Source organism: Heterodontus francisci, chromosome 31, assembly GCF_036365525.1.
Source record: "Heterodontus francisci isolate sHetFra1 chromosome 31, sHetFra1.hap1, whole genome shotgun sequence".
NCBI classification, from domain to species: domain Eukaryota; kingdom Metazoa; phylum Chordata; class Chondrichthyes; order Heterodontiformes; family Heterodontidae; genus Heterodontus; species Heterodontus francisci.
Genome location: NC_090401.1, coordinates 29,841,386 through 29,971,911, shown reverse-complemented (window position 1 = coordinate 29,971,911; position 130,526 = coordinate 29,841,386). Strand labels below are relative to the sequence as shown.

The 130,526-nt window shown below is 43.7% G+C and overlaps 1 protein-coding gene across 5 annotated transcripts; it reads right to left on the bottom strand.

Annotated features, from left to right (window-relative positions):
- Positions 1-43,798: 43,798 nt before the first annotated feature.
- LOC137347112 (transmembrane protein 35B-like) lies at positions 43,799-104,062 on the bottom strand. Of its 5 annotated transcripts, XM_068011216.1 has the most exons (4): positions 103,863-104,061; positions 84,349-84,529; positions 84,105-84,215; positions 45,699-45,778 (listed from the first exon to the last, which is right to left on the bottom strand). In XM_068011216.1, exons 1-3 carry the CDS (start codon positions 103,968-103,970, stop codon positions 84,127-84,129), a joined length of 378 nt encoding a protein of 125 aa, XP_067867317.1. In that variant the 5' UTR covers positions 103,971-104,061; the 3' UTR covers positions 45,699-45,778; positions 84,105-84,126. The 5 variants fall into 5 exon arrangements, with proteins under 5 accessions (XP_067867313.1, XP_067867315.1, XP_067867317.1 ...); XM_068011212.1 differs by lacking the exon at positions 84,105-84,215 and having other exon boundaries at positions 43,799-45,778; positions 103,863-104,052; XM_068011214.1 differs by lacking the exons at positions 84,105-84,215; positions 103,863-104,061 and adding an exon at positions 103,634-103,835 and having other exon boundaries at positions 43,799-45,778.
- Between the last annotated feature and the right edge of the window lie 26,464 nt (positions 104,063-130,526).

Here is a 130,526-nt window from a genome sequence, read left to right as displayed (position 1 = left end):
TTACAGCGTACAGTCTATAAAGCCCTGAACCATTGGTAACCCAGCTATTGGGCTGAATCCTCTTGCTCGTTCAGCCTGGCTGGTGTTATCCATTTTGAAACTCACGAAATTGTTAGCACGTCTGAACAGTGCATCAGTCACAACCTTTATGCAGTGGTGCGCAGCTGCTTGGGAGACTCTGCACAGATCTGCCGTTGAAGCTTGGAAAGAGCCACATGCATAAAAGGTAAGGGCAACGGTCACCTTTAGAGCGACCGGCATTGGATGGCCACCAAGGCAGTTTGAGGGCTACATCCACTGCCACCATCTCACAGAGAAATGTTACAGTCTCACGTGACAGATGCCGCCTTCCTCTGCACTGGCATTCCGACAGGTGAGGTAGCTCAGATGCGGTTGGTACACTCTGCCTGTTGGATAGGCGTGTCTCCTGACATCTGTTCGCTCTCGCCCGACTCTGCCGCCTGCTTTCCCTCTTACATAACGGGCAGCCACTTGACCAGCTGCTTGTGCATGCCTGTGCCCAGCTGTCCTTCAGTCCCTGATTGGGGCATGGTCCTCCTCCTCTGAAGAGCTGGCTTCAGAACGCATAATTCCCATTGTTGGACTGGTTACCAGATTCAATGATTAAATCTCTTAAGCTCCAGCTGTCAGGACAGGCACACACAACCCCCTTCCTTCCACTCACTAACTCAGGACAGATAGGTCCCAAGCTGCAGTGAGTCAGACTCAGTTGGAACCCTCTGCACAAGCTGCAAATGTCAACATTTATGCGACATAGAAAAACTCTCACAGATGAGCAACACCAAAAACCTTACCTCCAACACCCTCACTGATTGCCTGTCTTCCAACCTTTTAAAGCTGCCGGGTCCCCTACATGATCAGTGACCCGATTTACAGCCGTAAAATCAAAAAGCCATGTAAATTTGTCAATTGGCTTCTCAATTGCTTTAAGTGCCTTGAAATTACTTGCGGTCGGGCGTGCGATCGGCGACTCGATCGTGCCTGACTTCCTGGATCGTAAAATGGCATCTGTGTGTGATGATGCCAGGGAGCCGACCCGATGTCATCAGACGCCATTTTACCACCCAGACGCCTCCGAACGGACCCGATTAAGGTAGGTAAAATTCTGGATGATATCTCTGTTGTGTTCAGCAGCTGCACCATTCCAGGAAAGGCACCGGCAGCAGCATTATAGATTTTGGGTGCAAAAGTATGAAAAGTCTTAGTTTAAATATGAGTTTTATTTAATTCAAATAATATTAACATTTAGTTGCCTATATGGTTTACAGTATTTTTGAAATTATTGATTTTTTCTGTTTCTATTTTCTAACTTTCTTCCCTGCTGTGTTGAAAAGTCTGATTCCCACTGGGATACTGTTCCACAGGCATGATCACTCTTAGTGTAAACATTGGCAGTGAGCTTTGCAGGCCATTTACCTACAGGAGAAGCATTACAACTGAATGGCATCCAATGTCTATACAGGGATAATTTCCAGCATGGGTTACTGGATAAGGATAGGTGCAGGAATGCTAGCTGATTTTTCCTATCTCTAACCAGGGGACGCATTAGCCATCTGAAATTACTGGAGTCTCTAGTTTCCTGTTCTTTTTCACTTCCATTTTTACTGTTTTAAGTTTTAGTTGTTTCTAAATAATAATCTGGACTAACTTTTCGAGAACTTTTTTCCTATGTGTTAATAGTTAATGTATTTGAGGCTTTTATTGCTTCACCATTGATGGCTGTGTCTTCAGCCGACTCAGTCCTAAGCTCGGGAATTCTCTCCCTAAACCTCTCCACTCCTCCCACCTCCGTCAAGACATTTCTTAAAATCTACCACTTTGACCCAACTTTTGGTCACCTGTCCGAATGTTTCCTTTGGTTTAGTGTCAAATTTTGTTTGATAATGCTCCTATGCAGCACCTCGGAATGTTTTACTCCCTAAAGGCACTATATAAATGCAAGTTGTTGCTATGCATGTATCCAATAAGTTTTTACGATGTTGTCATAACATTCAAGTCTTCAGTGTATATAAAAGCAAATACCTCAATTATAACGCTACAACCAATGCCTCCATTATCGCCTGTCCTGATTCTCGCCAACATTTAACAAGAACAGGCCTCATATTTCCTCAAAACTTGGACACAATTCTGGGTTAAATGGAAGAAACGTAGTGGGAGGTGTGAAATTGGACAGGGCCAGGAAGTGCTGAATCTCTTCCCTAAGCAACATCTACAGAGAATTCTCACATGGTGTCATGTCATCCCCCCGGTCTCTTGGTCAGTCACGGCTCCTGGTCTAACAGCAGCAACAGTCAGATCTTCCGTTCATGTCTAGCAGCCTTGCCCTGGCTCTGGACACCGATGCCCAGGTCCTGGTGCTGATCCTCATGCATTGGTCCTCTCCAAGCCCAAGGAGTGATCGGACTAACCTGCTGCTGTCAGGGCTCAGAGCCGCCTCCGGCCGCTTGTCATCTCTCAGATTCCGCAGCTCGATCAGCTCCGCCATGAGGAAAGGGGGGAGAGGTCGTGAGAAGGAGGGAGGGACAGTGTTTAGTAGTAGATAGATAGATTCTTGATAAGCAAGGGGGCGGACGGTTATCGGGGGTAGGCGGGAATGTGGAGTCGCAGTTACATTCAGATCAGCCATGATCTTATTGAATGGCAGAGCAGGCCCATGGGGCCGAGTGGCCTACTCCTGATTCTAATTCATATGTTTGTATGTTTAAACTCCCTGGGGAAACTGCAAGGGATACTTGGGCTGAAGTTCAGATAAAAGACATGGGAGGTAAATGGAATTAAACTAAATGATGCAAAAAATCTCACAGATAAGAAAGAAAAAAAAAACCAAAAATTTTTACATAAAGTCTCCTAGACAAAAAAAATTTAATTAAGCTGAACTGGTAAAACTGCAGAAACCAGAGGAGAAAATAAATTGTGAGTCAAGCTGAAATGTTTTGGACAGTCAAAGTTTACTGAAGTGTTTAAAAGTATGTAAAGGCTTATAAAAGTTTTTAAAAGTTCTTAAAGTGTTTAAAAGTACCATGAAACACTCACCTGCCTTTGAGCTGAAGACTGACCTCAAGGGGTGTGGCCTCAGCTCATGAGATCATTAGGATGTGTGGCTTCACCAGGAATGCGCCTGGTGGCTAGGCCTTGCAGATGCTTTCGTCAGTGGACCATACTGCAGCAAGAAGTTGAAATTGTCACTGCAACCAACCAAACATCCATGTAAGTTCGTATTTCTCAGTGCAGTGAATGCTGCCACTTTGCTGCTGAGCACAAAATCCAGGCCAATGGCATCGGTCTTCCCAATATTTATTTGGAGGAAATTTCTGCTCATCCAGTACTGGATGTTGGACAAGCAGTCTGACAATTTATAGATAGTATCAGAGTCGAGAGAAGTGATGGTGAGATAGAGCTGGGTATCGTCAACATGCATGTGGAACTGACACTTTTCAGATGATGTCACTGAGGGGCAGCATGTGGATGAAAAACTGGAGGGGGCCAAGAACTGTTCCTTGGGGGACACCAGAGGTAACAGTGCAGCAGCAAGAAGAAAAGCCATTGCAGGTGATTCTCTGGCTATAATTAGATCAGAATGAAGCCAAGCGAGAGCAGTCCCAACCGGCTGGACAGCTGTGGAGAGGTGTTGGAGGGGGGATGGAATATAGGTATAAGTATAAGAAGCTAGAGTTAAATATTTTAAGGTCCCTGTTAGAATAAAATTTCTGTTGCCAGGGAATTGGAAGATAAACACACACATTGAAATATCCTGTGTGACCTCAGTGAGAGGTTGCAATAAACTTAATTAGTTTATGGGGTTGTTGATGCAGACAAATCGGCTCCAGAGGTTGCTTTAAGGTACCATAAAGAAGGCAATTATAGAAAATGGACTCACAGGAACAAGAGGTCAAGAAAACACAATTATAAACACATTGACTAGATAAAGGCTTACAACTTCAGAAAACAGGGTGTTTCCAGTAAAACATTTAAGTGGAAATGGTAATTAAAATATGGATTTTAAAAGGAACACAGGAAGGTCACATAAATGCTGGAAGTCAGCTGACACCTTAGAAATAGTACAGAAATGAGAGGTTTTGAAAGCAAAGTTTAGGGGTGTTGTATTCTCAAACAACACTTCTCATTCCATGTCTTGCTTGGGGGATTTAAGGAGAAGTTTACTTTAAATTTTGATGGATATTCTGGATATTCTAAGATAATTTTGCTGTAACATTAGCAAGGTTAAACTTTTGGATTCTATGTTAGAAATAAGAATGTGTGTCACATCTCTCAGTAATATTTGATATCGTGATATACTTATCCACTTAAGAAGTTTATTACATGTTAAATTCTTTAATAAATATATAAAAGTTAATAAATCGTCTCATATAATATTCTGTATACAACTACAAGAACCACATCTCTGTGTCTCTTTAAGTGGAGAGATATGTACTGAAGAGAGTTTCCCAGACCCTTATGATATCTGGGATATTTATGACTTAGCCATAAATATTAAAAATAGGCTATCCAAAAGATGGTAATATTCTCTGTTGGTTTTCTTTCTTTGAGGGAAAGCTAGTACAATTCTTTGGACCCAAATAAGTATATGAGAATTTATCTGGTTTGAACTTGATTAAAGGAGATTGATAGGGATGTACTCCTGATTTGGTTTAGTCCCTATAATGAGTTAAAGTTCTAAATCCTTTCTGAGGAGGATGGTGTGGTCAACTGTGCCAAAGGCTGCAGACAGGTGGAGAAATACAGGGAGAAATAATTTACCTTTGTCACAGTCATGTAGGATATAATTTGTGACTTTGGTAAGAGCCATATCAATGCTATGGCAGGGGTGGAAACCTGATTGGAGGGAGTCAAACATAGAGTTCTTGGAAAGATGGACCTAATTTAAATGAGGGAGAGCATGTGCCATGCAAGTTCCAATTCATTTTTTTCAGTTCCACATTGGCCTACCCAGCAATTCTTAAAGGGATCACCGGAGGCTAGGCAAAAAAGGTAGGAATTTTTAGGATTTTACTTACCTTAATGTGGAATCAGGAGGAACACTGACACTCACCCCCTCCCATTTGCTTGCTTCTTTTTTTAGTAGCCTAAATAACACTGGTGCTTTTAACCATCCAGGCAGTAATTAAATATTTTATAAATTAATTTTTTTAATTCAGTTATTAAGTTTATTAGGCTAGAAATTGATTAGCCCCATTTTTTGGGCCTGGCGGCCATCATTCGCAATCTGCCTGAGCCCATTCAAATCGAGGTAGGCCACACACAAACTTTGTGTAACCACCTCATCTGAATGATTGTGGGGTTGGCCCAAGCAGCTCCCATGTTACATTCTGCTTCTGAACACTACCTGTGGAGTCTGCGTACAGAGGGAAGATCCAGCAGCGTTGTTTGCAGCCTGTACTTCTTAAAAGCGTATCTTAAAGGGAAGCTGCACACAATAATATTGCTGCAATGTAAATTATTGCAAATGAAGGGCAGAAAGAGGGATCCATAGTGACAGATGGGTGCTGGGGGCATTAGTGGAGCAGGTGGGCAGAAAGAGAGATGCCATGGGTCTGTGGGGGGCCAGGAGACCCTCAAGGGCCACCCTCAGATGAGAGTGGAAGCAGGTGGCCGGGAGATTCAAATTTCAGAGTCTGGAACCGAGGACCTGGCAGCAGTGCCACAAAGAATCAAATGACCTCATGTGAGTGGTCAACGTCAGTGAATGCATCTACACACAATATCTCTGATCCATTGTTCCACCAATCTCTCACACTGTTCAACGCACCACACCTCCATCACTCACCCAGCAGCACTCCCTGGCTCTCAGGACTCACATCTAACATCCAGATACTCCACCTCAGCCTCACTCCTACCAACCTTACAAAAACCTCTCACTGCCTCCACATGCCTCCAGCTATTCAGCTATGTAAGGCACATTACCCAGACACAGTGCTACACAACCACTGACATTCTGCCCTCTTTCTTGCAGGGCAAGGTGGCACACAATAGAAGGGAGCAGAGCCAGCAGGAGACAAGGATGCCTGCATCTCCCGAACCCTATGGAGGAGGTGTTTCTCCACATCATGGGGCCAGCTGCAACGGGGCCCATAGCATCCGACATCCCTGAGGACATTGAGGGTGGCAGCATCTTACTGCCTTATGCCCCTTCTCAACACCCAACACACACTCATGTTGCTATTTGGCATGAAGAGCAAGCTGCTAATGGGGTGACGGTGGACCTCTTACTTCCCACCCCACACAGATTCCCTCACACCAATCTTCCCCTTCTGAGTTCCTGCTTCCAGACACACAAGAACTGCGGGCTGCCCAACCACAGGAGTCCTGTGTTGAAAAGGACCCGTCACCATCTGGCACTCGCAGCCACCAGTTCAGATACTGCATGTATCTTGGAGGCTAGCTTAGAGATGGGATCAGCACAATGTGAGTCCAGGCGTAAGTGGCCTGCAGCCAGGCCAGGGGTAAAGGTGGTTCATTTGCCCGCTCACCAGAAGGTGAGGTGACAGACGTATTCTGCAGCAGAGGACTCAGATGAGGACCTCAATGAGGTGGCTGATGGGCATGCACACTGAGATGCTGGGTGCTTTGGCTGGTCAGCCAGGTAGCCACCTGACACTCTCAATGAGCAAGGAGCACGGAGGAGTCTGTCTCCAACTTGGCAGAGGAAATGGCACAGAGCTTGTCCTCTCCACAGCCTCTGCTCCATCTCCCTGTCATACTGCACACCCAGAGGCACTGCCACTGCCGCCCCTCTACCTGGTGGACGGATCACATACTTCTCTGGACTCCGCCCCTCCCCTACTCCTCTCATGAGGCAGCATTCTCTGACAAATCCAGGAATTCATCAAAGAACCTCCAAAAACACTCCAGGGTACTTCCAGACACATTGCAATAGAAAAAGGTAAAAAAGAAAAAAATACCTTATTCACAATCAGGATGCCTGGCCCTTTAAATAAATCTGCTGCAGTGTCCATCTTGCAGCTTCATGCTCGTTCTCTCTTGAATAAACAACACAGATGATGCCTGGGCATTCGTTGCCCAAATTTGGGATCCTGGCATCACATCAGTCATAACTAAAAACAAGAAATGCTGGAAATGCTCAGCAGGTCTGGCAGCATCTGTGGAGAGAGAAGCAGAGTTAACATTTCAGGTCATTGACCTTTCTTCAGAACTGGCAAATATTAGAAATGTAAAAGGTTATAAGCATGTAAAGCGGGGGTGGGGCAAGAGATAACAAAGGAGAAGGTACAGATAGGAAAAGGTCACAGAATAGCTGACCAGAAGGTCGTGGAGCAAAGGCAAACAATATGTTAATGGTGTGTTGAAAGATAAAGCATTCATACAGATAGGGTGTTAATGGACTGAAAATTGAACAGCCGCAAGTATAAACATGAAAAAAAACAGTGGGTAAGCAAACTGAACAAACTAAGATGAAATAAAATAAACACAAAAATAAATAAATAAATATATAAAAAAGAAAAGAAAACTAAAAATAAAAGTAAAATGGGGGGCCATCATGCTCTGAAATTATTGAACTCAATGTTCAGTCCGGCAGGCTGTAGCGTGCCTAATCGGTAAATGAGATGCTGTTCCTCGAGCTTGCATTGATGTTCACTGGAACACTGCAGCAATCCCAGGACAGAGATGTGAGCATGAGAGCAGGGGGGAGTGTTGAAATGGCAAGCAACCGGAAGCTCGGGGTCCTGCTTGCGGACTGAGCGGAGATGTTCCGCAAAGCGGTCACCCAGTCTGCATTTGGTCTCCCCAGTGTAGAGGAGACCACATTGTGAGCAGCGAATACAGTATACTACATTGAAAGAAGTACAAGTAAATCGCTGCTTCACCTGAAAGGAGTGTTTGGGGCCTGGGATAGTGAGGAGAGAGGAGGTAAATGGGCAGGTATTACACCTCCTGCGATTGCAGGGGAAGGAGCCATGGAAAGGGGACGAGGTGGTGGGGGTAATGGAGGAGTGGACCAGGGTATCGCGGAGGGATCGATCCCTTCGGAATGCTGACAGGGGAAGGGAGGGGAAGATGCGTTTGGTCGTGGCATCACACTGGAGGTGGCGGAAATGGCGGAGGATGATCCTTTGGATATGGAGGCTGATGGGGTGGAAAGTGAGGGCAAGGGGAACCCTGTCACGGTTCTGGGAGGGAGGGTAAGGGGTGAGGGTAGAGATGCGGGAAATGGGCCAGACACTGTTGAGGACCCTGTCAACCACAGTGGGGGGGAATCCTCGGTTGAGGAAAAATGAAGACATATCAGAAGTGCTGTCATGTTGGGCTGTGCGACGTCAGGATAGTGCCAAATCAAAGCTTTCTGGTACACGCAGCGGGTGCTCCTGCATGGGTCCTTATCCTCGCAGATCGCCATGTACGTCATGCAGGAATTGCCTGGTGGTGTGGGGGAACCAAGGCAATTTCACGCCCAAAATGTTTTTTTTTAAGTTTGCGGCAATTTATTCCTTTCTGCAAAAGTTGTATATGTGTAATAAATTGATTGCAAATCTGTCTCGATCTTGTTCTTTTAGTGCTGTTGCATGCATTCTTCAGTCTGATTTTACTGATTCAGTAGTCTGATACAATCGAAATAAATTGCTTGTCTGGTCACATCTGGTGACTACTTCCCTTTCATCTTGCAGTCATTTCATTCTGCCTGATGAGCAGCAGCCTGTTCTTTCTCAACTGTGGGCGTCATATCAATTACTGTTAATATATTGGTCGATCACAGCTCTTAAAAAGTAATGTTGGCCATCCACCCTCCCCTCAACAGGAGTCTTGTTTTGACCATGTGATGGGTTGAAAGATGTTATAAAGATTCTAAATGAAATAGTTGGGACAAGAGTTTTCGTCCACAGTAACAAAACTGCCCATAATTCAGCATAAAATGAGATTACATTGATTGTCTTATTCAGAAATGTATGAATAGTGTGGAAGTAAAAATGTCACAGTAGTGCTATTCTGAAGCTGGGAGGAGGCTAAAGGACCTTTAATCTACATGTATCCATACTAGACATAACTTAATACTGGCATCGCATAGAATAATGGGGAAACCTTCCATTTTGCTGTCGTGACATGTATAGTTTTAAGGACAAACATTTATCCAAAAACATTGTTTCTAAAATATATGAAAGTTTATACTTTACATAAATAAGATTCCATTTTAGTACTATAATTGCATTAAAGAGGAGGTTTATTAACTTGGTTACTGCATCCATAAAGCACTGAGTTTCTTCTATGAATCACAAACTGTAATTTATAACTTCTTATAAAATAGATACAGGACAGATGAAGACACAAGTACTTCAGACGTCATGTTGATATTCTGGCCTTGATTTTAATCAAGGGGTTAAGATTATGCCGGGTTCACTTAGCATCCTGAGGAAGCATTGTTTCCACCCCCGGCCATCTTATCTTTGCCTGATGCTATCATTATGTGTAGGCAGAGAGCCTACTTTAAATTCAAAAGTCACAGACTGATGATATCATTGGCAGTATGAAGTGATCTTAATTTAAATTCAGCGGTAGCCCGCACATGTGGGACCCAACAGCAGCACCATGACAGGAGACGCCTACTGAGCAGAAGAGGCCAAGATGAGTTTTGTAAAATGCCTTTTGTAAAAATACCTTGTGGTCCAGGAATTGCAGGATCACTCATCTGGTCCTACAAGGAGTCCTTGCCACTGGCTCCCCCCACACCCCCCATCTCCAATCACAGCTGCAACCCCACACCACCTCGAGTGCCTCTGGGCCAGTTCCTCCCCCCTCACTAACTCCTGCCTTTAAATTCCCACTCCCGTCCGCTGACCAGGTAGTGGATCTGCTTGGATTTGAAAGGGACTGCGGGAACATATATGTCATGTTACGACCAGGTGAGGAAGGGGTCTAAGACTCCCCTCTGGCCCCTTTCCTGGTTTGGCCGTAACAGGGTTTATCTTTAAAACACAGTGTTTATAGCTTACCCCCTCAGTGAGCCCTTTGCTCACTGCTCTCTAATTGTAATTGTAAATGAACCAACCAGACAGGTTTTCTCAGGTTTAAACAAGAAAGATGTAAGTTTATTAGCCTTATCACTCTAACTCAGTTAAAATTAATAAACTAGTTGAGGCAACCATGCTAGCATGCATACGAAAGAAACACACCACGAATAGATACAGAGGGGAGGAAATAATTGTGGACGGGGTGGTTAAAGTTGAATTCATAATAAAGGGAATTCAGTTACTGGTTGTAGCTGCTCTAAACTGCCCCTTTTTTCTTGAGGTGGGTCTGAGATGGTTATGTGTTGCCCAAGGGGTTTACAGTTTCTTCACTATCAGTCTGCAATACATTGGGAATGGGATCCCAATAAGCATGTGATTTTTGGGGATGTTTAAGGTTTGCACATTTCCATGATTGTATAGGGTGCCTTTGTTCCTTTTGGGGTCTGCAAGGAGAGGGTTAGATTTAATTAGCCCTAGTTTGGAGTTCTGATCACGGAAGTCGGCAATGGGTGAATCTACTCTGACCTCACTTTCAGTGCTCTGGTGAGTCATGCAAGTGCTGCTTACTTCAGGGTATTGTTAGTTCCCTTTTCTCCTGATTGTTGGGGGGGGAGGTGGATTCTTTGATAATCTTTCCTTTTTTCTCTGGGACATTCCTGCTAACAAATATTTGTCCAGATTCTACCGCACTCCCCTGCAGCACTTAGGTTAGGTGAGGCATCACCCTCGTGGTTTCTCTCACTTCTTGAGAACTTTTTTTTTGTCCCTGCATGTGTCTGTAAAGGCTTTTAGCAAACCTGGTGGGGTAACATTTCGGGGTGACCGGACTGTAGGGGTTTTCATTTGGGAATCCTCCTGGACCTCCTTTAATCTGTCCTCTTTGTCCCTTTGTCCCCGTTCCTCTCTAACATTTTGCCAGCCCTGTGCCTGTCCGTCTCCTTTTGTTCTTGGCAGGGGTCCCTCACAATTCACCAGCCCTCAGTTGGAGGGTCTATTAAAAGCCAGAACAGGAATTAGGGGTGAAGATTTCCCTGCAGATTGGGGTTTCCCCTCAACCTGGCACACGTGGCAACTCCTACAGTACTCCACCACATCTTAGTGGAGTTTTGGCCAGTCAAACTGCTGCCTTCTGCAGGCTTTGGTTTTTTGTGTGTACAGCTATTGTAAGTTCATGGGCCATTCTTAATATTTCCTTCCGGCCCCTCTGCTGCACCACTAACTCTTTGTTCTCAGGTCTATGAGGAGAACTCTACTTCTTCATCAGTACCTCATTCCTTAAATAGTAGCAATCAGGGACTCCCTCTACTTCAATTCCGGTCTGGGCAGCATGTGCTAACTTTCTCAATACTGGGTTAGCTCGCTGGGCCTCAGCTAGGAAAGATCCATTTAATTCATTCCCTGGGTCCTCTAACTTTCCAAAGAAAGTTTCAGACAAACAGACCACATGGTCACCTGTCTGCAGTACCAATTCAGTTCCCTCTGGGGAGCTGGTTTGGACATGGCCCGATTCACTACACATTCAGAAGAACTGCAGGGGACCGTCTCTTGCCACTGCCCTGTTTCTCTGACCTCCTTCAGTCTCTCTTTCACTACTGGGGAAGCTACCACCTTTGCCTCCGCCAGATCATTACATAGGAGCAGGTCAACCCATCCACAGGCAAACTAGGGACGATCCCTACAATCACCAGTCCCAAAACTTGGTCACACTCCAAGTGCACCTGGTGTAAAGGTACAGGCGTACACTGCCCTCCAATACTATTCACCACCATTCTGGTACTTACTGCACACTCTGGGGGAAAGGTTATGCCTTTTCCCAGCAAAAGGAATCTAGTGGCCCCTGTGTTCCTGAGGATTACTATGGGCTTGCTTGCCCCACTCAAGGGGTATGGAATTACTCTCCCTTCAGATACAAAATCCTGATAACCTGTAGGGATCCTATTAAATTTTCCTGCGCCTGCAGCTATATGTTTTCTAGGTCTTACTACTGCTGCAGTTAAAGTCACAGCCTGCTCTGCTGCGCTTTCCATCAGGGTCATTTCTCCTATACTGACCAGATGTGTCTTGATTAAGCCTACAGGCTTTCCCCATAGTTGCCAGCAGTCAGCCGTTAGATGACCTGCCTTATTACAATGGAAGCACACAGATCGCCGGGTCTCACTCCTGCTTACAGCACTATCCTTTTTGGCTGGAGGAGGGCCCCCTGTGTGTCCTGATTTTCTTTCTCTCCCAGGACTGCTTGGGCTCCTATCACCTCCCCACACTTTGTTCTTTTCAGATTTGTGGGGGTGACTAGGAAAGGTTTTCCTCTGGGGAACTGACTTGTATATTATAGCAAACTCATCAGCCAGAACTGCAGCTTGCCTCGCTCTATGTATTTTTGTTCCTCCACATGGGTCCTTATGGAGAGTAGGAGATATTTTTTAAATTCCTCAAGGAGAATTACCTCTCTCAGGCTTTCGTAGGTGGGGTACACTTATGAGCCCTCAACCACCAGTCAAAAGCCAGCTGCTTACTCCTCTCAAACTCATTTCCAGAGGGTTCAGAGCTTCTGGCAGTAAGCTTCCGGTACGAGCTCATATGCGCTGAGGATAGCATTTTTAGTCAGTTCATAATTTGATGAACTCTCATCTGGCAGCAGGGAATAAACCTCATGCAGTAGAGTCCAGTTCTCAGCCAGCCATTTTAACTGCCTTTCAAGTTTCTCAAAAGATATAAAAAATGCTTCCACATCTCCCTCATTGAATTTTGGAATCAATTGGGAAAATTTTTAAAACTCAGCTCACAGCCCCGCATTACTTGTATTCTCCATATTTGTCAGGTATTCATTGGGGTTACTCTGTTGCCCCCTAGCTAACTCAAGCTGTCTCAGCTCCCTTTCCTCCCATTCTTTCTCTCTCTCTCTCCTGTCTTTCTCTCTCTCTTCTGTCTCCCTTTCTCTCTCTCTTTCCCTGTCTTCTAATTCAAGTTTCCTCTGTTCCAATTGTATCTTTGCTAGCAATGCCTGTCGGAGTCTATTTTGAACCCCGTCTCTGATCTTTCTGGTTCGAGGGAAACATGGCTGGCCACTAGTCTTAGGAGTTCCAATTTCCTAGCTTTGGCATGGAAAGTGATCCCACACTGTTCAGCCATATTTCTCAACTCTTCCATAGACAGTGCCTTTAACTTATCCCAAGTTACTTCACCCTGGCTTGGGGAGTTACTGGCTTTGGTCGTGGACATCTTAGTATTCTAGCACATGAACCACAAAAAAGCCTGTATTGAAGTCTTCTCTTTTTGATTGGGATCAATTTGATTTCCCACTTCCAATTTCTCATTTGTCTGTGGGTCCAATCCAGATGCTAGCCCCAAGATTTCTGTTACAACCAGGTGAGGAAGGGGTCTCCGGCTCCTTTCTTGCCCCTTTTCTGGTTTGGCCATAACAGGGTTTTTTTTTTTGGAAACACAATGTTTTTAGCTTAACACCTCAGTGAATCCTTGCTCACTGCTCTCTACTTGTAATTGTAAATGAACCAACCAGACAGGTTTTCTCAGCTTTAAACAAGAAAGATGTATGTTTATTAGCCTTATCACTCTAACTCGGTTAAAATTACTAAACTATGTGCGCAACCATGCTAGCATGCATATGAGAGAGAAACACACACAAATAGATATAGAGGGGAGGAAAGAATGGTGGGAGGTTGAAGTAGAATTTGTATTAAAGGAAATTCCGTTACTGGGTGGAAATGTCCTTGATAAAAGCTGAAGTCTTGGTGTTCTCGCTGGGGTCCAGTGCACATTTTCCAACTTGCTTCACTGGGACCAGAAGGCTGAAGGGGTTCTCTGTCTTGAGGTTCAAGCTGCTGCTGTGGGTCCCTGGTACTTTGCTGGAGAGACAGGGAGAAACCTTCCTTCGCTTTTGTCTTCAAATTGCAGCCTGTGCAAACCTTTCTGTGAGGTACAATTCAAACAGTTCCCAGTCTAGCCAGCAGGTAAGTCATGTGACCAGCTCTTTGTTTGAAACAGCATCTTCTGCGAGGGTTGTTGATTCTCAAAGTTGTCCAGTCACACTTGGTGGGGTGTGGAGCTCTGACTCTTACACGGACAAAGAAGGTTGATTATTATGATTGCTCAGACCAGTCTTGTTAATTGAATCAGTGAGCATTCCCAATGTCTTTTATTCAACTGTCTCTCAGAATGCAAATGTGCAACCATGTTTTAGCTGTCCAACTCTGTGGTCTTTTTGAAACAGGTTCTGTGCAATGTCCAGTAAAAAAAAGTTCAAGTAATGTTCCATATGTTGAAATTAATATGTTTCCATTTGGCAGGTGTGGTTTCCGTCACAGTCATGTTATGTCACAGGCTGTTCCTGGAAGCCAGCCCGCTTCCGGAATCAGTCTGCAATGTCTCCTTAAGGTTTGGATTGCCCATGTTTCTGCAGTGGCAGAGAATATAAACTTTCTTGCTTTGTAGAAAATGCCCAGTCATTGCAGTTCCTGAGGGAATTTGTTCTTCAATCACAGTCAATGGAATGTTCAGGCTTTCTTGCTCTCTGAATGTGGTATCCTTCATATTCATCCCTAACTAATCCTGAATTAAGAAACCACCTGTCTTTAGGAGTTTGCTTCCATTAGTTCAATGCATTTAATGTAATTGCAACTAACACAAACACCTGCTCCCAACAGTTATTTCTTTGTGCTTTCAAAGTTTCCCCCATTTGTGATTGTACCTAGCTCCATGCAGCTATTAACAACAGATCTCCTGTGGGAACATGCACATCAGGCAGAGCAGTGTGTGCAAAGGCAGCTGTGCTCTTAAATCATTGGAGCATGGCCACAGCACACTCTGTCCACTTAAGACTGTCACTGTATGGCTCCTGTTTGTTGCCTCTGCAACGTGCTTGCTGTCAACTCTGTATTAGCCCCACCATTGTTGCACAGCGGTGGATATTTGAGACTAAGCTATGATGTGTCAGTGATGCCATAGCTGGTATCACTTTGTCTAGTACTAAATGATACTGTACGGAAGGCCCAGGTAAATCTGACACAGGACTGGTGTAAGTTATGCCATATATCATAAACAATGAAATTGTGAATACGGTAACCAAAGAAATATGACATTTACCTTCACTCCCCTACTGTGTCCAATGAACGGCACAGGATAATGCAGTATGGAACCATAGATAACTAAGATCTGTTGGAAGGAATTTTTTATATCATGTGAGGTGAAGTGAACCTTAGCAACCAGCGTCATGCAGTTCACCTCAAAGGGGAAGTATGTGGAAGAAGGACTTAGTTGGTACCAGATATTGAAAACTCTCTGTAACTTGCCATGGGAAAGCTGGCTGGAGAATTGCTATGAATTAGGACACTGCTGCTGAACACAGTTGCTGGGGATATATTTGCCATAAGTAAAATGACTGTTTTAAATGGCAGAAGGTTATAATAGTGCTCTGGCAGTGCTTCATTTTTGAATTTTACTTTCATTTCTGGCAAAGGATGGCAGCACTAATATTAGGAGTTGGAAATATTTCACCAAATGTGTGCTGGAGTTCAAACATGTGTTTTAACTAACATTTCAGATTTCTAACAACAGACATAAGCTGCAGTCCTGCCATACCCAGTCGTGAATAGTGGTGGACAATTAAACAACTAACCGGAGGAGAAGGCTCCACAAAAATCCCCATCCTCAACAACAGGGGAGCCCAGCACATCAGTGCAAAAGACAAGACTGAAGCATTTGCAACAATCTTCAGCCAGAAGTGCTGAGTGAATGATCCATCTCGGCCTCCTCCTGAGGTCCCCAACATTACAGATGTCAGTCTTCAGCCAATTCGATTCACTCCACATGATATCCCTTTGCTGAAAGGGATACTGCAAAGGCTATGGGCTCCGACAACATCCTGGCAGTAGTACTGAAGACTTGTGCTCCAGAACCAGCTGCGCTCCTAGCCAAGCTGTTCCAGTACAGCTACCGCACTGGCATCTACCTGACAATGTGAAAAATTGCCCAGGTTAGTCCTGTCCACAAAAAACAGAACAAATCCAATCTGGGCAATTACCACCCTGTCAGTCTACTCTTGATCATCAGCAAAGTGATGGAAGGTGTCATCGACAGTGCTATCAAGCTGCACTTACTCAGCAACAACCTGCTCATCAATGCTCTGTATGGCATCAAGGAGCCCTAGCAAAACTCAATCCTAGCAAATAGTCAATGGGAATCGGGGGAAAACTCTCCACTAGCACAAAGGAAGATGGTTGTGGCTGTTGGTAGCCAAACATCTAAGCCCCAGGAGTTTCTCGGGGTAGTGTCCTAGGCCCAACAATCTTTCTTCCATCATTACGTCGGACGTAGGACATTCGCTGATGATTGCACAATGTTCAGTACCATTCATGACTCCTCAGATACTGAAGCAATCTGTGCCCACATTCAGCAAGACCTGGACAACATTCAGCACAAAGGAAGATGGTTGGGCTTAGGACACTACCCTGAGAAACTCCTGGGGCTTAGATGTTTGGCTACCAACAACCACAACCATCTTCCTTTGTGCTGAATGTTGTCCAGGTCTTGCTGAATGTGGGCACAGACTGCTTCAGTATCTGAGGAGTCATGAATGGTACTGAACATTGTGCAATCATCAGCGAATGTCCTACGTCCGACGTAATAATGGAAGAAAGGTCATTGATGAAGCAGCTGAAGATGGTTGTGGCTGTTGGTAGCCAAACATCTAAGCCCCAGGAGTTTCTCAGGGTAGTGTCCTAGGCCCAACCATCTTCAACTGCTTCATCAATGACCTTTCTTCCATCATTACGTCGGACGTAGGGCATTCGCTGATGATTGCACAGTGTTCAGTACCATTCATGACTCCTCAGATACTGAAGCAGTCCGTGCCCACATGCAGCAAGACCTGGACAACATTCAGACTTTGGTTGATAAGTGGCAAATAACAGTCACTCACACAAGTGCCAGGCAATGGTGGACAGGCTTTGGGAAGTCAGGAGGTGCATTACTCGCCGCATGTGGGCACAGAATGCTTCAGTATCTGACGAGTCATGAATGGCACTGAACATTGTGCAATGACCATCTCCGACAAAAGAGAATCTAACCATCCCCCCTTGACATCCAACAGCATTGCCAATGCTGATCCCCAACTATCAACATCCTGGGGGGTTACCATTGACCAGAAATTAAACTGGAGCAGCCCCATAAATACTGTGACTGCAAGAGCATGTCAGAGGCCTTCAATTCTGCAGCGAGTAACGCACCTCCTGACTACCCAAAGTCTGTCCACCATCTACAAGGCACAAGTCAGGAGTGTGATGGAATGCTCTCCACTTGCCTGGATGAGTGCAGCTCCAACAACACTAAAGAAGCTCGACACCATATAGGACAAAGCAATCCACTTGACTGGCACCCCATCCACCAACTTAAACATTCACTCCTTCCACCACCGATGCACGGTAGCAGCAGTGTGTACCATCTACAAGATGCACTGCAGCTACTCACCAAGGCTCCTTCGACAGCACCTTCCAAATCTGTGACCTCTACCACCTAGAAGTGCTAGGGTAGCAGACGCATGGGAACACCACCACCTACAAGGTCCCCTCCAAGCCACACACCTTCCTGACTTAGAACTATATCGCCGTTACTTCACTGTCGCTGGGTCAAACCCTCCCATCTTAACAGCACTGTTGATGTACCTACAACTCCCAAGGACTACAGAGGTTCAAGAAGGCAGATCACCACCACTTTCTCAAGGGCAATTAGGGATGGGCAACAAATGCTGACCTTGCCAGTGATGCTCACGTCCCATGAAAGAATTTTTATAAAAACTAGAATGGGGGGTTCTGATGAAAGGTCATCAACCTAAAACATTAACTCTGTTTCTCTATGCACAGATGCTGCCAGACATATTGAGTATTTCCAGCATCCACAGTATGTTGCTTTTGTAAGCAAGAACAGCACAGGCACGACAGGCTGAATGGCCTTGTCCTGTGATATAAGATTCTACATAATTCTAAACATCGTACCAGTGACCATTTTATGCACCACTTCATATTTCATTCATTAACTCCACCATCTGTGATGTAGCGGTACAATGACTGTGGAAATGGGAGATAAAAGACACCACTGGCAATTTTACAATTTCTTAATTCTTTTCCTTTATGCCAGGCAGATTCACAGATTTAAAATATGATACAGTATCTGAGTATTTTAATTCAAACTGGCAATCTCTTCTCCATTCCCCTCCCACAGTTCATGTTGGCATTTTCCCCTCACTCTCCTCTATTCAGTCTGACACTCTCCCCTCTCTTCTGGTTTTTGCAGGCACTCACCTCCCCCTTTCCCCGGTTTATGTTGGCACTCTCTTCCCCTCGCCCTCAGTTGGTGCCGACACTCTCCCCTGCCCCCTCAGTTCAAACTGGCTCACTTTACCCCCACCCCCTCAGATCACACTGGTATTCTCTTTTCTAGCCCCGGTTCACATTATCACCTTAGCCCCCTCGCTCCTCATCACTACCACCCAGCTTCTACCTGGCGCAGTCAATGCTCTAGGGCAATGGCACTCAGCTGCATCCATAGGTTGGGAATTTCCAACCTCACAAAAGTATTGCGACACATCCCATCTAGATCATCCAACAGATTTCCAGCCCTTGGAGCAACAGCAGCATCAGATGGGAGCTGGCAGCAACGGTGAGGAGTACACCCAGAAGCGGTACTCATTCTTATCTGCAAAGAAGAAGCAAACTCTGATTCCAAAGCACTCACTGCCTGTTTCAAACATAGACGACTAGTAGCATGAGCATGAATCAGGCTTGATGGACCAGCTTGTCTTACTCTGCCTCTCAATTTTGTATGTCATTTTTATGTAAAATGGCAGCACCTCTGGAAGAAAAAAGAGAAAAGACTTGCACTTAAATCGTACTTTTCATGACCACAGGACATCCCAAAGCACTTTACAGCCAACAAAGTACTTAACTAGTGTAGTCACTGTTGTAATGTAAGAAACGTGGCAGCCAATTTGTACACAGCAAGCTCCCACAAACAGCAACGTGATAATTACCAGATAATCTGTTTCTGTCATGTTGATTGAGGGATAAACATCAGCCAGGAGACCAGGAATAACTCCCCTGCTCTTCTTCAAAATAGTGCCCTGGGATCTTTTACATCCAGCTGAGAGGGCAGACAGGGCCTTAGTTTCACATCTCATCCAAAAGACCACCTCAGCAGAGCGCCAGCTTTTTCCATTTTGTGTTTAAGTCCTGGAGCAGCACTTGAACCCACAACCTTCTAAACTCAGAGGCAAGAGCACTACCAAATGAACCACAGCTGACACCCTGGAAGCTACATGACACAGTTAGATTGGTGCATGGAAGCATGCTACCCAATTGCAATTCAGTTATAAAGTACAATCGCTCTGGCATCACTTCTGCTTATGCGCATAATTCCTTAATTTTTTCTAAGCGCCTGTTTTAAGCATTGCCAGTTGGAGAATAAGCAAACACTATCTCATAATAAGGAGAGGATTACAAACAGGAACATATTGCGTACTTTATTACTTTTTACTATAGATTTGCTTCATGTAGCTCTTGATTGATTTTTCTTTGTCAGTGGTGGCTGTCAGCATCATTGATGCTTGCTAATGTGCGCACTGAAACATGAAGAACCTTTGAAACATTACTACAGGTTCCTTGACTCATGAGTTGCAGTTGATTATCAGTAAAGTATCTGAGCTATATATCAACAGAGATGGTTTAGAGTGCATAGAGCATGCAGCACAAATTCAGGACTCAAATAACTTTCATAAACCACTCAAGCATCGCTCCCACAGTTTATGTCATCCAAATGCCCCGACTGCTTTACAGTTTTATGCAGTGTCAAACCTTTATTACACCCTGTATAGATCTTTCATACAAGCATACTGTGATTTTTACAAGGAATTGGATTAGTAATAAACAGAAAACATAATTGATGTCGAAGTTGTCACATTTCCTTCAATTACTTATATATTTAATATCTTCGTGGCATGGCTGAAATGTTACTTCTGCATCACAACTACGACAGAATCCTGTTGTATTAAAACATTAATAAGTCTTTCTCCCATCAGGATCACTTTAAAGGAGAAGTCCCACCACCATGACCTATTTCCTCATCCTTTGTTTGTGAAACATTGGGGTAAAAGAATGTTAGTGCTGGGAATGGAACAACTTCCAATCCAACTGTTCAGTGCCAGCAACAAGCAGACCCAGGACAGGTACAGCATTGTTAAATGTAGAGTTGAGTTTCATCTTCTCTGTCCCAGAAAAGTGCTCCAACCCAGGCTCAGAACAGCATCCATTGCTGCATCAGTGTGATCATTTGCATTTCTCATGCATGCCATCCATCTCTGCATCAGATTGTTGGCTATTGGTGGATATTGGACAGTTTTATGCTGTGTGTCCATGTCTATCAGGAATAAAGACCCCTCTTACAGTCAGGCAAGGATTAGAATTGCCGAAATGTGCACATTCAAAACATCTTTTTAATTAGTAAGAACAACAATTGAGACTCCTACGCCTGTCAAAGGAGCCCAACAAGTCAATGGTAACACAGGACAGACTGTCTTGCCCTGATAGTGGCTGTGTATGCCCATTCCTTCTGCGTGAAACAGTGGTCCCACAGCTATAGAAACTTAAAGCCTGTGTTAGAAATAGAATATGGTTTGTGTTAGAAATAGAATATGGTGTCACCCAGCCATATCCTGTGATCCTACAGTGACTAGGCTTCAAAAGAAGTACTTAATTGACTAAAGCACTTTGGAACACCCTCAGGTCTGAAAAGGCTCGATCTAAATGCAACCCTTTATAATTGTGACTACATTGGCAATAAGATGGCTGCTTATAGGAAATATAAAGTCATACAACTACCTTAACAGGCACCCTTCTGAGGATGGGGTTAGAGCAAAGTATTGGGTCAGAGTATAGAAAACATCTAAACTGTGCTGCAGCTTTCCTGGGAGTGCCTGATGCTGACCTTAGATACCCAACGTGGAATAATACTCTATTTCCCGACATGTCAATCCTTCACTTCCATTGCCACAAATATTTACGAAAGAATAAAATATATTTTTGAAGGTCACATAAGGACTAGAAAAATATTCCCTGGTCTGTTTTTGGTGCTGGATAAAAAGAAAACTATTCACAATGTATTATCCATTTTTTAGCAATGGGGATTCATTTGAAAAGACACAGAAATAATAGCCTCCAGGATGTGGTCAGAGTATGCGGCATGAAAGCCACATTATATCAGCAGATATTAAGATAATGTGGCTATAAGTCATCAAGTCAACTTCATGTCTCATGTCTGACAAAGGCTTTTCCATTCACTATATGCTGCAGTCAATGTTTCCTCTGTACATAAATCGAAGTCAAAACCATGACAAAGTGCAATACAATAATCATCCTTATCTGTTTATTGACCATCACTTTTCAAGCTTAAGCTGCAATGTAATGATACTTCCTTCTGACTTGCATCATAAAGATCTTTTATGTAACATCCCAAATGGCAAATACATTTTTGTTCTGACTTGTCTCACCATATGAACTTGAGTATTGCTGAAAATAGATACATGTTGTTGAAGCTTTTCGTCTTGCACTCATCAGGACTATCTGCAAGAATAGCCAATGTTCGGGAAAACAGCAACTTATGCTGCATGCAGTTGTTGTCTCATGCAGTATAAGTTGTGGTTTTCCTTAACATTGGTTATGCTTTCAGATTGTTCCGATGAGTGCAAGACGAAAAGCTTCGACAACATGTCTCTATTTTCAGCAATACATATGAACTTATCGCATAAACAGAACATTTCAAACAAATTATTTGCACCTCTTTACTCTTTGTCATGCCTTGGTACACCACGCTCACCTGTCCTTGTCTTGCATGCACTATTCACAGTACAGTACAATGATACTCCACAATATGGGACCAGTCTTGCTGTGACAAGGGAATGCAGTTAGACAGAATTAGTAGAGCTAAACACTGGAACTCAAGTTGGAGGGATTGAGAGCCAGAGAAAGGAGGAGTTGAAGTCACAAAGACTGGGACCCTAATAGTCAGGAGACTTGGGATAAGGCTTAGCCAACCCAACAAGAGGTTAATGCTGAAATGAATGCAATTTTACTTTTTATGCTTATGTAGTTGGGTGAGAACTTTTATGGTGGCTGTCTCTGAGAATTTCATTACCTAGGTTTTTTTTGGCGTGTTATGAATGGGGAGACAAAGAACAAAGAAAAAAGAACAGTCCAGCACAGGAACAGGCCATTTGCCCTCCAAGCCTGCGCCGATCTTGATGCCTGCCTAAACTAAAACCTTCTGCACTTGCGGGGTCCGTATCCCTCTATTCCCATCCTATTCATGTATTTGTCAAGATGCCTCTTAAACGTCTCTATGGTACCTGCTTCCACCACCTCCCCCGGCAACAGGTTCCAGGCACTCACCACCCTCTGTGTAAAGAACATGCCTCGCACGTCCCCTCTAAACTTTGCCCCTCGCACCTTAAGCCTATGTCCCCTAGTAACTGACTCTTCCACCCGAGGAAAAAGCTTCTGACTATCCACTCTGTCCATGCCGCTTATAACTTTGTAAACCTCTATCATGCTGCCCCTCCACCTCCGTCGTTCCAGTGAAAACAATCCGAGTTTATCCAACCTCTCCTCATAGCTAATGTCCTCCAGACCAGGCAACATCCTGGTAAACCTCTTCTGTACCCTCTCCAAAGCCTCCACGTCCTTCTGGTAGTGTGGTGACCAGAATTGCACGCAATATTCTAAGTGTGGCCTAACTAAAGTTCTGTACAGTTGCAACATGAGTTGCCAATTTTTATACTCTATGCCCCGACCGATGAAGGCAAGCATGCCATATGCTTTCTTGACTACCTTATCCACCTGCGTTGCCACTTTCAGTGACCTGTGGACCTGTACGCCCAGATCTCTCTGCCTGTCAATACTCCTAAGGGTTCTGCCATTTACTGTATACTTCCCACCTGCATTAGACCTTCCAAAATGCATTACCTCACATGTGTCCGAATTAAACTCCATCTGCCAAATCTCCACCCAAGTCTCCAACCGATCTATATCCTGCTGTATCCTCTGACAATCCTTATCACTGTCCGCAACTCCACCAACCTTTGTGTCGTCCGCAAACTTACTAATCAGACCAGCTACATTTTCCTCCAAATCATTTATATATACTACAAACAGCAAAGGTCCCAGCGCTGATCCCTGCGGAACACCACTAGTCACATCCCTCCATTCAGAAAAGCACCTTTCCACTGATACCCTCTGTCTTCTATGACCGAGCCAGTTCTGTATCCATCTTGCCAGCTCCCCTCTGATCCCATGTGACTTCACCTTTTGTATCAGTCTGCCATGAGGGGCCTTGTCAAAGGCTTTACTAAAGTCCATATAGATAACATCCACTGCCCTTCCTTCATCAATCATCTTCGTCACTTCCTCAAAAAACAATCAGATTAGTGAGACACGACCTCCCCTTCACAAAACCATGCTGTCTCTCGCTAATAAGTTCGTTTGTTTCCAAATGGGAGTAAATCCTGTCCCGAAGAATCCTCTCTAATAGTTTCCCTACCACTGACGTAAGGCTCACCGGCCTATAATTTCCTGGATTATCCTTGCTACCCTTCTTAAACAAAGGAACAACATTGGCTAGTCTCCAGTCCTCTGGGACCTCACCTGTAGCCAATGAGGCTGCAAAGATTTCTGTCAAGGCCCCAGCAATTTCTTCCCTTGCCTCCCTCAGTATTCTGGGGTAGATCCCATCAGGCCCTGGGGATTTATCTACCTTAATGCTTTGCAAGACACCCAACACCTCCTCCTTTTTGATAATGAGATGACTGAGACTATCTACACTCCCTTCCTTAGGCTCATCATCCACCAAGTCCTTCTCCTTGGTGAATACTGATGCAAAGTGCTCATTTAGTACCTCGCCCATTTCCTCTGGCTCCACACATAGATTCCCTTCCATGTCCTTGAGTGGGCCAACCCTTTCCCTGGTTACCCTCTTGCTCTTTATATACGTATAAAAAGCAATTGAAAGGTTTTGCAGAATATTCCCAGTGAATAATGAAAGTAGAATGTAACCAATTTAAAAGGAGAAAGACAGAGACAACCAATTAGGAAAATGAAAATAGATGGGTGTTCATGACAAGCTCAACAGTTCCAATACTTTTTATATAGAGGCAATTCTAGGAATGTCCTCTTTATTTTTCAACATCATTTTGCACAAATGTCATGTTAGGAGTTCCCGATCAGAGCAGCTATCTCTAAATGTTTGGAGCAAGGCTGTAATGAATTTTGGAGCTGAGTGGCCCTTGCGGAACTCAAACTGAGCATTGTCGTGGGTTTGAGCAGGTTATTTCTGAGTAAGTGTCACTTGATAGCACTGTCAATGACACATTCCATCACTTTGCTGATGATTGAGAGTTGATGGGGCAGTAATTGGCTGGATTGGATTTGTATTGCTTTTTATGGACAAGGACATACCTGGGCAATTTTTCACATTGTCGGGCAGATGCTAGTGTTACAGCTGTAATGGAGCAGCTTGGCTAGGTGTCGCAGCTAGTTCTGGAGAGCAAATCTTCAGTATCAAAATCAAATGTTGTCAGGGCACAAAGCCTTTGCTGTGTCCAATGCCATCAACCCTTTCTTGATATCATGTGGACGGAATTGAATTGGCTGAAGACTGGCATCTGTGATGCTGGGGACCTCAGGAGGAGGCCAAGATGGATAATTCACTGGTTGCAAATGCTTCAGCCTTGTCTTTTGCACTGACTTGCTGGGCTCCCCCATCATTGAGGATGGGGATGTTTCTGGAGCCTCCTCCGATAGTTAGTTATTTAATTGTCCACTATCATTCATGACTGGATGTGGCAGACTCAGAGGGTGGAGTTTCAGAGCGGTAAGTATAAAAAAAACTTACCTCGGGGATTCTCGGAGCAGCCTCGGATGGCGGAGTTCCAGACCGGTAAGTTACCTCGGATGTGGAAAAAAAAACCTGAAAAAGTGACGTCACAGGAAAGCTGTGACCTGATTGGCTGGGAGGGAATCTGTACCGAATTTGAAAATAAAACTGATAAAAATTGATTAAAGCACTAATTAACTAATTAATAAGTACAGTAACTAAACCAGAGGGAGGAGATTACTGTATTTAGTTAGCATTTAATATTTATAGTAGAAATCTAGCACTAGGGACCATATAGTTAAGTGTATCATAATTTAGTAAGGATTTAATAAGTATTTATTTATTTTATATTAATTAACTAATTAGTACTAGAAATAACAATTAGAGGGGTGAAGTGCTTCACCTGTGAGATGTGGGAAGTCCGTGACGATTCCAGCGTTCCGGGCGACTACATCTGCAGGAATTGTACCCAGTTGCGGCTCCTCACAGACCGCATGGATTGGTTGGAGCGGCAACTGGATGCACTTAGGAGCATGCAGGTGGCAGAAAGTGTCATAGACAGGAGTTTTAGAGAAGTGGTTACACCCAAGGTGCAGGCAGATAGATGGGTGACCGCTAGAAGGGGCAGGCAGTCAGTGCAGGAATCCCCTGTGGCTATCCCCCTCTCTAACAAGTATACCGTTTTGGATACTGTTGGGGGGGATGGCCTATCAGGGGAAAACAGCAGCAGCCAGAGCAGTGGCACCACGGCTGGCACTGTTGTTCAGCAGGGAGGGACAAAGCGCAGAAGAGCAATAGTTATAGGGGACTCTATAGTCAGGGGCACAGATAGGTGCTTCTGTGGATGTGAAAGAGACTCCAGGATGGTATGTTGCCTCCCTGGTGCCAGGGTCAAGGATGTCTCTGAACGGACAGGGGGCATTCTGAAGGGGGAGGGTGAACAGCCAGAGGTTGTGGTACACATCAGTACCAACAACATAGGCAGGAAGAGTGATGAAGTCCTGCAGGGGGAGTTTAGGGAGTTAGGTAGTAAGTTAAAAAACAGGACCTCTAGGGTTGTAATCTCTGGATTACTCCCTGTGCCACGTGCCAGTGAGGCTAGAAATAGGAAGATAGTGCAGCTAAACACGTAGTTGAGCAGCTGGTGTAGAAGGGAGGGTTTCAGATATCTGGACCATTGGGCTCTCTTCAGGGACAGATGGGACCTGTACAAGAAGGACGGGTTGCATCTAAACTGGAGGGGCACTAATATCCTGGCTGCAAGGTTTGCTAGCGTCACTCGGGAGGGTTTAAACTAGTGTGGCAGGGGGGTGGGAACCAGAGCAGTAGGACAGCTAGTGAAATAAATGAGGAGGACATCGTAAATAAGGCTAGTAGGACTAAGAGGAAAAGCAGGCAGGGAGATGTTGCTGAGCACAGCGGGACTGGTGGTCTGAAGTGCATTTGTTTCAATGCGAGAAGTATGGCAGATGAACTTAGAGCTTGGATTAGTACTTGGCAATATGATGTTGTTGCTATTACAGAGACTTGGTTGAGGGAAGGGCAGGATTGGCAGCTAAATGTTCCAGGCTTTAGAACCTTCAGGCGGGATAGAGGGGGATGTAAAAGGGGTGGGGGAGTTGCATTACTGGTTAAGGAGAATATCACAGCTGTACTGCGGGAGGACACCACAGAGGGGTCATGCAGCGAGGCAATATGGGTGGAGCTCAGGAATAGGAAGGGTGCAGTCACGATGTTGGGGGTTTACTACAGGCCTCCCAACAGCCAGCGGGAGGTAGAGGAGCAGATATGTAGACAGATTTTGGAAAGATGTAAAGGTAACAGGGTTGTGGTGGTGGGTGATTTTAACTTCCCCAATATTGACTGGGACTCACTGGGCTTGGATGGGGCAGAATTTGTGAGGAGCATCCAGGAGGGCTTCTTGAAACAGTATGTAGATAGTACAACTGGGGATGAGGCCATTCTGGACCTGGTATTGGGGAATGAGCCCGGCCAGGTGGTCGAAGTTTCAGTGGGGGAGCATTTCAGGAGCAGTGACCATAATTCCATAAGTTTTAAGGTACTTGTGGATAAGGATAAGAGTAGTCCGCGGGTGAAGGTGCTAAATTGGGGGAAGGCTAATTATAACAATATTAGGCAGGAACTGAAGAATTTAGATTGGGGGCGGCTGTTTGAGGGTAGATCAACATCTGACATGTGGGAGTCTTTCAAATGTCAGCTGATTAGAATCCAGGACCAGCATGTTCCTGTGAGGAAGAAAGACAAGTTTGGCAAGTTTCGGGAAGCTTGGATAACACGGGATATTGTGAGCCTAGTCAAAAAGAAAAAGGAAGCATTTTTAAGGGCTGGAAGGCTAGGAACAGACGAAGCACTTGAGGACTATAAAGACAGTAGGAAGGAACTTAAGCAAGGAGTTAGGAGGGCTAAAAGGGGTCATGAAAAGTCATTGGCAAACAGGATTAAGGAAAATCCCAAGGCTTTTTATACATATATAAAGAGCAAGAGGGTAACCAGGGAAAGGGTTGGCCCACTCAAGGACAGAGATGGGAATCTATGTGTGGAGCCAGAGGAAATGGGCAAGGTGCTAAATGAGTACTTTGCATCAGTATTCACCAAAGAGAAGGACTTGGTGGATGATGAGCCTAGGGAAGGGAGTGCAGATAGTCTCAGTCATCTCATTATCAAAAAGGAGGAGGTGTTGGGTGTCTTGCAAAGCATTAAGGTAGATAAGTCCCCAGGGCCTGATGGGATCTACCCTAGAATACTGAGGGAGGCAAGGGAAGAAATTGCTGGGGCCTTGACAGAAATCTTTGCATCCTCATTGGCTACAGGTGAGGTCCCAGAGGACTGGAGACTAGCCAATGTTGTTCCTTTGTTTAAGAAAGGTAGCAAGGATAATCCAGGAAATTATAGGCCGGTGAGCCTTTCGTCAGTGGTAGGGAAACTATTAGAGAGGATTCTTCGGGACAGGATTTACTCCCATTTGGAAACAAATGAACTTATTAGCGAGAGACAGCATGGTTTTGTGAAGGGGAGGTCGTGTCTTACTAATTTGATTGAGTTTTTTGAGGAAGTGACGAAGATGATTGATGAAGGAAGGGCAGTGGATGTTATCTATATGGACTTTAGTAAAGCCTTTGACAAGGTCCCGCATGGCAGACTGATACAAAAGGTGAAGTCACACGGGACCAGAGGTGAGCTGGCAAGATGGATACAGAACTAGCTCGGTCATAGAAGACAGAGGGTATCAGTGGATGGGTGTTTTTCTGAATGGAGGGATGTGACTAGTGGTGTTCCGCAGGGATCAGTGCTGGGACCTTTGCTGTTTGTAGTATATATAAATGATTGGGAGGAAAATGTAGCTGGTCTGATTCGTAAGTTTGCGGACGACACAAAGGTTGGTGGAGTTACGGATAATGATGAGGATTGTCAGAGGATACAGCAGGATATAGATCGGTTGGAGACTTGGGCGGAGAAATGGCAGATGGAGTTTAATCCGGACAAATGTGAGGTAATGCGTTTTGGAAGGTCTAATGCAGGTGGGAAGTATACAGTAAATGGCAGAACCCTTAGGAGTATTGACAGGCAGAGAGATCTGGGCGTACAGGTCCACAGGTCACTGAAAGTGGCAACGCAGGTGGATAAGGTAGTCAAGAAGGCATACGGCATGCTTGCCTTCATCGGTCGGGGCATAGAGTATAAAAATTGGCAAGTCATGTTGCAGCTGTACAGAACCTTAGTTAGGCCACACTTGGAATATTGCGTGCAATTCTGGTCGCCACACTACCAGAAGGACGTGGAGGCTTTGGAGAGGGTACAGAGGAGGTTTACCAGGATGTTGCCTGGTCTGGAGGACATTAACTATGAGGAGAGGTTGGAAAAACTCGGATTGTTTTCACTGGAACGACGGAGGTGGAGGGGCGACATGATAGAGATTTACAAAGTTATGAGCGGCATGGACAGAGTGGATAGTCAGAAGCTTTTTCCCAGGGTGGAAGAGTCAGTTACTAGAGGACATAGGTTTAAGGTGCGAGGGGAAAAGTTTAGAGGGGATGTGCGAGGCAAGTTTTTTACACAGAGGGTGGTGAGTGCTTGGAACTTGCTGCCAGGGGAGGTGGTGGAAGCAGATATGATAGCGACGTTTAAGAGACATCTTGACAAATACATGAATAGGAAAGGAATAGAGGGATATGGGCCCCGGAAGTGCAGAAGGTGTTAGTTTAGACAGGCATCAAGATCGGCACAGGCCTGGAGGGCCGAATGGCCTGTTCCTGTGCTGTACTGTTCTTTGTTCTCTGACTGCAGAGCTTTGATCTGATCCATTGGTTGTGGGATTACTTTGCTCATCCTGCTTCCTGTTTATTATGCATGTTGTCCTGCGTTGTAGCTTCACCAGGTTGGCACCATTTTTAGGTATGCCTCGTGCTGCTCCTGGCATGCTGTCCTACACTCCTCAGTTGTTTTCCAGCTCACTGGAGGCAGAGATGACAGATGATGCAGAAGACCCAGATGTGAACCCGATGGGATGGCATACAGGAGAGCACAGATAGGCTTGAACACCGAGATGCTGGGCGCATTGGCTGGCCTGCCAGGCAGCCTCCTTCACTCTCAAGGAGCATGGAGGAATCTGGCTGCAACTTGGCAGAGGGGATAGTGCAGAGCTTGCCTTCTCCGTGGCCTCTGCTCCATCGCCCTGTTGTGCTACAGACCCGGAGGCACTGCCACTGTTGCGACTCTACCTGTTGCAGCCTTTGTGTGGAGAGATCACCTACTTCTCTGCCCTCCCTGGAGAGGGAACGTCCCTGTATGCACTCATACCTCGGAAAATGCCCCATGGGCCATGCAGATAGCGGCCGGCAGTGAAACCTACTCCTGGGGAACACAAGTAGGCCTTTGTAGAGCCACTAGAAGCAGATGTATTTTGTGACCACCATTTCCAAAACAAGGTGAATTCACTCACATCGTACTTATTCAGATACATTGTGCATGCAGGAAGGGGAGTTTCTTTGTTTAATGTTGTTTTTGGCACATGTGATTGGAATTTGACATTTGGTTGGTCAAATACTGGGATTGTGGCTATCAAACCTGGAAGTTTTAGTTTCACAGTGCTGCCCCACACTGTGAGAGTATGCAATTCAACTAAGTAAGGATCTGTCTAAAGTTCATTATGGAGTAGAATTTGATATGTATTGTGCCCATCTTTTTGGCCATGGAACGGTTGCAAAGCATGTCAATTTAGCAATGGGATGGCCTGCACCCAATCTGCGCGGGTGTTCAATCTGTAAATTAGGGGCCTAATACCTGATATTGTACCCCTTTTCAAAGTCCATTGCAATTAGCAGGGCAGGCATCAGGATCATGGCTGAATGGCCTACTCCAGGTCCTAGGTTCCTCTGATATCCTTACATTACAAAAATCTATCCATCTCAGGTTTGAAAATTATTTTGGTGTCATTTGCGGGACAAGTGTCGGCCAGGATATGAGAAGAAGTTCCTTCAAATAGTATACCTGAACAGTCAGGATTGTTCATGCTTTAATATCTCATCAAGACAATGGCACCTCTGACAATGCAGCATTGCCTTGTTTCTGAATGTATTGCTTTCTTTGTACAAAGTTAAAACACAATGTGAAATCAGATGCTTTTCACCATCCTATGTGAATGGTATGTTTCTATTACCGTTGGTTCTTTTGACTGGATTATCTGCACAATGTATTGCTTGATGCGCTGACTTTTAATTAAAAAATTGAATTTTGAATATAAAGTAGTTAGTGATGTTTTATCAACATTAATGTACTCTGATTAGCATGTGATGCTTTTCATCTTGGGAGGTTCACAATGTGCTTTATAATTTGGTTTGCAGTTTACAACTTGCAATTCTTCAGTACTTTATGTTCGTTTTAAAGTGGTAATGCTATGGGAACAGTATTTCAAAATTTAAAGAAAAAGTCCCTAGAAGTTTAGTTGCTGTTTTAGTCTGGGCTGAAACCACATTTTTTTATAACAGTCAATCTGGTAAATTTGTAAAAGGTTTATAAATGTATTTCTAAAATCACTCTACACAGAATTTCCACTTGGGTTAAGTAAAGGGCTGGCAGGGCCTCTGGGAGCTAATACCCAGCAAGAGTCTTATTTAGGAGGCATAGAGGGACAGAAAGGGGGTGGGAGAAAGTTTTGGTGGTGGTTAAATATAGGATAGTTTGATCTTATATCTATTATTTTTACCAGCTTTTGCCATGTTCAAGTGTTTGATGCATGCAGGCTTAGCTCAGGTGGCAAAGTTACACCAGGTCTATATGCTTGAAGTTAATGGACTGGCATGAATGGAACTGCACAGCACTGTCTTGAAGCTGCAGTTCAAGAACCAGTACAATCCTGGGAAACTATGCAAGATTAGTTGACAGTACTCATACCTACAGCGAGAGAGGTTAGCTGTATATTTGGGTTCACTTATCTATGTGGGAGTTTTCTCTCTGCAATGAATGTCCTAAAGAACAAACTCTGGAGTGGACTCAAATAGACATTTGACCCAGCTGAAGACACTAAAAACATCATAGCTACAACCAAATTACACACAGTTTCAAAGTAAACAATGACTACCTATTTTGGTCAATTATTTCAATATACTCAATGTATCTTACCTAATTCCAAAATAAGACCTGCTTGTACGAAAATTTTTATGGCCTTGTATTTATATGGGTATCTTTTCTTTAGTTTGTCTATACCTTGTAAAAGGGTTTGAGGTGATTAATGAGTTATTCTTATTTTCACCCAACTGGCTGGCTTCTTGCAAATAGCCTTTATGTCTCCTACGCTCCAGATGCCCCAAAGAAACTCTGCGTTCCTCTAACTCTGGCCTCTTTTGGGTCCAACTTTCTTCGCCCAGCCAATGGCAGCCATGCCTTCAGCTCTTTAGGCCCTAAGTTCTGGAATTCCTTCCCTAAACCCCTCCGCCTCTCTCTCCCTCTTTAAGATGCTCCTTAAAACCTACCACTTTGACCAAGCTTTTGATCACCCTGTCCTAATATCTCTTTATGTGGCTCGATGTCATTTTTATTGTCTGATTAGGCTCCTGTGAAGAACTTTGGGAAGTTTTACTATGTTAAAGACATTATATAAATGTAAGGTTTTGTTGTTGTTGTTTGCTTAGAACTCACACAGATCCTAGTTCACTATTGTCACTGACACTTACTTGACTCCTAGTTGCTCCAGAAGATGGAAGTGCCACTGTACCGCACAGGCATTAATTTTAGGCTCCAATTTGAATTACTAAGTTTATTGATGGTAATCTTAACAAATAAATGCATTTATAGAACAGCATAATTCTACACAAGGACCAGTTCCTAACTCACAGACCTTTGATAACATACTCTATACTTTTAGCAGTAAGTGGTATGTTTGGTACTACACTCCACTCACAATAACATCACAACCACTCCCCACACAGCTTCCATATCACGTTCCTGTTTATTGCCTTTCCCTGCCTCGCAGGTCAGAGCCTGATGTTTATACATCCTCTTTTTCTTCCGTTTTCCCACAGATCATATTAAATTCAATATAAACGTAAAAAACTTGATTTTGTTTTTTGGCAATGCTATTCATGTTAATGTCGTGCACCGTTCAGCCAAAGTATTTTGGTTTGCTCATGATTGTAAGGTTGTTTAAATAGGACATAGACTGAAGAGTAATGTAATAAAGATAAACTTATACAGAACATTGTAGGCTACATTTAGAGTACCATGTGCAGTTTTGGGCACCCAATTATAGAAAGGTCATTAAAACCATTGAAAGCTTACAGTGTGGATTCACCAGGATGATGCTAGGATTGGGAAACTATACTTATGGGAAGATATTTGAGATATTGGAATTATTTCCATTGAAACTGAAAAGCTAAAGGAAATTTAACTGAGGATTTTAAAATCATGATAGGTTTGATAAAGTCTATAGGAAAGGACTATTTCCTCTTGTTGAGGAGTCAGTGACAAGGGGATCATCAATTTAAAATTGTCACTAGGAGAATGAGAGATGTTAGAAGTTATTTCTTTACACAATGAGTTCAACCATGGAATTATATGTCACAAGGAGAGGTTAAGGCAGAGACCATTACATCTTTTAAGGGAAGGTTTAATAAATGTTTGAAGTGGAGGAAGATACAGGAGATAAATGCTATGGAGAAGGGCCCGGGCGATGAGATTAGTTTTGAATTGCTCTCAGAAAGCTGACACAGACATGAAGGGATTCCAACAATATGTTTTAAGTTGTGAAGCGATGTACCACAGAAATACATCCTTGAGTCTCTGACCCCCCCAACCCCCACCAATGGCTCAAGTTTAATTCTCGCATCGTAAACTTATAAGGATAAGTTTCAGATCCTGGGGAATGTAAGCTTAGTTATGGAGGAAGCCTTTTTGCAGCGAGAACAAGTAAAATCTATTGGGAAAACATCTGAGTTATAACACATGTTTCCAGAGCAAGTGCTTTATACTGTAAAATAAATTGTGTCATCTTCTCATGTAACAGAAAGGTTTTGCTTAAAGTAACATACTAGTGTCGCATTTCCACTCTTTTACCTTAGTAATATACAGTAATAACAATTTGGGGTGAATTGGGTGATACAGTGCAAAAGATCAGGAAATTTTAATCATGAGTTATGCCCAGATTTTCTACACTGGTTCAAGGTTCAATTCTCCCAGATCAAGCTCCACACCCCCCACCCCCCTCCCCCAAATTGGCCACACCCCCAGGTCAATAATTCTGAGTTTCCACCAACTGTGCCAATTCGGGAAGTCTTTTCAAATTGCAGTCACTAGTAGGCACGTTTCAAAAGCATTTTCATATCAAAAAAACTCAATTTAAGAAACTGACTAGTGTACACCAATAAAACGATAAAATATTAAGCAGGGTAGTTTAGTGCTTCATTATGGTGTACAGCTCAGTGACCACCTCACTGGAGAGGCGCAGTCTTCGTGAAGACTGTTGTCCCGACATTTGCAGGAAACTCAGCCTCTGATGGTAGACCCTGTCTTGTGGGTAGTCTCCTGCACGCAAGAGGCTGGTTGAGTGCCCACTGCACTCTCCTTATCTGTGCCCCCTTCCAGGCTCATGCTCCTGCTGCCCCTCTGGGTGTTGCAAGCTCCTGGTGGCTGTAGCTCTCTACCTCTCTGATTCTCCTCCTCACTGGAGACCTTGAAGCCTGAATGAATGAGGCCCATATCAAGTAGATGAACAGACTTTTCAGGGCTATCTTACCCTTTACATACAGGTCAGTGAGGACAGTCAACCAGAATGCCTCCAGTGTGCCAGCCAAGTCTGTCTTGGCACCAGGTAGATACTGCTGCTTTGCACCTAGTATAACCCACCCCACCAAGCCATGCTATCTCTCACAGTGGCTACCGACTGCAGCCATGACTGACCTGCCACCGAGCTTCTGCCTCATGATAGCTGGTGAGGCTCTGAAGCCCCTTTGTTCCCGTGCGCCCCTCGTAAAATCTGAACCAGCTTGTAAAATTGGCGTTGATTGCCTGTTTCACCTTCCGGCCATGTCGAAGCTTAAACCGCTCCCTCCAGCCCAGCCGCCTCTCACAATATCCAGAAGCAAAGTGAAGACACCAGGCTTCACTCCCGACACCTTCTGCCATGATTTTTCTAGCCCTCCCGCCTCCCCCACTGTCTCTGAGGTGCTAGTAAAATTCCAGCCTCCGTCTTTTGTTGAGTTATCATCACCTTTTAAAAAATCTTACTCAGTCTGAAATTGTTTTGTTGAACTATTTCATAGGCACTAAATAGAAAATTTTACAAGCAAATTCATCTCTTCACACAGATAGCACTGAGCTCTGTTAGATTCAGGTTAAAGGCCTGCTCGGGTCTACAAAAAAAAAATCCCGACCCGAGCCCGACAGAGCCACATCTGACCCGAGCCCGACCTGGCCCGAGTCCTTCCATTTTTTCCCACGCTGACCCAACCTGACCATTAGGTAACTTACCTTCCGTTTTTCACTTCTGATCTGATCTGCGCAAGCTTAAAATAATTATAACAAAACTACCTTTCTAGTCCAAAAATTAAATTAACAGGGGAGCCACTTAACTGTGATAGAGCGTGTCTGAACTGATACGATCCGAGCTCGAATGCCGGACCCAGAAGTGCAAACCGACCCAACCTGAACCTGTCACATGTCGTCGGGTCTCGTCGGATTCGGGTCGGGTAGCAGGCCTTTAATTCGGGTTACTTGCCAACACGTTATGGATTCATTATACTATATTACAATAATACAAACACATAGTTAAATCTTCATTTTTCCATGTTTAATTTATCTTCAAAATGTTTTCATTTACCCCAAGGCTCAGGATTCACATTGTTAAGCAAATGCTCTTTGTGCTCAATTGTGACTAGCAAGGAAATTAGGTGAGAGTTGATAGATCTATCAGAGGATTCTGGAAGGATAAGATTAATGGGTCAAAGGAGACTTCTTCATCCAAATCAATCTCATAACAAGATGGAATTCCCTTCTCCCTCAGGGTTCTGATGAAGGGCCCATCCAGGAATGTTAAATGTTAACCTTTCCTTCGATTTCATCTGCTGACTAACCTTCTGTGTATTTCCAGCATTTTCCACAATTTAATGCTTTTTCATAATTGCCCTAAAATAAACAGGTAGTAGTGGTAATGTCACCGAACTAGTAATCCAAAGGCCCTGGCTAATGCCCAGGGGACACAGATTCAAATCCCACCATGGCAACTGGTGGAATTTAAATTCAATTAATTAATAAATTAAATTAAATTAGTAAAAATCTGGAATTGAAAGCTAGTCTCAATAATGGGGCCATGAAACGATCATCGATTGTCGTAAAAACCCATCTGGTTCACTAATGTCCTTTAGAGAAGGAAATCTGCTGTCCTTACCTGGTCTGGCCTACACGTGACTCCAGACCCACAGCAATGTGGTTGACTCTTAACTGCCCTCTGAAATGGCCTAGCAAGCCACTCAATTCAAGGGAAATTAGGGAGGGGCAACAAATGCTGGCCTAGCCAGCGACGCCCGCATCCCATGAAAGAATAAAATAAAAGCTAATCCCTCAAATATTTCCATCGCAGATTACCACTGGATTCCATGAATTTCTTTTACCAACTTCTGATATAAATTTACATTATATAGGTCATAAAACATTCTTCTGAATGACTTAGCTAGTGGAGGAAATCCCCTTTGACATTCGCTTCCTGTTCTCTGGGTCTATGATAATTATGATCGTAACCTTCCAGTAACAAAGTATTAAAGAGAGCTGATCATTGCAATGAAAAGAAATGAAGCCACGTCAAGCACAGAATGAGCAACGTCAGTACTGGCTAAGGCCACACATTAGGCTCAATTTCAGCTTTCACACAGCCAATGGTTTCCTGAAACACAGAAAGAAAGTAAGAAATGGGGGGAATTCACATTTCTTTAAAATTTGCTTTTACAGTAAGAAATTTTATATCTTTGAAGATCACTTCGTTTGGTTTAAATTTTATGGGACTTCATTCCAAGTAGTCCTTAGTCCTGAAACAAAAGGCCCGATTTTAACTCATTCAAATCCATCCATTTGCACAAAGTGAAAATGAGGTCTGGAGTCTCGAAACTTCTGAAGATGAGACATGTCCGAAAAGCTGTTGAAGCTGTGGGTGGGGAGGGGGTGTTAGTTAAAAAGTTTGATAAGCTTATGTCGGGGAAGGGTATCAAGGGTTACGGAATCAAAGCAGGTAGATGAAATTAAAATACAGATGAGCCATTATCAAACTAAATGGTGGTAAAGGTTCGAGGGGCTGAATGGCCTCCTCCAGTTCCTATAAATTGCAGAATGTCATATTGAAATGATTAATGCTCTGGTCAGGCTACATCTTGAGCGCCATATTCAGTGAGTTCCTGACCCTGAACAATTACCTAGAGTCAGATCATTTAAGTAATGCCAGTGGGTTCCTGGTAGGATTCCTGTTTCTGTCAGGAAGCCCAGCTCAGGGAGCGAGGAAAATCTCCACAGCTGGTCACCCGCAGTTGATCGCAGCCAATTGCCTCCTTTGAAGAGGAGTGTAAATTAATTTTGAAGTGTAGTCTGCTCCATGCGATTAACTACTGGGCCTTTAAAACACAAATGCCATTTTCACACACCATAGCAACACTGGATACCTGGAATGCATTCCAACTGCCCATAGTTGCTTAGGCGCAAATCACCAGATCAGATGACGTCTCTCTGTCATATGCATTCCCTTCGAATACATCCATTATATTTGGGAAGATGTTTTCTTGCTCCTCCATTGTAGCCAGTTAACCGTAGAACCTATCCATCCGAGTTCCATTTCATGAGAATTTATTTTTTTCTTCGTTCATGGGATTTGAGCATCGCTGGCTAGGCCAGCACTTATTGCCCATCCCTAATTGCCCATCAGAAGGTAGTGGTGAGCTACCTTCTTGAACCGCTGTAGGTTGTGAGGTAATGACACATTGGGCTGGATTTTGTGTTGGAGGTGGGGCTCCCAGTGCCGGGTCGAAAAGGTGGGGGGAACCCTGCCTCTGCTTTTTCACACCCCCGCCCCCCCCCCCCACCATTCCTAGAGTGATCCTCCGGTCTTTCTGCATCAAAGATTCACGAGCCGCGATTCCCATCCCTTTAAAGACGGTGATCCCGCCTCCACAAGCTGCCGGTCAATCAGCGGGCTGGCAGATCAGCAGCATCGGCAGCACCATCAGGAGCGGTGACCATTGCTGGTATTGCAGAAGTCTCCAACCCAGGCCCAACGCTGGAACCCCAAAACAGAAGTAGGTGAGGCGGGAGGCGGGGTTGCTGGGGCAAGTCCAGAAGGCCTCGTCAAGGGGGATTGGGGGGTTGGTCATGCAGTCCAGGGGAGGGGGGGTCCCGGGGGGTAAACTGGTTTCCAGTGGGAGTCCTCCGTGGGCCATAGATTGCTCACAGAGGAGGGGCAACACCCCCCAAGCCCGCAGGAAGGGCACCTTGTGTTAAAAGGTGACCTTCTCACGTGGTGGATGCACACCCCACCATTAGTAAGATCCCAGCAGTGGCAGGAAGTGGCCCTTAATAGGCCACTTAAGGGCCTCAATTAGCCTCTAGGTGGGAAGGCTGTCGTTGGACTATTCTGCGCCCAGGAAGATCGTTTGGCGACAGGGAGGTGATGGGCCATCCGCGCCCCACCACCTGTTGCAATACTATATGCACCCCCCCAGCCTCCAACCCCACCTCAGGGGGGGCCCATAAAATCCCAGCCATTGAGTAGAAACTCCACACCAACACTTGCCAGCTCACAATTTCTTGCCTGTTCACTTGAACACCATAGATTGGCAAGTGTGGATGTGGAATTTCTATCCCATGGTTGGGATTTCAATTTCCGGAATCAGGACCCCGAAGTCACGTTCACTTCCAGGTCCTGACCTCGCACTGTGTTGGCAATGACATGTGCTAGAATTTTAATTGGGAAAGCACTTAATTGGTCCAAAGTTGCCTTCGCCACCCAATTAGCGCAACATAAACGAGAAGGTAATGGGACACAGGGAAGAACAGAGCCAATTTAAAGGGCGAGTGGTAGCTATTCACCTCAATAATGGAAGGAGAAGCTGAGCAGAGGGCAGCGAGCTAGGGAGGGCCCCTGTGCCAGGGCAGCACCACCTCCCACTTCCCCAACTGTTTTTCTGATATCTGACTTGAGATGCTGCTGGAGGCGGTGATAGCATGGAGAAGCATCCTGTTCCCTGCCAGCAGCACGAGAAAGCCTGCAAGGCTGACCAAGAAAGGATGCTGGAGGTGGCTCATGAGGTCAGCAGCAGAGGAGTGGTGAGGAGGAACTGGGTCCAGTACAGGAAACATTTCAATGACCTGCTTAGGTCTGGCAAGGTGAGTCCAAAGATAGACCCAGATGGCGTGTCTCCTGGCCAGCAGTCACCAGAATGCAAAACAGAGGGGCATCCCGAGGGAGCATGTAGTTCTCCTGACCATAGGAGAGATTCGTGCATAGCAACATTGATGATCCATAAACATAGTTCATAACCCTAGTGCTACTGGACAGTGGACTGCAACATCTTATGTGAATGAAAAGCTGTAAGTGATGAGGGACAGAGGCACTGTCCGAATGCCATCCTTCTTCACCTCACAGGCCAAACGGGAGAACAATGCCAGGGAGAGCGAGAGGGCACATTTGGAAGGCGGGGTGCTCCAGCTCGTGTCACTCACGCATTTTGAGGAGCTGGCCCATGATCTGGCCAGAGTAGCAAGCCACTGGGACGTTGGAGACAGAGAAACAGCAGTCCAACACAGACTGGGTGAAAAGATCTCAACATCTCCAGGTTCAGGGATGCATGGCAATCCTCTCTGTGCAACGCTGTCAATGCATAAGCTGTCAACTCATTATTTTAAGCAGCAGAAGCATCTGTTTCTTGTGCTGCTTTCTTATAATAACCCTGTTTTATGTCTCCCACAAGGCCAGCTGCAGAGGGGGAAGACAGTGCCAACCCATTCAGGAGCAGCCAGAAGGGGAAGACACCTCGGAACCTGCACTGTCGCATCTTTCTTGTGCGCCCTCCACCTCGTGCATTATTAGACATGGTGGCACAGGAGGAAGTGCACGTCACTTCAGAGCAGGAGGATACAGGGGACACAGAGTCAGCTGTGGCCAGTCCCCCTCAGAGGAAGAAGGACAGGTGCAGCCCTGTTCAGCAGGGTGGAGATGCAGAGCCTAGTATTGCAGACGGGTGGTAAGTGTTGTGGGTGGCTTCCACTTTTCATCTCCCAACTTACCACAGATAGTGTTTGTTAGAGTGTTTTAAGGGTCAAACAAATAGACAAATGACACATTTTCTAGTAGGTTTTTAAAAAAGTTACTTTTTAATTAAATAGCAAAACCTGAATTGTTCGCAGCCTTCACCCACTCACGCATTCACACTCACATGCATAAATATGAATAGATACAGGTTGAGAGAAAAAGGGTGGGATGTAACTAATGTCAAATTGATATAAGAGTGCGTGGTTCACAGAAACCTGCTGTATCTTCTCGGGAGGAAAGTCTTTTCAAATGTGCAGGCATGGATGTTTGTAGTCATGAACTTTCTGGGGTGTTGTAGATTTTAGATGGTTAAAACTTCAGCCAGATGCTGGTGTAGCAGTCTTTGGAGGCGCCCCCCCACCCCCCCACTGGTACCTCTGTGACAAGGCTGATCATCATGGTATCTCAGGCCCAGATAGACACTAGCGAGCATTCAGCCTTCCACCTCATCCTCAGTCACAGGGAGAGAAACTCGTAGGAGTGGCCATGAGCACAGGCCACAATGTCGGTGATGTCACTTTGTGGGTCACTTGGGTGTTTCTTTTGTACATGACATCAAACTGTTATTGCAAGAGGATTTGAGTACAGGAGTAAAGCAGTCTTGCTGCAATTGTATAGAGCCTTAGTGAGACTGCACCTGGAGTATTGTTTACAGTTTTGGTCTCCTTACCTAAGGAAGTATATTCTTGTCATAGAGGGAGTGCAACAAAGGTTCACCAAACTGATTCCTGGGATGGAGATATTGTCCTATGAGGAGAGACTGAAGAGTCTGGGCCTGTATTCTGTAGAGTTTAGAAGAATGAGAGGTGATCTCATTGAAGCCTACAAAATTCTTACAGGGCTCGACAGGGTAGATGCAAGGAGAATATTTCCCTTGGCTGGGGAGGGGGCGGGGTGTAGAACCATGGGACACCATCTCAAAATAAGAGGTAGGCCATTTAGGACTGAGATAAGGAGGAATTTTTTCACTTAGAGGTGGTGAAATTAGAGTGGCCTCTGCATCCCTGCCATCCTGCTGATCGCTCCGCCTCCTGAGCCTACCATGGTGACATCCCTGCAAAGTGTGGGAACTGTTTTCCATTTCTTCTTCAGCCTCCTCCTCCTCAAACTCTTCCTCCTCCGAGGAGCTGTGTCATTCCAGCCCTGCTCCTTCTTTAAGGTCCACACCTCTCTCGAGGGCCATGTTATGAAGTGTGCAGCAGACCACCACAATGTGTGAGACCCTTGAAGGAGTGTACTGAAGGGCGTCACCCAACTGGTCAAGGCACCTGAACCTTATCTTCAGGCTGATGGCCTGCTCACTGATGACCCTTGTGCTCAGGTAGCATTGGTTGTAGCATCTCTCAGCCTCTATGGCAGTGTTACACACCACAGCCATCAGCCATCTCTTCAAGGGATAAGCTTTATCCACTAACAGCCACCCACAGACTTCCGATGGCTCCATGAAGATCTGTGGCACCTGCGATTACCGGAGGATGAAGGCGTCATGGCAGCTTCCAGGATAGCGTGCACTCACCTGCATAAAGCACTTGCTGTGATCGCAGACCAGCTGAATGTTTAGCGAGTGGAATCCCTTCCTGTTGAGGAATCTCCCTGGCTGGTCAGTCGGTGCCTTGATGGCTACTTGCTTTAATCGATGATCCCTTGCACCTGAAGGAATATGGCAACGGAGGCAAATCCCACTGCCCTTTGAGTTTCCACTTTGAATACAATGTAATCCCTGCAACAGGGTTCCCCTTGTCCTCACTTTCCACCCCACCAGCTTCCACATCCAAAGGATCATCCTCCGCCATTTCCACCACACCCAGCGTGATGCCACTATCAAACGCATCTTCCCCTCCCCTCCCCTGTCAGCATTCCAAAGGGATCATTCCCTCTGCGACACCCTGGTCTACTCCTCCATTACCCCCAATACCTCGTCCCCTTCCCACTGCACCTTCCCATGCAATCGCAGGTGTAATACCTGCCTTTTTACCTCCTCTCTCCTCACCATCCAAGGCCCCAAACACTCCTTTCAGGTGAAGCAGCAATTTACTTGTACTTCTTTCAATGTAGTATACTGTATTCGCTGCTCACAATGTGGTCTCCTCTACACTGGGGAGACCAAATGCAGATTGGGTGCCCACTTTGCGGAACACCTCTGCTCAGTCCAAAAGCATGACCCCAAGCTTTCGGTTGCTTGACATTTCAACTCACCCCCCCTACTCTCATGCTCACATCTCTGTCCTAGGATTGCTGCAGTGTTCCAGTGAACATCAATGCAAGCTCGAGGAACAGCATCTCCTTTACCGATTAGGCACACTACAGCCTGCCGGACTGAACATTGAGTTCAATAATTTCAGAGCATGATGGGCCCACCTTTTTATTTTTAGTTATTTTTCTTTTTTATTTGTTTATTTTATTTTAGCTTATTTCATCATTCTTTTTTTTTACCATGTGCCAGCCCACTTTTTTTTTCATGTTTGTGCTTTGGGCCAGGGCTGTTCATTTTTCTGTCAATTAACACCCTCTCTGCACTAACGCTTTGTCTTTCATACACCATTAACACACCATTTGCCTTTGCTCCATGACCTTTTCATCAGTTATTCTCTGTGACCCTGTCCTGTCAACACCTTCCCTTTTGTTATCTCTTGACCCACCCCCGCTCTATTTGCTTAAAACCTATTACATTTCTAACCTTTGCCAGTTCTGATGAAAGGTCACTGACCTGAAACATTAACTCTGCTTTTCTCTCCACAGATGCTGCCTGACCTGCTGAGTAGTTCCAGCATATCTTGTTCTTATGTCCAGATAGCTTCTCCTTTGGTGGTAGACCCTCTGCTGAGGGTATCACCTTCATTGCCTTCCTGTCCCTCGTTCCTGACCCCTGCTTCCCAGGAGTCTGCCTCTGCTCCTGCAGATGGTGCTCCTCATCGCTAGTTGATCCTATCTCGAAGCAGCTTAATCCCATTTACTGTTATGTCCTTCCTTCCTTTCTATTAGAGCGTAGACTCTTTCTGAAGCCCCGTTCATCCAACAACCCCCACCCCCATCAAAATACCCTTGTTAAGAGTGAAGAGATATGACAGGTAGTTCTCTTGACTCTGAACAACTGCTTACTTGTGGATGAAGGCCTTTTCTGAGCCTTCCCTCTTTACTGGTGCCACTTGCTGCTGTTCCACTCTTCTGCGTCGCTCCTCACACTCTTTGCGCCTCTTCCTCCCAGTCATGATGAGACCCCTGCATGGATCCCAATCCTTAAAAAGAAAATTCAAACCAGCCCTAATGAGCTGACAACAAGCTTGTTAAGAGGCTTAACTGGCCATTTATCGATCTCAGGTGGATTGCCTCCTCTGGGTCTCAACAGAACCTTTTAAACTTTGAGCATGTCGGTTTCACGTTGGGAAACCGGCATGCCAACTGTGGGGCAGGCTTAAGCGACTACCAGTCCCCATTCCCACCACTCATTTGGATAAAAATCCCAGCACATGTGTCCTTCTCATTAAATGGGACAAGGATGGATAAGTTCTAAGGTTACCTGGCCCACAGCATAAGAGAGGAGACACCCACTTCCCATTCATCTCGAGCGAAGGGCAGGCACTCCCAAAGACAGTCTTGGTCTATGTAACAATACAGTTCAGCAGTTTTATAAAATTTAAGTTCATAATTAACATAATTACCTAGAATTGACAACATAGAAACAGGCCATTCAGCCCAACAGGTCCACACCGGTGTAAATGTTGCACATGAACCTCCTCCCACACTCCTTCAACCAACCCCAACAACATGTCCTTCGATTCCCTTCTCCCGCATGTGTTTATCTAGCTTCACCTTAAATGCATCAATGCTGGTTGCCTCAACTACTCCCTGTGGTAATGAGTTCCACATTCTAACCACTCTCTGGGAAAAGAAGATTCTCCTGGATTCCATACTGAATTTATTAGTGATTATACCATATTTATGGCCTCTAGTTCTGATCTCCCTGCAAGTGGAAACACCTTCTCAATTAAGAGTGGCCAAGAGGACCATTTAGGACACAATAATTTTAATTTTGCTGGGAATTCATTCCATTCGGTGGTTAATAATGTATTACTTTTCAAAACAATCTTTTTATTTGATTCTCAAAATGCAAAATGATACAGTAAGCACAGCATGCAGCAGCTGCAGCTTTTTATCGAACTAAAGAATGTAAGAGAGATACAGGCCGGAATTTTACGTCACCCCAACGAGCGGGATGGTAGCGACGGGGGTGAGGGGGTGGGGGGGGGGGGTCTGGCATAAAGTGGAGCGGGAGATTCCAGGAGTCTTTCCCAACCTGTTCCCGCCTCTGTCACCCTTAACATAGGGTGGAGGGGGCCGGAAAACGGCCTACCCGGCCTCGGTCAATCAAGGCCCTTAGGTGGCCACTTGACGGTCACTTAAGGGCCTTCGCCAGCCTCCACACTGATTTTACGCATGGCAAACAGGTGTCCGGATCCTGAGAGAAGCCGCCTAGGAAAACTAGGTGGCTGCCGATCGTCCCGTTTTGGGGGGGGCCCTGATCATTGGGGCCCAATGGAGGGCCACCCCCGCTACCCCAACCAACCCCAGCACCCAACACGCCCCCTTCCCCCCCAACCAACCACCCTTGCCTCGCCGGGGCCCAACCGATTACCCCCAGGGAGGCAACCAAAATTTACCTTTCTTCCAGGCTCCACGTCTTCTTCCATCTTCGGCTGGGCTGCAGTCCCAGCAGTGGCCACCACTCCCAGTGGCACTGTTGGGACTAAGAGCTGCCAGCCCGCGGATTGGCCAGCTGCTCAATGAGACGGGACTTCCTCTCTCAAGCGGAAGTCTCACCTCGGCACCTCGGTTCCCGTCCGCCCACCGTAAAATTCCGGCCACAGAGTCAAATGATAAGTGACTAAATGCATGTCAATGTGCGGATCAGTAGAGCACAGGAATCTCAAAAGAGCAGTGATGCTTCCCTTTTAAAATGAGAATATTTGAATTTTAACAAAGTATTCCACCTCTGAGTGGAAAAAAAGCAAGCGCTAGAAACTCGGCTCAAAGTGCCAGGAACATCAGTAAGACAATGAAAACTCAAAAACAATGAACTCGTTGATTTGGAATACTAAAAGGATGCTATGGTTTTAACATATGAACCATCACCATTATTACTATAATTGTACTGGAATTAACACTGTTTACAATTCCATTCTTGCACAAAATGGGATGTTTGTAGTGCCCAGTATATATTCAATCCCCCTCCACACATCCCAAGGAATTTTCACCGCAGGTGAACACATTTCAAAAGGTACAGAACACACAGCGAACTATATGTTTCCCTCCACTAATACTTTGAAATATGAAATGTTGTACTATTTTCCTACTGTCAGACTGGCCATATAATTAACTGTTTGATAAATGCAATGACATTTGAACACATTAAAATAAAATCAAAAATAGATCATTATTCAAGAATCTTATACTATGTAGAAATGCTTTTGGCTGCTTCCAATTTCCATATTCTTACCATGAGCACCCCACATTAAAATATGCGCAGAAAATTATTTTGCAAATGTTTCATAAAAAATTAATATACCTAAAAAATCTGGAAACATATAGAACAGGCTAGAGATGCCTACATCTGGTGACTCCAATCCTGTCAATCAAACTGTAAACTTAGACATTCAGCAGCTGAATATCCCTTCCTCTTCCAGACCCCAAACCCTTGACCATACACATTACAAGAAAGCTGTTTAGCTCTTCATGATTATGTTAAATATTTGATAGACAATATTCCCTGCTTATTCCCAGCTGACCTACTGAATTTTGATCAAAACACTGTATTAATGCCTTTCAGTTGCCATGTTGTACATATTTTCATTTTGCTTTTAAAATACTCAAATACTATGCACGTTCCAAACTGGTCCACAGCACCCGAAACTGAGCAGTGTTGATTATTCTTCCTTCTGTTTTTCTCTGCCTCTTTGCGAGACATAGAGGAGCAGTAGCAGTAGGCCAAGACAGACAGTAGCTGGCATGCACATGTAAAGGGGTTTCTTCAGCATCAGCAGAGAATAGATGGCACCTGCAGAGTTATAAACAAAGACAGTTAAATGCATAATGTCCTCCTTTTACAAAGCTTTCTCCTGAACAGCAACTTTAGGCTTTAAAACCAGAAACCATTTTGATTGACTATGCCAAGGGATAGTCACTTGTTCAAGGAAAGCTCCAGTATCCAAAACATCAATGTGCATCATTTTGCTTTTACAGTTTTCTTCCCTCCTGAAGATGCTGACTCATACTGAGATATGGTCCTCAGGCCTAACAACTTTCTTGTTACCTGACTCATCCTTCATGCTGAAGACCACACCCTAAGTGTGAAGGGCAACACATGCACTTTACAGTATGATTCACTGGATAGCAATCACCGAGTTTGATATTTTCCTCTTTAGTCCAGATACTAAACTCAAGCATCACCCTGGCTGAAATAAGCAAAACAACTGACACTTATGCAGTACTTCAACATTGCTTCGCAGTTGGGCATTAGTCCTAAGTATGTTGAGGAAGAATTTGGGCAGACAGCGTAAAGCACCTGTAAACAGGTTCCTCTGAACATGGGGACCTTCCTGTTGTATAGAATTCACTATTCGTTGAAGTTTTCTTTTAGAGTGTGAACTTTTATGTCTTCAATGGTTTTAAAAATAAATTTTGAAAAATTAGCTGTCTTGCATTTAATTTTTTGAAATTTCATTCCAAGGAGTTCTTGATCCTAAAACACACCATCTGGAGAGTTCCAAAGAGAAGACATATGCCATGGAGTATAAATCGGAGGATGTCATGTTGAAATGATTCAGTGATTTGTCAGACTACACCTTGAGTGCAGTGTTCAGTTAGGTCAATGATACACACGGAGGAGAGCAGACTGGGATTTTCAACTCAGCATGAATCCTGATGGATCTTAAGATGGGTCAAAATTCTGCCCACCCGAGTGGACCACCCAACCGTGGCCTGGGGTCAGGGTTTTTCCAATGTCAGCAGGTTCCTAGTAGGGTTCCTGCTTCTGTCAGGAAGCCCAACTGAGTGGGTCAGCTGCAATGTATTGAGGCCAGCTGCATCCTCTGAGGAGGAGCATAATTTTTTTTTAACTGTAGGTTGGTCCCTATGTTTGATTCAACTCCTTACTAGGCCTTTAAAGTTTAAATGCCACATTCACATACCATACCAGCATTGGGCACCAAGAATGCATTCTAACACCCTGAGCTGCTCAGGCAAAATCACAAGCAACACATCATTGAAGATGATGTATTCGTGACATTTACATATCCATTTGAGCATGCTCATTGTATTTGAGCAGATATATTCTGCCACTTCCAGCCCAAAATTACTGGAGGCAGCAAGGAAAGTGGGACGATGATGAGTCTCCAAAGAATTTTCCACCCCTGTTCCCCGGAGTCACATGTAGAACTGGCGAAAATTCTGTCCCTAGTGTTGGAAGACTGAATCATGAAGAAAGGCTGAAAAAACTTGGACACTTTAGCCTTGAAAGAAAGCAATGGAGTTTAATATTAGCTAGTTTAGGAAGAGTAAATCCAGAAGATTATTTTAAGGTAAACTTTGACAGCAGGACATTGGGCACAAGTTCAAACCAGCAAAAGGCTGAGGTCAGGAAGTCTTCGTACAGAGTCACCCAAAACATGCAATGAACTTCAACTAGGACAGAAGAAGCAAAAGACACATAAGTCATTTAAGGCAAAGTCAGAGATGTTAACTGTAGAGTTTTTCTAATGGATTTGCTATGATGGGAAGAAGTGCTTTCCTCATACTTCTTAACACCTATTTTGGGAAGCACCTATTATTTACTCCGTTTAAACGTCAGTTGAATACTCTGGCCTTTACTTTCTCCAACATGCAGATGAAGCCAAATAGTTGCCCTGTATCTATATTTTTCACTGAAGGTCAGTATTTTGTGAGTTGGAGCCTATACAAGAATACAAAAACACAAGAAATAGGAGTGAGAGTGGACCATATGGCCCATGAGCATGCTCTGCCATTCAATACAATCATGGCTCATTTTGGGCTTCAACTCCACTTTCCCACCCGTTCCCCAGATCCCTTTATTCCCTGAGAGACCAAAATTTGTCTATCCCAGCCTTAAGTATATTCAACAATGGAGCATCCATAACCCTCTGGGGTCAAGAATTCCAAAGATTCACAACACTTTCAGTGAAGTAATTTCTCCTCATCTCAATCCTAAATGATCAGCCCCTTATCCTGAGACTGTGCCCCTGTGTTTTAGATTCCCCGACCAGCAGAAATAATCTCTCAGTATCTACCCTATCCAGCCCCTTCAGAATCTTGTTTATTTCAATGAGATTGCCTCTCATTCTCCTGAACTCCAGAGAATATAGGCCCAATTTACTCAGCCTCTTATCATAGGACAATCCTCTCATCCTAGGGACCAATCCAGTGAACCTTCTCTGTACTGCCTCCAATGCAAGTATATACTTCCTTAAATATGGAGACCAAAACTGCGCACAGTACTTCAGATGTGGTCTCACCAAAGCCTTGTACAATTGTAACAAGACTTATTTATTCTTGTACTCCAGTCCCCTTGCACTAAAGGCAAACATGCCGTTTGCCTTCTTAATTGCTTACTGTACCCGCATGCTAACTTTCTGCGTTTCTTGTATGAGCACACCCAAGTCCCTCTGAGAACCAACACATAAAAGTTTCACGCCTTTCAAAAAATATTCTGCTTTTCCATCCTTATGACCAAAGTAAATAACATTACACTTCCCTACATTATATTCCATTGTGTTGCCCACTCTCTTAACCTGCCTTTATCTCTTTGCAGCCTCTTTGTGTCCTCCCCACAGCTCACCTTTCCACCTAGCTTTGTATCATCAGCAAACTTAGATACATTACTCTCTGTCTCTTCATCTAAGTCATTAATATAGATTGTAAATAGCTGAGGCCCCAGCACTGATCCTTGTGGCAATCCACCAGTTACAGCCTGCCAACTTTAAAATGCCCGATTGTTCCCACTCTTTGCTTCCTGTCTATTAATCCTCTTTCCATACTAATATATTACCCCAACTCCATGATCCCTTACCTTGCCTATTAATCTTTTGTGTGGCACCTTATCAAATGCCTTTTGAAAATCCAAGTATACTACATCTATTGGCTGACTTTTATCTACCCTACTAAGTACATCCTCTAAAAACTCTAATAAATTTGTCAAATAGAATTTACCTTTCTTAAAATCATGTTGACTTGTTCTAATTATTCTATGCTTTTCTAAGTTCATTTTTAAGACTTCCTTAATAATATATTCCAGCATTTTCCCAATGACTGATGTCAGGCTAAGTAGCCTGTAGTTCTCTGTTTTCTCTCTCCCTCCTTTCTTGAAAAACGGTGTTACATTTGCCAAATTCCAATCTGATGGGAACGTTCCCGAATCTAAGGAATTTTGAAAAATCATAGCTAGCGCATCCACTATCACTTTTAGAACCCTAGGATGTTGGCCATCAGGTCCCGTGAATTTGTCGTATTTTAGTTCCTTAAGTTTCTCCAATACTTTTCTTCTGCTGATATTAATTATCACCATTTTCTCACTGTTTTTAACCCCCGAGGTTACCCTAAATTTCTGGAATGCAACTTGTGTCTTCTACTGTGAAGACAGTCACAAAGTATTTGGGTTGGTGGCATAGTTCTCATAAGCAGCAATCAAAGAAACACATAATTTTAAATTGTTTATACACTTTCCTCGTAGAGATAATAGGGTATAGAAAAACCTGCAGGTCTGGTTCCCTGATGGTACAACTACCCATTCAGTGTGGTCCTGAGCTTCAAAACAGTAAGTGCCCTACTTCCAACCCCTGCTTTGTGATGGGTTGGTTTAGTTCACCTCAGGTAGTAGCGGGAGCCCTATCACAGACCTCAGTGTTTCTGGGCTGAGGCTTGTGGGGGAGCGGGACATGGAAATCAGTTAAGGCTCCAGCACCTTAACATTGTCTGTCAAATGCTCCTTGAAAGTTTGCAGGACTGGCAGAAGCCTAGTGGCATTAATCCAGCCTGACTATCTTGGCGGAGGAGACTAATCAAAAGGGAACAGAGATACGATCAAATTTCAAAAAGAAAACAAAAATCCATAAGACGAAACCTGTGTGGTCTAAATCAACCCTACCCTCATCAAACATGCTGTCCACGAACGTGGTATGAAACAGGACTGTGCTGATAGCTTCTGTGTGTCAACTTTAGTCTCTGCTAAGCCACCCATTTAAGTAAGAGTTTATGAGGATATCTTTTCCAGTTAACAAAAAGTGCTTCCAAACTAAACTGACTTTGGCTCCTTTCCACCACCATTTCATCTCCAGGTATTATTTCCCAGAGTTCTCCTGAAATGAAATAAAAATTGTAGCTGTTACAGGCTTAAACCGCCTAAAAGTAATGTTTAACATTTTTCAGGACCTCATGTTGTCATTCATTGCAACAATTAGCACACCTAGCTACAAGGGGAACACCACAAAGGCAGCTAAAACTGCAACCACATTTCTGGTTGGAATCCACAATAATTGGAATTATCAGACCTTTTTAAGAATTAATCTCCCAATTTTGAAGAAATTAGTAGAAATTCAACTTCTGCACTGGTCAGCCCTGCAATATTCAAGTGAAATGGCAGGAAATTGCTTGCTGGCAAGCAAAGGCATGGAAATTCTAAGTCATGTGTCCTCCTCTTGAAATGAGATGAGGATGAATAAGCTCAAAGGCTACCTGTCCCATAGCACAATGGAGAAGACATCCATTTCCCATTCACCTGGTGTGTGCAGGTACAGTACTCAGTCACAAGAGCACTCCAGGTTTAGTTTAGTTTAGTTTAGAAAGACAGCACTGAAACAGGCCCTTCGGCCCACCGAGTCTGTGCCGACCATCAACCACCCATTTATACTAATCCTACATTAATCCCATATTCCTACCACAGCCCCACCTGTCCCTATATTTCCCTACCACCTACCTATACTAGGGGCAATTTATAATGGCCAATTAACCTATCAACCTGCAAGTCTTTGGCATGTGGGAGGAAACCGGTGTGGGAGGAAACCGGAGCACCCGGAGGAAACCCACGCAGACACAGGGAGGAACTTGCAAACTCCACACAGGCAGTACCCAGAATTGAACCCGGGTCGCTGGAGCTGTGAGGCTGCAGTGCTAACCACTGCGCCACTGTGCCGTACCTGCACTGTTGTTGGTTTCCCTTCCAATACAGAGACCACCTGTAAAATATGGCCATCATTGCATCACACATTGCTGATGGATTCCTTACCAATACAGAAACCATGCAAAAAGCTTTTCTAGAATGCACCCCCCTAGTGCGTCACGCTTCTAATGCATGACAACCAAAAAAAACCTTTGTCTATGTATTCAATGTCATAATTAGGAGTGCTGAAAAGGACCATTTAGAGCAGAATTATTAAAATTTTGCTAGGAATTAATTCTATTCAGACTTACAATGTATTACTTTTTTAAAACAACCTTTTTATTTGATTCTGAAAATGCAAAATGAAACAGTAAGCACAGCATGCAGCAGGTAGAGACTTTTATAGAACTAAAGAATGTAACAGAGGTGATTAAAAAAGTCAGTGTGCAGTTCAGTAAAACCCAGTAAGGTAGAAACAGAGGTGCTGCTTCCTTTTAAAATGAGAGCATTTGAACTTTATAAGGCATTCTATCACTCAGTGGAAAGAAAACAAGTGCTAGGAAAATCAGTAAGACAATGAAGACTCAATAGTGAACTCTAAACACTAAAAGTAGACTATGTTTTTGACACATGAACCATCACCATTATTACTACAACTGTGTTTGAAATAACATCATCTGCAAACTTATCCCTGCACAAAGTGGGATGTTTGGAGTGAAGTATATGTTCAATCCCCCTTAACAACTCCAAAGGATTTTTCATCGCAGGTTAAAACATTTCAAATGGTACAGAACATGCAGCGAACTATATGTTTACTTACTGGCCATATAGTCAATTGTTTGATGAATGCAATGGCATTTCAACACAAAAAAAAAACTTGCATTTATATAGAGCCTTTCCTGATCTCGGGACTTCCCAAAGCACTTTGAGCCAATGACATACTTTTTGAAGTGTAATCACTATTATAATGCAGGAAACACAGCAGCCAATTTGTGTATAGTTGAGGATAAATATTGGCCAGGACAGTGGAGAGAACTCCCCGCTCTTATCCAAAACAGTGCCATGGGATCTTTTACATTGACTTGTGAGGACAGACGGAGTCTCGGTTCAGCATCTCACCTGAAAAACGACGCCTCTGACAGTGCGGCACACCCTCAGTACTGCACTGGAATATTAGCCTAGAATTTGTGCTTAAATCTCTGGCGTGGGACAATTATCGGATTTAGAGGCTCAAGTGCTACCCACTAAGCCATGGTTGACACCAATAATAGCAAAACGACACAAAAGCAAAAATAGAGCATAACCCAAGAACATTATAACATTTAGAAATGCTTCTGCCTGTCCCCAGTTTACAAATTCTTACAAAAATCACCCCACATTAAATAATTCACAGAAAATTATTTTGCAAGTGTTTCACACAAAAACAAAAGTTGTATACCTACTGAAAGCTGGATATATCGTAGACCAAAGATGCCTACATCTGGTAATTACAATCCTGACAGGCAAACTGTAACTGAAGACATTCAGAATCTGACTGTCCCTCCCTCTTCCAGACCCCCACCCTACCTATTCCCTCATTTCTATCTGCTTTTTCCCAGCTGACCTTCTAAACTCAGATAAATCACTGTACTAATCCCCTTCAGTAGGCAGGTTGTACATGTTCTCCTTTTATTTTTGCCTTTAAAATAGTCAGACACTATGCATGATCCAAACTGGTCCCTCACGCCTGGAGCTAGTGGAGTGTTGGTTACTCTTCCTTCTGTTTCTCTCTCTCTTTTTCCCAGATATAGAGCTGCAGCAGCAGTAAGCCAAGGCAGATGGCAGCTGGCATGCACAAGTAAAGGGGTTCCTTTAGACGCAGAATGGAATACAGCTCACCTGCAGAGTCATAAACAAAGATAATTAAATACACTACCGTCTACTTTTTTTTTTACAAAGTTCACAGGTTTTCCCTGAACAGCAACTCCAGGCTTTAAAGATAGAAACCATTTTGATGGGCTATGTCAGGGGATGGCCATTCATTCAAGGAAAACGTCAACATCCAAAACAATGCTCAACATTTAGTTTTTACTGTTTTCGTTCTTTCTCTTGAAAGTGCTGCCTCATGCTGGGGTCTGGTCCACAGGGCTAACTACCTTCTCATTACCTGACTTATTTTTCGCGGCTAAGACCAGAACCCAAGAGTTAGCAGACTACAGTAGCGTGAAGGACAACACTGCAAAGTACGATTGTATCACCAGCTGATGTTTGACACATGCCTTTTCCAGTAAGACCTACTGGATACTGATCGGGGGTGGGAACCCTCGCTGATGTAGACAGCCCTGGCTGAGATAAGCTGATAACAGCAAAACAACTTAGACTTACACAGTGCTCTCAGCATGGCTTCACAGTTGAAAATCAGGCCTAAGCATGAGTAGGGAGGAATTAAAGGGGACTAGCCCAAAGCATTTTTGAAAAGTAGGTTTTAGCACAAACTGAACATGGGACATTCCTGGTGTACATTCTAATCCAGACAAATATCAATGTCAAGTTGCTGGGCTAATTAATTAGTCATAATCACTTTAGCGACACAGTAAAAGGTTATTTGATCGGGAATGTTTTCTATGGATTAAAATCAGCCATTTCAGATGGTGTGAGCAACCTTTTCAATCTGAGTTTTTATAAATGTTAGTACGAGATGAAAAAAATTCAGAAAAAAAGTTATTTTAATGGGACTTTAAACAGAAAAGTCTTCTGCCTGATAATGACCAACACAGGCATGGTGTATCTCAAACAGCAACGAGCGGATTAACATCACACTGTGGTGACAAACAAGGCACCCAGCTTTCTCTTCAGTCATCAGTCAATGAGTCATTCTGACACTTGTTTTTCCTGTGTAGATGAAATGATAAAAAAAAAAATGAATCAATGCTTGGAACCAGATATTGGACCCCTGCTCTCTGTATTAAACAGTATCTGCATAGAGTCTGGAGTTCCCCTTCAAGAATCAGGTGACGTCCTGCAGACATAAAATTTCACAATCCTTATGTTCTTTCCCTGTGAATCCACAAGCAACTAGATTTATGAGAATGGTGAAAATAGGCTTTTTATTGAGAAAAGAACCAAAGAGAAGAATGAGAAAATGGAGAAGCAATGATTAGTTGAAATCAGAGGGTGATTTAGCAATGAAAGAGCAACAAGGAACCTGGTAACCATCTCAGGACAGTGGGACACCCTTATAGGATGAAGTGGTATCTATGAATGATTGTGATAGTGCGATCTCAGGAGACTTGATCCTGCAGCTTTAAAAGCTGAAGTAAATTTCGAGCTAATGTGGCAGGATGTGACAAGTGGAGTCCCACAGGGATCTGTGCTGGGGCCTCAACTTTTTACAATTTATGTCAATGACTTAGATGAGGGGAGCAATGGCATGTTAGCTAATTTTGCAGATGACACAAAGATAGGTAGGAAAGTATGTTGTGAAGAGGACATAAGGAGATTGCAGACTGACATAGATAAGTTGAGTGAGTGGGCAAAAATCTGGCAGATGGAATATAATGTTGGAAAATGTGAAGTTGTTCACTTTGGCAGGAAGAATAAAAAAGCAGAGTATTACTTAAATGGAGAACAACTGCAGAATTCTGAGGTGCAGAGGGATCTAGCTATTCTAGGGCAGGAGTAACTAAAAGTTAGTATGCAGGTACAGCAGGTAATAAAGAAGGCTAATGGAATGTTATCCTTTATTACGAGAGGAATCAAAATAAAAGTAAGGATGTTATGCTTCAGTTATACAGGGTATTGGTGAGACCACATCTCAAATACTGTGTGCAGTTTTGGTCTCCTTATTTAAGGAAGGATGTAAATGTGTTGGAGGCGGTTCAGAGGAGGTTTACTAGATTGATACCTGGAATGAGCAGGTTGTCTTATGAGGAAAGGTTGGCTAGACTGGGCACTGTTTTAAAATTAGAGGTCACCTTTTTAGGACAGAGATTAGGAGAATTTTTTTCTCTCACAGGGTTATGTGACTTTGGAAATCTCTGCCTCAGAAGGTGGTGGAGGCAGGGTCATTGAATATTTTTAAGGTGGAGGTAGATAGATTCTTGTTAGGCAAGGGAATCAAGGGTAATCGGGGTAGATGGAAATGTGGAATTCGAAACACAAACAGATCAGCCATGATCTTAATGAATGGCAGAGCAGGCTCGAGGGGTCGAATGGCCTACTCCTGCTCCTATTTTGTCTGTTCATATGTTTGTATGCTCATAATGTGGGATGTATTTTGAATTCTGAAATCCCTTGTCAAAAGCTGCTGTTCACAAGCTTGAAGAGCTATCTCAAATCCCTAAATCACACCAACAGCATCTATTCTACTGGATATTAACAGGCAACTTTATGAGCAGACTAATTTGAACTAGATCTTCAGCCTTCGTTCAATAAAGTAGCAAACAACCCACTGATTAAATAGTTATTTATAACCTGTTAACAAAATAACTGGTGCACTGGATTTATAAAAAAGCAATTTTATGCAAAATGATTTTGTTACTTGGAATGGCAACAATAAAAAAATCAGCCAATCTTGTCATGACTGTAATAATGGCCCATCAAAACTTTATAAGCAGCTAACAAGCTATTCGACCTCAACCAACACCACCAGATTGAACTGGCCATTCATCTCATTGCTGTTTGTAAGGCACTGCTGGGCACAAGTTGGCCTCTCTTTGCCTATAAAACAGTAAATACACTTTAAATGTACCTTATTGGTTATGAAGCACTTAGGTTTACCACGAAAACACGAAAGGTGCAATATAAATACAAATTCTTGCTTTCTTACTTTCAATAAATGACAAAATGTTTCTGATTCTAACTGTAGTGTCCAGGGTACTCCTGTCTGTCAGGTGTGATATTGATCTCTTTCTTTCCCCTCTCGCTCACACTCTCCCTGTCTGTGTCAATCCCTATGAGGGAAGGTGGGGATGTGGTAGGGAATATGGGATTAATGTAGGATTAGTATAAATGGGTGGTTGATAGTCAGCACAGACTAAGTGGGCCAAAGGGCCTGTTTCAGTGCTGTATCTCTCAATGACTCTATCCCTTCTCTGTATTCAATTCTCACCCCTCTCTCTCTCCCCTCACCGTGTCCATCTCTCTCCCCTCGAGCTCCTCCCTCTCTGTCCATCCATCTCCCCCTCCCTCTTCCCTCTCTCTCTCCCCCTCCATTCCCCTCTCTCCTTCCCCTCTCTTTCTCTCCCTCCTTCTATCTCCCCCTCCCTCTCCCCTCTCTCTCTCTCTCTCTCTCCCCCCTCTATCCCTCTCTCTCTCTCCCCCTTCTTCTCTCTTTCCCTCTCTCTCTACGGCCTTCTCACTCTCCCTCCCTCCCTCCCTCTCTCTCCCCCCTCCCCACTCTATCCCCCTCTCTCTCTCCCCTCTCCCTCTCTCTGACGGTTGCAGAGTGCGGGAACTCTCCCCAGAGCAGCTTTGTGATTGGTCAGTTATTTTTTTAAATTCACAGCCGTCCGTTTCACAGTGACTGAGCGGGAACAGTGGCTTCCGAACTCAGGACAAGTTCGGGGTTTTCGGGTTTTCCAAACTTGTCCAGAGTTCGGAAGCTGCTGTTCCTGCTCTAAACACCTGCAGCCGTGAAACTGATGGCTGTGAATATTTTTAAAGTTGGACTGGTCTGGAAGAAGCAGCCAATAGGAAATTTCGCATCCCTGAAATTATCAGTCACGGACCTCAAAGTCTGTTACCATGGACACTGGTGTCCGTGTACGGACACATTGCCAACCCCTGACCGGAAAAAGAGGTCAAGGAGGGCCTTAAGTAGGACTGGAACAAGAAATATTCCACATATCCCACAAAAAGGCAGGCATAGCTGGGACCAATACGGGTACTCCTAGCAACACCTTTTATTTTGAGGAAGTGAGTGGAGTTGAAGGAAAAGTTGTTCAATGTGAGAACAAGTTCAGCCAGGAGGAAGGGGGTGATGAATGGAGACCGGTTGGGCCTTCGTTCAAGGAAAAAGCGGAGAGCTCTCAAACTACCCTGGTAGAATTGGGGTGTAGAGTGATTGGACATCCCTGGTAAAAAGGAGATGGTGAGGGGCCAGAAAACTGGAAACTGTGGAAGTGATGGAGGGCATTGGAAGAGTCACAGATGTAAGTAGGAAGAGACTGGACGAAGGGAGAAAAATGGAGTCAAGATAGGAAGAAGTCAGTTCAGGTTGGAACAATAGGTCTACTAGGGCAGTCCCCTTTGTGGGTTTGGGAAGGAGGTAGAAGCGGGCTGTACAGGGTTAGGGAACTATGAGGTTGGAGGTCATGGAGGGCCCCACCTTGCTCCAACTCTGACCTTTCCATCCTTGGCTTGCTACAGTGTCCAATGAAGCTCAACGCAAGCTTGAAGAACAGTACCTCATTTTTCGACTGGGCACGTTACAGCCTTCCAGAGTCAACACTGAGTTGAACAATTTTAGATCATAACCTCTGCTCCCATTTCTGTGTTGCCTTGCTGGTTCAATTTTTTTCCTCTTGTTTCTTTCTTCATTCCTTTACTGTGCATTCTGGTGGCTGTTATCCTGCCATTCACACCTCAACTAGATACATCTTTTGTTTCTTTTCTTGTCCCATTACCACTCCCTTTGGCTTTGTACATGAAATCTTCTGTCATTTAATCTCTCCTGCCCTCCATCCTATCACAGACCTTCCCTTTTGTTCTTCTTCCTTTCTCCCCTCTTCCATTTGTTCAAAACCTATTACATTTCTAATCTTTGCCAATGCTGATGAAAGGTCATGGACCTGGAACATTAACTCTACTTCTCTCTCCACAGATGCTGCCAGACCTGCTGAGCATTTCCAGCATTTTCTGTTTTTATCTCAGATCAGGTTCAGTTTCTGTTTAACCAAACATTCACCATGCAAGCTCAGGTGACTGGGGAAGGCACTAAAGTGGATGGCAGTGTCGACCAACCAGCGCCCAAACCTTAAGGTACAGATATTCCCCTTGCCCAAATCATGTTCATTCTTCGGTATGCGCAGACAGGACTTTTCCAGAAATATCTGATCTCCTCTGCAATTTTGGTTAGGCAAATTACGTACGTGTTAGAAGTTACATTCTTCATGTACTTTCCGTCTAAGCTGGGTTCTTATCTAAGTGGTGAGAACTGGTTCAAAACTTGCAGATCTTTCAATAATGAAAACCACATTTCAGTACATGGGTTCCAACAATTTAAATAATGACTTTCATATACCATGCCTATAGAACTACCTTGTTATGAGAATGCTTGGAATCAGTGAAGAAAACAGCAATTTCCTATATACAATAAATAAAACCACAATCATAAATTTTATGTTAAAAAAGCAGTGATAAGCATCATGCTGAACTTACCTATCACCTCATAAGCTTCCCCTATGACTTTGAACAAACATTAAATCATTTCCAGTTTGAAATATATAGTTGATGAAAGATCGGTCAATATACATAATTTGTTTGTTTGTCTAGCTTCATGTATCTTCTCTGGTATTGTCACTAGGTTTATTTAAGATATTGAAACTGACATCCTATAAGAAAATCAACAAGCCAACACTTCAATATTGTTGATAGGCTTTTTAATTTACTCTCTCCAATTCCTCCCACTTCTACTCCCAGTAACAGACCTGTAACCACACTTAGCTCTGTCCTCAGCCCCAACACATCTTTCAAAGAATAAAACTAGAATATTAAACTCCTAAATGCCTTTAGTGAAGCTCATGAAAATTTCATGCATTTGCCGTTATGCTCCACTTTCACACAAAAAAACTGCAATCAATCGAGTTTGGTCCATTATAGTTCAGTAACATAGGAGACAGTGGGAACTGCTTTGGTCCATTGGATTTCTGTGTTTGGACAAAAGTAGATGGGTCAATGCCAGTGCAGCAGGTCCCATCAGCCCCTCAATTTCTCTAGCCTGGCTGGCAGCATTTACATAGCCAGCCAGGAATAAATGTTTCCCCAAATCCAGTTGGAAGACATGAGACTGTTTGATGTGCAATGAATGTGGCAACATTCCTCCAATCCCTGTTAGTGAATATAAGCCTTTGCTGGGCTGCACATGGTACAGGACACACCTTGTCTCTGATCCAACCAGTGTGGAGCAAACAGTATGTAAAGGTAGACCAGCTTACAGTCTGGGTTTTTTTGGTTTCATACATTTGGCTTAGGTGTGATTAGAATAGGTTGGAGGTAGAGGTGACCACAGTCATATTGTTCAAGATTTAGCCAGGGAACAATCTCATAAATGAGCACAATGTGGCAAATATGGTTCAGAGTGAGGAAACTCAAGCAGCTATTAAGTCAGCTAAAGGCTGTAAAGCCAAGTCTGATGAAGCATTGATGGCAGCAGTGAGATCAGCCCACATGGCACTGCAGGCAATGACCAGCCCCAGGGGTAAGGAGGATCTTGTAACCACAGAGGCACTGAGTAACAGGACAGCTGGAGTCGAGCCCTCTCCACATAATGTGACAAGCAATCAAATAGGGGAGCTTAGTATTCAAAGTGAGATGGTTTGCATGAAAACTCCACACATAAATCGAAAATAATAGACCAATAACCAGGGACCTCCATCTTGCATCTGTGTTCAGTGCAGTAAACACAGGATTGCAAACAAATATTCAGTCCTGCCTTTCAGACAGTGGCATGATAAACACAGCCATGAACCTCAATAAACACAGCCATGACCCTTGATAAACATGGCCCTCGACGAACAAGGCCGTGACCCTCCGTAAACACGGCCACGAACCTCAGCAAGTCCTTTTAGAATGAGACATATCAATTAAGATTTTGAAATAAATAAAATTGAGGTGCCTATTAACATTCTACAGAATTTGATCCTGAGCATAGCAGAAATGTTTCTGCATCTAATCAAAAATGTAAGAGGAAACCCACTGTTAGGTATATTTTTTGATTTTGATTGATTAATGCACACAGAAAATTTACAGATGTTCTGGAGATATTGAATGAAAGAAGGTTATATTCCGGGAGCTGAAAGTTTAAATGGGTCACCTGCAGCTATGAAGGCAGGGATGGAAACTTCTGCTATGCAGAAGAGACATAGGACGGATTTGACTATGTCAAATGAGCGGTGACTCCACAAATGAATTTTTCTGACATAAAGGAGCCAAAGAAGCTGGCCTGCTAGAATTTTTCTTTTGAGCACCATCTGTTAACATGAAATTAATGAATTAATGCTTTGCAACTGAGCTCTCTTGATGGTTCAGTCGGTTCATGCAATTTAATCCTTGGCTGTGTTGAGTTCCCTGATCTCAGACAAAGCTCTACAAATGGCCTCATTGTTGCCAGGGCTCCTGCTCCTGATTGATATTCCCTAGCCTTACAAATGAAGAATGTCCCCAAGGGCAAAGTATCAGAGGGCTGCATGGAATCGTACATCAGTGCGAGTTGGCATCCTCCTGGGGGCAAGATGGGATTAGATTAAAGATTTAATACCAAAGAGATCAGTACGGCACTATGGCCAATCATTAAAGCCTTTTCAGAGGCTGGCAGGAAGAAAATAAAAATCTTTTTTGTAAATGATGATGGCTGAGGGATAAATATTGGCCCGGACAGTGGGGAGAACTGCTCTGGTCTTCTTCAAAACCGTGCCATGGGATCTCTCATGTCCCCCCAAGAGGGCAGACGGAACCTTCGCTTAACATCTCATCTGAAAGATGGCACCTCCAACAGTGCAGCACTCCCGCTGTACTGCAATGAGGTGTCAGCCTTGATTGCATGCTCAAGCCTCTGGAGTGGGACTTGAACCAGAAGTTCTGACTCAGAGGCGAGTGTTCCCACTGAGGCATTGCTGACACTGCAAGAACGGAGAAGAAGAAAATGAAGCAGAGGTATAACAACTATGTGGTATTGAAGTCTATCTCCTCTGCAACGGACAGGTTATTTTCATAACAGAAGGCACGTAGCTAGTCTGGTCAAAAGGTTGGTCTCTCAAACTTCAAAATGCACATGACATTTTTAAGAACTATGTTCTCTCCAGGTCAACCACAGGCCACTGCAGGTTTAACACAGTAAAGTGTGGGTGCGTGCCTATCTGCACTTTCAGTATTTAACCAAGTGTGGCATACAATTGCAGCATCACCAGTAGCTGCTCAGACTATAATTTCTCACAGGAAGCACAGCACAGAGGGAACTGGGCTAACTGTTATCCTGTGGTCCAACTGAAAACCGTCACGCACATTGCTGTCAAATACTTGCACGATCAGTCCGCAGACCCCACAAGACAGCCAGCACATCGATTTACTTCTTGAGGGCGAGGAGACTTTTTGTTTTGCACTTCTCTACATGTAGGAAGCAATTATTGGAAAAAGGACCGCTTTCCCGCTTTTATCAGACGATGTTCCATTTTTGGAGGGTTTTTCTCGCAGTGACTATTTGGAACCAGTGTCTCGGAGCACTCACAAAGGCAACTCCCCCTTCTCTATAACCCAGGGTGTGCCTTTATCCCGCTGAAAATCTAGGTAATTTGTAGTGTGCCCGACGATCAAACAAAAAATCTATTACTGTGTGTCAGCTTCCTGGTTTTATCAATTGCTCTCACATGATTCTTCTCGCCCTCAGAAGGCAGTAGAATAAACATTGCAGCAGACCATGGGTTAAGCTACTATCTGCCAAACAGAATCATTAAACAGCAGGCGGATAAGTGAACAGAAGCAATAACAAATTAGATTTACTGTATTTACAGATTAAACTATTCCGCCTAGGTGGATTGTAAAATGCACTAGACATAATGGTCTCGATTTTAAACTCCCAGCCTGATGGGCAAGTGAATATCAAGGTAAGAGTGGGGGATTAAAATATTGGGATTGAACAGCATGACCCCGTTCCTGGGGCTGGACTTTTTAAACTCGCCAGCTTCAAAAATGACCGCCAGCCCATGAGGGCCGTACGCCAAAGAGCCGCCACAATCTCAAGCACGGCGGCTCATTTAAATAGCCGGGGCAGATTGTCCCCCGCAATCATGTAGAGGGGGCGGGCTGTCCATTCCCGGCAATGCCGTCAGCTGCCTGTGCAAGCTACCCCCACTACTGACTGCTGGGAACATTCCCACAGCTCTTTGGCTGTGGCCGCCTGCTGTTAATTTCTGTTCCCGCTTGTTGGCCAGACTCTCAATCTGGCCAGCTGTCAGGCGGAAGTCTGCAATGATATATTTAAATGAGGCCCTGCAGTTAAGATTGGCTTTTTCTCCCTGTGCCCGGTCTTGAGGGATTCTTTGCCCACTACCAGTCTCCTCCGCACCCTCCCCACATCCCCATTAATAACAGGGCCAAAGTTCCTGAATATTAACTTTCTGCTGGTTTATTACTGACCCTTACCAGATTTTCCCTCTGGCCTATCTATCTATCTCTCTCTTCGATGGTTTCAAACAAGTTGAACAGGGCAGGTTAAAAAATACATTTTCAACAAAAGAAAACGAAACAAAGGAAATTCAAAATTAGTATCTCAAGCTTAAAAAATGTTGTCAGATATATTCAAACAAAACCCACATGTTTCTTGTATCTGAATTGAATGGCTTGTTCCCTGTCTTTGACACATGGGCTATTGTATTAAAGCAAACTAGGCCAGACAGTAAAAGTGACTAGTACCTATGATATAAGGGTTTGAAAGGGTTAATGTCTGGGACAGTGTGAGTAACATCTGCCACTACGATGATGTAAGAGATCACATGAGAAAGACACTTGAAGTGAAGAAGAAGCAGCATGGTATCAGAGGAGTTAGACATGCTATGTAAAGCTGTATATAGTTCTTTAATATGTAATAAACTAGTTATTGTTAAAACTTACCTAAGACTCAGTAATCTCTTTTATATTTATCTCCACATCCGTCATGTCCAATGTGATGCCACTACCAAACGCATCTTCCCCTCCCCTCCCCTGTCAGCATTCCGAAGGGATCATTCCCTCCGCGACACCCTGGCCCACTCCTCCATTACCCCCACCACCTTGTTCCCTTCCCAAGGCACCTACCCCTGCAATCGCAGGAGATGTAATACCTGCCCATTTACCTCCTCTCTCCTCACTATCCAAGGTCCCAAGAACTCCTTTACTTGTACTTCTTTCAACATAGTATACTGTATTCGCTGCTCACAATGTGGTCTCCTCGACATTGGTGAGGCCAAATGCAGATTGAGTGACCGCTTTGTGGAACATCTCCGCTCAGTCCAAAAGCATGACCCGAGCTTCCGGCTGCTAGCCATTTCAATATTCCCCCCTGCTCTCATGCCCACATCTCTGTCCTGGGATTGCTGCAGTGTTCCAGTGAACATCAACGCAAGCTCGAGGAACAGCACCTCATTTACCGATTAGGCACACTACAGCCTGCTGGACTGAACATTGAGTTCAATAATTTCAGAGCATGACGGGCCCCCCTTTTTATTTGTATTTATTTTTTCCTTTTTATTTGTTAATTTTATTTTAGTTTGTTTAGTTTGTTTCTACTGTGCCTACCCACTGTTTTTTTTTTCATGTTTGTGCTTGGGGCCAGGGCTGTTCATTTTTATGTCAATTAACACCCTCGCTGTACTAACACTTTGTCTTTTACCACACCATTAACATACCGTTTGCCTTTGCTCCATAACCTTCTGGTCAGTTATCCTCTGTGACCTTGTTCTATTAACACCTCTTTTGATATCTCTTGCCCCACCCCCGCTTTACTTGCTTAAAACCTATTACATTTCCAATATTTGCCAGTTCTGATGAAGGACCACTGACCTGAAATGTTAACTCGGCTTCTCTCTCCACAGATGCTGCCAGACTTGCTGAGTATTTCTTGTTTTTATTAACTCGGTAATCTCTCCTAGCTGGACTAACCAAACATACAATATGGTGAACAATGGTGGTTCTTGTCATACAATACCAAGAACATTTTTTTAAAACAACTTTCAAGAAGTTTCGAAAGTCAGACCTGAAAAAGCGGCCAAAACTGCTGAACTCAAGAGGCTGTGAGAAGCTCTAGAGCTGCTCCATTGGCAAAGTGGAGGCACGGAGAGTTGGGGAGTCAGCTTGCAGAGGCATTCAGGCTGCACCACACAGGCATGGTGGTCTGTGAAAAGAAAAAATCCCGGTCCAGCAATCGCAGGCTTCGAGTCAGAGAACCAAGCAAAGGTCAGGGATCTGGTGAGCAGCCCTTAAAAAGGGTAGACAATTGTTTTTAATGGCGCACTAGACAGGCAGCACCAGAAAAACTGAATCCGTAGCAAGGGCAGATCCAAGGTTGGTGCCATTACACGTAGTTGAGAAGCGTGAGAAAACTTCTAATACTGGAAAGGAAAATTTAGACAGCAAGTAAAGTACCTGGAAAGCATGGAAAAGCCATGGATCTCAAATTTACGCTACCAGAAAAGTTTGGACACAGGGAAGAATCAAATCAAACTCAAAACTTGTCACTTTGGAGAAAAAGATTTTTGAGGTACAGAATTGCTTCAAAATTGGACAGCAAGTCTGAAGCAGAACAAGTCACTACATTACCTTATTCTATAGGAGCAATAGCAGACGATGTTATTACAAGACAAGTCATTAATGAGACATCTGATAAATTTGAAGAAGTCTTCAAAGCCTTTGATAATTATTTTAACCTGAGGAGCAACAAGATTCCAGAAAGAGCCAAATTCAACAGAAGCATCCAGAAAGCAAGTGAATCAGAAGATGCTTTTATTAATGAGCTTTACAGGCTAGTTGAAGGATGCAAATATGGAGACCTAAAAGCAGAATTAATACAAGACCGTATTGTAGTAGGTATTGCTGATGAATCTCTATCAGATTTATTGCAGTCAAAGGAAGACCTCACCCTAGAAAAAGCAATACAGCTGGTGAGACAAGCAGAGGTCTGTAGGCAGAACAGAGCAATCCTGGGAGGTGAAGAACAACCTTGAGTCAGGAAACCTCCAATGACCATACAGTTCCTTAAGCACAGGACTGTAAAAGAACCACTAGAGAAGTAGGTACACTTGGGAAGGAAAGTGTAAGATGCCATGAAACCCTGCCAGCGCTGTGCTGCCAAAAAGACCCACAGGTTCAAACAGTGCCCTTCAAACAAAGTACTGCAAGAAAGTTGGCCATTTTGGGAAGCTGTGCCAATGTAATGCCTCTACTTTCACAGGTTCTAAAGGCAAAGTCTTCACACGTAGAGCTATTAATGACATTGAAGGATCTCCATCAGAAGAGAAATCAGAAAATTTCCTTGGTGAGATCAATGACCTTAATCATGCATTCTGGATGCAAATATATATGCCAACAGACATAGCACCTACTTTAAACTAGACACTGGAGCAAGTGTAACAGTTTTATCAGAAAACAAACCATGGTTATCAACGTGTTGCCTGCAACAACAGATACTCAGTTACACAGTCCAGGAGGGATTGAACTGAAAGTTAAGGGAAGCTACAGGCAACACTCTGGTAGAAGGGAAAGCAGATATTGGAAACACTCTATGTTCTGCAGAATAAAGAATTTTCTCTTATAAATAGAAGAGCTTGTATAGACCTTAATCTTATCAGGAAAGTGGAAGAAATTAAGCAGCAAGAATCCAGGAGTCACTTCCAAAAAGACATTCTGAAATTATTTACTGGTCTAGGAAAACTTAAGACCGAATATAACATTACTTTGCGAAAAGATGCTAAACCCGTATGTCTTTTCACACCTAGGAAGATACCACACCCACTAAGGAAGCAAGTCCAACTTCAGCTAGAAAGGATGACCAGGATGGGAGTCATTTCTCCTGACATTAAGTCTACGGAGTGGTGCTTTGGGGTGGTTCCATTTCCTAAACCTAACAGTTCTCTTTGCTTTTGTATAGACTTAACTCAATAAGACTGTCGGAAGAGAAATCCATCCAAGTAGACGAAAGCTTGGCAAAGTTATCCAAAAATACTATGTTCACAAAGCTGGACGTGAATAATTGCTTTTGGCAAGTCCCTTTGGACAACCTTCATCACTCCATTTGGAAGATTTGTTTTAATCATTTACCATTTGGTATATCATCAGCTCCTGAAATATTCCAAAGAACTAAGTCAAACATTCTGCAGGGCCTTAAAGGAGTAATATGCCAAATGGACGATATCTTAGTCCATGGTGAATCCATTAAAGAACATGACCTGAAGGTTAGAGAAGTTTTGAATTGCCTACAAGAAGAAGGCCTGACACTTAATAAAAAGTGTGAATTCTTGAAAACGTCTATTCATTTCCTAGGGCACATCATTAGTAGCGAGGGCACAATGGAAGATCCACAAAAGACGAGAGCCATTAGTGATTCCCACTTCCTACTTCTGTCCAAGTTCTTCAAAGATTCCCTGGAACATTTAATCAGTTGGCAGAATTTCTGCCCAATCTAGCACAAATTACTAAACCCTTAAGACAACTATTAAGGAAAGCTCAAACATGGTGTTGAAATGCACATCACGAGCAGGCATTTCAAAGGATCAAGGAAATGCTGATTTCGCCAGATATCTTAACGCATTATAACCTCTCACTACCGACCACAACTGCAGCAGACGCCTCATCTACAGGGTTAGGGACAGTCCTTTTTCAATAACATCCAGATGGATGTCGCAGATCGGTGTATTATACATCTCGAGCATTGACTGAGACGAGGTACGCCGTCATAGAGAAAGCAGCTGTCACAGTCACATGGGCTTGTGAAAAGTTCTCAGATTATATCATCGGCTTAAAGGTTGTCATAGAAACAGACCACAAACCCCTAGTTTCCTAACTTGGTGAAAAGGAACTGGCTAGAAAGTGTCCGAGAATCCAGAGATTCCGGTTGAGGCTAATGAGATTCACGTATGAAATGGTATATGTACAGGGCAAGCTGCAAATGTCAGCAGATGCATTGTCCAGAGCTACTGTTGATCATCCTGCACAACAGGATGTAAACTTCATTGATGAGATTGCGTCATATTCTCAGTTCACAATGGCATCACAATGGTCGGCAAGCTCAAAAAAGCTCCAAGATATGCATCATCCTCAGATGCAAGATGAGGAATGCATCCATATGCATCAATATTGCATCCAAGGTTGGCCACAGCAGCATCCCAGTGGTACGGTGATGAAAATCTTCTTTGAGAACAGAAAGCATTTTACTGTTGTGGATGACTTCCTGGCATATGACAAGAGGCTGGTGATTCCGGTCTCATTCCAGGCAGACATCTTGGAGAAAATACACCAGGGCCACGTGGGTATCATGAAATGCACAGCACAGTCAGTCGTCTGTGTGGTGGCCGAGAATATCGAGAGATATAGAAAAATTGCTGAAAATAGAGACATGTTGTCGAAGCTTTTCGTCTTGCACTCATCAGGACAATATGCAAGAATAACCAATATAAGGGAAAACAACAACTTATACTACATGAGAAGAGGGTGCTGACTGGTTGGCAAGTGAATTCTGATTGGTAGAGGCATTGCCATGCAGAATACATCAGTTTACGTGACTGACAGTTAATTGCCAAGCTTTGTTTTGAAATTTAAACCAGGCTGCTTGACTCTGATTGGTCAAGGCATTGGCCTGAGGAATGAACCAGCGAACGGCTGTCACTTATTTTGTTCAGCTGAAACAGGCGCAATATGTGCAGGCTCATGCAGTATAAGTGGTTGTTTGCCCTTACATTGGTTATTCTTGTGGATTGTCCTGATGAGTGCAAGATGAAAAGCTTCAACAACATGTCTCTATTTTCAGCAATTCTCATGTTCTGTACTACCAAACGACTACAGATATAGAAGAAATGATTTTTGATTGCTAAGTATGCGCAGTGTACAGACCAGACCAGAGGGAATCCCTTATCCTGACCCAATTTCCAACCAGACCAGATCTGGGGAATGATCTATTCATGTTTAATGGGAAATCCTACCTGATTGTCATTGATTATTTTTCCAGGTGGATCGAAATCACAAACATATATACACAACAACTACTGAGACAGTCATTCGAGCTTTAACGGAGATCTTTGCAACACATGGCATTCCTTACCACATTGTTTCTGATAATGGTCCACAATTTGCAAATGACCACTTCACACACTTTGTGGAAAACTGAGGATTTGTACATCTTACAAGTTCCCCTAGATATCATCAAACTAATAGTGAAGCTGAAAGAGGAGTCAGAACTATTAAAACACTGTTAAAGAAAAATGAAGATTTCCAAACAGCACTCCTCAACTACAGATCTACTCCATTACTATGTGGATTAGCACCATCAGAACTGTTGATGGGAAGGAAGCTCAAAACACAACTTGCCATCCTCCGCAAAAAATTACTTCCAGGGCTAGAAGTCCGGGATTATCAGAGAGTTCAAAACAGAGAAAAGTCTTATCGAAAACAACAAACTTATAACTATAACAGGAGATATCATACCAGGAACCAACCCAAGTTGATGAAAGGAGAAAGCATATGGGCACGAGACCAAGGCAGAGAAGGAGTAATCGTTGAGACAGATGATAATCAACAGAGATCTTATTTAATACATGCTTCAGAAGGTACTATAAGAAGAAACAGGAGAAATCTTATTTCTATTCATCAAAGACATCAATCTGTTGTACATTTGGATGAACCAGATGTTGAACCTGATATTCAGAAAGCACCGGATACTGCGAACCCCAATGAAGGCTGTCCAAGTCAAGAAACAAGAGTTCAGAGAAAGACTACTGATCGTCCGAGTCTGACAACAACAAAATCAGGGAGAGTTGTGAAGTCTCCTGACAGATTGAATCTGTGATGTAAAAGACTTGGTGCGGGGGGGGGGTGGGGGGGGGGGGGAGGGGTGGTGGGGAATAGGGTGGTATGTAAAAATAAAAAATGAATGTATAAAAAATATATGGACAAAGACTTGGGGGGAGATGTAGTATAAGGGTTGGAAAGGGTTAATGTCTGGGACATTGTGAGTAATACCTCCCACTGTGATGATGTAAAAGATACAAGAGACCGACACTTGAAGAGAAGAAACAGCAGCACGGCATCAGAGGAGTTAGACTTGCTTAAGTAAAGTTGTATATAGGTTTTTAATATGTAATAAACTAGTTATTGTTAAAACTTACTAAAGACTCAGTAATCTCTCCTAGCTGGACTAACCAAACATACAGCAGTACCTGAGTCCATACCAGCTACAGGTTAAAAAGGATTCTCAGATTCAAGAGTTTGCACCATTTAGAAGATCACACTCAGCGGCATTATGTATCCTAGGCCAAGTAGAAAAATGACACCTTAATAACCAGTCCGTGAAAAATAAGCTCTCTTGAAGAGAAATTTTCCCTGCAATTCAGTACCACACCTGTTTCAAGGAGAGGTTAATGGCAGCAAATCTGTCTGGTACAGTGAAGCTGAATGAATGCTTTTCATCACTTGCCTATGGGTCCCAAGCATGTATTTCGTCTACTTTATGAACAGTGGACATGCGGATACTGTAATTAACAGAACCTCCAAAGCATACTCACTGTACCAGAGGTAATTTTGAAGTTCACTGCCTGGCTGGTAACCTGGCAGAGCAGATCATCTGACAATTATCCTCATGTATCTTAAAAGAGTAGCCATATAACCAGCAGAAAACTAATATCTCTTATTGACCACTCCAGGTTAAGTACACACACACACACACACAGTGATGGATAGTTCACAACTACTGCTCCTACGTAGAGGGCGGCATCTGGAGATTGTGCTTATGCTCTGCTGAGTGGAGAAATGGTAAAGGGAGAGAAAATTGTTTAACACAAGTACAAGCTTTCTTGAATGCATCAATGGTATGGCATTACACTGTCCATCTGTCTGTATCAGGAAGGTCCAAGGTTTGGAACCTGGGGCTGGATTTTATTACGGAGGCGGGAAACAGGAGCTAGGTCTGGCTTTGGCTCAGAAACCTGACTCTGGTGGGAAACTGATTGAGATTCAGATTGCTAAATGGGTAAGCCCTTAATTGGTATGGGGACGGGTTTCTGCCACTTAGAGCCAGTGGGGCCGGTATGGAGGCAGGTCAGATCAAGTGTGGGACTCATGTAGACTCTCACAGCAGCCATCACTGAGGCCGCTGGTTGTCCTGAGGGAGAGATCTGTCTTCCACAGCACTAGAGGGAAGTGAGATGTCACAGGGGAGCTGCAGCCCTGGCACTAGGGGCAGGGCAGACCCTCGCTTCATCAATGCCCACCTGGATCTAATGCTGGGGGTTGTGAGGGAGAGAGGAGGGAGGTTCTCTTCCCAGAGTGTGGCAGGAGGGCACCTTGTCATGCAGCATGGGCGCCTCTCTGTTCAGTGTTATCCCCCTCCGCCTCCTCATCCTCCTCCTCTCTTACCTCCTGCTCCTCCCCCAATGAGCTGTCGCCTTCCAGGGCCTCACTGTCCTCAAGGTCCACAACTCTCTGGAGGGCCATGTTATGGAGAGTGCAGCCGACCACCATAATGACGAAGACCCCTGCAGAAGAGTATTGGAGGATGCCACCCGACCGATCCAGCCACTGGAATTGTATCTTCAGAAACCCGATGGCCTGCTCAATGGTTGACCTGCTGAGGAGGTAGCATTGGTTGTTTCGCCTCCTTGCCTCTGTCTGGGTCATGAGTAGCAATCTCTTCAAGGGATTTCCGTTGTCCCCTTAGATCCATCCATGCACTTTGGGGGATGGAATGAAGCACTGACGGTCCCTAGACTGGTACAGGATGAAGGAGTCACGGCAGCTGCTAGGAAAATGAGTGCACACATGGAGGAAGCTCATGTCGTGGTCACAGACCAGTTGGATGTTGAGGGAGTGGAAGCCCTTCCTGTTGATGGATTTCACTAGCCAGTCGCTGGGTGCCTTGATGGCCATGTTGCTGGTGCCCCCCACTTGGGGGAATCCAGCGATGGAGATGAAACTCAATGCCCACTGTGCCTGTGCAGGCCCATCTTGTCAAAATTGGTGTATTCCCCTGCCCTCCAGAATATGGCATCTGTGGCCTGCCTGATAGCATAATGAGCTGTCAACTGCACGATGCCACCTAGATCTGCAGCTGATCCTTGGAACGACCTGGTTGTGTAGAAATCCAGGGCGACGGAGACCTTGACAGCAGCAAGTAAGGGACTCCCACGGGGGCCATGAGGCCTCAGGTCATCAGGGATCAGAGCACACAGGTCTGAGGCCATCTGCCCGAGTAGACGCTGGTTCCTACGCCACTGACCTCTGTCATTTGCACATTTTGGGCAGGAGACCTGATGTCTTGGGTAGCGCCTTCCTCCCCTTGCAGCCCCCTCGCTGTGCTCCTCTGGCCTCCTGCTATACAGAAGGTTGCATCTGCCGCAGCTCATCCTGGCTGCTGTGTCCAGTGTCAGAGTTGTCTGTTCCCATCTGAACTCCCTCAGCCGGGCTTTGCGCATTCACCAGGCCTTAACCTGCCAGCCCAACTGCCCAAGTGATGCCAGTGGCCTCATGTCCCCCTCTGGATAGCTGCCACTCACCACTGAGAAAAACAAGTCTTACAGCTCCAGCATGGCGACTCTGTGGCGCTTTTGAAGCAGCTGTGCTTTATTTTGTGCCTCTGCATTATTTTATTACTATTTTAATCAGCCCTTGCCATAGCCCTCATGGCTCCCCCGCAGTTTACGACTTGTACACCCTGCCATGTACCAGACGTGGCATTTTCCCCATTCCCTTCCATTAAAAATTGTGGACTGTTGCTGACAAGCCAGTTAATGAGCTCTTCAATGAGCTCACCAGGCACTTAATTGGAGGCTGCAGGGCTGCCGTTCCCTCCCTCTCGGCATCTCTTTAAAAATGGCTACGTGTTCTGGAGGTGCCAACCTCCAAGAACATCTTTAAATCGCGCTTGCACCTGCTCCCGCACCCAATGGACTTTAAAAGTCCAGCCCTTGGTCTCAGCTCAGTTCGCCTATTTAAGCACCTTCAAAGGGAGTGTTCTTGCAGAGAAATACTAATAAGCACTGTTAGAACAAAGCATGAAGATCAGCTTTAACAGAGAAATCTACTGTCACTTAGACCAGAGCACCAGAGGGAGTAAATTCGCTCTAAAAGGTAAGACACTGGGAAATGTTAGTATTCAAAGGGACCTGGGTGTCCTTGTGCATGAATCACAAAAAGTTAACATGCAGGTACAGAAAGCAAGTAGGAAGGTAAATGTTATGTTCATTTTTGTTGCAAGGGGGTTGGAGTACAAGAGTAGGGAAGTCTTGCTGCAATTATATAAGGCTTTGGCAAGACCACACCTGGAATACATGTCTATCATGTGTCTGGGTTCCCCAAAATGCAGGGCCCCCTTTAGGTATTCGGATAGCAATAATGGCACCAAGCAGCAACACAGTGGCACACAAAGGGATTTTATTTCATTGAGGTTCAGGTGGTCTCAAACCATTATAACAGAACCAGTCAGACGACTTCAAGGTACTCCTGCAGCAGTCACAAAGCTTTAAACGTAAGAGTATCTGTAGTGCCACAATTGTTTGAGAGAGCAGGCAAAAGGACAGATGGCTGCTGTGTAGATCAGGGCAACCCTTTCCTGTTCATCCGGAATCCCAGCACCAAGACAAAGCAAAAAAAAAAAGAGACTTTGATCCTCACCCAAATTCTGGTGGATCGTAGCGCTGGGATCTTAAAGCACTTCCCATGTCTGGGCAGATCATGTGGAGTTCTATGCTATCACCCCAAAAAAGTATCAAAGGTTATCTGTGTCTGCTTTGTGTGCTGCACATGTTTACCAACTGGGCATGGAATTGTTGTAGTCAGAAAGGCTGGACAGCAGCCTACAGCTTTGGCTGCCGCGGAAGAAGAGGAAGAAAGCATGGAAGAGATGGAAGGAGATGCGGCTAAAGTTGATGCACAGTCAGTGGGGCTTCAATATCAAGGAGCCGCTGTTAGTACTTTTAAAGGCAGGAAATAGTCCTGTTTGGACGAGACTGGGCCTGTAACAACATATTGGCCAGAATCTGTCCTGTCTTCACTATCATCCATATTTGTCTCCCAACACCAAAATTCATAGGTTCCTTCTGTACAAAAGTTATGTTCAGAAATTCCAGTTTATTTCTGTACTCCACAAACGTGTCCCTGCTTCTATTGTTGCTTGCCGATGCTTGCCCACGGTGACAGTGTAGGGTATCTCCTGCTTCTTCCAAGGTCTATTGCAGTGGAATAAGCAAGTGTGCTGTCACTATGCTGCTCCTAAATGGAATGTCTTATTTCTGCTGGGCCAGAAAATGACCCTTCCCTCTGCTGTTGGCACCTCAGCAGCTGCCCTGGTCAGCTGCTGCTGTTCCCTACCAGTCACCAGTGGTAAGCATCGGCAATTTTCTAAGTAATTGAGAGGTCTTCAGCATTCACTGCACTGTGCAGCCTCGCAGTTCCGCACAACAAAGCTCAAAGATACTTGACAGACTCTGAGGCCATTGGGTAACAAAAGAGGAGAGATGTGCTTTTTCTCCCCCTCTAGGTTAGTATTGATGTGTAATTATTTTTTAGACTTGAAACTGGAATTTCTCTCCAGCACTGAGCTGGTGAGGCTTTTCATTTCAGTCGAGATTTACATTTGCTTTTGGAGCCATCTAGTGGTGGATCCTGGAACAACGGCGTGTCCCAGGTTCTAGTGAATATTTCTCAGTGAAAGTCCATTAATCACACTGTCACAGGACTACACAAACTAGGAACAAGTCACAGTTGACAGAGAAACAGAAACAGAACTGACATGGATTTAATTCCTTTTCCAAGTGTTATAAAGCTGTAATCTAATCTTGAATTTGATAGGATGAAGAAAACAACTTTGAACCTTGCCTAAAATACAAACAGAAAACACCGGAAATACTCAACAGGTCGGCAGCATCTGTGGAGAGAGAAACAGCGTTAACAGTTCAGGTCGCTGACCCTTCATCAGAACTGGGCAAGGTTAGAGCTGAAATAGGTTTTAAGCAAGTGAAAGCAGGGAGGGTGGAAAATGAACAAAAGGGAAAGTCTATGATAGGATGGAGGGTTAGGACAGAATAAATGGCAAAATGGTTCAAGAACAAAGGGAACTGTAATAGGACAAGTAAAGAAACAAAAGATGTGTCCAGAGGAGGTGTGAATGGCAAAATGATGAACAGCTGCCATGCAAAAGCAAACAAGGGAAACAAAGAGAAACGAGAAAAAAGCCAAAACCAGTAAAGAAAAAAGGAAACAAAATGGGGGCAGACGTTACAATCTAAAATTGTTGAAATCAATGTTGAGTCCAGACGGCGGTGCTGTAGTAATGTCACTGAACTAGTAATCAAGAGGCCCAGGCTAATGCCCTGAGGATACAGATTCAAATCCCACCATGGCAGTAGGTGGAACTTAACTTCAATTAATTAATAAATTCAGTTTAAAAGAAATATCTGGAATTGAAAACTAGTCTCAGTAATGGTGTCATGAAACTGTCAGTGATTGTCATAAAGACCCATCTGGTTCACTAATGTCCTTGAGGGATGGAAATCTGCTATCTTTACCTGGTCTGGCCTACATGTGACTCCAGACTCACAGCAATGTGGCTGACACTTAAGTGTCCTCTGAAATGGCCGAGCAAGCACTCAGTTGTCAAGGACAATTAATGATGGCCCCAGATGCTGGCCTTAGCAGCAATGTCTACATCCCATTAAAGAATAAAACATAGGCTGTAAAATGCCCAGTCGAAAGACCTTCAGCATGGTGCTATCACCAAAAACATAGAATTATAAAATGGTTACAGTGCAGAAGGGGGCCATTCAGCCCATCATTTCCATGCCGACTCTCTGCAAGAGTTCATCCCACTTCCCTGCCTTTTCCCCGTAGCCCTGCAATTTTCTTCTCTTAAATAATTATCCAATTCCCTTTTGAAAGCCACAATTGAATCTACCTCCATCACATTCTTGGGCAGTGCATTCCAAAAGCTTTTTCTCATGTCACCCTCGCTTCTTTTGCCAATCACCTTAAATTGGCGTCCTCTAATTCTCGACCCTTCTGCCAATGGGAACAGTTTCTCTATCTACTGTTCAGCTGCCTCATGATTTTGAACACTTCTGTCAAATCCTCTCTCAACCTTCTCTTCTCCAAAGAGAATAACCCCGGTTTCTCCAATCTATCCTCATAACTGAAGTCTTTCATCCTCGGCAATTTACTTGTACTTCTTTCAATGTAGGATACTGTATTTGTTGCTCACAATGCGGTTTCCTGTACATTGGGGAGACCAAATGCAGATTGGATGACCACTTTGCGGAACACCTCCATTCAGTCCACATGCATGACTCTAAGCTTCCAGTTGCCTGTCATTTTAATTCTCCATCGTGCTCCCACTCTGACCATTCTGCCCTCAGCCTCCAGCAATGCTCAATGAAACTCAACATAAGGTCGAGCAAGGGCACTTCATCTATCGATTAGGCACTTTATAGTCTTCCAGACTCAACATTGAGTTCAACAATTTTAAATCTTAATCACAGCCCCCATTTTTTTTTCTTTTTCTTTGCTGGTTCTGGCTTTTATCTCTTCTTTCCCTTCTTTTTTTGCTTTCAGACAGCAGCTGTTCAACATTCCGCCATTCACACCTCCTCTAGACACTTCTTTTGTTTCTTTTCTCATTCCATTACCACTCCTTTTGGCCTTGCACCATGATCCCTTCTGTCATTTAATCTCTCCTAACCTCCACCCTATCACAGGCTTTCCCTTTTGTTCTTTTTCCCTACCCTCCCCAGGCTTAAAACACTTCTAACTTTTCCTAGTTCTGATGGATGGTCATAGATGTGAAACGTTAACTGTGTTTCTCTCTCCACAGTTGCTGCCAGACCTGCTGAGTATTTCCAGCATTTTTGGCTTCTATTCATATTTCCAGCATCTGCAGTAATTTGCTTTTAAACTTAACCACCCTTTCCTCTTGAAGAGCAGATGCTGATAATGGAGGATGGCTGTACCAGAGCCACTGGGAGAGGAGGAGATGTGGGCTGCTGCTTGGGACGGTGATCTCCAAATCAGTACATGGCTAGCGGGGTGTTCCACACCCCTGGGATCTACCTGCCTTTCTTTTGCCACACTTCCGGGTCAAAGGACCTTTCACCGCTTTCTTCCCCTCAGCTATTCCTCTGCCAATATTTATACCTCCTCTAAAGCCACATTTCGTTTCTGTATTTATCTCATTCGCAGCTCAATTTGCCTTGTACTATCACCACTTCTGTCATTTAATCACTCCTGTCCTTCACCCTATCACAGACCTCCCTCCCTTTTGTTCATTTGCTGCTGCACCCCACTCTTCCCCCAGCCTGTAATTGCTTAAAAGCTCTCTATTTCTCACATCTTCTTTCTCTAATGAAAGGTCATTGACCAGAAACATTAACTCTTGCTTCTTTCTGCGCAGGTGCTGCCAGACCTGCTGAGCGTTTCCAGCATTTTCTAATTTTATTTTAGATTTCTGGCATCTGCCGTATTTTACTTTTGTATGATAATAAAACCCTTAGTTTTATCTGTGGTTAATCACTTCCCCCCTCAGTTACATAGAATCAATAATACCACTGAATCTCTTGGATGGTTCATTGTGCACCACCTAGTGTAGTTCTGAGTCACGCAGACCAGGAAGGTCCCAGTCTGACCCTCAGTCTGTGCTAAGTTAACTGATCTAAACCATAGTGGCAGTAAGGTCTCTACAACTAGTCCCAGTGCCCCAGGCTAACAGAGGGTGTGCAATCCCCTCAATGATACAACAACTGGCTGTTCTATGTGCTCTTCCAGCACACTTATAAACCACCTTTAACATAAAGGACGTACAAAGGTGCTTCACAGGAATGTGCAAAGAAAACAGACACTGTGCAAGAATGAGGGGGGTTTGGAAGGTTGACTAAAATCTAAAGATGAAGATATGAGTTGTTACGAAAGTGCATCTGTGTTTTGTTAAATGTATTTTTTGAGGATTCATTTTTGAAAGATTGAAGAAATGTTAGACTTTGGAGTTTTCAAAGGGGGTCGTGTAAAGGCCACTTGACTTTGAAAAACAGTCCCTGGAAATGTTTTTTAAAAGGGTCACTGAGCGGTCTTGTGAGGAAAACAAGCCTTTCCAGGAAACCACCTGACTTCCAGCAACAACAACTAGCCTTTTTGGGAAATCACCTGACTTCCAGCTCAATAAACGACAGAGAACTTTGGACACCTGGAGAAGTTGTTTACAAAGAAGTGACAGGTCAAGATTGATGGAGGTCAAAAGGTTGACCTCCTGTTCTCGGTTTTGCTTTTGAATTGTTCTGAGTTGAGGTTGAACTGTATAAAGAGAGAAGAGAACTTCCAAGGAGAGGAGAGAATTCCCAAGGAAGGAGAGAAGACCACAATCCAGCTCAGCTTTCCAGCACCTCTCTAAAAGTCCACTGTGTCAACTCATCTCAAGTCTTTGAAGAAAAGTCTGCTAAATTAATTCTGAACGCCGCCTGAAAAGACTGTTATAAAAGATCCCAGTGACCCATCTGCGTGTACTCAGAGGCTAGACTGTATGCCAATTTTGGAACACAATATATCTCATTTGCTGTTTCTTCAAGATTGAGCAAACATTCAGCTCCAGTGGTTTTTTTTGTCTGTAATAGAGCTCTAAAAACAAAAATTCTTTTATTTTTCTGGTTAAGTTTAGTTTAGTTTAGAGATACAGCACTGAAACAGGCCCTTCGACACACCGAGTCTGTGCCGACCATCAACCAACCATTTATACTAATCCTACACTAATCCCATATTCCTACCACATCCCCACCTGTCCCTATATTTCCCTACCACCTACCTATACTAGTGGCAATTTATAATGGCCAATTTACCTACCAACCTGCAAGTCTTTCGGCTTGTGGGAGGAAACCGGAGCACCCGGAGAAAACCCGCGTAGACACAGGGAGAACTTGCAAACTCCACACAAGCAGTAGCCAGAATTGAACCCAGGTCGCTGGAGCTGTGAGGCTGCGGTGCTAACCACTGCGCCACTGTGCCAGTGTATATGTGTGTGTGAGGGACTAAGGTAAAAAGGGGACTTTATAATATTTCAATCTGTGTGTTTATGCTTTACTTCATTACTGGTTAAGACTTGTTTTATAATAAACTGATAATTTTGTTGCTTATTAAAGAAAGCTGGTTGATGTGTTTTATTCTAGGATAAAAATAGAGTCTAGGATTGACCACATCGGTAAGTGGGAAAAAATTTAAATACATGTTGTGACCCGTGGAGAAGTGGAACTAGAATAAACAGTGCACTCCTCCCGCCTCAGTCGTAACAGAGTTTTGAGAAGGTCTTTGTAGAATCAAACGAAAGCAAGAGACAGAGGTTAGGGAGGGAATTCCAGAGGGATAGACCAAATAATTACAGGGCAGTCAGTCTAACCTCAGTAGTGGGAAATTACTGCAATCTATTCTGAAAGACAGGATAAACTACCACTTAGAAAGGTGCAGGTTAATCAAGGACAGTCAGCATGGATTTGTTAAGAGAAGATCTGGTTGGACCAACTTGATTACATTTTTTGAAGAAGTAACAAGGAGGATAGAAGAGGGTGGTGCGGTTGATGTGGTCTACATGGACTTTAGCAAGGCTTTTGACAAGGTCCCACATGGCAGACTGGTTAAAAAAATAAAATCCCATGGGTCCAGGGAAATGCAGCAAGGTGGATACAAAATTGGCTCAGTGGCAGGAAACAAAGGATAATTGTTGACGGGTGTTTTTGTGACTAGAGGGCTGTTTCCTGTGGCATTCTGCAGGGCTCAGTACTGGGTCCCCTGCTTGGTGTGGTATACATTAACAACTTGGACATAAATGTAGGGGGCCTGATCAAGAAGTTTGCAGATGACACAAAGATTGTCATGTAGTAGATAGCGAGGAGGATAGTTGTAGGCTGCAGTAAGATATTGATGGTCTGGTCAGATGGGCAGAAAAATGGCAAATGGAATTGAACCCGGAGAAGTGTGAGGTAATGCATTTGGGGAAGTCAAACAAGGCAAAGGAATACATGATTAATGGGAAAATACTGAGAAATGTAGAGGAAGTGAAGGACCTTGGAGTAAATGCCCACAGATCCCTGAAGGTAGCAGGACAGCTTGATAAGGTGGTTAAGAAGGCATATGGAATCCTTTCCTTTATTAGCCAAGGTATAGAATATAAGAGCAGGAGGTTATGCTGGAACTGTATAATTCATTGGTTAGGCCACAACTTGAGTACTGTGTGCAGTTCTGGTCACCTCATTACAGAAAGATGTAATTGCACTAGAGAGGGTACAGAGGAGATTTACGAGGATGTTGCCAGGACTGGAAAAATGCAGCTATGAGGAAAGATTGGATAGGTTGGGGTTGTTCTCCTTGGAACAGAGGAGATCTGATTAAATGCACAAAGTTTTGAGGGGTCTGGATAGAGTGGAGGTAAAGGGCACCTTAGCAGAGAGGTCACTGACTAGGGGGCATAGATTTAAAGTGATTGGTAGAAAAATTAGAGGGAAGATAAGGAAAGATTTTTTCATCCAGAAGGTGATGGGGGTCTGGAACTCACTGCCTGAAAGGGTAGTTGAGGCAGAGACCCTCAACTCATTCAAAAGGAATCTGGATATGCACCTCAAGTGCCATAAGCTACAGGGCTACAGACCAAATGCTGGAAGGTGGGATTAAAATGGGTGGATCGTTTTTCAGCTGGCACAGCCACGATGGGCCACGTGGCCTCTTTCTGTGCCTTAAGCTTTCTATGATTCTAAGTCTCAGCCAGTTCAGTCGCCAATGGTGAGGAAAGGGAAAGGAGGAGTGGCGGTGGGAGCAAGTACATGTAAGGACAGACTCGGGATCGACGTGCTCCATAGGTACATAGGGTTGGAGGAAATTGCAGAGGTTGGATGGGAAAGGCAACAGAGGGATTTAAAGACAGGGATCAGGATTTCAAAATTAATTCATTGGCAGACTGGAAATCAATGTGTGTCATTGAGGATGCATGAAGAATGGAAACAAGGGTGAGCACTGCAGGGTTATCACCTCCCATGGAACTGCATTTCAGCACAAATTGGCACCTTTAGGAAAGAAGGAAAGATTATACAACCTTGGATTCTGGCTTCGAGCTTTAGTGTCACGTATCTAATATTCTGGTTACTGTTCATCCCTGACTATCCAATACTCTGTGCACAGCTCATCTCTTAATTACACAGCACATGAACCTGAATACTTAATACAATTAACCAACTGGTTGATTAAGTGTAATGATGAATGAATTGAATTGCTACCCTGCATTTTCCTACTGTCTCACACAGACTGTAGTCAAGGCTGGTTATAGGTTGTGACAATGTGCCATCCTATGATTTTCATAACCTACTGTGCCCACTGTGGTTTTACCTAGAATCAGGTGAGATTTTTAAATATCGATGCACTTTCTAGCAAGAATCACTAGATAATGATCAAAAGTGGGAATCCTGGTTGATTCCCTCCACAGCCCCGTCACTAGCCAGTGGCACAATGTGGGACTGAAGTCCGGAGAAAAGTGGAAGAAACCAGTGGGAGTTGGGAGGCAGATGTGACAACAGTCAGAAGCCTGGGGTTGCCATCTGGATATTTCTTCAGCACTGGGTCCATTTTCAAAACTGCCAACCATGGCATTCAGCTATAATAATAATAATATAATGGCATTCAGCTTCCTGTTCTGTTCAATTGGAGAGAGTATTCTGAGTTAACATTTCAGGTTGATGATTTTCAGCATCTTTCCCTGTCCAATCACAACACACATTTACAGACCAATGAAATGCACACGTTATTCTTCCACCTCCTGACAACTGTCACTGATGGCCCTATCCTGTGCCCCATCTCACCCACCTCCTCTCCTGCTGAAACCCTCATCTATGGCACAAGTACTGATTTCTCTACTCATCAACTGCCCCACTCTATTCCTCACAACCTCTGTCTAATTCCTCTGACTTGAAACATTGGGCGGGATTTTCCTGCAGGCTTCAGGACCCTGCCATCAGGTTCAAATGGGGATCAGAAACCCACACTGTGTAGGAAATAGTCCCTGAATTAGTCAATTAAGGGCAAGAGGGTGGGCTCATGATCCAATTAAGGATGGTGGTCAGGCTCACAAAGCTGGAGATACTGCAGCTTGAAAGCAGCAACAGGATGCCATGGCAGATAAACGAGGGAGAGGGCACCCCAAAATGGAGCTGCCCTCTCTCCAAGTGTTTCAAATTTAAAATAAAAAACACTTTTGCAGCCAGGCCACTATTGTAAGGGGTGATGGGGAGCGTAGGATGGCCATTGCCAGAGGCCAAGAATACTGAACACCAGAGCTAGCAGACCAGCAGCACTGCACCATGGGGAGAAAGATAGCACCACGCATGGAGGTGACATCATCACACATGGAGATGAGATCAGCACATGTGGAGAGGACATCATCACACATGGAGATGACATCATCACCGGCCTCCTAAGCCCGCAACTAAAAAATGCACAAGAACCACCTGGGTTTGAGAGTATAATGGATTAATTTCAAGTGAAAGTTGCTGGTGAGAACAGCAAACTGAATCACAGTATATTCCTGGCTAGTCGTTGCCTTTCAGATTACTGTATTTTGCGAAATTACTTTAGGTGCATGCCTCATTAAATAATTCTTCTGTCTTAGCCCTAGTATTCTGGACATAAAGGGATCCAGTACCGGACAGTGGAGAGACCAGCTAAATACCAGACTGTCCAGTATAAAACCGGATGAATGGCCACCCTACAGGGTGAGTGGGGGTACCCTTCTACAGGACAGCCTGCAGCAGCTGCTAAACACAGTCAGGGAGGGCCTTTGGAAAATCCCAGTTGGCCTCCAACAATAGGCCTTTAATTAGCTTTAATTGGCTACCCGCCACACCCCACATCCCGCCTCCGGGAACATGGCCCAGGGACAGGACGGAGCTGAGGAACTGGCAGACCGGCTGGCAGCACTACCCACTGCACCCCCATCCCACCTCCGAGAACATAGCCTAGGGACAGGACGGAGCTGAGGAACTGGCACACCGGTTGGTGGCACTATTTTGAGCACCCACCTACCTCTGTTCCTGGCTTCGGCAGGGCCTAGAAATGCTGCCCATTAACTCCGTTCCTCTCTCCACAGATGTTGCCTGGCCTGCTGAGTATTTCCAGGATTTTCTGTTTTTATTTCAGATTTCCAGCATGTGTAGTATTTTGCTTTTGTTTGTACAGAACATTCTGTCCAGTCTCTAGACTGACTAGATCACATTCTGAAGGCAAACCAATAAAGGGCCCTCAAGTGCACTGCAACACTCCTTCTAATTGGGTGGCTGATGCATGAAAGCAACATCCTGATTGGGCCAGATAATAAGCCTCCTTCTGAGTACAGAAATAGATGGCTTGGGCCGTAGATCTCTGGCTTAAGGAGAAGCTGCGAGGAACCGATGGGGAAGTCAATGAGTAGAGCATTAGAGAAAATAAATATGTGTGCCATGGATGAAAGTTTCAACAGGAAAGGTGAGTGAGTTTTTTTATTATTCGTTCGTGGGATTGTGGGCATCATTGGCTAGGCAAGCATTTATTGCCCATCCCTAATTGCCGTTGAGACGGTGGTGGTAAGCTGCCTTCTTGAACTGCTGCAGTCCTTGGGGTTTAGGTACACCCACAGTGCTGTTAAGAAGGGAGTTCCAGGATTTTGGCCCAGTGACAGTGAAGGAACGGCGATACAGTTCCAAGTCAGGATGGTGTGTGACTTGGAGGGAAACTTTCAGGTGGTGGAGTTCCCATGCATCTGCTGCCCTTGTCCTTCTAGGTGGTAGAGGTCACGGGTTTGGCAGGTGCTGTCAAAGCAGCTATGGTGAGTTGCTGCAGTACATCTTGTAGATTGTACACACTACTGCCACTGTGCATCGGTGGTGAAGGGAGTGAATGTTTAAGTTGGCGCATGGGGTGCCAATCAAGCGGGCTGCTTTGTCCTGGATGTTGTCGAGCTTCTTGAGTGTTGTTGCAGCTGCACCCATCCAGGCAAGTGGAGAATATTCCATCACACTCCTGACTTGTGCCCTGTAGATGGTGGATAGGCATAGGGGAGACAGGAGGCGAGTTACTCGCTGCAGAATTCCCAGCCTCTGGCCTGTTCTTGTAGTCACAGCATTTATGTGGCTGGTCCAGTTCAGTTTCTGGTCAATGGTAACCCCCAGGATGTTGATTGTGGGGTATTCAGCGATGGTAATGTCATTGAACATCGAGGGAAGATGGTTATATTCTCTCTTGTTTGAGATGGTCATTGCCTGCCACTTGTGTGGCGCGAATGTTACTTGCAACTTATCAGCCCAAGCCTGGATATTGTCCAAGTCTTGCTGCATCTGGACATGGGCTGCTTCAGATGGAGCACAAAATAGGGCCATCAGTGACAATTGTCAGGAAGTGGAAGAATAATGTGTGGATTTCATTGGTCTATAAATATGCATTTCAATTGGACGGGGTAAGATGCTGGATATCTTGGGTGGTGATTTCAAATAAACAGTTTACTAGATCAGTTCAAAATTGGATGAGTGGAAACCTGGACATTTAACGGATATACTGCTAGCATTAGGGGAGACAAGAAGCATATGCATTCAAGGTTACAGGCTGTTACAGCCACCAGAAAGTTCAAAGTTTTATATTTCAAAACAAATTGAATATAATACAGTATGGGTAGCAGAGGAGGCTAAATTCACTAGTACACTGTTCTTCTGCCGCTGGAATCTGGGTTTAAATCCATCCCAGACTCCTGGAATAAAATATTACTCCCTTTTTTAGTTGTGAGCATCTTATAGGACATGAGGTTCACTTTAGATCCATTTGTCCAGAGCACAAACTGCCCGATACAATTCAGAGACTGCGATGCATAGGGAAATAAAATCACCCCGATACAGTAAGAAGGCAGTGCAAAGCATTCCCTCTGTGGCTTTGCAACTTTGCACTTGGCTGCGCTATTCTTACATGTGTTTTTTCTAAAAATTGGGCAGCCAAAGTGGCCTTCAGAAGATGACTACAGATGACAAAGGATAGTCGGCCTATCTTAACTAATGCATCCAAAAGGAAAAACCTGCAGTTCCCACCATCACAATGGCTCTTGAATGATGCTTAAGGTTTTCTCCTCCACTGCTCTTTGTGGATCTATTCCAAATGTCAAATACACCTTGTGAAGAAATTCTTCCTGACATCAGTCATACATTTGCTGATTGTCAATTGGAATCTCGTCCTAGTTCCAATTTTACCTTGAAGTAATGCTCCAGGCTTACCTTTTCTATATTGTTTAATATCTATCGACAAGATCCCCCTTATTCACCTTTGTTTGAGGATAACGAGACTCATTTCTCCACTCTACCCTCCCAGTTCACTTCTCTGATTCTGGGAGATCTTCTCGGAGGTCTGACGTGCCTCCAGAACGTGAAAGTTTCTGTTTGTCAGTAAAAAGAATGAAGGAATATCAGAGGTTCATTAATTGATCAATGTGCTCACAGCAGACCCTGTTGTAATCACGGCTGGGTCCGACTGAAGCGCATTTTATTGGACTTTACGTCAATTCTTACCCATCATAATGACTGCAAGGATAATATTACTGATTTCCTGCAGGATCCTAGGCCCAATCGCAAGCAGCAAACCTCCAATCAATTCGATCCAGCCCACTACAATTAGGCATTGCATGGGCTCTAACTTGATACCCCATTCGTTTAATGGGAACACTGCAGCAAGCTTCACAAACTCATTTACCTGTTGAAGAAACACAGATAAAGGGAAAGAAAATCAACACATTTTAAGGCAAGAAACAAAGTCACTTCGATATATAGGAAGAGGCTAATTAAGCGAACAAGTTTCTCAAAGTACCCCTCAATCACTTCTCTCTCCAGAAATACATCCAACTGTCCTTTTAACCTAGTTATACCATTTTCTTAATTGGTCTCAACTAGTATCTATTCCATTACTAATGCACTTTAGACAAAATATAGGCTGACATTCCAGTGCAGTACTGAGGGTGTCCTGCCCTGTCGGAGGTGCCATCTTTTGGATGAGATGTTAAATCTAGGCCCCGTCTGCCCTCTCAAGTGAATATAAAAAGTCCCACAGCATTATTTCAAAGAAGAGCCGGGGGTTGGGGGGGGGAGGGTTTACCCCAGTGGCACAGCCAATATTTATCCCTCATCCAACATCTAAAAACAGATGCTCTAGTCATTACCACATGACAGTTTGTGGGAGTTTGCTGTGTGCAAATTGGCTGCACGTCTTTCTTTCTATAAGCAAGTTTACTAGACATCCCTTCTTACAAGGAACATCCTCATTTTAAATTTGAATCCCTCCTCTCCCGACACTGGCTTAGAATTCCACAGCTTGCAACTGGCCTATCAGTACCTCATCCAAGTGGTCATTTTCCACGAGAAGGCCTGGTCTATTAGGGGCTGTAAAGCTGTGTGTGCTATCTGTAGTGCCATGGTTAACACACTCAAACTAAATTTCTGTGTTTTGCTATTTTTGAAATGGTTATCCACTAAGTGAATATAGTATGCATGAGCATTTGATGCAAATACAACAAGCAATGTGTGAAAGCACACAGTGGAATGTCAACTCAAAGTACTTATTAATTTGCCAATGGCGAGGGTGAGCACAGCTACATGCTGCCAGAGAGAAACCACAGGCCAATAATGCAATTTACATTGAACAGAGTTCAGGTGTCTGCACATTGAGCGCAGGTCACATCCTCAGAGTCACAAAGGCACTGAAGGAGGCCACTCGGCCCATCCAGTCCGCGCAGACTCTCTGTAAAGCAATCTATCCCTGTAACCCTGTAAGTTTATTTCCCTCAAGTGCCCATCCAATTTCCTTTTGAAATCATTCATCATCTCCGCTTCCACCACCCTCGTAGGCAGCGAGTTCCAGGTCATTACCACTTGCTGCATAAAAAAGTTCTTCCTCACATTCCCCGTATGTCTCTTGCCCAAAACCTTAAATCTGTGTCCCATAGTCCTTGTACCATCAGCTAATGGGAACAACATTTCTTTGTCTACTTCTCTAAACCTGTCACAATCTTGTACACCTCTATCAGATCTCCCCTCAATCTCCTTTGCTCCAAGGGGAAAACCCCCAGCTTCTCCACCTTAACCTTGTAGCTAAAATCCCTAATCCCTGGAATTATTCTGGTAAATCTCCACTGCATCCTCTCAAGGACTCTCACATTCTTCCTAAAGTGTGGTGACCAGAACTGGATGCAATAATCTAGTTGTGGCCTCACAAAAGCTTTATAAAGGTTCAGCATAACTTCCCTGCTTTGGTACTTGTCATGAAGACCCCCAACTGCCAAGAATGAGGCATATTAATTTTGTCATATGAACATCAACTTTAAACTGTTGCTGAAATAAAGAGATGACTTGTTTGAAGAGACCAGCAGTGGCTGGAAGAACATTTACATACTAAAAGTTGATGTTTGGAGAGACGAAAGAACTACTCCATGGTCCAATTAACCCAAATGGGTTTTGATCACCAGACATGAAGGTATAAAGAAGCTTGCATTCCAGGGTCTGCTGAGATGATAGAATCCACAAATGCAGAAGTAAACCAACTGGTCACATGACTAACCACCTTGTCCAGGCTTTTTGAATTAGACACAGGACAGTTTGAATTGAGACTGCAGAGTGTAACTGAAGCTGGAACAAGACAACCTCTCTCCTGGCTGGCTCTCTTTCGCTTTCTCCCAAGCCACCGGACCCACGGAAGACACGTAAACTTCAAGAGAGAAAAGACTCCTACATTGAAACAAGTTGAAGCGTGAACTGCACCTGAACGAACAGCAAGACCTACCGGCAACCAAAGACTCCACATTGAACTTAAAGGACTGTAACTACCAGATATTGCCTCAAACTTTTCCCCGTTATTCTTTTCTACTTTCTCTGTCTCTATCTGTGTGTGTTTATTGTGTATGCTTGCTAGCATGGTCGCGTCGCATATTCGTAGTCATTAACCAAGTTTACGATTAATAAACTTCCACCTTTTTTGTTTAAATCTAAGAAAGTCTGTCTGATTTCTATGCCTTACAATTGGAAAGTGATGAACAAGGATTCACTGAGGGAGAGCTAAAACATGGTGTTTTTAAAAATTAAACCCTATTACAGTTAAAACAGGCAAAGGCTGAAAGGGAACCCCCTAGACCCCTTCTCACCTGGTTGTAACATACTAAATACATTTATTTATGAATCCCAAGAGTCCATATGCTTTGCTAAATACTCTATCATTATGTCCTACCACCTTCAAAGATATATGCACATGAACCCCTGTCCCTGTACACTCTTTAGAATTGTGCCTCTGCTTAACCCTTCCTCCAAAATGCAACACCTCACAATTCTCTGTATTAAATTCCATCTGACACTTGTCTGCCCATTCTGCTAGCCTATCTAAGTCCTGTTGCGGTCAATTTGCATCATTCTCATTGTTGCCACACCTCCAAGTTGAGTATCATTGGCAAATTTTGAAATCTTATTCTCTCTGCCAATATCCAAGTCCTTGACATATATTAAAAAAAACAGTGATCCTAGCACTGACCCTTGGGGAACACCACTGCCTACCATCTTCCAGCCTGAAAAACAACCATTTACCATGACTCGCTGTTTTCTGTCCTTACGCCAATTTTTTTTATCCAAGCTGACACTGATTCCTATTCTATGAGCTTCAGTCTTGTTAATTAATCTTTTATGTGGTACTTTGCCAAATACTTTCTTAAAATCCATATAGACAACACCTACTGCATTCCCTTCATCAACCTTCTCTGTTACTTCATCAGGAAATTCAATCAGATTAATCAAGCATATCTGCCTTTTACAAATCTGTGCTGGCTATCCTTAATTGACTCAAACTTTTTCAAGTGCCTTGGTTAACAGTGGGGAGTGAGGTGTGTGAAAGGGAAGTGGGTCCCGCCAGCTCCAGTAGGCAAGTGCCTTTTATAGCACTCCTTGTGGACCAGGAGAAACAGTGCCTCAAGGAAACTTCTAGCCTCTCCACTGCTGATTCCAGGCACTCTCTAGCCCCCGCTACAATCACAACCAACTTCCACTCCAGTCTGCAGCCTGCCCCTTCATCCCCAGCTGCAACCTTCTGCTACTGATATTGCTGCCCAGCAGGCAGACAGCCTGTCAATTTGGCGACTAGCTAGGTGGGAAATGGAATAAAAAAAACCATAACAAGGTCCTGTTGCTACATTTGGCAGGACCTCTGCATCCCCAGCCTCCCCCCACCCCACCACATCCTCCCCATGAATATCGGGGCTGATATTTCAGCAGGGTACACGTTCAAGCTGCATCTTACAATGGAAAGCCTGCCATGCTCACACCTTCCAAGAACTTCACCTATCAAACCACTGTAGTACAAACATGGTCACCTATTAACAAACAGTTTGGGCACTGAGAAGCCATCAATAAGCTTGCAGTTTGGGAAAAGAAGCACGGTGGCATCAGGCTGTTGGGGTGAAAGGAGACTGATGCGTCGGGCGCCTGTTTGATCTGTGAGCATGTTGACGGATATTGTAGCACTTGCTGTAATAAGGCACAGCTGAGAGCAGAGCCTTCCCTATGCTGCAATAGACCTACAGGATGCCTGCTCCAGATGGCAACAGCTCTGCAACTGACATCCTGCTGAACCACCCGAGGTGGAGCCAATATCCTCAGTCATGGCAGGTAGGTGAAGCAAGGTCTGTACATGTGTTTGGGGCCTGCTGATTTCTCCACAAGCCTTTTTTAATCTTGTACTACATAAACTATTAAAATAAACAAATTTAGCACAAGGAGTTAAAAAAAATTGGCTCCCTAAAATTCATTTTGAAAGGTTAAAGATTTTAATGACAAAAATGTGAAATAAATCTGTAACAGCAGCAACGCTACACTAAAAAAATTGGAGAAAATAAAAAGCACAAAGCTTTTACCACTTTAAAGAGCTCCTGTGTGCATAAAGCTTTTGACGATCCTCGTCCAAACAAAGGGAAAAGAACAAAGCTGACACCAATACTGCATTATGTGTTATGTGCTCTTCGAAATAAGCCCGAAATCTTAGTGTGACTTATTCACAACTTGTGTCCAAGCTCTCAGTGCCACAGGCTGCTCCCCCATCGCATTAGGCCACTCGGATACATGGTGAGTTAGCACCTGTAGTGCAACTGTGGTCTTAGTTTTTGATTGGAGTCATCTGAGATTAAATAGTTTACCATCCATTCGATAAATAAGCAGCACTCCAGCAGGGAGCTCGTCTCTATTCAGACGGAGCGCGGCAGCTAGGGAGATTGAAAAAAAGAGTTGGGGCAATGACACAACCTTGTTTGACTCCTGCCTTAGCCTCAAAGGAGGCTGTGACGAGCCGTTGCTAAGGATCACTGTTCGCATATCATCATGAAACAGGCGAAGGATGGTGATGAATTTTGGAGGGCATCCATTCTTCAACAGAATATTCCAGAGTGCCTCACAATTTACAGAGTCATACAGATGCGGTCATAATCCCTACCTTACAGTATGGGGCTGAAACAGGGACACCGTATCAAAGGCACCTCAAAGCACTGGAGTCATATCATCAATGCTGCCTGCGGAAGATCCTACATATCAAGTGGGAGGATAGGCACATCAACATCCGTGTCCTCTCACAAGCAGGCACCATAAGCATCGAGCATATGATTATTCGTCATCAGCTTCGTTGGGATGGTCATATAGTTTGGATGTCAGATACCAGACTCGCAAAGCAGGTCATCTTCTCCCAGCTCTGTCAGGGCAGATACACCAGAGGAGGACAGAAGAAGCGCTTCAAGGATGTGCTGAAAGCCAACATGAAGAAATTCAACATTGACATCAGCTCCTGGGAGACCATCGCCCTGGTCTGAAGCAGATGGAGGTAGAGTCAGTGGGAAGGGTCCCAGCATTTTGAGCCCCAACGACGACAAAATGAAGAGGAAAAGCGAGAGCGGAGAAAAGAACAAGCCATGACCCAAACTAATAAAACATGACCAGACATCCCACATGACAACAAATGCCCTAGGTGCCATAAAGCCTGTAGATCCTGAATTGGCCTCATCAGCCATCTTCAGATTCATGAAAAACTATCATCTTCACCTGTTAGCCAACAGAGCAACTATATGGCACAGGAGCCACAGGTAGCAATTCCCCCCTTCCTAATTCATGGGTGATATCGCTAACTGTAGTGCCTCAACAGTTGCTCTGGTTAAATTTGGCTAACCTTAGTACAGATGGGGATCAATCAAAGACCTTACTGGCCAGTATGCCTCAGCATGCAGGGCAATCCCAGGAAGCTGCTTCTGGTGAAAATTCACCACAGAGATTTTTAGCAGTGCAATAATCAATCCACGCAGATCCTTTATGTCAAAGAAGTTCCTTCTCTCACTCCAGCTGAGCAATATGGAACGCCCTCAAGTCTCCTTTGTGCAGGGACAACCAAATCCGTCAATCTGTCTGGAATGAAGTTTAAATAACAAAGTGGTAATCAATAGATATATCTCAGCTAAATGAACTGCTTACAAACCAATCTATGAACAGTCAAACTCTGAACCCACCAATGCAAAACTTATAACTTCACTGGTCATTAACAGAGACGCAAGCCCTAAATTATACCATACGAATATCAGTGAACCAACACTTAACACATCCATATGAAACACTGCCTTTCTAATGGAGAAAGAAACTTCATTCAATCAAGGTAAATATTTGGACGCTAATAATAATAGGTATAATTTCAAAGGCCTGAGTTTCAACAAATAACTGTCATCTCAGAGGCTACTTTTAAGACTCTTGGAATCATCCACATTTATTCCCACACAGGCAGGGACCACAGCTCATGAATAATTTGTCTGTTCTCTTCTATCATAATTTCACACCTCCAGAAATAGCACAATAATGGGTTGTTTCAGAATGAACTGCCCAAATTTGGATTCAGACCTGGTGAGGTAAACTACATTTTTAATTAAAAGAGATACTCCATGCTGCAAATAACTTTCATAGATGAAACATTCAACCAGAGTCTAGTTTTTTTTCCTCTTTAAATTTCATTTAGCAACTTTCTAACACAATGGGGAAAGCGCCACAACATCAACCTGATGTCAGCAGATGATACCATTTATTGCTGTTGAAACAGCATTTGTTCACTTTCAACAAAGCACGCGATATAATTGTTAACATGCAAAAAAACATGAATTCTCCTTCTGTTTAACTATTAGTCAAATTTGCTTTTCCAGAGATCTCCAAATTAAAAGGCTTTCCTGCTCACTCAGGCTTGCTCTCTCCCTCTTTCCAGCAATAAAGGAACGCACAACTGGTAAAACACGTACAGGCAATACACTGCAGACCATATACAGCTCAAGAAAAGTATTATAATTGATGCAATATTTAGTTACAGCATTTACAATTGATTCAAGTCTTTGCCTGTAAATCTATGTGGAATGTTAGAAAACTGCTTTGATGTGCAATGTTCGAGCAAAGCTGGTGGTATAGCTAGATGAACTCCTTAAGAGGTAGATGGTGAGCCCAAAACTGTGTTACAAAGTGCCATTTATCAACAGGGATGGAATGAGGACAAAGGGCAAACAGATAGCACAAGATGAGAAGAGACAGCTGACCACATGGAAAGCAGCAAACAGCAGCCACATAGTACTGGAAAACAAAGCACGAGCAAAGGAACAGAAAAAATTGCAACCAGATGGACTAAAATTTCCTTCAGGAGGTGCACAGCAGTGAACACCTAATGAACATTAGGAAACGTGAAAAATCAACAGATCATGCTAGTTACCTATTTTCTTTCCTTTCTTAATCGCAAGCACTAACCCATGTTTAAGTTTACATAAAGGGAAAATAAATAAGACCGGGTATTATAACTGTGGAATGAAGGTCAGACTCTGGTTTGTTTTGGCAACACATATTTTAGATTGTTAATATTTGCAGAAAATGCGTCAGCAGGTCTCAGTAGAAATGACGATTGTGATACACACACATTTTATAAATGAAAGGCTAATAGTAAAAGCTTTGGGGCCAGATGTCAGTAAACAGGCTCGAGGATCAAACAGCCTGGAGGCTGTAGAGCATGTGGTTAAAATCACGTTGGAAATACATGCATAATCTTTGAACATGTAGAATTGAGTTCTATCTACATTTGTAGTTAAACCTGATGGAAAATAGCCCAAACTAAGTGCCAGGATGCAACTCAACTGAACTGCCTTGGAAGCATTTCCACGAAAGCATGAAAAAGAGTGCAAGTGGCCTAGATCAGGCTGCTCACCAGATGAGCAGAATCTGCTGAGAGCAGTGACTAAAAGTGAAATTTCAATTTGTATGAGCTAGCACATCAGAGAAACGACATGGGGAGCCATGACAGATGAGAAGTTGCTACAAAAGCTTATGAATAAAACCAGATAAGACTTACTGATCCTTAAAATATTGTTACCTGGTGAGAAAGGGGTCTACGGATCCCTCTCGGTCTTCACCTTGTCTTATCGTAACAGGGTTTAACTTTAAACACATTGTTTTTTTCAGCTCCCGCTTAGTGAATCCTTGTTCACTAACTTCCAATTATAAGGCAAAGAAACTAGCCAAACAGGTTTTCTTTGGTTTAAAGAAAAAATATTGAACTTTATTAAACTTAAACTCTAATTCGGTTATCACCTACGGATACACGACATGCCCACGCTAGCATGCATACGTGATACACACATGCTGATAAAGACAGAAAAAAGCAGCAGAAATAAAGTGGAAAAGTTTGAGACAATATCTGAAGAAGGTTTTGTTTACTGTTCTTCGAGCTTGCTGTAAAGTCCTTGATTGTAGGTAGGTCTTGCTTTTCGTTGGGGCCCAGTATTCTTCTTAAACCTTGTTCGATGTAGGAGACTTTTCTCTCTTGAAGTTCATGTGTCCTCAGTGGGTCTAGAGGCTTGTGAGAAAGAGATGGGTGCAGACAGGAGAGGGCTTCTCACTCCAGGTGCAAACAGTCTTTCTGAGTTCAAAAGTTCTGTGGCTGGTTCAAAAAACCCTGGATCAGCCAGTTAGTCATGTGACCAGCTGGTTTAACCAGTCCTGGCTTTTGTGGATCATATCACCTTCACAATCTCTGGAATGCTGTTCCTCACACCTTCAATGTCTGGTGATCAAAATCCATTGTGGGTTGAATGTGTCAGGGAATGGTCCTTTTGTTCCCACAAGCACTGTCTGTTAGTATGCAAATATTTTTCAGCTAAGTGTCTGGCAGCCCTTGTAACAGGCCTTCTCTTCGTCCCAGCAAGTTTAAAATCTATGTTCACATGACAAGATTAATATGCCTCATTCTTAGCAGGTGGGGAGTCCGAGGGAGACGGAGGGAGGGCGGAGCACAGCCCGAGAAGCCAGAGGTTTAAAAAACACGCCAAATCAGATTTGGAGACCAGAGTCTGAGAGAGTGGGAGAGTGAAGCACAGCCCGAGGAGCCAGAGGTTTAAAAAACGTGCCAAATCAGAGTCTGAGAGAGTGGGAGAGCGGAGCAGGGGAAAAATCGAAAAGTGACATTATAGAGACGTCACAATCAACAGAGAGGGCAGGGAAGAAGCTACCTGTTTGCATCGGAGCTGTGGGTATAAATAACTTAACTCGGGGATTTCGCGGCCTAGTCACCGGGGAGCGGAGGTACAGCAGACCCGGAGGGGCGGAGCATCGGAGCTGTGAGTATAAATAACTTACCTCGGGGATTTCACGGCCTAGTCACTGGGGAGTGGAGGTAGAGTGGACCCGGAGGGGCGGAGCATCGGAGCTGTGAGTATAAATAACTTACCTCGGGGATTTCACGGCCTAGTCACTGGGGAGTGGAGGTAGAGTGGACCCGGAGGGGCGGAGCTACTTTCACTGCTTCAGTGTTCCAACTGAAACTGAGAAAAATCTGAAAAAAGTGACGTCACAGGAAAACTGATAGGGAATCTGCACTAAATTTGAAAAACTAATTTGAAAAATTTGAAAAACTAATTAACTAAAGTAAAGTAGAGATGGCAGGGCAAGTGATGTGCCATAGCTGCATGATGTGGAAGCTGGTAGATCCCATTGCGAGCCACAGTGACCACACCTGCAGCAAGTGCTTGCAGCTCAAAGAACTTCGGCTCAGAGTTGATGGGCTGGAGTCCGAGCTTCAGACACTGCGGCACATCAGGGAGGGGGAGGGGTTCCTGGACACTGTGCTTAAGGCAGTCACACCTCGTAGATTAAGTATCTCAAATTCGGCCAGTGGTCAGGGACAGGAGGGTGTGACTGCAAGTGAGGCAGGTAAAGGGATCCTGAATTCAGCAATGGAGGAGCCTCAGCTCGTGACCTTGTCTAACAGGTAGGAGGTACTTGCTCCCTGTGTGGATGAGGAAAAGGACTGTAGGGAGGATGAGCAAACTGACCACTACACCGTGGGGATCAAAAAGAAAAGTGGTAGTGGTAGGGGATTCTATAACTAGGGGTACTGATAGCATCCTTTGTAAGCAGGACCGAGAGTCCCGCATGGTGTGTTGCCTACCCGGTGCCAGGGTGAGGGACATCTCTAACTGGCTTGAAAGGATATTGGAGAGGGAGGGGGAGGATCCAGTTGTTGTGGTCCACATTGGGACAAACAACGTAGGCAAGACTAGGCAAGAGGACATGGTTGGGGATTATCAGGAACTATGAACAAAATTTAAAAACAGGTCCTCAAGGGTTATAATCTCTGGATTATTACCCGAGCCACGTGCAAATTGGCATAGGGTAAAGAAAATTAGGGAAGTAAACATGTGGCTAAAGGAGTGGTGTGGGAAAGAGAGGTTCCATTTCATGGGGCACTGGCATCAGTATTGGGACAGGAGGGAACTGTACCATTGGGATGGGCTCCACCTGAACCGATCTGGGACCAGAGTCCTAGCGGAAAGGATAAATAGGGTGGTCACTAGGACTTTAAACTAGTAAATGGGGGGAGGGGGAGGCCTCAGGGGAAGTCAATACAGTTTCAAAACAAGTAACAGGGAGAAGAGTAAAGAAACAGTCAGGAACCCTACTTCAGGAACTGCAGGTAATGGCAAAACTGCAAGAAGTATACTGGTTAAACCAGAAGAGAGAAATAACAAACCGTCGAATAAAGCATCAGTGCTGAGGGACAGGTTAGGGGGTATAGCCCAAATAAGAGTTCTATATACAAATGCACAGAGTGTAAGGAATAAACTAGATGAGCTGCAGGCGCAAATTCAAATGGAAGATTATGACGTGGTGGCCATTGCAGAGACGTGGCTGCAGGATGGTCGGGACTGGGAACTAAATATACCTGGTTATAAAGTTCACAGGAGGGACAGGGAAAATGGCAGAGGGGGGTGGAGTAAACTTACTGATTAGAAATAATATCACCTCATTGGTGAGGGAGGATATAATGAGGGGAAAGCATCCAGTGGAGACCTTGTGGGTGGAACTGAGGAACAGAAAAGGATCTAAAACTGTAATAGGTGTTGTGTGTAGACCCCCGGTAGCAGTTCTGAGGTGTTAGATTGTATAAATGCACAAATTAGGCAAGTGTGTAACAAAGGCCGAGTAGTATTAATGGGGGATTTTAACTTACACATAGATTGGGAGAGGCAGACGAGCACCTGTCAGAAAGGTAGTGAATTTCTGGAATGTGTCCAGGATATTTTCCTACAGCAATATGTCCTAGATGTAACAAGGGGACAGGCAATATTAGATTTAGTTATGAGTAATGAGCCAAATTTAATTAGTAGCCTAACTGTGCGTGAACATTTATCAAATAATGATCACAACATGATCGAATTCAAGGTAACATTTGAAAGTGAAAAACACGAATCAGCTACTAGAATTTTAGACTTGGGTAAGGCTGACTTTAATGGAATGAGACATAGACTGTCCACGGTAAACTGGGTGGATCTGTTAATGGGTCAAACGACTGAAGAACAGTGGAGAATATTTAAAGAAACATTTAACGAAATACCCTTGAGAGGAAAAAGCTCTACTTCACAGAAAAAAACAGCCATGGACAACTAAAGAGATTAAAGATAGCATAAAACTAAAAGAAAGGGCTTACAAAAATGCAAAACGCAGCACAGATCCGGCCGAATGGGATCAATACAAAGACCTGCAAAGGGTCACAAAGCAGCTTATAAGAGCTACTAAAAGAGATTATGAAAGGAAACTTGCAAGGGACATCAAAATCAATGAGAAGAAATTTTATAGTTACATAAAGGGAAAGTGGGTGGTCAAGAGCAATGTAGGCCCACTAAAAGCTGAAACTGGAGATATCGTCATTGATAATGGGGAAATGGCAGACATGTTGAACAATTACTTTGCCTCAGTATTTACAGTTGAAAAGGAGGATAACTTGCCAGAAGTCCCGAAAAAATTAATAGCCAATAGGGGACAGGGACGTAATACAAATAACGTAAGTAAAACATCAGTAACAAGGAAATTAATGGAACTAAAGAGTGAGAAATCCCCAGGACCTGACAGTTTCCATCTGGAGGGGAGCACATTGTAGATGCCCTAACTATAGTCTTTCAGAGTTCCTTAGATTCAGGTGTGGTCCCTCTGGATTGGAAAGCTGCACATGTCAGTCCACTTTTTAAGAAGGGTGAAAGAGGAAACCAAGGAAATTACAGACCAGTTAGCCTGACATCCGTGGTGGGGAAGTTGCTGGAGTTTATAATCAAGGATAGGGTGACTGAACACCTAGAAAAATTTAAGTTAATCAGGGACAGCCAGCATGGATTCATGACGGGAACGTCATGCCTGACAAATCTCAGTGAATTTTTTGAAGAGGTGACTAAGGTAGTGGACAGGGGAATATCTATGGATGTTATTTATATGGACTTCCAGAAGGCATTTGATAAAGTCCCACATAGGAGACTGTTAACTAAGGTAGAAGCCCATGGAGTTGAGGGCAAATTATTGACATGGTTAGGAAGTTGGTTGAGTGGTAGGCGACAGAGAGTGGGGATTATGGGAAGGTACTCTGATTGGCAGGATTTGATAGTGGTGTCCCACAGGCATCTGTGTTGGGGCCTCAATTATTCACATTATTCACTTACGACTTGGATGATGGCATAGTAAGTCATACATCCAAATTTGCTGATGATACAAAGTTAGGCGGCATTGTAGACAGTCTAGATGATAGCATAAAATTGCAAGGAGAGATTGACAGACTAGGTGAATGGGCAAAACTGTGGCAGATGGATTTCAATGCGGTCAAGTGTGAGGTTATCCATTTTGGACCAAAAAAGGATAGAGCAGGGTACTTTCTAAATGGGAAGAGGTTAAGTCCAGTGGATGTCCAAAGAGACTTGGGGGTTCAGGTGCATAGATCTTTAAAATGCCACGAGCAAGTGCAGAAAATAATCAAAAAGGCTAATGGAATGCCAGCCTTTATATCTAGAGGATTGGAGTATAAAGACGCAGAGGTTATGCTGCAGCTGTACAAAACCCTGGTTAGACCCCACTTGGAGTACTGTGAGCAGTTCTGGGCACCACACCTTAGGAAGGATATATTGGCCTTGGAGGGAGTGCAACATAGGTTTACAAGAATGCTACCTGGATTACAGGGGTTAAATTACGAGGAGAGATTACACAAATTAGGCCTGTTTTCGCTAGAATTTAGAAGGGTAAGGGGTGATCTGATTGAAGTCTTCAAGATATTAACAGGAAAAGACAGGCTAGATAAAGATAAACTATTTCCACTGGTTGGAGATTCTAAAACTAGGGGGCATAGTCTAAAAATTAGGAACAGGCTGTTCAGGAGAGATGTTAGGAAGCACTTCTTCACGCAAAGGGTGGTAGAGGTTTGGAACTTTCTCCCACAAACAGCAGTTGAAGCTAGAACAGTTGTTAATTTTAAATCTGAGATAGATAGATTTTTGTTAAGCAAAGATATTAAGGGATATGGGCCAAAGGCTGGTATATGGAGTTAGGCCGCGGATCAGCCATGATCTCATTGAATGGCGGGACAGGCTCGAGGGGCTGAATGGCCTACTCCTGTTCCTATCTTCCTATGTTCCTATGAAAAGATATTTACAAAAACATAAAATGTGGCTTTTACTTTAAGGAATGCGGAATTTATTGGATTGGAATCAACTCCTGAGAGCTGTGCGTCGAATGGAAAAAGTATCTGAATGTACAGACTGATGTTATTTCTATAAAATGTGTCATCCAATGAGAAACTCTCCAGAAGGTAACTCTAATGTTGGAATTTACAGGCAAAATCACCCAAAAGAGAGGTGTGATACAAGATTAGGAAACTTGAAAATAGAAAGTACAAGAATTGATCCATTCCACATGAAGCAAAGTGTAAAGTCCATAAGCATCAAAAACTCTCAAAATTGCCAAGAAGTATTTCAAATTTAAAATAAGCGCCAACTACCCCATCAGCCTCTGTAACGAGCACTCCTTAAGCTAATCACCTAATAGATTAGATTAGATTAGATTAGAGATACAGCACTGAAACAGGCCCTTCGGCCCACCGAGTCTGTGCCGACCATCAACCACCCATTTATACTAATCCTACACTAATCCCATATTCCTACCAAACATCCCCACCTGTCCCTATATTTCCCTACCACCTACCTATAATAGTGACAATTTATAATGGCCAATTTACCTATCAACCTGCAAGTCTTTTGGCTTGTGGGAGGAAACCGGAGCACCCGGAGAAAACCCACGCAGACACAGGGAGAACTTGCAAACTCCACACAGGCAGTACCCAGAATTGAACCCGGGTCCCTGGAGCTGTGAGGCTGCAGTGCTAACCACTGCGCCACTGTGCCGCCCCTGATACAATGAGTTCGCACAATGCTACTCTTCCAGACAATAGCCCAAGTCCGGCAGCTCTCACATAGCCAGTTATAAAACCATATCTACATTACACCCTGATGCAGTTCAGATGCTAGGATGGATGACACCAACGTGACCTGCCCAGGTTGCTCTCCTGTTCTGGTATTTCAAGTTGCTGCTAGTCTTCCCTTTGGAGGTCTTCAGTATCTATTTTCCAGGTGCACTGATGCATTGAGCAGCTCAACATGTTCAGTGGGCCACTGAAAGAGGGAGCAAGATCTATGAAAGTCATAGATCTGCACTGCTGCCTAGTCTACAGAGGCAGGTTAATTGCTTTGAGGAGTGCCAGTGATGATCGTGGAACTACTCATCAGCACTCAACACAAGAGGAAAAAAACACCACTTAAGAACTAGAGGTGAACCATCTGGGGATGGTGAAGGGGGAAGATAAGGAGGGGCTGCTCATTCTTCACCACCTCCTGAAGTAAATTACCATCTCCTGAAGTATAATATTTAGCTATACACCCCAACTCTATCGATGGCCATGTCACTGATACCTTTCTCCTCTCCCCTCCCTTACCCATGCTTTTCCCTTCAACAGTACTGGTTAACGGATGTAAAGATACTGCACTCTGAAGATTATTCAGCTAACTGAAATTGATAACATTTCTGTGGTGCAATAGTCAGCTGATTACAACTGTTGTCAGTGATTTAACCCTTGCATTACTGCTGTACTCTGCGTGCAATCCTTGTATTGCTTTTTTCGAGTCTTGTTGGTCCTTAATAATCTGCTGATCAAAACACACCTCCTATGTTAACATTTAGTCAATATGATTTTTGATATCTGGTGACAAAGGATTTAATCATTCCTGCTAATAGGAAATGCAGTCACTTTGAAACAATTTTACACATATTGATGAAATTTTACAATTTCATTTTGCCAAGTAGTGCTAATGGAAAAATGCTGTGAATATTAAATACTAGGAGCCTCTCTTGAGGATGCCAGTGATCTTCTTGGCACATAGAAACAGGGAGAAGGATACCACACAATTATCAATTCCTGCTGGCAAACTATAGGGCTTAAAATTCCTAAAAGTGCATTTATATAGCGCTTTTAACATGGAGAGTCCCAAGAAGCCCATGTGAAAAATCTATGCTGAGTCATAAAAGGGAAAATTAAGTTTTACCAAAACCTTAGTCAAAGGGTTGGAATTTAGGAGGAGGGGTGTCTTAAAAGGAAAGGAAGAGGAGTTTAAGGCAGGAATTGCAAAAGTATGGGGCCTAGACACAGCTGCCAATTTTGAAGCCCTGAGGAGGGGTTGGGTTTTGGGGGTGGTCAGGCATGCACATGAGATTGGAATTATTAGAACAGAGTTTGGGAGGGATTGCAATACTGGAGGAGGTTACAGAGATAAGAAAGGGTGAGGCCATGGAGGAATTTAAACAGCAACTCCTTGTGTTTATATAGTGCCTTTAAATTAGCAAAACATCCCAAGGTGCTTAAACACAATGATGATCATTTTAAATTTGAGCTCAATTCACAAGAGGTTTTGTAAACTCTCAAATTAAAATAACAAATATGTATATTAATGGGGAAAAAAAATCAAAAACAGATGGAGCCACATGTTTAACATGGCATGACATTACACATCTGTTCAGCCCACAACTGGGAGTAAGGGTTTCTTACCCAGATGTCTGCTTTTAGCTCTGCCTTGGCAAGGACTCTAATTTTGTGGGTAGACGGCTCAATTTTCACTGCCAGTGAATTTAATCACATCAGCCAGTGGGAAAGATCCCTGACAAAGACCCAAGTGTATTTCTCCACGTGGGATGGGTTCAGCCACAAATAAACCCCATTTTGCTAAGTTTCACAGATAGAAATCAGTTACAGGTGGTTAGGTGTAATTTAAGCAGCAGCTCTGTACTGAATCTAATTGCATTTAACAGGGAAGAACATACTGTTAAATTCCATCTATTTTTGACTGAAAGCACTACTATCTTGGTTGCCAAAGTTGTAACAATAACAGGAACGCAGCTGTTGGGGGGGAAGTATGTCTTTTTAAAAACAATGTATCGGTGTTCCCATATGAGGGGAAATGTTGACATGCAAGCTCAGTTCATGACACTGCTCCTATGAGCGATGTTTCACTGGCAGGTTCACACCAGAATGAACACTGTCTTGTTCCTCTCAAGGGTTATTTGGTGGGGGGGTGGGGATGGGGGAGCTGGGGCAGGCACGAAAATGGAATTAAGGCCACAATCAGATCAGCCATGATCTAATTAAATGGCGGAGCAGGCTCGAGGTGTGCGAGAAGGGCTGATGCGTTGTTCTCTCCGATCTTCCACATTTCCTTGTGAAAGAGTTTTGCACATCATTCTATCCTCGGATGGTTTTGGCTTAGCTGATCTGTGCCACAATGTCATATGCTATAGTTGACAGTAGTGCCTTTGGGTTAAGTATGGAAACATATCTGCCCAAGTTTTCTATTCCCGATTGGGTTCAAATTACTTTTGCTGCCTCTGTAGATGTCCAGTGAAAACAGGATTGAGCTTTTCTGTGGTGCCCTCCACAGTCAAATAGCCACTGGCACTCATTTTTAGTGCCAAACATGATAGATGGACACAGAGGCACAAAAGGGGTTACTCCCTTAATGGAGCCAACACCTTGAGGTACAAAGGGTAAACTTGGCTTTTTGTTTTTAAAAAGTATCAAATCTGCTTTTGTGCCAGGAGCTCACTGTTCCAAACCTGCACACCACCATACTGCAGGCATGGTAAGCTGCCCCTCCAATATAATGAGTCACCGTGCCAGCTCTGCACAATGAAAATCCAAATAATAAACATGAAATCGTGCACCCAAGGCTTTTGGCATTTTAATTAAGCTCTTGCAGCAAGACTACAACTATCGTTAGCCTACATTCTGGACCTTTCTCTTGTGTCTTTCTTCAGTTTCTCTCTGATCTCTGGTCATGCTTTCTCTGTGCTCATCTTGTCCATGAGATTCACTTCTTGTTCTTTTGGCCCAATTGACACTAAGTTGCTGACCACCCAACATCTCTTCCTGGCACCGTGCCCCACCACCCCACATCCACCCTCATGACATTGCAAATGCTTCCCTCTTAGTTACTGTCACATGCCCTTTTCAAAATGGCCATCACCCCACCCCCATCAAAAAATCCATTCTTAACCCCTTTCAATTTGCAATCTACCAACTCATCTGCAACCTCTCTTTCCTCACAAAAGTTCTTGAATGTGATGTTGCCTCCCAAATCTGTATTTGTCGTCCTTGCAACTCTGAGTTTGAATCTCTCCAATCAGTCCCTGCCACCGCACTGAAATGGCCCTTATCAAAGTTATAACTGACATCCTTGGTGACTGTAATGCATTATTCTTCAACAACCTCTCTTCAACCTTTGACATGGTTGACCACGCCATCCTCCTCCAATGCCTTCTCTCCATTACCCAGATCAGTGCATTGCCCTGGCTTGGTTCCACGTTTACCTATCTGATTGTAGCAACAGCATCTCCAGCAATGCCTTCTGTTCCCACCTCCACATTGTTACTTTCAGTATTTCTCACAGATCAGTCCTTGGACCCCTCCTCTTAGCATCTAGAGATAGGCGGTCAGCTTTCACATCTCCACTAAGACACCCAGCTCTACAACTCCACCATTTCTCTCCATCCTGCCACTATTTCTGTGCTGCCAGACCTCCACTCCTGATGAGCTGCAATTCTCCCCAGTTGAAGATTGGGAGGAGCAAAATTATCACCTTCACCCCCTCTCTACAAAGTCCATGCGAGCACCACTGATTCCATTTGCCTCCTGCCAGTGACGCAGCGTGAACCGGGATGTTTGAAATCTTGGCATCCTAGTTGATCCCAAGCTGAGTTTCTCCATTACAAAGACTCCCTACTTCCATCCCCATAGCATTGCCCGCTTTCACCCCCTGCCTCAGCCCAGCTGCCACTGTAACTCTCAACCCTGTTATCTCTATATTCAAATGTTCCATGCTCTCCTGGTCAGCCTCCCATTCTTCACCTTCTGCAAACTTTAGCTCATCTAAGACTCTGCTGCCCATGATCTAACCCACACCAATTCCTGCTCAGTCCCCACATCCTTGCTGACTTACATTGGCACCAGTGCCCCATTGCCACCAATTTAAAATTCTAGGCACAATGTTTAAATCCGTTCGGAGCCTCTCCCCTCCCTTTCTCCGGAATCTCCTCCAGCCCTATTAACACCCGCAGAAATTTCTGTTCCTGACTCTGGTCTTTTGCACAGTTCCCATCCCTTCACCCCACCACTGGGGTCCATGCCTCTAACCGTCGAGGCCCACACTCTGGAATTCCCTCCCTTTTACCTCACCATCTCCCTCTGCTCTTTAAACCCATTTCATCAACCAAGCTTTTTGGTCGCCCCTCCTAATATCTTTGGCTTGGCATCCATTTTTTTCCGTTCTCTCATTTCCCTCCCCTTCCCCCCCCCCCCTTAAAAAGGAGGTACATAAATGCAAGTTGTTGTTGTAAAGGTACATAAATGCAAGTTGTTATTGTAAATGCTCCACCCTCTCTGATCACTTTCGAAAGCCGCCTTGGTTCACTTCCCCTTAACGCAGCTCCTTATTTTAAAAAAAACTTTTAAAAAAATCCTTGGGAGCTTCACTGTATTTAAAAACTTTAAAAATGTTAATGCAACTTCTCAGTGCTGCTGGTTTGGGATTCATTCACATTTACCCACGCCTTTCAGTGCTTTTTAATTGCTTTTTACTTTTTTTTAAAAAAAAACAAGTAAAATCCCTACTTTAACTTGATGAGTGTTTACTCTCAGAGCGACACACATGTTAAAGACATCAGTTTGAGTCAGTTTCACTGAAAACAAAATGTGAAACACACTCGGCGCGAACTGCAGACTGAAATCAGCCCCAATCTCTTACACCGGCGATGGAAAAGTGCAATCCATTTGGGAATATTATAATTACAGTGAATGCAAAATTTAACAAGAATGTTGCACATTCACGCGGATCGGATCATTGATCTTAAAAGTGTTGCACAAACCTACATCTCCCGTCCTTTTTATTCCTCGATCCTGCTTTGCAGTAGCTCCTGATTTTTTATGTTTGTTTTCAACATTACACCTAGACCTACCCATAACTCAGCAGCTCTCCTCTTTTGGGTTAATTTAGCGCCAAAATAGCTATGTATAAAGCAACAAGAAGCTGCTCTGCAATAGCTGCAGCCCCGGGTCGGAGGTGCCTCCTCTCGCCAGCGCTGCTCCTGCTCATACCCACCGCCTCCGCGTACAGTGAGGGGAAGATCCGATCCGTCAGCTTCGTGGCCCCGGTGAACATAAAGAAAAGCCCCAGAAGGACGCGGACAGCCACGAACACAGGCGCCATGATCACCGATTCACCAAAGAAAACTCGCAACAAGAAGCACGGCGCAAGAGCTCTTAAAGGGACACACACAGACCCCAGCAAGCAAGCATTGGCTCAGCCCAACTCTTGGCATCCAGCCCTCTGTCACACCTCAGTGCAAGCCCACGCCTTTAGAGCGATTTTTTTATTTGTTTAAAATGTGATTTTTAACTTTTTATTGCATCTCATTTTTAAAGTAAGCCTTACTCCCAGTTTAAATAGGCTTTTAATGTCTTACACTTTTCTGATAAATCTCACTCCGGATGTTCACTTTACCTCTTATGTTGACAGTTCTGATTGCAGCATAAGAACATAAGAAGTAGGAGCAGGAGTAGGCCATTCGGCCCCTCAAGCCTGCCCCACCATTCAATAAGATCATGGTTGATCTGCCCCAGACCTCAACTCCTCTTTCCTGCCAGCTCCTCATAGCCCTCAACTCCCCGATATTTCAAAAATCTATCTACCTCCTCTTTAAATACTTTGTGATCTAGTCTCCACAAGTCTCTGGGGCAGAGAATTCCAGACATTTGCCACTCGTTGAGAGAAGAAATTCCTTTGCATCTCAGTTTTAAATGAGTGTCCCCTTATTTTGTAACTATGTCCTCTAGTTCGAGATTCCCCCACTAGTGGAAACATCTTCTCAACATCTACCATGTCAAGCCCCCTCAGAATCTTGTACGTTTCAATAAGATCACCCCTCATTCTTCTAAACTCCAATGAATAACGGCCTAACCTGTTTAGCCGTTCTTGATAAGTCAACCCCTTCATCCCAGGAATCAGCCTAGTGAATCTCTTTTGAACTGCCTCCAATGCCAGTATATCCTTTCTTAAATACGGGGACCAAAACAGTACACAGTACTCCAGGTGAGGCCTCACCAACACCCTGTACGGTTGTAACAAGACTTCCCTAGTTTTAAACTCCAACCCCCTAGCAATAAAAGCCAAAATTCTATTTGCCTTCTTAATTACTTGCTGCACCTGTATGCTAGCTTTTTTGTGTTTCATGCACAAGAACACCCAGATCCCTCTGTGCCGCACTTTTTTGGAGTCTCTCTCCATTTAAATAATAGTCTGCCTTTTGATTCTTCCTACCAAAGTGCATGACCTCACACTTTCCTAGATTAAACTCCATCTGCCAAGTTTTTGCCCACTCACTCGACCTATCTATATCCCCTTGCAGATTCCTTATGTCCTCATCACAACATGCCCTCCCACCTATTTTTGTATCAGCAGCAAATTTGGATATATTACACTTTCCCCCCTCCTCCAAGTCATTAATACAGATAGTAAATAATTGAGGCCCTAGGACTGATCCTTGTGGCACTCCACTAGTTACATCTTTCCAACCTGAAAAAGACCCATTAATCCTCACTCTCTGTCTTCTGTGTGTTAACCAATCCTCAATCCATGCTAATACATTACCCCCAGTACCGTGAGCTCAGATGTTTTTCAGAACTGGTGTTGCCCCCTGTCTGCTTTTTTGGCTGGTCAGCCTGAGTTTTTATTTTGCTTATTTTTTAAGATTTAAAGCAGGCAGACGTTGTGCCTTCTGTTCAGTTTTCTGTTGCCCGACCCTCCACTGAATTTATGATCACTGCCACAAAAAAGGTCCAGAACACATGGTGCAGCTCCCAATTTAGAGCTGGGATCATCCAACTCCTCCAGTTAGTATCAGAGATCAAATATGACATCAACCTGCCAAAACAAATATAAGACATTGTCTTCAAAAAAGTATAAGAAGTAAGCCTCGATTTTCCTCTTAAATACAATCTCAGGAGGTGGTCAAGGAAGTTGTTATCAACTCCATGGCCCCATGCACTGCAACTTAACCTTGGAAGAACTTTAATGACCTTACCAGGTAAGGCAAGGTAAGAGGAATCAGCAACACCTTTCAAGAAAAGACTGCACTAAGCATGTTTGCCACTTACAACCACTTCCCCTCATTGTATTCAAGTGTTTCAAAAACTTACCATTAAAGTCCAAGAAATACCATAATCTCCTTTATACCCCAATCATCAGCTGCAAATAGTCCTTGCATGGATTCACTAAAAGCCTCACCTGGTCTGTAATTATTTGTTTTGTGCACCCATTAGAATCTGCCTATCATCATCTGGGCTTGACTGAATCCCATGGAAATCAGAGGGCATTCTCAGTGTTTGCATTTTTCTTAAGAAAAACCCAAGAGAGATTAGTGATAGATGATTGAACTCCCTGCTGCTCACTCCTTGCACGGAGAAGAATGTAGGAATTCCAGGGAAAGGATTCGAGGGTAAGGAAATCAGAAGGCATGTGCTCATTGCAGGTTTGTTGTTTCATGTCATTGAGCCACACGTAAGCTGACAGCAAAATCAATCATGAAACCCTCATATGTAGATTCTGCTCCTCAGCAACCCATTCTAACCTTTGCTTCTCCACTTGATGTGATCAGGCAAGAAAAAGCAGAGAAGGAAAATGTACCAGGCTCCTCTGCTTCTAACCCTGCTAGTGCTGCATCACTTGTGCCACTACTCATGCTTTCTGCTTTAAGCACTAACTCAAGAGACGTCCACCCAAGGGGAATTAGAGAGAAGCCGAAGGGAAATGCACACAGTGATGCACAGAACAAGAAAAGAAGTGTTGTGCATGGAAGCTGGGGCGGAATGCAATTACTGATGTCAAGAGTCATTGCTTCTTGGCTTAAGAGTTCCAGGACCCAGATCTCATGGTCCTGCTTTTCAAAGAAAGATGTTTGCACATCAACAAATAAATATGCAGGCACTGGGACTGGTTCCCAATAATGTGCAGCAGATGCCAGGTGAATGAGAGGAATCCACTACCTGCAACATAGGTTCACAGCAGTGAAGTCCCCCCTTGAAATGTCTAGCAGCTCAAGCTATATATCAGAAGCCCCGCATCAGAAGCCATAAAGACAGTTTTAGCTTCTGCCATGGATGCTCATGTTTCTGCAATAGAGGCTTTGGACACAGATTGGAAAGGATTGTTTCTCCTGGCTTCAGTAGGCTTGCCAACCAACTCTCAGGAGTTCACTGAACCTATTGGTACTATTAGGTTTTATTTCCCCCCAATCAGTAACCATGTAGTCAGTTCCCAACCCTTGCACAAAATGCAGTCTGCAGTAGGTCCATCTCAGAATGTAACTTTCTCCCCGATAAGGAATACTTCAATCCTAAGTGGTACCTAGAACTACACAGAAGCCAGCCCACATATGCTCCTGCTACTAAAGTAGCATTTAGGCAAGTACAACATTAGGTTTAAGGGGTCACTCATCACACACTTGCACTAAGGGAAGCTTAGAGGAAAAGCATTGGGTACACACACAGCATGGGCTTTGATTAAAGTTACGGTTGCAGGGAATTTAATGTGCCAGGAAACTTTTTTTGTGGCAATCTTTGGAAGTGGCTTTGATGAGGTAATATGTGAATTGCTGTAGACTTTGAATGATCTGTAGATGATGGCACCTTTGTGTGGTGGGAAGGGGGAAGATATCGACAGGACTGTTTATGCTGTGGGCAAATACTGTGGTCAGGATAGAGCTTCCCACAATGACACAAAAGTATCTTTCAATTGGCAAAAAGGCTGTCATCTGCATCCTTGTTGTGCTGCTGCAGTTCATATATCTGATACCAATATTGCCTTCTTCATCCTCCAGTTCTCCATAAGGCCTCTTTATAGGACAAAGTTTGCATAGTATGCAGCACACAAATGTAATCCTGGAAACCTCTGCTGGATTCTATTGCAATGCATCTCCAGACTGACCCAAGCAGGACTGGATATTTCTGTAACATGTATTCTATAGTGGATTGTTGATTATTCAAAGTCATTTCTGCTAGAAGATTTGAATTGTCTGATGATTTAAAATAATAAACATAAATAACACAGCAAAGTAAGAATCTATTGCTATAAAAATTATCCATCACCTAGAAGGACAGGGCAATAGATGGATAGGTACAGCAACTTCTCTAAGATCCCCTTCCAAGTCACACATCACGTATATTGTCATTCCTTCATCACCTATCTAGTAGTAGTTGTAGGAACACACGGACTCCAGAGGTTCAAAAAGGCAGCCCATACCCACATGCTCAAAGGCATCAAGGATGGGCAATAATTGTCAGCTTTGCCAGTGAAGTCCATATACTGAGAATGTTTTTTTTAAATTATTTGATAATTTGACGTAAGCAACTTTGAATTAAGAGTAGAATGTATTGTATAATATTCTGTTAAAAATCTGAAGTAGGGTGGCATATCCCATTTACATCTTGCCATCACAATTTTTGGTCATGCTTCACACATGTGTCACCATTTACCATTCAGTTTTGCGATATACAACAACAATTTACATTGATGTAGTGCCTTCAAATGGAGAAAAATATGCCAACGTGCTTCACAGAGGCAAAATTAAGCAAAAGTGGATGCCAAACCAAAGAAGCAGATATGAGGAGGACTGACCATAAGCTTGATCAAAGATGTGGGTATTGAGATTTTAAGAGGAGAGGTGGTTGCTTTAGAGAGGATATTCCAGAACCTACAGCTTAAGTGGCTAAAGGCTACCAATCGTGTGGTGAAGGGACGGAGGAATGCACAAGAGGCTAGAGAATTCTGAGTGGGAATTGTAGGGCTTCAGGATAGAGATAGAGAGGGGCAAGGCCATGAAGGGATTTAAACCTGAGAATGGTCATTTTAAATTGGAGAACCAAGAGCCTTTGTAAGTCTGCAAGGACAGAAATGATGGATGAGTGGGACTTAGTGTGCAAAAGGATACAAGCGACAGAGTTTTAGCTGAGCTGAAGGATGAGAGACCAGCCAGGACTGAATTAAAATAGTTGAATTTGGAGGTGACAAAGACATGCATGAGAATTTCAGAAGCATATGGGCTAAGGCAGAGCCAGAGGCAGGCGATGTTCTTGGTGTGGAAGCAAGCTGTCAATGTGATGGAGAGGATGTAGGGTTTAAGCTCAGCTCAGCTCCGAGTCTAATAGGATCCTCAGTTTGTGAACTGTCTGGTTCAACCTGAAACTGGTCAGGTAAAGGAATGCAATCAGTGACAAGGATGTAAAGTTTTTGGGAGCATAAAAGTTGATGGATTTACTCTTCCCAAACTTTAACTGGAAGGAATTGAACTCATCTAAGACTGGATGTCAGACAAGCAGTCTGACAACACAGAGAGGGTGGAGGGGTTGGGAGAAGTAGTAAAGAGGGAGAGCTGGGTGTGTCAGCCAACACATCTGATAATGTGGTCAAGGGGCACAAGTATATGAAGAGAAGGGAATGAAGGATAGATCCTTTAGAGGTGTAGGGGAGGGAAGAAAAATCATTGTTGGTGATGATTTGGCTACAATTGGAACAGAGCAAGGGAAGCCCCCTGAGCTGGACAATGCAGGAAAAGCATTAGAGAAGGATGGTATGATCTATCATGTCAAAGCCCACAGAGAGGTCGAGGTGAATAAAGAGGGAAAGTGCACTACAGTTAGAGGATGGCATTTGTGACTTTGATTAGAGCTATTTCAGTGCTGTGGTAGGGGCATAAACCTGATCTTCAAACTTGGATTTGCAGGAAAGATGCAGGCATGGATTTTGGAACGAACAACAAATTCAAAGACTTAGGAGAGGAAAGGGAGGTTGGAGGTGGGACGGTAGCTTGAAAGGAAAGAGGGATCACGGGTGATGATGACTGCAGTTCTGAAATGGGGGAGAACAGTACCTGCGGAGAGGGAATAATTTACAATATCAGCTCATATGGGAACCAGGAAAAGAAGTTGGGTGTTCGGCAGTTTAGTGTAGATAGGGTTCAAAGAAGCAGGAGATGGGTCTCATGGACAAGGTGAGCTCAGAGAGGGCATAAGAGGAAATGGGAGAGAAGCTAGAAAAAGATGCAATAGCAGGGGGAGGCTTAGGGAAGTTTGGTCCAGTGGGCGTGGGGAACTAACAGAGGCAGGTGAACAGATGGTCTCAATCTTTGTGACAAAGAAGTTCATGGGCTCCTCGCACTTGCTGTTGTAGGCAAGCATGGGGGAAGCTGGGAAAAGGGAGATACCAATGTGACATGCCCGAGTTGTTCTCCTATTTTAATATTTCAGGTTGCTGCCCATTTTCCCTTTGGTCTTATGGAAAAGATGAGCTTGAATAGGGACTGAGGGTAGATAAGAGAGAAACTGAAGAAAGATGCAAGATCAGGGTTAGAGTTAGTATTTTATTGTCAGTGATTTTATTCAAACTGTGATTTAGTAAGAATTTTTGTTACTCTCTTCCACACAGGGAGGGAAGATTGTCATTCATAATTTTTACCATGTTCACAATAAATGCAATTAGTATGGTGACAATGCTAAGATTATACTGTGTAATATTAAAGTATGAACACTTAATGTGCTCATCTGAAATTCCGTTGCTTCTTTAGCAGAGGCAGTAAACGTTTATTGTAAAAGATATTAAAATAGATTGAGTTTCTCCTAAAATAGCAGAGACAAACTTCAAATGAGCACATTAAGCAATCACATTAAGTATTACCTGCTGTAATGTCAGATTGGAGCTGTATAAAATGCTGGTTAGGCCACAGCTGGAGTATTGTGTACAGTTCTGGGCACCACACTATAAGAAGGATGTGATTGCAATGAAGAGGGTGCAGAGGAGATTCACCAGGATGTTACCTGGGCTGGAGTATTTCAGTTATGAAGAGAGACTGGATAGGCTGGGGTTGTTTTCCTCGGAGCGGAGAAGGCTGAGGGGGGACCTGATTGAGGTGTACAAAATTATGAGGAGCATTGATAGGATAGATAGGAAGAAACGTTTTCCCTTAGCGAAGAGGTCAATAACTAGGGGGGCATAGATTTAAGGTAAGGGGCAGGAGGTTTAGAGGGGAGTTGAGGAAAAGAATTTCACCCAGAGGGTGGTTGGAATCTGGAGCACACTGCCTGAAGGGGTAATAGAGGCAGGAACACTCACGCGTTTAAGAAGTATTTAGATGAGCACTTGAAACACCATAACATACAAGATCACGGGTCAAGTGTGGGGAAGTGGGATTAGTTTTGGATAGGTGTTTGAAGGTCGACGCAGGCGCGTTGGGCCGAAGGGCCTATTTCTGTGCTGTAAAACTCTTTGACTCTATTTTTAGTGACAGTGTTATGTTTTGAAATAGAATGCAGCATTATGGCCCAGTATTTGGCAAACGAGGAAAATACAAAGTTGAGTCAAACACTTTTGGACAGACACTATTCTATTAACCAGTCATGAGTCAATGTGTTAGGATCATCTCCAGAAGGCTGTAATGGGGAACATGGGAAAGGGGCAAGAGAGAGATCACAAAGTTACACTCTCTTACGCCAGTCATTCAAAGCAGAGATACTTTGGGTACAAGCAAAGTATATTCGTATGAGGAGGAAAGATTGGATCTTTCAAAGCTAGAGGTCCCTGGATTACAAAGGAAATAGAGGTTAAAATAAAACAGAAAAAGGTTTATGGAAAATGCCAGATACAGAATACAGTCAAAAATCAGGCAGAATACAGAATGCAGGGGGAAATTGAAAAAGATACAAGAAGGGCAAAGAGGAAATATGAGAAGAGATTAGCAGGTAACATAAAAGAAACCCCAAAAACTATTAGGTCCATTGTTTCTCGTTATATATAAATGACCTGGAGTTGGGCATCAGGAGTAGAATTTTGAAGTTTGCGCATGACACAAAGCTTGGCAACTTAGTAAGTAGTGAGCAGAATAGGAGCAGACTTCAGGAGGACATAAACTGGGGAAATGGACAGTGCATGGTGGATGTAATTTAATGCGATCGTGTGTGGAGTGATGCAGTTTGGAAGAAACAACATGGAGAGGTAGTGCAATCAAATGGTACTATTTTGAGGAGGGTGCAAGGCACCCTTCACAAATCGAAGGTTGCAAGGCAGTTTGATAAGGAAGTTAAGAAAGTGCATGGGCCACTTGGCTTTGTAAATAGGTGCATTGAATACAAAAACAAGAAAGTCATGCTAAATCTTGACAAATGACTAGTTAGACCTCTGCTGGAGTATTGTCTACAATTCTAGACACCACACTTTACTAAGGATATCAAGGCCTTGGAGATGGCAGGGAGGAGGTTTACCAAGATGATATCAGGGATGAGGGACTTCAGTTATGTGGAGAGATTGAAGAAGTTAGGATTATTCTCCTTAGACTAGATGTTAAGGGAGACCTAATAGAGATATTCAAAATTATGAGGGGTTGTGATAGAGCAAGTAGGGAGAAACTGATCCCTCTGGCAAGTGTGTTGGTAACCAAAGGTCATATATTTTAAGTAACTGACAAAAGGAGGGAAATGAAGCAAAATTATTTCAAGCAAATGAGTGTTATGATCAGGAACACACTACTAGAATGGGTGGTGGAATCAAGATTCTGTAGGAACTTTCAAAAGGTGATTTCTCTTTTATTTGAAGAAAATTAATTTGCCAGGTTATGGGGGTAAAAATACTGGGATGTGCAACTAAATTTGACAGCTCTTTCAAAGAGCCAGCACAGGCAGTACTGTAAGATACTAGGTTTTAGTTTCCCAGCAGCCTTTACACTACTTCTTCCAAGTTGATAATGAATTGGCTATTACAAGGGGTAGTGACATGCACCACTGTCCAATCCCTGATCATTTCAGTTCATTTGCTTTCAATTTGCATGTTTCCATGGGAACCACATTATGTCAGTAAGATGTTTGTGTCAGATTTTCTGAGACAAAGGACTAGCCCTGGAGTTCTTAGCACCTGCTGGGGAATATAATAGGGCTTGACTGAAACACATGAGTGCAGCCTGCAGCAATGCAAAATCCATTACAAATAGATGGCTACTGCTTTCATTTGCAACTGAGGAAACACACAGTTCAGTTCAAGACAGCAGACCTTTTGTTAAAGTGCAGCATCATGTAGGTGCATAAAAATTCTTATTTCTATTCTTACATCCTTAATAAGTGCATACTATTAATACAGCTACAGAACTGCTTGCAATCTTTTGCACCCCAACCATTCTTTTATTTCTATTCAAAGGGTAGGATAGTTAAAGTGAAATGTTTCATGATTTTATAAAATTAAGGGAAGGAAAAGAACTAACTAAGGAAGGCTGACCCCATTTGCCAATTGAAATTTTTACGCCTATCTTCAGTTCCACTTCTAGAAGATTAAGGAAGTTCAGTCTTGAGCCCTTCTTGTGGGTTATGCACCATGTGGTGTGGTACTTGTAATATTCTGAGTATTGTTAGTCTAATACAGAATATCTAATGAGTCTGCTGAGTTAAAAGAAACAGGAGCTTTATTGAAACATGTCTTACAACTATGGCTTACATCATCCAAGAGACTGCATGAGGGATCCAAACAACATGGTGTTACATCACTTCCTGTGATGTGGTACTCAGAATGATTAGCATATTAACCACTTAGAATTAACCCATTAACAACCCAATGTCCTGTACAACACATTGTACTACAACTCCCCCTCAAGTCTCTGATTTCTATTTCTACATGGACAATCGCTGTGGCAATTTCACAAGTCTACCAGAATGGGTCCTCTTTCCCTTTGGAGGGGATTGAGATTTTGAGTGGTCCCTCAGATTCTGCTGTGCAAGAGGGGAATTGGTAGATGACTCAGGTTCACCATTTGTGTTGTCATCTGGATTGGTGGATGAATGCAGCATCTCTATTCCATTAGATTTAGTAGATGATGGATTTCCCAGAGATAGGAGGCTGCTTCCATATAGCCACCAATGCATGTCTATTCCATCTCACTATACCATGCTCTATTTGAATAAGGTAGGACCGAGGTGTCTGTTCAACCACTTCTCCATAACGAGCTTGGTCTCATATCCAAACTGGCTGTTCTGGTTGGAGGTCTGGCAGGTTTCATGCCTTGTGACGTTTGTCATAGTTCTACATCTTGGTGGAACAATCTCTGTTCTCTTTCTTTCTCACTTTGTCCAAGTCATCAACTCATACTTGTACATGAGTGTGTGTGTGAGAGTAGGAAGTTGGGTTTTCAGTCTTCTTCACATTAGGAGTTCACATGGTGCTACAGCATTTTGGAGTGGAGTTGAATGATAGCTCAGAAGTGCAAGTTGGATATGATAGTTCTTCTTCAGCAATGCTTTCACTTTATGTACTCCTCTTTCAGCTTCACTGTTGGCTTGAGGGTATCTTGGGTGAGCTGGCGGTATGAACGTATGCATACAATACTGTGAACTCTAAAGTATTCATTGGCAAACTGCGGTCCATTATCTGAGACACAAGGTCTGGCATTCCACGTGTTGCAAATATCTCCTTCAACGATGTAATGACTGCTTCAGAAGTGTGATCCGCCAGCTGCTTGACTTCTATCCATCTGGAGTAGTAGTCTACTATGATAAAGAACATTTTACCTCTGTGTTCAAAAAGATCCATCTCAAGATGTTCCCATGGTCATGATGGAAAGGAAAATGGTTCTCTTGTCTCCTGACGATGAATAGCACAAGCAATACAGCTCTTCTAGTGATTTTGAGAGACCTAGCCTCCAAACAGAACATCTTGCTCTGGCTTGACATTTTGTGATGCCCAGATGTCCTTGGTGCAATCTTTGTAGTATGTTGAGTCTTAGAACTCTCAGAATGACCACTCTCTTGTCATAGATGAGTAAATGATCAACTACACTGAGGTGTCCTCTCTGTTTATAGTACTGGCTGAGAATGGGATTGTATGGCATGTATGCTGGCCATCCTTAGACCCAGTACTCTCTGACTTGAGCACATTCTTCATCAGATTTCTGTGCATCTCTGATTTTGTTCAGTCGTTGAGTTATTGCTGGTCGAGTTGTGGTTGTTATCAATGCAAAGGTTTCTACCTATTCAACAAGGGAAACGTCATCTTGTTCAGGTCTTGCCACTGGGATGTGGGACAAAGCATTCGCTGTAATCTACTGCTTTCCCGGAACATACTCTGTCTTTGCATCACACCTCATTATCCTCGGTCTGAATTATTGTACTTGTGGAGGCATTTGTGCTAACTCCTTCGAATTTAAGAGAGTCAGCAAGGGTTTGTGGTCTGTCTCTATCTTGAAGTGGAGACCAAGAACATAATCTGCAAACTTCTCACAAGCCCATGTAGCCACTAGCGCTTAACGCTGTTCAGTCTCAGTCAGTGAATGTGACGCATAGTAAACTGGTCTGTACTTTCCATCCGTCTGTACCTGAAAAAGTACAGCCGCCAGTCCTGTAGAAGATGCATCTGCAGCAATGATAGTAGGTAGCCCTGGGTGGTAGTGAGCTAATACATCAGGTGATATCAGCATCTCTTTGATTTTCTCAAAAGATCTCTGTTGTGCTTCCTCCCAGCACCATGTATTGTCCTGTCACAACAGTTGACATAGTGGCTCATTGACAACAGCTAGGTTGGGCAGAAACTTTCCGACTTGGTTTACCATACATGAATCTCTGGAGCTCAGTCACGTGCCAAGGAGCTGGAAACTCCTTGATTGCTCTTGTCTTCTGTGGATCCACTGTGACATCAAATGCATTCACAATGTGTCCAAGGAACTTGACAATTGGCTGCGAGAATTCACATTTGTTGTTAATGTAAGTCTGGCTTCCTCTTGGCATTGCAGGGCAAATCAGACTCTAGTGTCATGTTCTGAGTGGATCCATGGATCAGGACATCATCCATATGACCTACGACTCCTTCCAATCCTTCTAGGATGCTTGACATTGTCGTGCGGAAGATTTCAGGTGCTGATATGATATCAAAGGGTAGTCTGTTGAAACAAAACCTTCCAAATGGAGTAATGAAGGTTGTGAGCTAGTTAGACGCTTCATCAAGGGGTAGTTGCCAAAAACCACTATTTGCATCTAGCTTTGTGAAGATTGAGGTCTTTCTCAATTTTGCTAAGCTCTCGTCCACAGACGATACAGGAAGAACTTCGTGTTCGACTGTTTTGTTCAACTGTGTAAGATCGACATAAATTCTGATAGATCCATTTGGTTTTGGCACCGGGACCATCCCTGAGCACCAGCTTGTAGGCTCTGTCACAGGTGAAGTAATCTCTTGCTTCACCATAGAGTCGATTTCCTTCCTTACATTTTTGCAAGAATGTGTGAGGAACTTTTCTGGGTGCGAACAGGCACACTGGCTTTGTTTCTAGCCCCAGAGTTATATGGTATGCTGTCTTCAGCTTCCCTAGTCCTGTGAACAGCTATGAGAATTCAGTTCTGAAGTTTTTGGGTTGATCTTTGTTTTCCAGTTCCTCTACTCTGCAAATCAGATGCAAGTCAGTACAGGCTTTCCTGCTCAAAAGTGAGCAACTCTGGTTTTGGATCACAGTATTTGTGATTTCTTTTTCTGAATATTGGAGGGTTGCCCTAAGTTCTCCTATGACTTTAAGTTCTATCCCTCCTGGCCCGTATAATTCTTTTGCCTGATGGCTCAAGAGCGTGTCGAACCACAGTTCGGCATTAGAAAGAGCCAAAACTGCTGCTCTGGTATCTAACTTAAAGTGCATCTTGCTTCCCTCTACTAGGATCTCTGCACTCCAGCAACTTCCAATTGGTTCCTGGATCTCTCCAAGGTAAGGCACCTCAATATCATGGATATCCTTTACTTCATGGATCTTGCCATCTTTTGAAGACTACCCTTTGTGCTATTCTGCACCCGCTTTTTGCTACAGCACACCACCTGGAAATGGTCCACCATTCCGCATAAATGGCAGTCGGCCTCTTTGGCAGGGCAGTTTTCCTGCCGGTGTCTCTCTCGGCTACACCTATTGCAGTTAGCATGGGCTGCCGATGGCCACTCCTCTTGTCTCCCCAGCTTTCACTTTTTAATATTTAACAAACTCAACTGAGTCGGTTGCTTTCGATTTGGGGCTCTCCCTGTCACCTCAAACCACGTATCGATTCTGTTTCCTGACCTCTGGTGGTGTGCTTGTCTTCTCAGTTGGATTGCCTCTGCTAAGGTTAGATCATCTATTGACTGCAAATGGTCAGAAAAGGTGTTATCCAACATTCCCACAACAATTCTGTCTGTGATCAGTTCATCTTTCAAGCCACCATACTAACAGTCCTCTGCAAGTTTATATAGGTCATTTATAAATGCATCAATTCTTTCCACCTGATATTGGGTGTGTTTCTTAAATTTAGCCTGCTCAACAATGATATTCTTTCTCAAATTAAAATATGTATCAAGTACTTTGATTATTTCATCATACGTGGCTTTCTCCTTGTTGATACCTTGCGTCAGGAGATCATCTGCACAGTCACACAATGCATACAACAGCATAATGATCTGCTCACTGCCCAGCTTTGCAGCAAGGCCTGACGGGGTGTGATATCTGGCAAATCTCCGCTAACATTTCGGCCATGTCTTAGTTTGATTCAGGCCTGTGACTTTCTCAAAGCTTTCTGGCAAAGGTAGGGACTTTTCCGTCATTATTTTTCGCCCACTGCCACCATGTAATATCTGAGTATTGTTAGTCTCATACAAAATATTTAATGAGTCTGCTGAGTTAAAAGAAACAGGAGCTTTATTGAAACATGTCTTACTGCTATGGCTTACATCGTCCAAGAGACTACACATGGGATCCAAACTTGTGATGAGGTACCCAGTATGATTAGCATATTAACCACTTAGAATTAACGCATTAACAACCCAATGTCCAGTATAATATATCAAACTACAGTACTGAGGCAAACTGTTCAGGAACGTCCCTATGTAATCAATCCTTAATCCATGCTGAGTTAGATTGCAATCAGGCCTAGCAAGTTGGGGCTGGGGTGGAGGCTATGATTCTCCTCCCTCATTAAGACTGCCAGTTTAGACATCAGAAAATGAAACATCAGCCAGGACCCTCCTCCTGAGTGCCTTCCACTCACTCCTCCTGGAAAATGGCCAAGAAGAGGGCAGGATTGTACTTAACTGATGGTTCTCACAGCCAACCATGCTGCCAATACTCATGACATTGAGTAAGTTGGCATTTAGTTGAGAGACCAAAGGGCAACTGTGGAATTGTACTCCAGTCAAGACACTCACAGGTGAGAGTGACAAAGGACTGCTCCAACCTTGTGAACATAAAGCAAAAATACTTTCGCTACTGGAAATCTGAAACAAAGACTGAAAATCCTGGAAGCATTCAACAGATCAAGCAGAACCTGTGTAGAAAACACAAATCAATATTTGAGAAACAAGACTATCCCTCAGAACTCAGCTCAATTCCAGTTCTAAGGAAGGATTCTGCGTCTCAATATTTTCCTCAGCAGATAATTGCCTGACTGGTGCTGAGTGTTCCCAGAGCTTTCTGGGTTTTTTTCTCCAACCCTGTTCTTGTCCTCAAATGCCTTTTGCAAGGCAGTCAGACTTTGTCGAGGATATAGAGGAACATTTGTACTCAATTTCACGCTCTGTCATTTTTGGATGTTTCACAGAGGTCATCTTCAACTCTTTTAGTGAAGACCAGTGTGGCAATGCAGCTGCAGTGTTTTCTGTGTGGCTACTTCCATGAAGTGAGCTTGTACTAAACTTCCAATAAGATGATAACACCCTTTGAATGCAGAGTTGTGTGCTACACAATTCCGTTCAAACCAAAAATGTATAGAAAGGGACAGATGCCTCTAAAGCTTTGGAAACAGTGCATCTGCTACATGAGACTTCAAGTGACTGCCAAGGCCATTACAGAACTAAGTTCAAAGTGGAAAACATACAATAATTTTATGTTAGTTAAAATTTAATCAATAAGTTTTAGTTCCTTCAATAGCTCAGTCGTGACTAAATGAATTGGCTGTGTGACACTAGGTCACACAGATCAGCAAGATCCCATTGTCGGTTTCCAGTCTGTCCAGAATTAACTGACTGTCACTGTGGTGGTAGTGGAAGAGTTGATTTCAGCAAACTTCGACTGCAGGGCAGGGATGATGGAGCTGTGAGGTGCTGTGCTGGTGGTGGAAGGAAGTGGAGTTTCTATTCCATAATTCCAGTAAGCATTTGACAACAGCAACTTCTATTTATACAGCAACTTTAACGTAATAAAACATCACTTCACAGGAGTATTATAAAACAAAGTATGACACCAAGCAACACAATGAGATATCAGGTCAGATGACCAAAAGCTTGGTCAAAGAGGTAGGTTTTAATGAGTGTCTTAAAGGAGGAAAGCGAGGTAGAGAAGAGGAGAGGTTTAAACATAGAACATTACAGCGCAGTACAGGCCCTTCAGCCCTCGATGTTGCGCCGACCTGTGAAACCATCTGACCTACACTATTCCATTTTCATCCATATGTCTATCCAATGACCACTTAAATGCCCTTAAAGTTGGCGAGTCTACTACTGTTGCAGGCAGGGCGTTCCACACCCCTACTACTCTCTGTGTAAAGAAACTACCTCTGACATCTGTCCTATATCTATCACCCCTCAACTTAAAGCTATGTCTCCTCATGTTTGCCATCACCATCCGAGGAAAAAGGCTCTCACTATCCACCCTGTCCAGCCCTCTGATTATCTTATATGTCTCTATTAAGTCACCTCTTCTCCTCCTTCTCTCTAACGAAAACAACCTCAAGTCCCTCAGCCTTTCCTCGTAAGACCTTCCCTCCATACCAGGCAACATCCTAGTAAATCTCCTCTGCACCTTTTCCAAAGCTTCCACATCCTTCCTATAATGCGGTGACCAGAACTGCACACAATACTCCAGGTGCGGCCGCACCAGAGTTCTGTACAGCTGCAGCATGACCTCGTGGCTCCTAAACTCGATCCCCCTACTAATAAAAGCTAACACACCATATGCCTTCTTAACAGCTCTATTAACCTGGGTGGCAACTTTCAGGGATTTATGTACCTGGACACCAAGATCTCTCTGCTCATTTACACTACCAAGAATCTTCCCATTAGCCCAGTATTCTGCAATCCTGTTACTCCTTCCGAAGTGAATCACCTCACACTTTTCCGCATTAAACTCCATTTGCCATCTCTCAGCCCAGCTCTGCAGCCTATCTATGTCCCTCTGTAACCTACAACATCCTTCGGCACTATCCACTAGGGAGGGTATTCGAGAGCTTAGGGCCTTGGCAATAGAAGGCGCAGCCACCAATGGTGGAGTGATTAAAATCGTGGAGGCTCAAGAGGAGCAAAGATATCTCGGAGGGTTGTGGGGTTGGAGGAGATTACAGAGATAGGGAAGGCCATAGAGGGATTTGAAAACAAGGATGAGAATTTTAAAATCAGGACTTTGCTTGACCGGGAGCCAGTGTAGGTCAGTAAGCACAGGAATGATAAGTGAATGGGACTTGGTGTGAGCTAAAACACAGCAGCAGCGTTTTGGATGACCTCAAATTTATGGATGGTAGAATATGGGAGACCAGCCAGGAGTGCGTTGGAATAGTCAAGTCTAGAGGTAACAAAAGCATGAATGAGGGTTTCAGCAGCAGATGAGCTGAGATGGGACAAAGTCGGGTGATGTTACGAAGGTGGAAATAGGTGATCTTAGCAATGGCACGTATTGAAGTCAGCAGCTCATCTTGGGGTCAAATGTGACACTAAGTTTGTGAATAGACTGGCTTAATCTGAGTGTTGTCAGGGAGAAGGATGGAATCAGTAGCTAAGAAACGGAGTTTGGATCGGGGACTGAAAACAACATCTTCAGTCTTCCCAATATTTAACTGGAGGAAATTTCTGGTTATCTAGATGTCACGTAAACAGTCTGATAGTTTAGCAACAGTGGAGGAGTTGAGAGAGGTGGTGGTGAAGTAAAACTGGGTGTTGTTAGCATACATGTGAAAACTAACAATGTGCTTTTGGATGATGTCACAGAGGGGCAGCATATACAGGAGAAATAGGAGGAGGACAAGGATTAGATCCTTGGGGGAACATCAGAGGTAATGGTGCGGATGCAGGAAGAGGAGCCATTACAGGTGATTCTCTGGCTATGAATGGATAGGTAAGAATGGAACCAGGTGAGAGCAGTCCCACCCAGCTGGACAACAGTGAGAGGAGGATGGTGTGGTCAACTTTGTCAAAGGCTGCAAGCAGGTCCAGATGGCCGAGGAGGGCAAGTTTACCTTTATCACAATCACATAGGATATTGTTACGACCAGGTGAGAAAGGTGTCTAGGGGTCTCTTTCAGCCTGCACCTGGTCTTATTGTAACAGGATTTAATTTTTAAACACACTGTGTTTTGAGCTCCCCCTTGGCGAATCCTTGTTCACCACTTTCCAATTATAAGGCAAAGAAATGAGCACACCAGGTTTTCTCAGGTTTAAAGAAGAAAAGTGAAATTTTATTAAACTTAATCTCTAATTCGGTTAACGTCTACGGATACACGACGCGCCCATGCTAGCATGCACACGTGATACACACATGCAGATAGAGACAGAAAAGAGAAGAAAAATAGTGGAGAAGTTTGAGGCAATCTCTGAAGAGGGATTTTTGTGTTACGGTTCTTAGAACTCACAGTAGTATCCTTTATTGTAGGTAGATCTTGCTTTTCGTTAGGGCCCAGTATTCTTCTTAAATTTTGTTTGCTGTAGGAGACTTTTCTCTTTTGGGGTTCATGTGTCTTCAGTGCATTTGGAGTTCTGTGAGAAAGAGATGGGAGCAGGCAGACAGGATAGGCTGTGGCGAGCCAGCCAGGAGAGATCTTCTCAGTCCAGGAGCATTCTGCTTTCTGCCCAAACTGTTTGTACAAATTCAAAAAACTCAGGTTGCCCAGTAGGTTAGTCATGTGACTAGCTGGTTTAACCATGTCTGTTTGTGTATTCGGCCATCTTAGCAGTCAACCTGGAATATGAGCTCCCCCGCCTTCAACGTCTGGTGATCAAAAGTCCACTGTGGGTTGAACGTGTCAGGTAATGACTGCTTTGACCTTCCAAACACTGTCTGTTAATATGTAAATGTTTTTCCAGCCAAGATCTGGCAATTTTTTAAAAGAAAGTCCTTTCTTCACTTCAACAAAAGTTTGAAATTTAATGTCCATGTGGCGAAATTAATATGCCTCATGCTTGGCAGGTGGGGGCCTGTATGACACCAGCCAGGCTCAACCAGACTGATTGCAACCTGGGCAGCCTATTTGATCCTGAGCTGAGCTTCGAACTTCATATTTCATCATCATAAAGATCACCTAGTTTCACCTCCCTAACATTGCCCAACTTCGCCCATCTCAGTTTATCTGCTGCTGAAACTCTCATCCATTACTCCTAGACTAGCTAGCCACATGACTAACCTACTGGGCAACCTGAGTTTTTTGAATTTGTACAATACTCCTATTCCAATGATCTCCTCGCCAGCCTCCCATTTTCCACCCTCCGTAAACTTGAGCTTATCCAAAACTCTGCTGCCCGTATCATAATTTGCACCAAGTCCCATCCACCCTTTGCCCTGTGCTCGTTGACCTACATTGGCTCCTGGTCTTGCAACATGTCTATTTTAAAATTCTCATCCTTGTTTTCAAGTCTCTTCACGGCCCAGCCCCATCCTATCGCTGTGTTCTCCTCCAGCCCTATGACCCTCTGATATCTCAGCATTGCTCCTATTCTGGCCTCTTGATTTTCTTCCCTCCAGCATTGGCACCCATGCCTTCAGCTGCCTAGGCCCTAAGCTCTGTAATTCTGTCCTTAAACCTCTTTGTCTCCCTACTTCTCTCTCCTCCTTTAAGATGCTCCTTAAAACCTACCTCTTTAACCAAGCGTTTAGTCACTTGTCCTAATACGTCTATGTGGTTGAGTGTCAAATTTTGTTTGATAATGCTCCCGTGAAGAGCCTTGAGATATTTTACTACATTAAAGGTGCTATATAAATGCAAGTTGTTGTTGCTGTAACTTCAGTAGAAATCAGGTTTGCTCATGGGGTTGTCACCAAAATGATGGTGACAATCAGGAAAAATCCCTCATGGTGCTCTTCAATTTATTTTAAATTCTTTTTAGTTTATCTCAATCCAGCAATTTGAGTAGCAGTCAGTGGGCACTAATTCCTGACAAAGGTTTGCATTCTACTAATGTTAATTTAAACACACATTACCTGACAATTTAAGTTTAAAAATTCTATCTCCACCATCCCCTCCTCTTTTGTTAAATACCGATTAGCCTATATTTAGATGTACTGGCATCATGAACAATTGTCCAATGGAAAGGATAATCTGACGATATGCCAATGGAACTCAATCAAATATTCAACTACAGAGCATCTACAGCCAAGCTTAATCTGGTCCTCATCTGAGTAGATCTAAATAGAGTGGGCACCATTGACTGGTTTTTATCCTCTGTATTCTAGAGACATTACTACTGATTAAGTTAAGATCAATTAGTTTAGCGCAGGCTAGGTATTAAACCAGGGAACCTCTCGGTACGTCTGGCCCAGTTTTGTAACATGCAGCAGCTAAGCCTGATAAAGCAACTTTGACCATTTTGTGTTCCATCCCGCCCTAGTGCCAAATTATATCTTCTACTTTCTCCTGAATCAGGAACCTGGTCATTTCTTTTTTGAATAATTAAAATTAAACATATTTAATAAATTAAGAATTGAATGTGAGGGAGTTCCTTCTTAAATTTCACTTGGCTACTAGCTGCTTCATCTTTAAACAAATACTTCTCTATTGTTTCAGTGTAAGATGTTTCCCCACGTTCACCCCAATGATGCCTGTCACACAAATGAGTAATGTGATATATGAATTTCAATGCCAGCGTAATGCTAAATATATAGGCTGTATGTCCCAAAGACTGGCGGATCGTATCAAACATGTCTGTTCCGCTCTTCGCAACGGGCAAGGTACAGGCCATACCAAACCAGCCCATGCTTGCAAAACTCAGAACACAGTATCCAACATTTGATGTGACTCTGCAATTGGACAACATTTGTTAAGTAATCCTTAGTGTGCTAAGAATTATGCTGACAACCAATTTAAGATTGTCAGTAGAGCTTGCAGTGTGGCGCATTTGCGCATACTGAAAGCTACATATATTAATACACAGGGCCCTGTTTTTTGCAGACAGAAAGAACATGTACAAACATTGCGCTTGTTTCAGCTAAACAAAATAAGTGACAGCCATACACCAGTTCATTCCTCAGGGCAATGCCTTGACCAATCAGAGTCAAGCTGCCCGGTTTAAATTTCAAACAAAGCTTGCCAGTTAATTGTCAGTCACCGTAAACTGGTGCATTTCCCATTGCAACGCGGCTACCAATCAGAGTCCACTTGCCAATCAATCAGCACTCTCTTCTCATACAGTAGAAAGTGTTGTTTTCCATTACAGTAGTATTCTTGCAGATTGTTCTGATGAGTGCAAGACAAAAAGCTTTGACAATGTGTCTCTATTTTCAGCAATACTCAAGATCTGTACTACCAAAGGACTATTTGATACCTGTAAAGTTATAGAGAGAGAGATACAGCACTGAAACAAGCCCTTCGGCCCACCGAGTCTGTGCTGACCAACAACCACCCATTTATACTAATCCTACATTTAATCCCATATTCCCTACCACATCCCCACCTTCCCTCAATTCTCCTACCTACACTAGGGGCAATTTACAATGGCCAATTTACCTATCAACCTGCAAGTCTGTGGCTGGAAACTGGAGTACCTGGCAGAAACCCACATGGTCACAGGGAGAACTTGCAAACTCTGCACAGAACTGAACCTGGGTTGCTGAAGCTGTGAGGCTGTGGTGCTAACCACTGCGCCACTGTGCTGCCCCAAAGTTCACAAAGAAAAACAGTTCATTTTAGTTTGATACATTTCTTGGCAATAAAAGCAAAACATATATTCAAATATTGGTTTATTTTTATCCAGAACAATAACAACTATAGTGTATCTATTGCAGATACTCAGGAACAGTAGGTGGGAACCATGGAGCATAAATAATGCCAAAGGGAAGATAACCTCAAAACAACAGAATGAGCAAATCTTGAAATAGTCATGAGTATTGAAGCTTGTCAATGGGTCAGTAATCAAGTAACTAGCCATACAGATCAGGAAGGTCCCAGGTTTGATCCGTGATCTGTGGCGAATTTACTGATTTCAGCTGGGGTTTGTTCCTGTGCTACTACTGACCTCAGCATCCCAAGCTTTGATAGGGGGAATCAGCCATGTTTCCACTTCAGATCATTGGAGTTTAGTATCCTTCTTAAACTGTGGGTGTCAGGACCAGGATCTGGCTGTGATACTTTCCTTCCCTGTGCTTAAATAGCTTGATGCCACTTTTACTGTTAATCTGTTTATTGTGTATCAATTGTTTGATTATATGCAGGTGGAGGGTGTTAATTGGGGTCTTACTTGAGCACTTGTAAGCAGACAGTTACTAAGGCTGGTAGAGGGTTTTGAGTGAGGAGCTACATGTTAGTAAACCTTTTACTCTGTGCAATAAATATGAAACTGAATGACGATAGGCTCCAGCATTATCCTTCCATAACAAGCTTTCTGGAGTTGTAATGCTTACCACAGAATCAGAATCATAGAATTGTTACAGTACAGAATCGTTAAGGGTCAGACATGAATAATGGCCATCTGGGCAAAGTACTGAAGGGCTACTGGGCCACAGAGGCACCTCTCAACAAGCAGTCAATGTCTTCAAAAGAGAATAGAAAACTAAAAGAAAATTAAATAAAAATATGAAATGCAAAGTACATTGAGTACAATAATTTGAACTTCCAAAAGGCTAAATAATATTAACTGTCATATTTAACAAAACTAACTCACTTAGTGTGCTGTACCTAGTTAAATGAATAATTAAAAACAAAACTTGAATTGTTAGTTTATGTATTCTGGTTATTTTCTTAATTTTATATCCCACTTTCATTTCAATCTTCTTGCTCTCCTTCAGTTGGTAGTCAGGATGGTTTAAGTTATGTGCTTCTCCTTATGTAATGCATACCAATCATTCTTACTCCATGGTGGAGCATCCCACTGCTACAATCAGCCCAAGCAATTATCCAGTCAGGTGCTTAGAGGGCACTGAAATGTAAATGAAGTACAAATTGACATCACTTGTACTTGCACACACATTTACTTAGCCTCTCCTGGTCAGTCTATTGCTTGTGAGACAGATTTATAAATCATTAGAAAGAACTGCTCAGGAGCTAATTTATTATTGGAAACAATTGAGTGAACTATACAGTAAATGGAAAAGTCCTGGGGAAAATTGATGTACAGAGAGATTTGGGTGTTCAGGTCCATTGTTCCCTGAAGGTGGCAACGCAGGTCAATAGAGTGGTCAAGAAGGCATACGGCATGCTTTCCTTCATCGGGCGGGGTATTGAGTACAAGAGTTGGCAGGTCATGTTACAGTTGTATAGGACTTTGGTTCGGCCACATTTGGAATACTGCGTGCAGTTCTGGTCGCCACATTACCAAAAGGATGTGGATGCTTTGGGGAGGGTGCAGAGGAGGTTCACCAGGATGTTGCCTGGTATGGAGGGCGCTAGCTATGAAGAGAGGTTGAGTAGATTAGGATTATTTTCATTAGAAAGACGGAGGTTGAGGGGGGACCTGATTGAGGTGTACAAAATCATGAGAGGTATAGACAGGTTGGATAGCAAGAAGCTTTATCCCAGAGTGGGGGATTCAATTACTAGGGGTCACGAGTTCAAAGTGAAAGGGGAAAAGTTTAGGGGGGATATGCGTGGAAAGTTCTTTACGCAGACGGTGGTGGGTGCCTGGAACGCGTTGCCAGCGGAGGTGGTAGACGCGGGCACGATAGCGTCTTTTAAGATGTATCTAGACAGATACATGAATGGGCAGTAAGTAAAGAGATACAGACCCTTAGAAAATAGGCGTCATGTTTAGATAGAGGATCTGGATCGGCGCAGGCTTGGAGGGCCGAAGGGCCTGTTCCTGTGCTGTAATTTTCTTTGTTCTTTGTTCTTAAATCTTATCGATGACCTTTCACCAGATTAAAAAAATGCCAGAGGGTATAAATGAACCTACATTTGTAACTCACAAGCATTATTTTCCTCCACATTTACAATCCTGTATCTGGACACAAACAAGAGTAGAAATAGGAAGATATGGCAGGGTAATGTCTGGCTAGAGACATGGTGCAGTAGGGAAGGATTCAGATTCCTGGGATATTGGGACCAGTTCTGTGTAGGAGGCATCTGTTCAAGATAAACAGAGTGCACCTGAACAGCGCTAGGCCCAATATCCTTGTGCGGAGGTTAACTGTGGTGGTTGGACACCAAGGTGCACAAAGGACTGGGAGACACAGAATAAGATATAATACAGAATTAGGTGGGATTATAGAAAATATAAAGTGGTCTAAGTTAACTTTGGAGTGCATGTGTGTAAATGCATAGTGTGGTTCATAAGGTTGGTGAGTTGCAGGTATAAATAGCCACATGGGAATTGAGGCCTGGCTCAAAGAAAAGGGAGGATTGGATGCATAATATTCCTGGATACAAGGTATTCAGGAAGGAAGAAAGGAGTGGTAGAAGTTTTAATGAAAATTTTAGTGCTAGAGAGAACAGAATGTCCTTGAGGAGGCAAAAACAGAATCTATTTTGTTAGAAATAAAGAATAATAAAGAAGCCAACACACAACACGGTGCACTTTATAAACAATCAAACTATAGGAAGGAGATAGAGCAGATTTGTAAGGAAATTACTAAGGTGTATGAACTATAGAGTAATGATAATGGGAGACCTTAACTATCCTAGTATTCTTCTTTTGGGCCTCCTTATCTCGAGAGACAATGGATATGCGCCTGGAGGTGGTCAGTGGTTTGTGAAGCAGCGCCTGGAGTGGCTATAAACGCCAATTCTGGAGTGACAGGCTCTTCCACAGGTGCTGCAGAGAAATTTGTTTGTCGGGGCTGTTGCACAGTTGGCTCTCCCCTTGCGCCTCTGTCTTTTTTCCTGCCAACTACTAAGTCTCTTCGACTCGCCACAATTTAGCCCTGTCTTTATGGCTGCATTAAATGGGGCAAAGATTGTATTGAGGACAGAGAGAGAAGGAATTTCTAAAGTGTGTCCACAACATTTTTGATCAGTATGTTTCCTGCCCAATGAGGAGGCATTTCTAGATCTATCCTGGGGAATTAAATGGGCCAAGTGGAGAATGTCTCAGTGGGGAAACATCTCGGGAGAAGTGATCATAGTATCATAATGTTTAGATTAATTATGGAGTGGGACAAGTGGCAATCGAGAATAAAGCCACATAACTGGAGGAAGGCTAATTTCAGCAAACTGACAAGGGATCTGGCCCAGGTAAATTGGCATCCAATTCAGACAGGAATGTAATGGAGCAATGGGCAGCCATTAAAGAGATGGTTTAGGTACAGTCTACTGTTACGAGAATTTCCTTTATTTTGTTACATTTTGAGAATTTGTGTTTTAAAACTGAAAAGGATTCCATAGATACTGGAACTTTGGGTGTGTTTTTTTTTTAAAAGGAGGTCACCAAAAGGTTTGGACTGAGTTTGAACTGTAAACAGTTACTGGAAGGCACCTGTTTTCAAATAAAAACCCAGCAGGTGTTGTTTTTGACACGGGGAAGATGTTTACAACAGGCCAAAATTTATGGACATCAGGAGACTTGACTACTGGAAAGTTTTGGTTTAAATTGAATTGTTAAAAAAGCCAGTTGCTTCTCACCTGCCAGGAGAAGATAGCTCATCTCTCTCTCTTGAAAAGAAACACTGTATTTCTATGTTGCTTTCATTGATCTCACCAAAGCCTTTGACCTCAGTCAGCAGAAGTGGTCTCTTCAGACTACTAGAAAAGATTGGATGCCCACCAAAGCTACTAAGTATCATCACCTCATTCCATGACAATATGAAAGGCACAATTCAGCATAGCGGCTCCTCATCAGACCCCTTTCCAATCCTGAGCGGCGTGAAACAGGGCTGTGTTCTTGCACCGACACTGTTTGGGATCTTCTTCTCCCTGCTGCTCTCACATGCATTTAAGTCCTCAGAAGAAGGAATTTTCCTCCACACAAGATCAGATGGCAGGTTGTTCAACCTTGCCTGTCTAAAAGCGAAGACCAAAGTACAGAAAGTCATCATCAGGGAACTCCTCTTTGCTGACGATGCTGCATTAACATCTCACACTGAAGAGTGTCTGCAGAGACTCATTGACAGGTTTGCAGCTGCCTGCAATGAATTTGGCCTAACCAGCAGCCTCAAGAAAACAAACATCATGGGACAGGACGTCAGAAATGCTCCATCCATCAATATCGGCGACCACGGTCTGGAAGTGGTTCAAGAGTTCACCTACCTAGGCTCAACTATCACCAGTAACCTGTCTCTAGATGCAGAATTAAACAAGCGCATGGGAAAGGCTTCCTCTGCTATGTCCAGACTGGCCAAGAGAGTGTGGGAAAATGGCGCACTAACACAGAACACAAAAGTCCAAGTGTATCAAGCCTGTGTACTCAGTACCTTGCTCTACGGCAGCGAGGCCTGGACAACGTACGTCAGCCAAGAGTGACGTCTCAATTCGTTCCATCTTCGCTGCCTCCGGAGAATACTTGGCATCAGGTGGCAGGACCGTACTACCAACACAGAAGTCCTCGAGGCGGCCAACATCCCAGCATATACACCCTACTGAGTCAGCGGCACCTGAGATGGCTTAGCCATGTGAGCATCATGGAAGATGGCAGGATCCCCAAGGACATATTGTACTGCAAGCTTGTCACTGGTACCAGACCCACCGGCCGTCCATGGCTCTGCTTTAAAGACGTCTGCAAATGCGACATGAAGTCCTGTAACATTGACCACAAGTCCTGGGAGTCAGTTGCCAGCGATCGCCAGAGCTGGCGGGCAACCATAAAGGGCGGGGCTAAAGAGTGGCGAGTCGAAGAGATTTAGCAGTTGGCAGGAAAAAAGACAAAAGCGCAAGGAGAGAGCCAACTGTGTAACAGCCCCGACAACCAATTTTATCTGCAGCACCTGTGGAAGAGTCTGTCACTCTAGAATTGGCCTTTATAGCCACTCCAGGCGCTGCTGCACACACCACTGACAACCTCCAGGCACTTACCCATTGTCTCTCGAGATAAGGAGGCCAAAGAAGAAGAAGAATTTCCAATGTGTCAGATTCCTATTTCCTCCTGTATTTGAAGAAACCCGGCTTGAAGAATCCTTTGCATATCGAATGTGTGGTAACTGAAACCTTGCTGCAGCCTTCCTGCTGTAAGACCTATTTGGAGACTCTGTAGCTGCATCTCTTGAAAAACCTACCCAAACTGATCATCAACATTGCCTGTAAAGAACTGTTCTAGGAAGATCCCATCGACAGCCGTCAACGCATTTGGAATGCCTAACCAAAACAAAGGACATATTTCCATACCTTCTTTTCAGCCTAAGTGGATATTTTTCTCCTCTGTTTTCTTTGTAACAGCTTTAATCAAAAATCCCCTTTATTTTTTTCCCGGTTAGCTGGTGTGTGTGTATGTGTGTGTATGAGGGCTAGGATAAATAAGGGGTTTTAATATTTTGATTTGTGTGTACGTTTGACTTCATTATTGGCTAAAACTTGGTTTATAATAAATTAATAATTTTGTTTATTAAAGAACCCTGGTTGGTGTGTTTAGTCTGGGGGAAAATAGAATATATGATTGACTGTATCGGTAAGTGGGAAAATTTTAATATAT

Excerpts from the sequence above, each read along its gene's own strand:
- LOC137347112 (XM_068011213.1), bottom strand. The coding sequence starts at position 103,970 with ATGGCGCCTGTGTTCGTGGCTGTCCGCGTCCTTCTGGGGCTTTTCTTT. Across the intron at positions 84,530-103,862 it reads CCTCACTGTACGCGGAGGCG|GTAAATGAGTTTGTGAAGCT; the intron begins GTGGGTATGAGC and ends TTTCTTCAACAG. Across the intron at positions 52,769-84,348 it reads CCTTGCAGTCATTATGATGG|GTGAGCTGTATTCCATTCTG; the intron begins GTAAGAATTGAC and ends ATGACTCTGCAG.